At 43.6% G+C, this 137,031-nt stretch overlaps 1 protein-coding gene across 6 annotated transcripts; it reads left to right on the top strand.

Moving 5' to 3' along the window:
- Positions 1–29,305: 29,305 nt before the first annotated feature.
- col11a1a (collagen, type XI, alpha 1a) lies at positions 29,306–125,345 on the top strand. 6 transcript variants are annotated; one of them, XM_052483359.1, is made up of 65 exons: positions 29,307–29,708; positions 36,983–37,147; positions 38,812–39,025; positions 44,052–44,214; positions 56,525–56,650; positions 58,830–58,940; positions 59,742–59,852; positions 63,062–63,355; positions 64,785–64,838; positions 65,052–65,093; positions 65,406–65,468; positions 68,006–68,080; positions 68,344–68,427; positions 69,108–69,164; positions 70,112–70,165; positions 70,709–70,762; positions 71,176–71,229; positions 71,392–71,445; positions 73,034–73,087; positions 73,188–73,232; positions 73,906–73,959; positions 74,075–74,119; positions 75,002–75,055; positions 88,248–88,292; positions 88,646–88,699; positions 89,947–89,991; positions 90,189–90,242; positions 90,346–90,390; positions 92,143–92,196; positions 92,321–92,428; positions 92,631–92,684; positions 94,075–94,128; positions 94,482–94,526; positions 94,729–94,782; positions 95,141–95,185; positions 95,807–95,860; positions 96,607–96,660; positions 99,337–99,390; positions 99,632–99,739; positions 101,108–101,197; positions 102,513–102,566; positions 104,760–104,975; positions 105,918–106,025; positions 106,213–106,320; positions 108,908–108,961; positions 109,077–109,130; positions 109,274–109,327; positions 110,024–110,077; positions 111,405–111,512; positions 111,726–111,779; positions 111,886–111,939; positions 113,127–113,180; positions 116,700–116,753; positions 117,734–117,841; positions 118,306–118,359; positions 118,539–118,592; positions 119,390–119,497; positions 120,394–120,447; positions 120,572–120,607; positions 120,725–120,778; positions 120,941–121,187; positions 122,281–122,393; positions 122,978–123,046; positions 123,581–123,814; positions 124,025–125,345. In XM_052483359.1, the coding sequence occupies exons 1-65, from the start codon at positions 29,594–29,596 to the stop codon at positions 124,169–124,171; spliced, it is 5,463 nt and encodes a 1,820-aa protein (XP_052339319.1). In that variant the 5' UTR covers positions 29,307–29,593; the 3' UTR covers positions 124,172–125,345. The 6 variants fall into 6 exon arrangements, with proteins under 6 accessions (XP_052339322.1, XP_052339324.1, XP_052339319.1 ...); XM_052483362.1 differs by lacking the exons at positions 59,742–59,852; positions 63,062–63,355 and adding an exon at positions 59,283–59,474 and having other exon boundaries at positions 29,306–29,708; XM_052483360.1 differs by lacking the exon at positions 58,830–58,940.
- Positions 125,346–137,031: the final 11,686 nt, after the last annotated feature.

The following is a 137,031-nucleotide window of genomic DNA, read 5'->3' as shown; positions in this document are numbered from 1 at the left end:
GAACTGTTTTCGCCACATACCTGATAGCTAATATAGGTTTTCTTGCAGCCAGGAGCGCATGCGAACCACTTCCGCCCAAAATGATCGATGATTGGATGTTTACATATTTGACCGCCTACCAAGCGTTCAAAGTCTGTTGGTTAAGCAGGATGTCCATCGCTAGGATTATTTACTTGAGTGTATCGCTTTCCTTTCACCAGTAGAGGTCAACATTATCAATAAAATAGTCAGGTCCCTAAAGTTGATGAACTATGAGAAAATAGAGGTTTTAGTTTGAAACCCATTGCACAAAGCACATCACAGTATTGTAGGTATACTCACCGTTTTATTTGTCTTTGATTGTCTAGAGATACTACTAAGAAGACACAGACAACTGAAAGTAAATGTTATTACTTAGCTGGTCTGGGTAATGAGGAACAACAACCCCTGAAACTATTGTAGACAAGACAATGAATCCAGTATTAATATATATTTCCTCAACTACCCCAGTTGTCCTAAGTACCACAGTGTATTGTCCGCAGTGGCTCTCTCTCTCAGGGGCCTGTATAGTTGGCATTTGGCCAAGCAAAATTGTCAACTTCTGTCACTCATTCATTCCAGGCCAAACTAGTTTCCTGTGTCACACTTCATCTTTCATAGAGGCAAGCTTCTAGAGACAGTTTTGAAAATGCATCTCAAATAGTTGGTTACTATCTGGGATGTTATAATGTATTATAATGTAATCTGAAATATGACGAAAAATAACATAATCACAGAAGTTCCTTACTGTCACATACTCATATCTCATTGCAAAGTAGGGCATATAAATCTACAGTTACACAACCCACTGACCAGTTAGTGACCAGTCCCACCAGAGGACATTAATCCAAGATCTCCTCTATGTTCTCAAGTCTCAAGAAGCTTCCAAATTCCTGTGCAAATGAAGCCTTTATTTGAGGACAACACGGGGCATTCCTCTAGGGGGGAAACAATGCCCCCTTTCACCCTGGCTCCCTCTGAAATTTCACAGGTGAGGGGAGGAACGGTATACTTTTTTCCCATCCCAGGACTACGCACTCAGCCCAAGCCCCTGGTAGAGGTTGGGTGGAATTTTATGGGAGAGGGAGATAGAGAAGGAGACATAGATAGAGAGTGAGGGAGAGGAGATAGCATGACCAAGAGATAAAGCCCTTGAATTGAATTGAATTGAGAGAGAGACATTCTCACAGTGACCATCAAGGATTTATTTGTAAAATATATTTTACAGTGATTTGAGCAATATCACTTTACAGTAGAAAATTAAAATGCATTTTGTCTCAAATCATACATGAAACTGACAGATGGATAGCCCTGAGATTTGTGATTTGTGTTCGGTGCAGTGTAAATGTACAGTTGAAGTTGGAAGTTTACATACCCTTAGGTTGGAGTCGTTAAACATGGTTTTTCAACCACTCCACAAATTTCTTGTTAATAAACAAACTATAGTTTTGGCAAGTCGGTTAGGAAATCTACTTTGTGCATGACAGAAATAATTGTTCCAACAATTGTTTACAGACAATTCACTCTATCACAATTCCAGTGGGTCAGAAGTTTACATACTCAAAGTTGACTGTGCCTTTAAACAGCTTGGAAAATTCCAGAAAATTATGTCATGGCTTTAGAAGCTTCTGGTGGGCTATTTGACATAATGTGAGTCAATTGGAGGTGTACCTGTGAATGTATTTCAAGGCCTACCTTCAAACTCAGTGCCTCTTTGCTTATGGGAAAATCAAAAGAAATCAGCCAAGCCCTCAGAAAATAAATTGTAGACTTCCACAAGTCTGGTTCATCATTGGGAGCAATTTCCAAATGCCTGAAGGTACCACGTTCATCTGTACAAACAATAGTACACAAGTATAAACACCGTGGGACCACGCAGCTGTCATACCGCTCAGGAAGGAGACACATTCTGTCTCCTAGAGATGAAAGTACTTTGGTGCAAAAAGTGCAAATCAATCCCAAAACAACAGCAAAGGATCTTGTGAAGATGCTGGAGGAAACAGGTACAAAAGTATCTATATCCACAGTAAAACGAGCCCTATATCGACATAACCTGAAGGGCTGCTCCAAAACCACCATTGAAAAAGCCAGAATACAGCTTGCATTGGGACAAAGATCGTACTTTTTGGAGAAATGTCCTCTGGTCTGATGAAACAAAAATAGAACATTTTGGCCATAATGACCATGATTATGCTTGGAGGAAAAAGGAGGAGGCTTGCAAGCCGAAGAACACCATCTACAACCGTGAAGCACGAGGGTGGCAGCATCATGTTGTGGGGGTGCTTTGCTGCAGGAGGGACTCATGCTCTTCACAAAATAGATGGCATCATGAGGTAGGAAAACTATGTGGATATTTTGAAGCAACATCTCAATATATTAGTTTGGTTGCAAATGGGTCTTCCAAATGGACAATGACCCCAAGCATACTCCCAAAGTTGTGGCAAAATGGCTTAACGGCAAGAAAGTCAAGGTATGGTAGTGGTCATCACAAAGCCGTAACCTCAATCCCATAGAAAATTTGTGCGCTGAACTGAAAAAGCGTGTGCGAGCAAGGAGGCCTACAAACCTGTCTCGGTTACACCAGCTCTGTCAGGAGGAATGGGCCAAAATTCACCCAATTTATTGTGGGAAGCATGTAGAAGGCTACCCGAAATGTTTGACCCAAGTTAAACAATTTAAAGGCAATTCTACCAAATACTAATTGAGTGTATGTAAACTTCTGACCTACTAGTAATGTGAAGAAAGAAATAAAAGCTGAAATAAATCATTCCCTCTTCTATTATTCTGACATTTCACATTCTTGAAATAAAGTGGTGATCCTAACTGACCTAAGACTACGTAATAAAGTCATAAACATCTATTGGAGTGTGTGGGACAAGAGACTGGGAATCAGCGTACCAGCCAGGATGCAGTTAATGTGTATGTCTGAATCCACACAACGTTTAAGGAGCACATTCCACATGCAGTAATATATAGGACAGCTCTAAACCAAGACTCCTGTTTCTGGTTGAAGGAAAACCTCAAATCCCAAAACATTCAACGTCTTCGAACATGACTGCTGGTCATGATATACAATACATGTTTTAAAAGCCATCAAGGCTTCAGCTCTGCGTCCTTAGACTTGAACCCGATGATTGGAGATATATGTACACGGAAATACATGTCCACCTGCAAATAGTATATTGCATCATTATTTCAGAAAATGTCACACTGTTTCTTCTTTGAGGGGTGAACTGTAGTCGCCCACTTTTAAGTTTTAGAGCTATGTGGAGCAGATGTTTCAGATCTGACATCTCTCAGTCACTTTCTTAACAGTGGGTGGGAACTTCAGCTGAGATCCACAAGCCTGCTGGTTGCAGATCTGTTTGTGCTGTAATACTCACACAGTGACCTTAGGAGTTGGTAAGACAGCTCAAACTGATCTGGGACCAGCAGGTTAGAAGTCCTCTGAGAAGGTTCCTGATTCAAGTTTCAAGTTTTATTGGCATGTGTATAAGTACACTGAAATGCTTTTCTTGCAAGCTCCTTCTCAAGAATGCTGTAATCAGTATCATTAGTAAAAAATATTATACTGTAAAATAAAGTAAAGTAGAACAAAAACACACAAGAAAGTATGTAAGCTAGTTCCAGGATCAGTGCCAGTACCATATTTACAATGTGCAGGGATACTGGAGTGGTACACTCTTAGAAAGGGTTCTCCTATGGGGAGAGACGAAGAACACTTTATGGTTTTAGATAGAACATTTTCTAAGATGGCACCTTTACTGTAGTAGGAGTGGATACAGTATGTATAGGTGTAGGGTGACTAGGCATCGGGAGATATGATAAACAGAGTAGCAGCAGCGTATATTATGATTATGCCTGAGTGTGTGTGCGTGTGTGGAGAGTCAGTATGAATGTGTGTGCTTGTTATGTTTGTGTGAGCAAATTAAGAGTGTGTGTGTAGAGTATAAGGGTCAATGCATATAGTCCATGTAGCCATTTTGTTAGCTATTTAGTAGTCTTACGGCTTGGCAATAGAAGCTGTTCAGGAGCATGTTGGTATCAGACTTGACACTCCGGTACCGCTTGCCTTTCGGAAACAGAGAGGACAGTCTACGGTTTGGGTGGTTGAAGTCTTTTCTGAGCCTTCCATTCACACCGCCTGTTATAGAGGTCCTGGATGGCAGGGAGCTCGGCCCCAGTGATATACTGGGCTGAACGCACCACCCTAAGTAGTGCCATGCCAGATCACTGACCGCCCTGTAGGCTCATCCTCACCGGTGATCAGGCCTACCACCGCCATGTCGTCAGGAAACTTGATGATGGTGTTGGAGTCGTGCGTGGCCACGCAGTCGTGGGTGAACAGGTAGTACAAGAGGGGACTAAACGCACACCCCTGTGGGGCCCCTGCGTTGAGAGTCAGCGTGGGGGAAGTAATGTTGCCCACCCTCACCACCTGGGGAGTCAGGAAGTTCAATATCCAGTTGCAGAGAGAGAGAGAGATATTAAAATAGGTTCCATATTCCAAAGGTTGAAGGTTCCATATTTCTGAGCTTGGCCTGGGTCGTACTGTTTGTTCAAGCTCCCTGAGTGCTCCTTCAGCAGGTCGTTGGTGCAGCAACCTCAGCCCAGACCCAAACAGTAAACCAGGTCATCCCCAGCCTCAGAGTGAGGTCTTTCATTATGGGAGAACTGGATCTAGGTAGGGGAGAGAGTACCCTCAGGTAAGTAGGGGCCAGACAGTGTGTTTATAATGGCCTTTATGGAAACTGAAGTTTCTATCCATGATACATTGTCCTTTCATTAGCCTGGACAGGAAGTGGCGAACTGGGAGTGCAGTTTCCATGGTGTTCACAGGGTGGGTTTGTATTTGTGTTGTTTTAACACGATAAGACCTTTATGCATGAAATTAGTCATTTTTTAGGTAATTTAAGATTTAAAGATTTTTTTTCATCTTATCCTGCTGGTCAAAAGTGCACTCTATATGAAATAGGTTTCTGACAAGATGCAGCCTGTCCACACACAATGAAGGTATTTGTAGGATCACAACCAATATTTAATAATGACATACTATTACATGGGTTGCTTGTTATTAAATGGGGTAAAACAGGGCCATATCTGTGTTTTCACACATTTAGTTCATCTCAGAGAGCATAATGAGAAGCATGTCCAGAGGATATGAACTCTCCTGCTCCAATGGTTTTCCACGGTAATGTGCCATGCAGATGTGCTTCACTTCTTTTGATGGAAAAAAAAATCTACGCCAGGCAGGACTCTTTTAAAAGGGTTTCTTTTTTTCATCCCTTCTTTGCTCTCTTCAATCTGCTTTCAACAACAGAACTGAACCGGGAAAGGTGGCCTACACTGCTTCGACCAGGAAGAGGATTATGACATTTTGTACTGAGGCCAACAGTCATATACAAATTGATAGTGTCCCGGTATTTATTTCATCTTCATTTATTTGAATGAGATTTTGGTTTCTGTGCTGGAATCTCTGTTTTCCTGATTTCATGTCTCTTAGCCTGGCTACACACACTAACTACACTGGAAGCCAGTATAGATGACTGACTGCAGACAGACAAAGTCCAGTCCTAGATGTTATCCATGTTAGGCCCATATCCTCCTTGTGTTTCAAGGGGCCTTAGTGATAATCAATGATGAAGGAACTAAATCTTGTGTTATTCCGGAATATTCTCCCTTTGGAGCATGGCCGGCCCTAGACTTTTTGGGGCCCTGACCATAATTTTGGGACGCAGAGAAAATATTGCAATTTCAAAGCAAATTTGCTGCAATTCTACACAATTTACGATGACTTATGCCATGTTTGTATACACTACATGACCTAAAGTATGTAGACACCTGCTCGTCGAACATCTCATTCCAAAATCATGGGCAGTAATATGGAGTCCACTCTTCTGGGAAGGCTTTCCACTAGATATTTGAACATTGCTTCCATTCAGCCACAAGAGCATTGGTGAGGTCGGAACTGATGTTGGGCGTTTAGGCACAAAGTTGGCATTCCAATTTATCCCAAAGGTGTTTGATGCGGTTGAGGTCAGGGCTCTGAGCAGGCCAGTCAAGATCTTCCACACCAATCTCAACAAACCATTTCTGTATGGACCTCGCTTTGTACACAATGCAATTTGTCATGTTGAAACAGGAAAGGTCCTTCCCCAAACTGTTGCCATAAAGTTGGAAGCACAGAATCGTATAGAATGTCATTGTATGCTTTAGCATAAACATTTTTCTTCACTGGAACTAAGGAGCCGAGCCCAAACCATGAAAAACAGCCCCAGACCATTAATCGTTCTTCACTAAATTTTACAGTTGGCACTCTGGATTCGGGCAGGTAGCGTTCTGCTGGCATTCGCCAAACCCAGATTTGTCCGTTGGACGGCCAGATGGTGAAGCGTGATTCATCAGTTCAGAAAACGGATTTCCACTGCTCCAGAGTCCCAGTGGCGGTGAGCTTTACACCACTCCAGCCGACGCTTAGCATTACGAATGGTGATTTTTGTTTTGTGTGCGACTGCTCGGCCATGGAAACCCATTTCATGAAACTCCAGATGAACAGTTATTGTGCTGATGTTGCTTCCAGAGGCAGATTGGAACTCAGTAGTGAATGTTACAACCGAGGACAGAGAATTTTTGCGCGCTACGCGCTTCAGAGATCGGCTGTCCCATTCTGTGAGCTTGTGTGGCCTACCACTTTGCAGCTGAGCCGTTGTTGCTCCTAGACTTTTACACTTCACAATAACAGCACAGTTGACTGGGGCAGCTCTAGCAGGGCAGAAAGTAGACAAACTGACTTGTTGGAAAGGTGGCATCCTATGACGGTGCCATGTTAAAAGTCACTGAGTTCTTCAGTAAGCCCATTCTACTGCCAATGTGTGTCTATGGAGATTGCATGGCAGTGTGCTCGAGTGTATACACCTGTCAGCAACAGGTGTGGCTGAAATTGCCGAATCCACTAATTTGAAGGGGTGTCAACATACATTTGTATATATAGCGTATCTGAGTAAGAGTCACTAACAAAATCAATGGAGGCCCCCTGGGGATCAGGGCCCCTGGGCACAAGTTTAGATAGCTGGCACCTTGGTTATTCTACTATTCTAACTCTCAACAGTAAGTTTAGACCCCAACTGAGTTCCTAAAATCTCAGACTGAGTTCCTTTTATTTGGTCACTAAGCGACCCTGTGGGTGAGGTATAAAGTAGTGCCCACCAGGTGTCATTCCTGGTGACATTCTACATGGCCATGGTATTGACAAGGAAGGATAGGAAGAAAAATATATATATTTGTTAGGAATGGCCAAAATTCACTCCCTAATGTTTTGAGTTAACATGTTAATACATAAATGGGTAGTTAGATCCAATTATGTCATCCAAGAACAGAAACAAATCTAAGCTAATTTCGGACCACACCCTCTTGATAGTAAAACTCTATATGAGGCCCCCAATAGTACGGACTAAATACGTCACAACATTGTGAGATGACAAGCGTAGGCCTTCGTGCCAGACATTGACATTTTCAGACACTGCCTCCCAATATGTCTCACAATAGCAACATAGACATAGTTTAAAGGGTCTAACATTGCTAATCTAACTAGGTCTAACTTAGCTACCTCAACAACAAACAAGAAAACAAACATTTATAATTATGATCATTTGTATCCAGCAGCCTACCACCAGAAGAATACCATCCTGCATCCCACTGCTGGCTCGCTTCTGACGCTAAACAGGGTTGGTTCTGTTTGGTCCCTGGATGGGAGAACAGATGTTGCTGGAAGTGGTGTTGCAGAGACAGTAGGAGGCGCTCTTTCCTCTGGTCTAAAAAATAATAAAATTGAATGTCCCAAGGCAGTGATTTAGGACATTATCCTGTGTAGGGTGCTGTCTTTTGGATGGGATGTTAAACGAGTGTTCTGACTCTCTGTGGTCACCAAAGGTCCCATGGCACTTGGCGTAAGTTTAGGGAAAGGGGGATACTTTGTCAGTTATTCAACTGAAATCTATCTTCTGCATTTAACCCAAACCCTCTGAATCAGAGAGGTGTGGGGTGCTGTCATAATTGACATCAATGTCTTCGGTGCCTGGGGAACAGGGCTGTTAACCCTGGTGCCCTGACTAAATTCCCAATCTTGCCCTCATACCATCATGGCGACCTAATCATCGTTTCCAATTGTCTCATTCATTGCCTCTCCCCTGTAACTATTCCCCAGGTGGTTGCTGTAAATGAGAATGTGTTCTCATTCAACTTACCTGGTTAACAAAAAAAGGATCCTTTCTATTGCCAATTTTTCTCAGTGAATCTCAGTTGAAAGGTAGCCTAAACACTCATCGGCCAAGTCTGGCCTTTAAGGTTTATCTTATCAGGCATATACGGTACATTATGTCGTTTTTTTGTTTGAGTGTGTGCATAGAGAAAGGCAGCCTTCTTGGCATGGTGGGGGTAAGGTTGGGACATGGTATAGAGCCTCTCCACGGACCTCTATTTTGAGGTGCATTTTCGGCCCTCAAATGGAATCAGTATTTTCTCTTACAACAAGGACCCAGTCATGAAGGCTGCTCCTGACACGGGCTACAATGGACTCTCTGTGCTGCTCACCTAGAGTCTCCATCTGCCACATAGGCATGAACGATAATGAGTGACATTTACTCAGAGGTTGCTGTAATGCACTGTAAAACACTATTCTTTAGCACAGGTGAACCCCCTAAGAAAGGGGATCTAGCCCTCTCCAAATGCGACACGATAAGCAAACTGCTGTAGTTGTATCATGATGCTAGTCTACCTGTGATTTGGTTGTTATATGATACAGGGTTTTTCCCAAGAAAAGTGGCCATCGTTGTTAAGCGTCATTGAGATTGTACTTGGGAAAGCCCTGAATTGTATGTCTAGGAGCCAATTGCCAGAACAGGATTTTCATGTATAGTAGCCTATATGCCTAATGTATAGCAAGAATCTTCCAAGGTACTTTTTTACATTATTTTTTTACATTATTTGGAGAAGTTGTTTTCAGTATCAGCGAAGAAGATGAAGATGAAGAAGAAGAGAACCCATCTCCAGCAGCGTACTGAGCGCAGAGGAGAACGGCAGCAGTCTCAGTGGGCTTGTTGAACTAATCTGCTCAGGCCATTTAGTCTCTCCCCTTGAGGAAGAAGAGCATTAACACTGTTCTTTCTTCCTGCATGCTGCTCTGCTATGGGATTATGCCACCCAACCCTATTTTACCAAGAGGATCAATTCACTCCATCCTTCATACTGGCAAGTGTGTCTTCTATCCAAACACCTGAAACAGAAATAAACAGTGAAAGGACTGCTGCTAGTCAATTGTTTTATTTGACATGCAGTGTTACTGAGGTGAGTGGAATAGTGGTGAGAGTGGCTGTCCTGGCTGAGTCATACCAAAGTCTGTAGAAATGGGACCCGATGGGTCTCTAAGGAGCTAGATTGGAGGTAAAGCGCTATGATCGACTAGCGTCCTGTCCAGGTGGTGTACTTCAAGCAGCCTCATGTTACAGTAGATAGACTCCTATTAGCCTTTCTGGTTGGCACAAGCTAAGGCTCTTGCGAGGCTACTGACTTACATACCTGGTACCTAAGCTTCAAAGGAGGGTGTTTTTGGCCTTGAGCTGCTAAATCTTACCTCATAGTGCATTGTCAAATTGAGTGATGTAGCCTATACACCTCTCTCTCTCTCTCTCTCTCTCTCTCTCTCTCTCTCTCTCTCTCTCTCTCTCTCTCTCTCTCTCTCTCTCTCTCTCTCTTTCAGCATGTCAAGGCAATGGCTAGGCGCAGTTCAGACACAAACCAACATGCCCAAGTTGTCTTAGTTGAGTAAAATCTGAGTTTTACTCACATTGTGAGTGAAACGAATCAAAGTATTGATGGTGTCTGGTAAACACGGAAAATGTGGAGAATAGGAGTAGCTTAAATATGAACAGTGTCACTGGGAGATTGTTTAAATCCTTGTTTGGAATGCCTGTAAGAAAGACACAGCTCTTTAACAGCAGTAATAGGGAGGTACTCTCTCTGTGCAGCATAATCACATCGTTGCCCTCCAAACTCTCCCAAAATTAAACCAGATCTCACACGTTGATAGCCAAGTGCAATCATGGTTTTCAGAAATCACAATCTTGTCTATACATGGTCACTGTAATTGCATAGTCACCAGGATTGTTTTAATGATTGTGCATAGTCACCAGGAGTCACCAGGATTGTTTTAATGATTGTGCATAGTCACCAGGAGTCACCAGGATTGTTTTAATGATTATGCATAGTCACCAGGAGTCACCAGGATTGTTTTAATGATTGTGCATAGTCACCAGGAGTCACCAGGATTGTTTTAATGATTGTGCATAGTCACCAGGAGTCACCAGGATTGTTTTAATGATTGTGCATAGTCACCAGGAGTCACCAGGATTGTTTTAATGATTGTGCATAGTCACCAGGAGTCACCAGGATTGTTTTAATGATTATGCATAGTCACCAGGAGTCACCAGGATTGTTTTAATGATTGTGCATAGTCACCAGGAGTCACCAGGATTGTTTTAATGATTGTGCATAGTCACCAGGAGTCACCAGGATTGTTCTTTCACTCTTAAGGGGGTTGTTAGAACTACCTCTATGCTGCAGGGACTACATTATTTCAACCAGCGTAGTGTTATCATGGTGCTGCAGCATCTCTGTTGGTGTGCAGCTGTCTCTAGGGCCTTTGACCTCTCAGCCTGTAGGTGAAACATGTTGGGGTCAAGGATCAAGGCTTCCACTTCATGTTGGTTGGTTCACTACCTCCAGCGTCGGACTGCTGCCTGTCTCCGGATTGCCCAGACCTGCTCTGCCATGTCTGGGCTGTGTCATCCCAGCAATACCCCCCTCGTTGCCTCCAGCACCAGCGCCAGGGCTCACTTCCACCTTCCACCACAAGCCCCGTGTTGTGATTGAGTGTGCTGCCAAAAAGCAAATGGACAGAAAAATTATTATTTACAAAAAAAGAGACCTTCACTTCTGCAGGTGTATGGTTAGATAAGACACACGTTTCAGCTTGCCCTGCGTGTTCTTTCCTCTTAACTTCCAGGTGACTATTTGCCCCTAGTCTTCCCTGTTTTTAATCGCCATCAAATTCTACCTCCCGCTGCAGTGAACAATTGTCATTACAATCTCAGCGTGAGATTTAAAAAGTGTTAGAATACCCCGCAGGAATGAGGTTTATTGTGTCATCATTACCCAACATGTCTTTAAATGTAACACAGTATGCTGTATACAATGAAGTGTATGACAGTGTATCACCTGCCTTCCATGTGGAGCCACAAGCCTGCCAGTCAGATAATGGCTGGTTGCACTCTGAGGCACCCTCATATTACCTCTAGATCTGTAATCAACAATTAGTGGCAAAGATAAACTTTTGATCAGAACCGAGTTTTAATAAAGAAAGAGAAGTAGGTGCATGTTGATTCCGCTTTTTTCCCCCTCCAACTGTTTTCTGCCTGAGGCGGATCCAAAAACATTGGTGCTCATTTTGATAACCTGTAGATACAGTCAATCAATCGGTCAATTGTTATTTCATTATTTTTTTACCTCAACAGTTGTCATAACGTGCTTTACATTAACCTGGCTTAGACCGCAAACAGCAAGCAGGAGCACAGTGTCTCTCTGAAACGTATTCAACTGTCTGCGTAATTATAGTACTTCCGTACATGTTTCTCTCAATTCCCTTCAGTATATCCCTCCTAAAAATGAAGCTCCTGTTGGCTCTGACTGACTGACTCTTGTACAGTGAAGGGAGATTAAAAATATGTGACCGATCGTTATTTTAAAGTTCAGGCTTCTTGTTCTGCTGTTACCCCAAGAAAGACAAGCTTATGCTGAAAGAGAACACATGAAGGTTCCAATACAGTAACGACGTAATACTCTGTTCATTTGTATTTTTTATTTTATCTATACTGATTGCTGTAACAGAGAATAGTCAATAAGGAAAGTAACTATTTGGTCAAGATGGATCAGTCATCCCATACCTCACCTCCTCGCTCCAGGAAAGAGAAACTGTGATGTCATCTGTTTTCAGCCCTGTATCAGGAGAAGAGTGGAATTGTAGGGTACTCTACTCTCAAAGTTCATGAAATATGTGAGCGTCAAGCCTCTGCATGTCCAACTCCTGTCCACATTAGATATCATTTACAAAGAGGACCAGCTTCAAACTGTCAAATACAGTGTCTGGAAGTTAACTTTTCACCCAAGATGATGGCAATATTTATTTTGACAGTACAGAGAAATATGTTTCTCCACTTCTAACCAATCCTATTAAAACAAAACAGGTCTGTTTTTGGGACATGATGTGGCCTATAGGTAATAGATGTCAGAAAAGGCCTGTCACGATACTTAAATATTCCAGAATATGTTCTAGATAAGCATGGTTATGGGAAGTTGTGTAAAGCTGGGAACTGATGTAAAGAGTCATTTAGTGAGTTGAATGGTCTGCTTATGTAGAGTCCTTTTTTTACTGATACCATCTCATGGTATGGTGTTGCATTTAGTATGCTTACATGACGTTGCAGGGTTTTGGTTGTTTCAACACCAGATATTTTTCTCTTTTTGAACTTGTTGAGTTCCCTGCCGAGCGAGCGTCTGTAAATGTTAGCAGATTGACGGCAGAGCTGACTAGACAAGGTTTACCATAGAGATCTAATATATCTGCTCAGAAAAGGAGGGGTGAAAATGGAATCCAATGAGGGTCCAGTCTGTGTATAATCTAATGGGAAAGGGTAGAGAGGGGTTACATTAACATTTCATTTTAAGAAAACAGTCCATGTCACCCAACACAACCCAGGAGTCATAAGCCTTGACCCCTGCCAAGTGTTGGAGGAGACCCCTGTTGTGGTCCAGATGTATGGTTCCAGGGCCTAGCATTTTGTGGACCTGCTGCGTCTCTCAGGAGGCCCGTATTCTACCTATCAACAGTAAATTGAGACCCCATGGTGTATGAATTGATACACAAAACAACTGCAAATTCAAACTTTACATTTTTCAATTGAAATTATTATAAAAAAATATATTGCATCCAATAGAATGTTATATATATGGGGGATACAACCATACCAGCTTTGCAGATTTTTCTGCAAAGAGACAGAATCATTCAATCATTTGTTTTGGTACTGGTTCAGAAATGGCTGAGGAATTGCAACATTTACCTGGAATTAAATCTGCAAATAGCACAGCTGGGTGATCTGAAAAGTCATAGTCAATTGATCAATATTATATAATAATACTCTTAGCAAAAATGTTCATCTTTAATTTACAATATGTTGAAACAATCTGGTCAACCGTAAGTGCTGTTATTGTAAAGTGGAAACATCTAGGAGCAACAACGGTTCAGCTGTAAAGTGGTAGGCCACACAAGCTCACAGAATGTGCTGAAGTGCATAGTGTGTCAAAATCATCTGTCCTCGGTTGCAACACTCACTACCGAGTTCCAAACTGCCTCTGGAAGCAATGTCAGAACAAGAACTGTTCGTCGGGAGCTTCATGAAATGGGTTTCCATGGCCGAGCAGCCACATACAAGCCTAAGATCACCATGTGCAATACCAAGAGTCAGGTGGAGTGGTGTGAAGCTCACCGCCATTGGACTCAGGAACAATTGAAATGCGCTCTCTGAAGTGATGAATCACACTTCACCATCTGGCAGTCTGATGGACGAATCTGGGTTTGGCGGATGCCAGGAGAACGTTACCTGCCCCAATGCATAGTACCAACTGTAAAGTTTGGTGGACGAGGAATAAAGGTCTGAGGCTGTTTTTCATGGTTCGGGCTCAGCCCCTTAGTTCCGGTGAAGGGAAATCTTCAGCATACAATGACATGCCTGACGATCCTGTGCTTCCAAATATGTAGCAACAGTTTGGGGAAGGCCCTTTCCTGTTTCAGCATGGCAATGCCCCTATGCACCATACAGAAATGGTTTGTCGAGATCGGTGTGGAAGAACTTTACTGGCCTACACAGAGCCCTGACCTCAATCCCATCGCGCACCTTTGGGATGAATTGGAATGCCGACTGTGAGCCAGGCCTAATCGCCCAACATCAGTGCCCTTCCTCACTAATGCTCTTGTGGCTGAATGGAAGTCCCCGCAGCAATGTTCCAACATCTAGTGGAAAACCTTCCCAGAAGAGTGGAGGATGATGTAGCAGCAAAGGGGGACCAACTCCAAATGAATGCCCATGATTTTGGAATGAGATGTTTGATGAGCAGGTTTCCACATTCTTTTGGTCATGTACTGTATATAGATAGATATGTGTTATTTGGTCGGGGACCCCCTAGAGGCCTAGGGCCCTATGTCGTTATGACTGTGGCCGGCTCTGTATGGTTCCGTGGTTCCATATGATCCCCACATATCTCTGGGAGGGGCCCAGTATTAGACAGAGATAATTGGTACTTGAGAAAGGGCAGCATGGCTTTAACCAGTGGATTGGGCGAGGTGGAAAAAATAAACATCAAAAGCGTCTGCAAGCGAGAAGACAGGACAGAGAGTATTGCAGCCAAAGCAGGATTACCAGTACTTTAGCTGAAATAGAAATGTGTGTGGAAGCATATACATTATGGTTTCTCTGAAGAAATGAGAGCGCTTACTTGCTAAAGGGGGTTTGGACAGGGCTGAAAGCAATGGGTGTTCCCATGTGCACTTAAAAGAAACAACACTAAAATACTAGCGATACAGAGGTGACCAAAAAACAATTACATCATTCTCTGTGTGTAAATTCCTTCCCAATCAAGTGATTCCTCGTTTGAAATGTCATTAAAATTAATGGGATCTTGTGGTCTACCACAAACAAGACATATGACTAAGTCTACCCTTACATATTTCAAAAGTGTGAAAAAGGGGAGAAGGGGCACCTCCCAGCCCCCAGGATGTGTTTTAATTTACAAAGGGGTTTGGTACGCTAGCTAGCTGCAAGAAGGGAAGGCCGACCTAAGCTGGGGGGAATGTCAGCATTCCTATTCATAGTTGTTTAATCCCCACTCTAGGAGAATAACCAAGAGAGAAGAACCAAGAGCTAGGTCCAGTGCAGTGATACTGTTGAGACAACCAATTCATGAATCTAAATCATCCAGATCATCCTCTTTTGTAGGCCCGCAGATCATACAGTAGTTATAGGGTTGTCAAAGTCATTTCTATAAGGGAATCAGCTTTTGTCAAATTAATGTCAAAAACTGATTTTTTTTGTTGTTGTTGCATTTTCGTTAACCCTAACCTTAACCTAATTATCATAATCTGCTACTTTAATTATCCTAACCTGCTTTGTAAGTTCTCCTAACCTGCTACAAAAAGTAAAATCGGACTCAAGCTTTATCCCATCTAGTCAAAACCGGTTGTCGGGGGAGCCCCTGAACAAACACGCATAAAAAAAAATTCCAGTGTGCATACCTCTCACTCACACCCTATCATTTTGATTCAATGTCTTAACAGACACCCCTTACAGTGTCCATAAACCCAGCTTTATAGACTGACATCCATATAAAACATCAAATCAAATAGTATTGGTCGCAAACACATTTTTAGCAGATGTTTAGCAGATAGAATATTTAATATATCAGAAGAATACGTGGGGTAGAATAGTATATGTACAGCAATAGTTGAATAGGATGGCCTTGACTAGAATACAGTATATAAATATGAAGTGGGTAAAACAGTATGTAAACATTATTAATGTGACCGGTGTTCCATGACTACATAGATAGGGCAGCACCCTCTACAGTGTATGGTAGAGTAAGTGGGTGGTAGCCGGCTAGTGACAGTGAATTAAGTTCAGGGCACAGTACTGGGTGGAGTCTGGCCTAGTGGTAACTATTTAACAGTTTGATGGCCTTGAGATAGAAGATGTCTCTCGGTCCCAGCTTTGATGCACCTGTACTGACCTCGTCATTGATGATCTTCTTGGCCTTCCTGTGACACCGAGTGCTGTAGATGTCTTGGAGGGCAGGCAGTGTGCCCCAGGTGATACGTTGGACAGAACGCACCACCCTATGGAGAGCCCTGCAGACTTTGCAGTTGCTGTACCAGGTGGTGATACAGCCCAACAGGATGCTCCCAATGGTCCATCTGTAAAAGTTTGTGAGGGTCTTATTTCTTCAGCCTCCTAAAGGTTGAAGAGGTAATGTTGTGCCTTCTTCCCCACACTGTCTGTGTGGTTGGACCATTTAAGATTGTCAGTGCCACTGCGGACCGACCCTGCTGCTGGTATTCTAGTGCAGTTCCATAGACATGCAGCACTGCGTGCTGGTACAGGATGTACAGGAGGGGTTCATTAGGAGGAGAGAGGTATGAAAGAAGCCTCTGTTGGTAGAGGAGAGGGCCGGGGTGGGAGAGGAGAGGAAGAACGATGGGGTGGGAGAGGGTTGGGGTGGGAGAGGTGTGGGAGAAGAAGAATGATGAGAGGGACAGTAAGAGGAGAGGCACAGTAAGAGGAGAGGGAGGGAAATGAAGAACAATGGGATAGGAGAGGGACAGGGAGGGAGAGGAAGAACAATGGGGTAGGAGAGGGACAGGGAGGGAGAGGAGAAACAATGGGGTAGGAGAGGGAGAGGGAGGGAGAGGAGAAACAATGGGGTAGGAGAGGGACAGGGTGGGAGAGGAAGAACAATGGGGTAGGAGAAGGACAGGGAGGGAGAGGAGAAACAATGGGGTAGGAGAGGGACAGGGAGGGAGAGGAGGAACAATGGGGTAGGAGAGGGACAGGGAGGGAGAGGAGGAACAATGGGGTAGGAGAGGGACAGTGAGGGAGAGGAGGAACAATGGGGTAGGAGAGGGACAGGGAGAGGTTGAACCTGGAACGCCTGGAATATTTTGATAAGGACAGGGCCTAAATAAGTGGTCTGCTGCCAGTGAGAAATGTCCATCTCTTCCCTGGTAACTGTAAAAAATGAAGTGCTTTCAACGTTGTTGAAAAGATTAGTTACCCCGCTAAAAGAAGTTTAGTTGTTTGACTTGTGTGTTTTCAAGCAAAAGACTGCAACTGTTAATCTATGAAATCTTCACCATTATTGGTTGTGTAATGTCTGGCCCGTCATCCACAGAACACATTCATTAGAACGTGCTGTATGCATGCGTGAGGTTGAACCATCCAGGACCTTTATATCAGGTGCTGTTAGAGGAAGGCCCAGAAAATTGCCAAAGACTTCAGCATTCCAAGCAGTGGAATGTTCTCTGGCAAGCGGTACCGAAGCATCGGGTCTCGGACCAACAGGCTCCAAGACAGCTTCTATCCCCGACCCATAAGACTGATGAATAGTTCATCAAATTTCTACCCGGACTATATACACTGACTATTTGCACACTCACAGGACTCTACCCACACACTCACACACACTTACACTGACACACACACACACACACACACACACACACACACACACACACACACACACACACACACACACACACACACACACACACACACACACACACACATTATGCACACACACAGACACGTGTACTGACGTCACACACACACACACACACACACACACACACACACACACACACACACACACACACACACACACACACACACACACACACACACACACACACACACACACACACACACACACACACACACACATTATGCACACACAGACACGTGTACTGACGTCACACACACACACACACACACACACACACACACACACACACACACACACACACACACACACACACACACACACACACACACACACACACACACACACACACACACACACACACACACACTCTTACACACATGTACACATACACTCATCTTATACACTGCTGCTACTATCTTATTATATCTATCCTGATGTCTAGTCACTCTACTCTAACCCTGCACATTGATATTGTACTGGTACTCCCTATATATAGCTTCATTCTTATTTTGACTCTGTATTGTTGGGAAATAGCTTGTAAGTAAGCATTTCACTGTATGATCTACTGGACCTGTTGTATTCGGAGTATTTGACAAATATTGAATTTGATTTGGTATACTTATTTCCAATACTTCAGAAAGAGTTTATTGAGAGTCTCTCCATAAATGATGTCTGTCTCTACAAATATCATCTAAATTATAGGTGAAATAGATCTTGTTCTGTTTATTTTGGTGTTTCTTTAAGTTACTCGTAAAAAGCTGTGTGTTTCTGGTAAGACATAAATATAGAAGCACAAGCGTTGTCCAGATGGGAATACAATGGGTGGTCCACGTCTGTTTACTGAGGAAGTGATTCAAATAAACAGTGAGAGACAAGCAGACTTCAGCCGACTCTCATCAGCTGGGATGTGTAAAACGGTACATTAGGTTTTGTTTTAAAGGGTTTGTTCACCTCTCCTTCTAAGTGCTTAATGTTTCAACCATTACACATTCATCACAAGCCAAGGGGATAGAAAAAAAGTCAAGTCAAAATAAACAAACAAAAGTATGTTTGAATGACACTGAGGGGCAACACTGTTTACGTCCGTATGCACGCATTCAAACGCACACACTTGCACACACACCAATGCACACACACATACACACATGTAAATAGTGCCACACATGCAGTCAAACATATCCAGTTGGCCTTGCTGTTTAGAGTTTTGTTGTCTGTTGTTTTTGATTTGTTATTTTCTGTTTTATTTCATTTTTCTCATCAGAGGGTCTCAGATGGTTGAGGGGCAGCTCTCGGGGAACTGTGGGGGGGATCCTGGATGGTTGGCGGCCTGGCGGTTGGGAGCTTGGGGCGTGGCCGATAGGTCACTGGTTCGGGTCCCCGTTTTCACTTGGTGGGAGATCTGTCGACATGCCCTTGGACGGGGCGCTTGACCCTGGTTGCCTCTGTGGGTCGCTCTGGATGGGAGCCTGCTAGATGACTGCAGGTAGATTGTATGTTTTAATACTCAATAATAATACAAATTTAAAAAGTGATTCTGTAAAACAATATGAAATAATACAGTGTGTGTGTGTGTGTGTGTGTGTGTGTGTGTGTGTGTGTGTGTGTGTGTGTGTGTGTGTGTGTGTGTGTGTGTGTGTGTGTGTGTGTGTGTGTGTGTGTGTGTGTGTGCGTGCGAGCGTGTGTGTGTGTGCGAGTGTGTGTGCGAGTGTGTGCGTGCGTGCTTCTATGGTAACTTAGGCTAGCTATAACCTTCCTCAATAAAAAGCTCAATCGCTTGAGTTGTCAATACATAAAAGTGCTGATTCACCAGCGACTGCCCATTGCAGTTCCAATCATTTGTAGATCTTCCCATTACTGTTCCATTTCCACTGCAGGGTGATACCAATGGGTCTTTTGAAGTAAGACCACACCCATGCTGTGGTTGCTTGGCATACCTTCCAGTGACAGTATCATATATCAACTACTATGGGGTCTTGACAGATGGAGCCTTCACTGCTCTGTCAGCTAGTTTGGGAGTGTATTAGTTCCACCTACCCCACCCCTCCAATGCCCACCCTCTACCCAGACCAGACCAGACCACCCACCTGCAACTCACAGTGGGTCATCTATCCAGCCACCCTCCCGGGGTGCTCCCTGTTTTCCACACCGTCAACCCCTGTGGTCAGTAGTAGCCCATCTGGGATCATTTTGCAGTGACCTCTGTTTGCCCAACGACCAACTCACCCCTTTTTGGCTCCCTGGTGGTCTCATGAGCTCTATGACGACAACTGGGCCAGGTTGAGTTGAGGAGATTATGGCAACCAACCTCAGTCCAGCCACGTATACACACACACACACACACACACACACACACACACACACACACACACACACACACACACACACACACACACACACACACACACACACACACACACACACACACACACACACACACACACACACACACACACACACACACACACACACACACACACACACACACACACACACACACACACACACACACACACACAACTTCTGTGCTGCTGACAAACAACCTTAACCATGGAAACTCAGGGCTGTATTTAGTAATGCAGTATATATGTAGCTGTATGGCTTCTTCATCTGGTTTTAGTAGGTAGGGACCAGCCTGCATACCAAATCTCCTGCAAACCCCAGCTTCACTTTTTTTCTTGTTGGTTATTGCAGTTCCGCCCTAACCGGGTGGTGCGACCTGACAGCTCTACCTCAAGCTCCACTTCTATTGGCTCAGGGCTAATGAAACCTTTAGGTTTTAGAGTGTTTTAACTGTTTCGTGGTGTGAGGGAAATTGGTGAGGCAGTATGGTTATCACCCACCCTCCACAGTAATAGTTCTGATTGACTGTTTAAACACCCATTGACTCTACATGAACCCTTCTCGTCGTTATCTGACCATATCATTTACTTTGAGAACTGGGATTCCCCCTGCTTGGCCATTTGATGTTTATGAGGACTTGAAATTGGGCACCCCCCTTCTCTTTACAAGGCAGAGGCCAGCTAAGCCTGGAACCAAAGAGCGTCATTTTAAGACCAAGGTGAAACAGCCAGAGGAATCCCCTTTTTCTCCAAGATGGACTGGCTCATCAAATATGCCTTATAACTGGAAGAAAAAGTCAACTGAATATGAGATTCACCCCAACTTCACATATTGTTACGAAACTGACATTATTCCCTCAGAATGCACGTCATATCACCTTTGAATTCAAATATATACATCACTTTTATACAGGACTGTCACAGACAGAGCCAGTAGTATTTCAGAAGCCAGAGTCTCTCATTGTAGATCCTATAAAGCCCAGGATGGTATTTGTGTCTAGTGTGGCCATCCCATCCCATCGCAGTAGATGCCCCCGGCATTGATGTGCTCAGACAGAATGACATTCCTGTCTAAGGCATTGCGGCATGGGCTGCATGTCTGACACTAGATGCTCTTCCCAGTTTCAAACATCTGCTCCCCTCCCCTCTCTCCTCACACACAGACCCTGTCTTCATCCATTTTCCATATTTAGTGCACCAGAGGCTTCTGGTTAACAGTAGTGGACTATATAATGAATAGAGTGTGAGTTGGGACACAGTCTCTGGCTTCCATACGAGTCTGCTTCAGATTAGAACACACATGCTGAACAGCACAGTGGGCGCTCATCTTTGAAGTAGAGAGGTTGACATTGTGGAAGTGCTGTATCTAGCTACAGTACTGTTTTACGATCAAGATGACTTTCTTATTATATTTATTATATATTCTATAAAGGGAGAGAGCCCACAAGTGTTCAGGAATGATGAAAGAGTTTGAACCACATTGTTATTTAGGCTACCAATTAGTACCCAATTCCTAAAATAACAATTAAGGGTGGAGCTCAATCAATGATCAACGATAAAAGGATTGAAAAGAAAAATCATCTTAAAGGAAATATGAACTTTGGTCAGCCAAAACCCAAGACCGATGTGGTCGTGTCAAGCTTTCTTTCTCTCAGCTCCTAGTGTCTCTAATCCATGTCTTGATGTTGACTAACAGGAATTCAGTTTAGAGGGCCTGTATTGGCAAGACAATAAAACCAATGTGGCTGGAAGGCTATTTACATGAAACACCAGTTGTATGCATCCATCTCTCTGTTTTCCCAGTTCAAAATATTATACAGACGTGTGTCATAATTGTGTGTATTTACTTATATAAAGTTAGCAGCACTCCCTTCTCTGACTCACATTTTAGACAATTGCATGTTATATGCCTATATGTGCAGTCTCAAAATGGATGTAGGCTTTAACCAAATGCTCAGTCTGGTGTTTAGCATGGTAGACCACAATGAAACTACAAGGTACTGTAGTCAGTGGCAGATTAAACTCAGTGACATCGATGGAGGCATTTCACCTTGTAGAAATCTCCTGAAGAGTCGTAGAACACTTCTGAAACCTGCCGTTGAGAATATTAACACTGCTGTTTTCTTTTTAGTGAAATATAGATATTAAAACATATGTTTCAGCAGTGAATAAATATGAAGGAAAATACAAGTAACAGACAGACAGACAGTGTAGCTGAAGTTGAACTGAATTCCCCTCCCTGTATTCAGGCCACTGTGTGTCTGTTAGAGAAAGAGCCCTTTATGCTCCTTGGAGCCTCAGCCCAGCCGTGTGTGTTTAAACACTGACGGACAGTGGCGGGTGGCTAGCTTGAGTGTGCCTGTGAAAAGCGCTTCTCTTACGATACCACACCAGGTCAAACATACACACGTTGAATAAAAAGAGCCATTCTCGGCTTAATGAGCTTTTTTAACGGATACTGTGCAACCAACCAACCTCGTCTCCAACTGGCAGAATTCACCATCAAACTATGTACTCTTCAAAAGGCTAGGTAGATACTAGTGTTATGGCCGCTGTTCGCTAATTTGTTGCCAGGAAATGTTTGGAACATGGTGCCACAGTTGAAGTCAATTATCTTTCAATTCAGAAAGTAAACTGAAATTCTCATTCCAATTCTCCTCACTGCCAATTGGTGCTGTTGTCATTAGTCCTAGTAGGGTCCGTTTTAAGCAGTGACAGTGACTCTGCTCGTCCAGGTTATAAAAAACACAAGTTTTGACTCTGAGTTCAAAGGTGAAAGTGTCAACAGCCCTAAAATATTGCCATCCTCCCTACTATAAGGGGGAATATATTTGAACTCCTTTGTTTGCTCTCCCTGGTGATATTCATATCTAAAGGAGCATTTATTTGAGTCAAAGTTACATTCTATTTAGGTAAATAATTCTAGGGTTTGTATTCTTTGTAGGTGATTTGTAATTCACTTTCAGCATTGGGTAGGTTACTTTCTAAATGTAATCTGCTACAGTTACTAGTTACCTGTCCAAAATTGTAATCAGTAACGTAATTTAAGGATTATCCAAACTCAGTAAAGTAATCTGATTAGTTTCAGTTACTTTTTGATTTATTTCCCTTTAAGAGGCATTAGAAGAAGACAAAAATGATCCATCAAACACATTTGGTGTGTCAGCATTGAGGTCTCTAAAGTGTGGTTAGAATGCTCAGATGGAACAAACTGATTACAATATTTTTGTAATCATATTACATGTCATTTATACAGTCACTTGCGGTGTAACAGGAAACATAAAGCATGTTCGGATCCACGATATTATGTTTATAAAGTTCTGCAGTGAAAGTCTCTTTATTTAAAGTGTGACCGTTATTATTATTATTTTTATATATATGTGCAGGAACATGTGTGTATATTAATAATACTTCAGAGTAAGGAGACAAAGTTAAATATTTGCCTAAGGGCGTCGGTATACTCTATTTGTTTAAAGACGGGGATGAAGACCTGAGTAACCATATATCTTCTTGAAAATGTTCCAATGTCTACATTTTGAACATCATTTCGACTGAAACACTTCAAAACGTACCAGGTGGATCCTAAAATGATGCTTTTTTCTCTGCTGATTTTCACAGACAAACAGAGAGAGAGAGACACAGACATACAGAGAGAGAGAGAGAGAGACACACAGACAGAGAGAGAGAGAGAGAGAGACACAGACAGACAGAAAGAGAAAGACACACAGACAGACGGAGAGAGAGAGACACACACAGACAGACAGACAGACAGACAGACAGACAGACAGACAGACAGACAGACAGACAGACAGACAGACAGACAGACAGACAGACAGACAGACTTGGCAGGATTCTTATGTATCGTTTCTGTATACTAATTTTAGCATAATTATACTGTAGTTGTGTCATAAATTGGCAGGCAGTTTGCATGCTAAATCACGTGGCAGACATTATAAACCTGAATTACGTTTTTGTAGTATTGTTTTTATATACAGAGGACACAACTTTTTTTTGAAGTAGCGGTGCTTAAGATCTTACTGTGTGCATGTAAATACAACCAACTCAAAATAAGACAGTACCAAAATACAGCCACCATCAAAACTTCAGATTACAGGGATCATATAAAATCTATGCAGGGTTGGGGAGTAACCGATGACATGTAAGGTCTTACAAAAACGGTAACTGTGATCCGTTACACGCAAAAATACTGTAATCCAATTAGATACTTTTGAAAAACTAGTTGATTACTTCAAGGATTACTTTTAAATTCAGAAAGCATGTTTGCGAAAAAAAATCTTTGACACTTCTGTTTTCAATGACATTCAAATCAGCAATGAAAAAAGTTTAAATTCTTCCTCCTGAGCGTGTCTGACCATAAATCAGAGACCACTATGATGACACACCAAATATGTTTGATGGATCGAGGGAAAAGAGCCGAACTACAGTCCAAGCTATGTACTCCACTGGTGCAACTGCCGTCGGCATCAAAAGATTATTCAAATTGAATAAACGCTTGGCGGTAAGAATGACAGCACTGGTGTACTCTTATTATTGACATATACATAGCGTATTGATGTGAATCACACTGCTGCTCTCTCATTTAGTTATTTGCGCCTTACGGTTTGCGGTTGTTGTGGATGGCTGTTCACAAATCTAAATGTTTATTTGAACTCAATAATGGTTGAATTCAAGAAGTTTAAGATGCCTATCAATTATTGTTTTTGAAACCAGAGGACAGCCAGTGGTAATCCAAAAGTTACGTTACTGATTACAATTGTGGACAGGTAACTAGTAACTGTAACAGATTACATTTAGAAAGTACCCAACCAAGGATCTGTGTTTATTTTAATGTGAAATACTGTATACTAATATAATAAAAAGCTGTGTGTCCTATAACCTTGTAATAACATCTTGCAAGGTACCAACAACCCCACTAAATGATACAATGTAAACCATTACTATACATACAGGAATTACATACTACCATAGAGACAATCACATTAATAGCCTTTTATTCTATGGTATGTTACCTGGTCTAGAGGTCCATAGAGAGATAGACAGGCCCACTACCACATGTTTGGTGTGACAGGGGCAGGAGGTCCCATAGTCGAAACACTTGAGTAAAAAAAAAAACAGGGAATCTGTTTAAATCCAAAACTCACATTCCTGTGGAAAAGCTGCTTTGTTTTCTGTGTCATTCATAATATTCAGCCATAAATAGACCATATGTGACCAACTAGGTCATGAACACCAAGTCAAATGTATTTGCTTTGTTGATAATCTCCAGTCCAACTGGACTTTAAAAAAATGTGCCATTCACATCCAACATTGTGAATACCCAAATCGTAACCCAATTTCACAACCTTATACCCAATGTATCAGGTTATTTTCCATATTTTTGTAGATGGTTTGTAGATGTTCAATAACATTTCAACTAACTATCCACTAGCCCTAGACTTAACCCTTTCCCTAACCCTTATTCTAAACCTAACCATAACCTTAGCAAGCAGTTGCTTATCAACAGATATTTTATTGATAGTATGACCATCTACACGGGATTATCCAGATAAAGTGTGACTCCATTATTTCCCTTGTTTTATCTTTAAGAAGGAAACAAGCAAGACAGTGCCACATGTGTCTAATATTGATATATGGAAGAGTTGGTTATTCTATAAGTGTCACGGTCGTCATAAAGAGGAGACCAAGGCGCAGCGTGGTAAGCAAACATAACTCTTTAATAAAGAGAGAACACTGAACAGAACTAAATTAAACGAACCGTGAAGTAATATGGCTAGTGCAGAACAGGCAACTAAACATAGAATAACAACCCACCAACTATCCAAGGAATATGGCTACCTAAATATGGTCCCCAATCAGAGACAACGATAAACAGCTTCCTCTGATTGAGAACCAATCTTGGTAACCATAAACATAAAAACACATAGACTAGGCAAACCCTATAAACATACAAAACCCTCTAGACAATGCAAAAACCACCCTTGTCACACCCCGACCTAACCAAATAAAAAAGAAAACACAGATAACTAAGGTCAGGGCGTGACAGTACCACCCGTCGCCGGAGTTTCCGGACTGTGGCCCTTCGCCGGATGTTCCGGACTGTGGCCCGTCGCCGGAGGTTCCGGTCTGTGTGCTGTCGCCGGACGCTCTGAACTGGGTACTGTCGCCAGACGCTCTGGACTGGGTACTGTTGCCAGACAATCCTGACTTGGTACTGTCGCCGGACGCTCTGGACTGGGTACTGTCGCCAGACGCTCTGGACTGGGTACTGTTGCCAGACAATCTGGACTTGGTACTGTCGCTGGACGCTCTGGACTGGGTACTGTTACCAGACAATCTGGACTTGGTACTGTCGCCGGACGCTCTGAACTGGGTACTGTCGCCAGACACTCTGGACTGGGTACCGTTGCCAGACAATCTGGACTTGGTACTGTCGCCGGACGCTCTGGACTGGGTACTGTCGCCGGACGCTCTAGACTGCCGACACTGGTGGTACCGGGCTGGTGACACACACCTCAGGGCGAGTGCGGGGAGGAGGAACAGGACGTACTGTGGAGGCGCACTGGATGTCTGGAGTGTAGAGCTGACACAACCCGTCCTGGCTGGATGTTTATTTTCGCCCTGCAAATGCAGAGCACTGGCACAGGACACACTAGGCTGTGCAGACTCACCAGAGACACAGTACGCATAGCCGGCGCAGGATTTCCTGGTCCAAGGAGGTATACTGGAGACCAGGAACGCTGAGCCGGCACCCTCCTTCCTGGCTGGATGCCCATTCTAGTACGGCCAATGCGAGGAGCTGGAATAGAGTGCACCGGGCTAGAATAGCGCACTGGAGACACTGTGCGCTCTACCACATAACACGGTGTTTGACCAGTTACACGCTCCCCACAGTAAGCAGGAGTAGGCTCAGGTCTCCAACCTGACTCATGCAATCTCCTTGTGTGCACCCCAAAAAAACATTATTGGGGCTGCCTCTCGGGCTTCCGTGCTAGCCGTGTACTTTCTTATTGTCGCTGTTCCTCTTCCTCCGGTATTTCTCCTCGTAGTATCGCTGTTCCGCTTTCGCTGCCTCCTTAGGACGACGAATACTCCCCTGGCTGTGTCCAGGGTCCTGCTCCATCTAATATCTCCTCCCAGGTCCATTTCCCCATTAAGCGCTGTTCCTCCTTTTCACGCTGCCTGGTCCTTGTTTGGTCGACATAACGATAAGACCAAGGCGCAGCGTGAATAGATTCTTCTTTTATTTAACGAAGAACACTTAAACAAACTAACAAAAACAAACGTGCCGCTATAAACAACTAGTGCTGACATGCAACTACACATTGACATTAACCCACAAAACCAAAATGGAAAATGGCAACCAAAATAGGATCCCCAATCAGAGACACCGATAAACAGCTGCCTCTGATTGGGAACCAATTCAGGCCACCATAGACCTACATTTACCTAGACAAACCAAAACCCCATAGATATACAAAAAAGGCTAGACAAGACAAAACCACACATACCACCCTCGTCACACCCTGACCTAACCAAAATAATAAAGAAAACAAAGATCAGGGCGTGACAATAAGCCAATGGTAAAATGGTTGATAGCCTTGCATTATTCAATACACCAAACAATCACTTGCATGAATCCTCCAACTGTGCTACCCAGTTCCATGCTATTGGCTTCATCCAATAATGGCCCCCTATTCCCTACATAGACGCCCATTGGGCTCTGGGCAAAAGTAGTCCACTAAATAGGGAATAGGGGGCCATTTGGGATGCATACATTGTCTCAGGCCTGTGGTCTCTGAACCGTGGAGAAGCATGATGTTCTGGGCAGCTCTCCCTGTACTGGCTGGACACCAATCCATCACAAGACCATTACCCAGATCTGTGTCTGTCTGTCTGTGAAGAGGCCTGACAGTCCATCTGATACTACTTGGCTAGGATATTGGCTAGTCTCAGGATCAACCCAAAGACTATGTGTCTATGTTCTAATGGCACTGTATTCCTTACGGCCCCTGGTAGAAAATAGTGCACTATACAGGGGATATGGTGCCATTTAGGATGCAGCTGTGTATCTCAGGATAGACAACACAAGCATGTTGACAGATGTGATCTGGTCTGGGTCCTTGTCTTACTGTTTTGAGGCCAGCCAAGAGACAGAGCATTGTAGTGGGTATACACACACCCTGCTTCCGACTGGCCAGACTTGTTAGTAGGCACCTGTCCATGATAGAGTGTGCCTGGTTGCATCAGATCGTATGGAGTCAATGGAGAATAGACAATATTGACCAGACAAGACCTAAAAAGTAGCATTCTGTCAGAGGACGTTTCCCTTGCTCATCCTGAGACTGTGGCTATGCATTTGGGAGGAGTGGGGCTGGAGGTAGGAGGTAGAGGCATATGGAGTTGGGCTGGAGTGAGGCTGGGGGTATAAGTTGGGCTGGAGTGAGGCCGGGGGTATGGGGTATAAGTTGGGCTGGAGTGAGGCTGGGGGTAGGGGATATGTAACCTGCCTGTGCCCTTCCTGTGAGGTCATGTGAGCAGCTGGCCAACTGGATCAGGTGAAAGGTCTCAGTGGGGGGTGTCAGGTGAGAAGCAACACTATCTGACAGCTCTCTGTCTCTCTCTTTCTCCCTCTCTGTCTCTCTCTCTCTCTCTCTCTCTCTCTCTCTCTCTCTCTCTCTCTCTCTCTCTCTCTCTCTCTCTCTCTGTCTCTTTCTTTCATTCACTCGCTCTCTCTCTTTCTATCTCTCACTCACTAGCCCCCCTCTCTGTCTCTCTCCCTCTCTCTCTCCCTTGCTCTCTCGATGTCTCTGTCTCTCTCTTTCTACCTCTCCCTCAGTCAGCTATAATTGACCAGCCCAGTAGGATTTCTGGAACTCTCCTGAAAAGAGAAAAGTCTGATATTTCTGGAGAATATGATTCAGTCTGTCAAGGTTTTACATGGAGAACAAGAGTGAAAATGAATCAATGATATGCATTGCTCATGCATGATGTGATGCATAAATCCACAGAAAATATGTAATAATATAATAAAGTGAGGTGGCAACCAGTGGGTTGCTTGTATCAAATCCTGTGGCAGCCCCCCACACCTCTCCAAAAAAATGGTATATGTAAGTGTATATACATGTGTCTTTCTGAGGGGTTGGGTTAATAAAGTGATCTCAATCTTAAAATATGACTTTGTTTGCTCTAATAAACTAATATTGTCTCCTATGTGAACACAACCAACACTAACGGCAGCAGGTGACCAGAGTAGAACAATATTCTATGTGGGACAGGGCAGACAGTCCACAAGACACTGTCCAACACTGAGAATTGCTCACATGCCTAATTCTCTCTCACCCCAATGGCATTCCGTTAATTCCCGGGACATTTCCCGAAAGTCGAAGCCGTTTTTTTTTATCTTACTATTTATTTAAAAAAAATATATATACGTGGACGAGCGCTCAGGGAAGAATTCACATCAGCTTTGCAAAACTGATGGGTGGATCCCAATGAGAATTTCTAGCCCCGTGATTTGCTAATCGGGGGCTTTTCCCCTTGTCATTTCGCTGTAACCGTGGGTTTGGTTTGTGGTGCTTGCCCAGCCCTCCTGTCGGTGTGGCTCCTAGGGTATCGAGTGCTCTCTGGGAGTTTTGATTAAAGCCCAAATACCTTCAGTCAGAAGGCTGGGCACTGGAAAAGAAGACCGTACAGGGGCCTGGAGTGGCTGAGAGAAGAGGCTAAACACTTACTTATGGCTGTTTAGTGTAATTATCCATCACATTTGGGATTGTGGAAGGGAAGTAATTTAAAATCAGTTGAAGTCGCCCAAGTTTTGTTCACTTTTGTGGGCGCCGACCATGGAGATGCAAAGGTGGTCCACAAGGTGGAAAACGAAAAGGTGGATTATGGATTCCACTGTAACCGCATTCATCACTTTAACCCTGGTTCTGCAGGCTACACATGTCAGAGCAGGTAAGAATACTTTTAGGATCCAAAAAAGTGCGTGTAAAAGTACTGGAGAGTAAGGACTGTCATTCAACCGCGGCAGAAAACGTGGGTTTGGTCAGAAAACATGATGGAGAGATCAGGGAAAACAAAAGGGTCGGGTTTTGGCAACTGTATTTTCAATGAGCAACGCAACTAGATGTGAGAAGAAAGGTAGGAAAGAGATTGACCCTATATGATTCAGTCAAACGATCTGTGGATGTATAGCTACCAATTAACTCAAGGCAAGTTACAATTGAACCAAAGTGCCCCTCCTCACAAAGTAAAGCGAATCACATATTTTATCGAACATTTAAGTTCAAAGATATTGACCCAAATATACGTTGCATACTATTGACATTGGTTCCAAATAGATGTAGTTATCACTATGTCAAGTGTTTCAAAGGGTTATGACGATGTTTGTTATTTTACATTAATTTATATGCATTGCAGCTAATATACCCTCTACCTGTTTTTCCACGACAGTTTTATGCATGATTAAATAGCTTTTATATCCACCTTAAAGTTGAAACAATTATCACATATCGCACAATTATTATGCGCAATGTTTAATTGGTGCACATGCTTTTCTTTTCGGGTACTTCGCTTAGTTTCGTTGCGAATGAACCGTTAAATCATTTGTCTAGCACCCCATTTAGAGACAGCTTTAGAGATTTATGCTGAAAAAAAACCTCGTTAGAATTAGTGGTCCGTTAGGTGTGTGTGGAATTCCGCACGGCTTGAGATTGCAGCCTCACAGTTTGTTAAATAATTATGCAGCCAGAGGAGAGGTGTCTGTCAATTTGATTCATGGCTCCGGGGAACGGGAAATTTCAAGACCTAAATCCGGGGTAGGCTATCCGAATCTCTCTAAAGCACCCGGTATCATTTAATATAGTCCTTAATATAGTCCTTAATATAGTCCTTAGTTAGTTATTAATTAATTAGTTATTGTCAATGGTCATATTACTGTTTTATAATACATTAAAACAGTAATGGTCCATTTAGATCCGTTATACAGCGCACATTATAGCCTAGGTATTGAATTCTATTTCATCTGGGCCCAGTTTTTCAATAATTATCTATGTGGATTTCGCCTATCATATAGGATTAAATGCATAGAAAGAATGAATAGAATGGATGAGTCATTTACTTGAATGGGGACCCCCATTCTATTCATTATATTTCTATGCATTTAATCCTACCTGATTACAAATCCAGATTCGTAACTTTTGAAAAACTGGGCCCTGATTTCCATACATTTTACCAGACGCTCTTCCACTTACAGGAGCAATTAGGGTTAAGTGCCTTACTCAAGAGCACATCAACAGATTTTTCACCTAGTAGGCTTGGGGATTCAAACCATCAATCTTTTGGTTACTGGCCCAACCGCTACTCTACCTGCCTCTCTTGTCCCCCTGTAGCCTAGACAATGCATCTATTTCTGAAAGTGTGGTCATTGCAAGCTGGAATCCATTTTTAACAATGAAATGATATTGAATATTGGCATGGATTGATCAGTGACATTGGGGAGTTGTGCAGTGTGGCAGACCCTTGAGACTCATCCACTGGGGAAGGGTGTGTCATGGCTACATTTTCATTAGTAATAAGGAGATTGTTCATTATTTAACTAGACTTTATTTATTCGCATTTTTACCTGGCACTGCAAATTTACTGGCATTATTTCGGGTCATGGTGTATGGTGGCCCAGGAGCGGACTGGCCAACTGGTATTTCAAATACCAGATGGGCTGGTCCATTTGTAGCCCAGTGGGCCGGCCTGTCTAACTTCAGATTTTTGCGCAGAATTATCATTATCTGGCTAATAATGGGAGCCTCGAGGAAAAAAATGGGCTGTTGTGTTAGAAATGCCTGAGCCGATTTTTGGTCCCAGTCTGCCCCTGTGCTGTCCGTGCCCGTGGACTTTCTGATAGATTCAGAGTGGTCAAGCAGCACATCACTGACTTGCCAAAAGGAGGACCCTTTCTCCACACTGCCCTAGTCCGCACTGAAGACCAGCGAGAGACTGGAGGGGCTTGTGCAACTTCGTGGCCAACATTTCCCCCTGAATTTTGCACTTGCATGTTTGGTTTGGGGAGACAAGGCCGTGTTGTCTAACCTCGGAGCGGTGCGCACTCCCTCCATGGTGGGAATGTTTCCAGTCTAAGTGCTGTGCAGTTATTTGATGATGGTTCTCGTTGCACTTCCCTATTATTTTAGAGGCTTCAAAGGGCCGGCCAATAGTATAGAGGCCAGCAGCATACAGTCCAGTCTTACTCCCATAGTGGGGGGGTGAGTGAGTCACTGACTCTAGGTCTTCAACATCATAGACCTCTTTATAATTAAACTACTTCTCTAGGATACATGCATCTTTCTTTTACTTAGGCTACACACTTTATTATAGCGTTATGCTATTGTAGATATTTCATCAAGAGGGATTCATCAGACTGACTCTAAACCGTTGATGACATTGGTCTTTTTCATTCTTATGGCTCTTCTTACTTGCATTCTGATGATTGTACTTCTGGGAACAGTCAATGTATTATATTTGTTCATGTATATGCGTCGCCCCCATTCAGTCTTTCAATATTTGCTAATGGCCGTCCAGAGCAGAACAAGGCCTTCATAGAACTCGTCATGGTTGAAACCCATATAAGTCGCTATTTACTATTCACTTCCATCAATTTTTCTGTCCTATAGCCTACTGTATATACAGTATGTGTTTTATGTCTTTGTGAGTTTCTCTGCTGGTGTTTATGGAGCATTAGGCTGTTTCTGAAGGGTGCCTTCTCTGAGCTAGCAGTGTACAGACACGTTTTCACAGCCCCTGGGGCATGGGCTCCTCTCTGGTGCATTCCTGCAGACAAACAGAACCCTCAAAACCCACTCTACTCTACTCTACCCTGATCTCTGCCCTCAGAAACACATCTCTCTTTCAATTCAATTCAATTCAAAAGGCTTTATTCTCTCTCTCTCTCTCTCTCTCTCTCTCTCTCTCTCAAGGGTAAGGAAACATGGACAATCAGGTCTAAAGTGAAGGGGACTTTTGTTCTATTTGTTGTAGGTAGTTTCAAGCCGACTGTCTCATCCATGAGTAGTTTGATTTACATTGGCCTGTTGGGGATATTGATGGGGATTATTTATGTCGTTCATCATGATCACTCCCCCTTTACCTCATGATGGTGATTTTGATTTTACATGATTACATGTTGTTTGGACTGTATAAGCCATGCCTTGTAATTAGGCAATATATTTAGACTTTTGGGGGTAATTTTGAAGTAGAAGTCCGCAAGGTGATATTCAGCTTTGATATTTATGCAGTGGAATTAAAAGAGTTAAAGAGAGCAGAACAAACACACACTTTGAAACATGGATCGTTTTCAGTGAATTTTCCTTGATATGACACACCAGCATAAAGCAGTGTTGTTTGAGCCTGGAGCATGGAAGTCCAATAGGGGAGAGAGTAGGGGTAGAGTGAGAGAGGAGAGGGAGAGAGGAGAGGGAGAGCGAGAGAGTAGGGGTAGAGTGAGAGAGGGAGAGCGAGAGAGGAGAGGGAGAGAGTAGGGGTAGAGTGAGAGAGGGAGAGGGAGAGTGAGAGAGGAGAGGGAGAGCGAGAAAGTAGGGGTAGAGGGAGAGAGGGAGAGCGAGAGAGGAGAGGGAGAGCGAGAGAGTAGGGGTAGAGGGAGAGATATTCTGTCTGAATACATTATTTGAGTCTCAGGGAGCAGCAGGTGAAAAGGTATTCTCTTTTTACCAGCCAATTTCACCTCCCAAAAACAACAAAGTCTGGAACATAATATATCCTTCTTACATGCTCCTCATATCTGACTGATGATCTGGCATGTTTTGTGATGAGAAAAGACCCGAAGAGCACATTTTTTGGCCTCTGTTCCCAGAACTATGTTTTAGTCTTTGTAGAACTGCCAGAAACACACTGTTGTCTTGTCTATACATCTGCATGAATATCCATGTGATAACTTGACAAGTGAGGTAACATAAAAACCAGCAACCCATGTATATTTTATGCTAATGTTGCCTAGCTCTTCTTCCCCCCCAACCTCATCAATTAGCACACCGTAGGTCTCACAGGAGGTTGGTGGCACCTTAATTGGGGAGGACGGGTCGTGGTAATGGCTGGAGCGGAATAGGTGCAGTAGTATCAAATACATTCCATTCCATTTGCTCCGTTCCAGACATTATTATGGGCTGTCCTCTCCTCAGCAGCCTCCACTGGTAGATCTTTTTGAACAGCCAATAACTGAGCAACAGTGGAGGCCCCTGTATGTGGATACTATGAGTTGGCCCTTTTCCCCTTCGGATTATGTAGGGCCCCTTTCCTTCCCGTGCCACCTAGGGATTTGGACTGGGAGATATGTGTCCTTATTTGCACAGCGGCCATGAGCAAACTCACACCAGCACATCAGATGGGTGGTTTTAGAGACTTCACAGACTCATTTGGTGTTTTAATGGATTCGGGTGTATTGACGTTTTTTTGGCACCTGGGTGAGGGGGTCGCCCACTGGCCAAATTACCACCCATCTGGAATATATGAGGCCTTGAGACAGTTAGAGCTGACTGAGAGAGAGAGAGAGAGGTGCTCTTTTGGAATAAAACTCACTCACAAAGAGCTCTTCAGTTCAGTTAGAAAAGCCTTGTAGCTTCCTGGGTACCTTTCACAGTATACAAAATGACCACGTGGTCTTGGAGATGATATCCCTATCACCTTCTCTCTCAGAATAACATTATATTCTTCTGAGATTCTTTTCAACTTCGTTTATAGTTTTTTGTTCCATTTTGAGTCCATTTTGAGTAGCTAAGTTTTTCTCTGTCTTTCCCCCTGGGTGAGTGATTCATTCAGTCATATATAGGGGCTATAGCCTTGGTGTGATGGAGGGGGAGTCGGGGTATGGTTGGTTCAATGGGCAGGCAGACTGGTCAACACAAAGAAGGTTTCCTTTGGGACACAGAATAATAGATGTGACAGACCTTTGCTTTTGAGAGATTTAAGGGGGTCATGAGTGTGTTCTCAGCCTGGGGAATGTGCTGCTGGTGTATATGTGTGTGTGTGTGTGTGTGTGTGTGTGTGTGTGTGTGTGTGTGTGTGTGTGTGTGTGTGTGTGTGTGTGTGTGTGTGTGTGTGTGTGTGTGTGTGTGTGTGTGTGTGTGTGTGTGTGTGTGTGTGTGTGTGTGTGTGTGTGTGTGTGTGGTACTCTGCCTCTGCAGACTCTCTCAGACATCGTTTATTTTTCTTGTCTTTTTCAACCCAGGCCTCAAAGCATAGATGAAGGAGAGTGGTTGCTGTTTAATTTAATGCTAGACTTTTTGGAGAAGTCGTTTTTTGGTGATGTATAAAAATAGCTTTTTCCTGAGTCTATTCTGAGACACATGTTTTAATCACGGTAGCTATCTGTCCTATATGAGACAAGAGACCCAGATAGGAACCTCCTATGGGTGGGTGCACTAATCATTTAGCATGGGAATGGGAAAGATACAGGTATGACCTATGGCAGCTTCTCCCTGACACCTGTCAGTCATTCATTAAGCACTGACACTCTCACACCCCGACTAAAAACAAACGAATTAGATTGTCACTAATGGTGATGTTGATGACCCAATGAGATAAATGCAGAAACAACATCTCATGCTGTGAAATATATAACACGATAACAGTCATAGTGAATATATTAAAGCAGGTCATATGCGTTTAGTTTGAGGTGGGAAACCAACACATTGTGGACTTAGTTAGAACAGCTAGTTTTGGCTCAGTACTTACGTATGTATATACTGTATGTACTGTATATATCATCTAGTTAGTACTGAAGACATCCTTTTATGCAATGGAACTTGCTTCATGTTGAAACAGGGACAGGATTCTCCATATGCTCCATTGAGCAGTATGAAGCATGTCATTATAGTTTGCTTGTCCCTTGTGGACCTGGAATGTCTGCCTGCGTGTGTCCAGAGGAAAATGTACATTTTTATAAGATCTCCTTGCATAAAGTAGCTAAAGAAACGTATGAATGATCTGATTGGCGCGTGCCAAAGCAAACAGTGGTTTTAGTCCAGCCACAGAAGGCCTAGCTGATGCCTTTAGACAGCAAGGGCTGGTTCTGAACCGTGTAAAAACAGATGAAGGTTCAAGCCCCTTAACAATCCGGTAGTGTATTGCCTGTGTAATGTGTATATTATTCTATAGCACAGTCTGAAACAAGTCTCAGTTTCAATTCCTCACTCATGATTTTGAGTCTAGGCAGATTTTTTTGTTCTCTCTTAGCAGTCTACTGTTTTCTATGCTATACCAACACTCAATGATGAACTCTTGGGAGTAACGCGCTACCTCCCAGTCTCCCAGCCCTATCACGGAGCTGATGTTAACACTGAGAAGGTGTTTTGATAAACAGTATGATCACCACCCCAGCTTTCCCATGGGTCTGTCTCACTGGGGTGTCGGATCAAACACAGGTTCCTTTATGTAAAGAGCATCAGATTGGAGGGTATGGGAAACCCAGAGTGCAGGCTCTGACTGTGACCCTTATCAAAGTATACCTACATCCACAACGTTGTGTTACAAGCTTGGCCGGCCGTGGGAGCATTGTTTATTATGCTGCGAGTGGTCATTCTGCTTTGGGATGGAGATACTTCCTGTCACATGGTCCCGTACAGTGTTAGCTGGGCATGCAGATCACACAGATGTGTCACAATGGGCTCCTGTTTTTGGGGGGGGGGTAACCCGTGTGTAGCCCACTGGACACACACTGGTTGAATCAACGTTTTTTTCCCACATAATGTCAACAAAATTACGCTGAACCAACGTGGACTAAATGTTGAATTGACATCTGTGCCCAGTGAGTGATTTCTTCTATGGTTTATGCTGCATCTGGCATATTGTCCAGTGCTTCTGTCTATGTTCAATTATCTGATTTATTTCCTCATTAGTTTATAACCAGAAATGGATATTCAGTAGATAGATATGGTGTCTTAATTAAAGAGCGAGCTATTCTGTAGCACTTTATTTGATGAGTCACCTTACACATGGTTTGTTAGATTGAAATGTGCTTTCTATTGAAGGCTATAAGACCAGGTTCATGAATGAAACAGTAGTTTGGCATGACGTGACACATGCATTTTATGTAAGTGCAATAGATTATGGTTGCTTGACATTCCTACTGTTGAAACGGAGTGCTGTGCCATCTAGATTCACCTGCCCTCTGAAGTTCTTCTCAGATTATATACCATGTTGCATCTGCTCTCTCTTTCCAACAGCTGAACCGGTGGACGTGCTAAAAGTATTAGATTTTCACAATTCCCCCGAAGGAGTTCGGAAAACATCAGGATTTTGCACAAACCGAAGAGCGTCTAAGCCGGACACAGCCTACAGAGTTGGAAAACTGGCCCAAATCAGTGCTCCCACCAAGCAGTTATTCCCAGGTAAGACGAACCCGTTCCTTCTATCCCCCCTGTCTCTCTCTGTCCTGCCCCACATCCTGGCTGTGCCGAGCGGAGGGAGTGGTGTTTAAATGTGTCTTTTGTTGGTCCTGCCAAGGCTTTTGACAGGGGATGCCATCCCTGATCTGATTATATGACAGTGCTGTATTTCTCCCCCAGAGTGTTTGTAATACACCAACCCCAGAGGGAGAGAGAGAGAGAGAATCTGGCTGAGAGAACTAGCTCGGCTAACTACAGCACAATGCACGTTCTTTTGCGGTCTGAGGCACAGTAGAGTTGGTGTACTGTACTTTGCCTGCTTCTGTTTGGTTAATAAGATTTAGAGACCATTGATCACATTTCTGTGGCTCGACAGGGCTGGAGTGAACCGTTTCAACAGTTGTGACTCATGTAAAGTTGCACGCATTAAGTCAGGTAGTGAAGCTCCTACAAACAGATCAGCAAAAACATACACCACTGAATGGATTAACATGACAAGGGAAGACACATGTCAAGCTTTCAGTCGTGCCTATAGGACAGGGTCGTACGGAATGAAGAATATGGACTCAATGGAAGACGTGTAAAAAGTGATCAACTATTATTATGAGTCTTGATTATACTCCAGAGGTTTTTCAGCTGTTTTATGAGAGACAGTAAGATGCTTTTTTTTTTACACATCTATGACTCATTCATAGATCTGTTGAGTTGAAGTAACTTTATGTCCTCTTAAAGTTTTGTAGGATATTGTAATGACGTTTTTTTTTCCACTTTGGGAAAACTTATGAAATCGCTAATGGATAATTTTTGTCTAATAAACTACGAAAAAAGTGTCAATAAATCTATTCTAATGTGCAGGCATTGGTTGCCTTCCAATTTGGCTCTTCCGAAAGGAAAATGTTACTCTAAAGACCTGGGATTTTTCATATTCATTATCATTGTCCTCCGAAACTTATAGAATTGTGCACAAGCCTGGAAATGTACATGAGTAAAGTAGTAGATAATTAGCTCATGTCTATTTGGATGCTTGAGGTATTGTAAACCTGGGATAGTCATATTAGAACAAATGAGACCTTACACTAAACAACATAAAAGCAATGTGTATTTATAAGAAACGGTATGCATTTATGTGAGAATGTAAAGGGTAACTGAATCCAAAAGTCCTCACCTCTGATTTCCTTTTTGTCTCAATCAATAAAGATCTTACGACTGAGTCAGTCACATAGTGTGTTCCTGTGTATTTATAGCCTGATCTAACCTGCGTTCTGTCCATTGTGTAGGGGGTGTGTTCCTGTGTATTTATAGCCTGATCTATCCTGCGTTCTGTCCATTGTGTAGAGGGTGTGTTCCTGTGTATTTATAGCCTGATCTAACCTGCGTTCTGTCCATTGTGTAGGGGGTGTGTTCCTGTGTATTTATAGCCTGATCTAACCTGCGTTCTGTCCATTGTGTAGGGGGTGTGTTCCTGTGTATTTATAGCCTGATCTAACCTGCGTTCTGTCCATTGTGAAGGGGTGTGTTCCTGTGTATTTATAGCCTGATCTAACCTGCGTTCTGTAGGGGGTGTGTTCCTGTGTATTTATAGCCTGATCTAACCTGCGTTCTGTCCATTGTGTAGGGGGTGTGTTCCTGTATCTCTGTATTTCTAACCCAGCCTGTGTGTTCTTTAGGGGGTGTGTTCCCTGAAGACTTCTCCATCCTGACCACCCTCAGGCCCAAGGCCGGCATCCAGTCCTTCCTGCTGTCTGTTTACAGTGAGCAGGGCGTGCAGCAGCTGGGGGTGGAGGTGGGACGCTCACCTGTCTTCCTGTATGAGGACCAGAGTGGCAAGCCCGCCCCTGAGGACTACCCCCTGTTCCGCTCTCTCAACCTGGCCGACGGAAAGTAAGTAAAGCCTGATCTACCACTACTGCTGCTGGTTTGTCTCACAGAGACCAGGGAGAGGGAGGTAGGGGAGGGGAGGGGTGGTAGGGAGGAAGAGAGATCATCGCTGCTCACAGAGACTAGAGGGAAGGGATGAAAACAGAGCTTAGTTAAGATGGTGCATGTCTCTCCACTCTGACTCTGTCCATACTCAAACCTGGTGCATGTCTCTCCACTCTGACTCTGTCCATACTCAAACCTGGTGCAAGTCTCTCCACTCTGACTCTGTCCATACTCAAACCTGGTGCAAGTCTCTCCACTCTGACTCTGTCCATACTCAAACCTGGTGCAAGTCTCTCCACTCTGACTCTGTCCATACTCAAACCTGGTGCATGTCTCTCCACTCTGACTCTGTCCATACTCAAACCTGGTGCAAGTCTCTCCACTCTGACTCTGTCCATACTCAAACCTGGTGCATGCTCAGAGTGCATTGGCAATCTTTTTGGTGTATGTGATTTGTCTTACTAGTCATCATTGGTTCTATGTTAACACTGCAAGACAAAATATTGTGGTCTTTGAATGCCTTTCAGTCATGCTCAACTTGACGTGGCTGGTACTGCTGGGATGTTTGTTAGGGGGCGTGTAATATATAAAGCCAAGGTACAGCCACGGCCTGTATGGTACTCCTAATCATACTTACTTGCTGCCATGTCCTCTGTATTCACTAAGAAGCAGAAAACTTCTTCACCTCATCTCACCACAGGTACCCATCACAGGATTAGGTCTGAAATGGTCTGTCCCAGGGGTTAGGGTTAGATCCTGGGCTGCAGCACGGGGGATATGAAGGGTTAGGGGAGTCCTGGGTAGTAACAGAAGTACAAGGGGATACAAGGGTCAGAGACAGTGGATTAGTTGGGCGCGGAAGTGACTACCATGGGAACTCTGACCACAGCCATGAGAGGAAAATGGAGGAGAGGTTGGAGGAGGGATGTTATCCTTACATTATTAACCTCCTGGATTACCTCATCCAATCAGATTCCGTGCAGAGAGTCTCTTAGTTTCCGTCAGTGGATGCCTGATTATCCGCTCGGGGTTTGGAAATCCCGGAATTCTCCCTGAGAGCTGTAGCTTAGTGTACATGAGCCGGTGGCGAAACACGGGAGAACAAACAAACAGAGGAGACGCTGAGAAAACGCTCTGTTTTTTTATCTTAACAAATAGTTGTATTATGTCTCTCTGTGTTGTTTTCCTAAGCAGCCAAATGTTTTTTTTTTTTTTTTACAGAGTAGTTTGTTTTCCTGGGCTTGAAAGAAGCCGTAACCCGGTCAGTGGACATTTGTGGTCTAGATAGATATTAGAATGGGATCTTCCGCTTAAAGTGTAATGTCATGTTTAGATACATCAAAGGTCCTTAGTTTCATGTGAGAACATCTTTTTTTGTTGTTAGATTTTTGTAAAATGTTATGTCTAACACCACAGAGTAAGACTAGAGACCATGCTGCCATTCTACCACCACAGAGTAAGAGTAGAGACCATGCTGCCATTCTAACACCACAGAGTAAGAGTAGAGACCATGCTGCCATTCTAACACTACAGAATAAGAGTAGAGACCATGCTGCCATTCTAACACCACTGAGTAAGAGTAGAGACCATGCTGCCATTCTAACACCACAGAGTAAGAGTAGAGACCATGCTGCCATTCTATCAGAACAGAGTTAGAGTAGAGACCATGCTGCCATTCTAACAGAACAGAGTAAGAGTAGAGACTATGCTGCCATTCTAACCCCACAGAATAAGAGTAGAGACCATGCTGCCATTCTAACACCACAGAGTAAGAGTAGAGACCATGTTGCCATTCTACCAGAACAGAGTAAGAGTAGAGACCATGCTGCCATTCTATCAGAACAGAGTAAGAGTAGAGACCATCCTGCCATTCTAACACCACAGAGTAAGAGTAGAGACCATGCTGCCATTCTAACAGAACAGAGTAAGAGTAGAGACTATGCTGCCATTCTAACCCCACAGAATAAGAGTAGAGACCATGCTGCCATTCTAACAGAACAGAGTAAGAGTAGAGACCATGCTGCCATTCTATCAGAACAGAGTAAGAGTAGAGACCATGCTGCCATTCTAACAGAACAGAGTAAAAGTAGAGACCATGCTGCCATTCTATCAGAACAGAGTAAGAGTAGAGACCATGCTGCCATTCTATCAGAACAGAGTAAGAGTAGAGACCATGCTGCCATTCTATCAGAACAGAGTAAAAGTAGAGACCATGCTGCCATTCTAACAGAACAGAGTAAAAGTAGAGACCATGCTGCCATTCTATCAGAACAGAGTAAGAGTAGAGACCATGCTGCCATTCTAACACCACAGAGTAAGAGTAGAGACCATGCTGCCATTCTAACACCACAGAGTAAGAGTAGAGACCATGCTGCCATTCTAACAGAACAGTGTAACCCCCATTTTGTGGCAGTTCTGCGGGTTGAAGAGCAATGGACTCTGTGCAGGATCTTAGCACTTAAGGACTTGGATGAAGTCCAACACAAGGCCTTTTCCAAATCACTGACTAGGCTGTAACTACTGCTACCTATCTACCCGGCCAGCCCCCTTCAGTTAATGCATTGTTATAGACATATACTGTAAACGTGTACTTAAACAGTGGCAAAATGATAGTATTGCTGTAGTGTCATTCAAAGGAAAGACATTCAAACATTTCCAAGGTATCAGCTGAAGCAACCGTCAGATAAGAAAGTGGATTTCCTTTATAATTGTTGCCAAAATCAAACAAGTACATAATGGCTGATTAACTAAGTGCTTGGGTTGCTATCATAATGAGAGGTATACAGTAAAAGAGTTGTCATCCAAGGGCAGACATATTGATCAGTATTGCTGACTGACTGGGTCTTGGAGCGCCTTGCCTTGGCTTTTGGTCAGTGGGATCTGATCAGTTCCGGCCCTCCTCCTCATCTCCTCCTCCTCCTGCTATCTCCTCCTCTTCCTCATCCTCTTCCTCCTTCAGACAATGTTTTGACTGTGCACCTTCTGCTCCCTCTTGCTCTTTCCTGACACACACTTTCCACAATGTTCAGCACGTCTGTCATGTTGAGTAACCCAGAAGGAGGATTAAGTTTGGAGTTTAATGAGTATAATCCCGTGTTAAACAGGGCCAGAGTGTGGGGGCAAAAATGTGCTCCGCTGCCTGGCCTGGCTGCATGGCCTGGCTGCATGGCCCTCCTGCATGGCCTGGCTGCATGGCCCTCCTGCATGGCCTGGCTGCATGGCCCTCCTTCATGGCCTGGTTTCATGGCCTGGCTGCATGGCCCTCCTGCATGGCCTGGCTGCATGGCCTGGCTGCATGGCCTGGCTGCATGGCCTGGCTGCATGGCCTGGCTGCCTGGCCTGGCTGCATGGCCTGGCTTCATGGCCTGGCTGCATGGCCCTCCTGCATGGCCTGGCTGCATGGCCTGGCTGCATGGCCTGGCTGCATGGCCTGGCTGCATGGCCTGGCTGCCTGGCCTGGCTGCATGGCCTGGCTGCATGGCCTGGCTGCATGGCCTGGCTTCATGGCCTGGCTTCATGGCCTGGCTGCATGGCCTGGCTGCATGGCCTGGCTTCATGGCCTGGCTTCATGGCCTGGCTTCATGGCCTGGCTGCATGGCCTGGCTGCATGGCCTGGCTGCATGGCCTGGCTGCATGGCCTGGCTTCATGGCCTGGCTTCATGGCCTGGCTGCATGGCCCTGCTGCATGGCCTGGCTTCATGGCCTGGCTTCATGGCCTGGCTGCATGGCCTGGCTTCATGGCCTGGCTGCATGGCCTGGCTGCATGGCCTGGCTGCATGGCCTGGCTTCATGGCCTGGCTGCATGGCCTGGCTTCATGGCCTGGCTGCATGGCCTGGCTGCATGGCCTGGCTTCATGGCCTGGCTTCATGGCCTGGCTGCATGGCCTGGCTTGCATGGCCTGGCTGCCTGGCCTGGCTGCATGGCCTGGCTGCCTGGCCTGGCTGCATGGCCTGGGCTGCCTGGCCTGGCTGCATGGCCTGGCTGCCTGGCCTGGCTGCCTGGCCTGGCTGCATGGCCTGGCTGCATGGCCTGGCTGCATGGCCTGGCTGCATGGCCTGGCTGCCTGGCCTGGCTGCATGGCCTGGCTGCATGGCCTGGGCTGCCTGGCCTGGCTGCATGGCCTGGCTGCATGGCCTGGCTGCCTGGCCTGGCTGCATGGCCTGGCTGCATGGCCTGGCTGCATGGCCCTGCTGCATGGCCTGGCTGCATGGCCTGGCTGCATGGCCTGGCTGCATGGCCTGGCTGCATGGCCTGGCTGCATGGCCTGGCTGCATGGCCTGGCTGCATGGCCTCCTGCATGGCCTGGCTGCATGGCCTGGCTGCCTGGCCTGGCTGCATGGCCTGGCTGCATGGCCTGGCTGCATGGCCTGGCTGCCTGGCCCTGCTGCATGGCCTGGCTTCATGGCCTGGCTGCATGGCCTGGCTGCATGGCCTGGCTGCATGGCCTGGCTGCATGGCCCTCCTGCATGGCCTGGCTGCATGGCCTGGCTTCATGGCCTGGCTGCATGGCCTGGTTGCCTGGCCTGGGCTGCCTGGCCTGGCTGCATGGCCTGGCTGCATGGCCTGGCTGCATGGCCTGGCTGCATGGCCTGGCTGCATGGCCTGAGCTGGAATGTAATAGCCCAAGTGCTGCCGGTGGCAAACTGTCCTGAAGGGGGCTTTGGGAGGTGTTGGGCTTACGCGTGACCATCCCAGTTAACCCTTTGTATGTCTCTCAAATGGCACCCTTTTCCCTATATAGTGCACTACTTTAGACTATGGAACCTGGTAAATAGTAGTCCACTACAACATATAGGAATAGGGTTCCATTTGAGACACAAGCAATGGTCTGTCTGTTTGTGGAGGTTTTTGTTAGCCTGGCTAAACGCTACAAACAACTCCACTGTTTGACTTGGTGAGCTCAACGTTCAGGGTAGGTTTTTGCAGAGGTCTAATCTGAACATCTCTCACCACATATCTTGTTTCTGTTGTTCCCTCTAACAGGTGGCATCGTGTGGCCATCAGTGTGGAGAAGAAGACGGTCACCATCATCGTGGATTGTAAACAGAAGATCACCAAACCCCTCCTCAGGAGTGACCGTGCCTCTATTAACACCAACGGGATCACTGTGTTCGGAACCAGGATCCTTGACGAGGAAGTCTTTCAGGTAAACACATGCTGTTGGATAAGCCTGTACTGTACATTCTGATTGGTTGGTGTAACATGGGCCGTATTCATTACTGCACACCGTAGCATGCCACAACAAAATGTTTTGCAACAAAAAATGTGAGTTTCTTATTAGACAAGTTCAGGTAGTCCCTCCCCATTCCAATCTGCTTTCTTCAATTTGATTTCTTGTGAATACGACCATGCGGATGTATGTTACAGTGTACACTGGGCCATGATATATTTGAGAGAGATCCAACTGTCTTTGTCCTTATTGACCCAAGCTTTGGAGACAAACAGAATCATTGGTGTCCATGTATCATATAATCAGTTCATTGTTGTTGATATTTCATCACATTGCAAAATCAGAGAGGAAGATACTCCGCCTGTGTGTGTCTTGATTACTCTTTGAAAGGGTCTTGAAGGAGAGACCAGCATGCAGGAGGCTGCGTGATATACATTCATTAATTGCACCAAGGGTGTTCATGTTTTACCTTAAAAGAAAAAAGCATGCATTGACAGTTGAAGTTCTTTTAAACGATGCGGTGTCTTCAAAATCCAACCAACGTAACAAATGACTAATGTTTGTCGCCCGTTGATTTGGAATGCAAGAAACATTTCAAACATCATGTTTGATTGTACAGTACATCAAACAACGACAACCATTAACAGATGCTTTAATCTAAAACGATTGACAGTACAAAACGTGTCCATGATCAAACACGGTTGTTTCTTTATGACTTTGGAGGAACGGCGTCTGTACAGACGGCATTGTGCTAATCAGCCACAGCTTTCCTCTGTTATGTGTAGCGAGCTCTCCGCTCTTGCTGCTCTGCTGTGTGAGAAAAGGAGCGTGGAGTGCTCGCCTCCTTGACCATGTGTGTGTGTGCCCCAAATAGCACCCTATTCCCTATGTAGTGCACTACTTTTCACCTGGGCCCTGGTCAAAAGAAGTGCACAATATAGGGAATAGGGTGCCATTTTGGTACACAATGTATTGTTACTCTCCTTTGATGTAACCTGGAGGAACCTGGAGGAATGTGGTGGTAATTAGACCAGTCTGCTCAATGTCTGTCTGCCTTATGTGGGTTCAGGAATACTGTACATTCAACACTGTTAGACACCTTACAAAGGACCAAGCCAGATAGTTCTACTAGCAGAAGGAGACATTGGATGTCATTTAGCTTCATGATGATCATAACACAAAGGCCAGTTCCAGATGAACAGCGGTCTGTCTATGGCTTCAGTCATTAGACATACAACTAAATATACGAAAGTACACCCCTTCAAATTAGTGGATTTGTCTACTTCAGCCAGACCCGTTGCTGACAGGTGTATAAAATCGAGTACACAGCCATGCAATGAACATTGGCAGTAGACTGGACTTACTGAAGAGCTCAGTTACTTTCAACATGGCACCATCATAGGATGCCACCTTTCCAACAAGTCAGTTTGTCATATTTCTGCTCTGTTAGAGCTGCAGCGTAAAAAATAGTCTGTCCTTGGTTGCCACACTCACTACAGAGTTACAAACTGCCTCTGAAATCAACTTCAGTACAAGAACTGTTCGTCGGGAGCTTCACACAATGGGATTCCATGGCCGAGGAGCCGCACACAAGCCTAAGATCACAGTGCGCAGTGCGAAGCGTTGGCTGGAGTGATGTAAAGCTCGCCACCTCTGGAGCAGTGGAAACACATTCTCTCGAGTGATGAATCACGCTTCACCATTTGGCATTCTGACTGATGAATCTGGGTTTGGTGGAAGCCAGGAGAACGCTACCTGCACCAATGCATCGTGCCAACTGTAAAGTTTGGTGGAGGAGGAATAATGGTCTGGGGCTGTTTTCATGGTTTGGGCTAGGCCCCTTAGTTCCAGTAAAGGGAAATCTTAATGCTACAGTATATAATGACATTCTAGACGATTCTGTAGTTACAACTTTGTGGCAAAAGTTTGGGGAAGGCCGTTTCCTGTTCCAGTATGACAATGTCCTTGTGCACAAAGCAAGGTCCATACAGAAATGATTTGTAAATATTGGTGTGGAAGAACTTGACTGACCTGCACAGAGTCCTGACCTCAGCTCTATCGAACACCTTTGGGATGAATTGGAACGCCGACTGCAAGCCAGACCTAATCTCCCAACATCAGTGGCCGACCTCACCAATGCTCTTGTGGCTGAATGGAAGCAAGTCCCCGCAGCAATGTTCCAACATCTAGTGGAAAGCCTACCCAGAAGAGTGGAGGCTGTTATAGCATCAAAGGGGGAAACAACTCCAGATTAATACCCTTGATTTTGGAATGAGATGTTCGACGAGCAGGTGTCCACATACTTTTGGTCATGTAGTGTAAGTAGCCTCGTATTAAACCTCTGGTAGGCTACTAGGCTACATTCTCATCTACATTGAAGCGTCTCCTATAGTGTGCAATTAAAGATCTAACCCTAACCCTACTGTTTGACAGAGTGCAACTTCAGGGGTGATGGGTTCACTGAACACACAACACTGGACTGTAGGAATGTTTGGTTGTCTACTGCAGGTGCTTTTCATTTGGAGGGAACTTCAAATGGGCGCTGAAGCTGTGAGGGAAATGTTGTTGCTTAGTAAAGCGTAGTAAAGTGTTTTTGGTGGTTAAAAGAGGAGTGTTTCATGTTTTAGTTTGTTGTTTTTTTTGGCTAGAAAAGAGAAACCTGAGCACTATGTTGAGTTTACGTAACTTTATGTTTCCTGAAAGAACTTCAATTGTGGAAGTTTTAGCGGTATGGCACGACATTGACTCACGCTAGTTAAGGTGATTATCGTTAGAATGTTTTAGTGTTTCTCTGACTTCATCACGTCTCCCTTTAGTGATGTGTGTGTTATCTCTGTCCGGGTCCCTGCAGTTCAGGCAGAGGTGGACGGTATTGGATCAGAGTGAGTTAGGATGTAAATAATGTCTGACAATGGGCTGATTGTCACGTGAGATAAATTGAAACACATGGTGTCTGTGTAGGGGGTAAAGGTCACCCCTGTGGTGTGAATGCAGAGGACAGGGCTGTGTTTGCCTGTGAGAGAGTGTGTTTGTTTATGGGGGGCTGGGTGGTTGGGGATTGACTCCTCATCATTCTCTGGCCCTGCCTAACCCTGGTTGTGGGCTGATCGACTCTGCTGCTGGCTCTAACCATAACCCTAATAACCCTGGCCGTTGGCTGATCGACTCTGCTGCTGGCTCTAACCATAACCCTAATAACCCTGGCCGTTGGCTGATCGACTCTGCTGCTGGCTCTAACCATAACCCTAGTAACCCTGGTTGTGGGCTGATCGACTCTGCTGCTGGCTCTAACCATAACCCTAATAACCCTGGCCGTTGGCTGATCAACTCTACTGCTGGCTCTAACCATAACCCTAATAACCCTAATAACCCTGGCTGTGGGCTGATCGACTCTGCTGCTGGCTCTAACCATAACCCTAATAACCCTGGCCGTTGGCTGATCGACTCTGCTGCTGGCTCTAACCATAACCCTAATAACCCTGGTTGTGGGCTGATCGACTCTGCTGCTGGCTCTAACCATAACCCTAATAACCCTGGCCGTTGGCTGATCGACTCTGCTGCTGGCTCTAACCATAACCCTAATAACCCTGGTTGTGGGCTGATCGACTCTGCTGCTGGCTCTAACCATAACCCTAATAACCCTGGCTGTGGGCTGATCGACTCTACTGCTGGCTCTAACCATAACCCTAATAACCCTAATAACCCTGGCCGTTGGCTGATCGACTCTGCTGCTGGCTCTAACCCTAACCTAACCCTGACTGAGGGCTGACTGCTGCTGGCTCTAACCCTAACTCTGACTGTGGGCTGACTGCTGCTGGCTCTAACCCTAACCCTGACTGAGGGCTGACTGCTGCTGCCTCTAACCCTAACTCTGACTGTGGGCTGAATGCTGCTGGCTCTAACCTAACCCTGACTGTGGGCTGACTGCTGCTGGCTCTAACCCTAACTCTGACTGTGGGCTGACTGCTGCTGGCTCTAACCCTAACCCTGACTGTGGGCTGACTGCTGCTGGCTCTAACCCTAACCCTGACTGAGGGCTGACTGCTGCTGGCTCTAACCCTAACTCTGACTGTGGGCTGACTGCTGCTGGCTCTAACCTAACCCTGAAGGTGGGCTGACTGCTGCTGCCTCTAACCCTAACCCTGACTGTGGGCTGACTGCTGCTGGCTCTAACCTAACCCTGACTGTGGGCTGACTGCTGCTGCCTCTAACCTAACCCTGACTGTGGGCTGACTGCTACTGGCTCTAACCCTAACCCTGACTGTGGGCTGACTGCTGCTGCCTCTAACCTAACCCTGACTGTGGGCTGACTGCTGCTGGCTCTAACCCTAACCCTGACTGTGGGCTGACTGCTGCTGGCTCTAACCTAACCCTGACTGTGGGCTGACTGCTGCTGCCTCTAACCTAACCCTGACTGTGGGCTGACTGCTGCTGGTTCTAACCCTAACCCTGACTGTGGGCTGACTGCTGCTGGCTCTAACCCTAACCCTGACTGTGGGCTGACTGCTGCTGCCTCTAACCCTAACCCTGACTGTGGGCTGACTGCTGCTGGCTCTAACCTAACCCTGACTGTGGGCTGACTGCTGCTGCCTCTAACCTAACCCTGACTGTGGGCTGACTGCTGCTGGCTCTAACCCTAACCCTGACTGTGGGCTGACTGCTGTTGCCTCTAACCTAACCCTGACTGTGGGCTGACTGCTGCTGGTTCTAACCCTAACCCTGACTGTGGGCTGACTGCTGCTGGCTCTAACCCTAACCTAACCCTGACTGTGGGCTGACTCGGCTGCTGCTACTGGCTCTTGAAAGCCATTTCACATAGTGCCGTGTCATCACCCCGGTGATTTGGTGTGTGGTGCGGTGTGGAGGGAGCCTCAGTGGTCACGTTGTTGCATTGTGTGTTGAAATGTGGCTTGCTGTGTGATTATCGGAGTGTCGCCTTGTATATGAACTGTTTTAGGGTGCTGATATTAACTTTGATGGAGTAATAGCAAAGTGTGGTCATAGCACATTTGCTGTTCATTTTACATGTGGTGTGAGTGTATCCTAGTTGCATTGCAGTTCACACTAAACTATTCCATTTGTTTCATGTTTTCAATAGACCATAACTACAGTATCAGCTTGAAATATTTCATTCAGCCCAACATGAACAGCATTGAAAGTCCCTCTGCCTTTATTTTCCCTGTCAGTTTCGATGAGATGTATTAGCTGGCCCAGAAGCTGGCAGCTGTATGAAATATAGTGGTTCCGATGAGAAGTTGCCCAGTGGAATGGCTCGGGATGAGACCCATAAGACCAAGGTAACAGAGTCTGGAACAGAACTTCTATCTGTTGTCTATGCGTAGTAATCACCTAGCTTCACAGTGTTGTATTCTGGGATATGTGCAGAGGAAATACCGGAGTATTCTGTGTGTGGAAGGAGGGAGAAAACTAAGAAACCAAAAGCTAAAGTCATAATATTTTAAACCGGACCATTTATAACCTATTATGCAAATGACACATTAAATGCACACACGTCGTTATGTCCCTAGCTCATACTTTGAACTTAGAATGTTCCTTGTAAATCGGCTTAACTCTACAATATGCTGCTGTTAGCCTATGATACCTGCTTCACGGCGTCTGAAGGGTTCAGTTAGCCATACAGGACTGAGTGGATGAATGAGAGCCTTTCATTGCCCCTTCAGACCTTCCTCACCCCCTGTTCCCTTCTTCCCCACCTCCTCCCCTCCTTCCCTCCTTCCCTCCTTCTCCGGCCCCCTTACTGAGCCACCGCCATGAGACCGTCTATTCATCCCGGGCTGACATTACCCGTCAGCGGCACAGACTCTAGCCCTGTATACCCCCCACCCCTCCCCTCCTCCTCATCCCCCCCCTCCCCTCTCTCCTGTATCCTCTGTTCCTGACAGTCCAAAATTCCTCCCCGCTTAATGTGTCCCTGTAGGACGGTATGAAGGTGGCCCACTGACTGTTCTGTCCGCTGGTTGTTACTTTTCCGGGACTGTGAGAGAAACGTGCAGGTTGTAAGGGATGGGGAGGTTACGTGAGTTCACTGACAAGATTAGATGAAGGGGGCGAGGGTCTGAAAAAACGAAGTTTGGACGTGTTTCTGAGGTAAAGTCACGTCGAGGTTAAGTGCTGTTGAAGTGAATTAGCTAACTGTCTGTTCGCTTCTCTGTCTTCACTTACACCTCACAAAATAAACCTCTCTCTCCTTTCCTTGTATCTCTAACAAGAGCTGTTTTTGATATCTGCCTTTATCTTCTGCTTCTGTTGACCTTATATAGCAATCTGCAACTGTTAGATCGATTCCTTTAAATAATTGGATAGTTTAATCAAACGTTTCCGGTGTGCCCCCCCCCCCGTCTCTGGTCCGTTAAGAGGATGTGTTTGGTGGGATTGTGTGGGTGGGTGTGTAGTGGTTAACTGGGTCGGGTGTGTGTTTTGTTGCCCAGGGCAAGGGTACATCAAAGGTCACATGACAACTCCTTTTGTTTTGATCTGGGCAGTGTTGCTGCTCCCATCTTGCTTCACTCTGTAATTAAACATGTACACTATGCAAATATAGTGTGTGAGAGAGAGAGAACGAGAGAGAGAGATTGAACGAGACAGAGTGAGAGAGAGACAGACAGACAGAGAGACAGTGTGAGACAGGGAGATAGTGACAGAGACAGAGAGAAAGAGAGAGAGAGAGAGAGAGAGAGAGAGAGAGAGAGAGAGAGAGAGAGAGAGAGAGAGAGAGAGAGAGAGAGGATTTGTGTTTTTAACAACAATGGCATAGAGCTAAACACTTAGTAACCAGGGAGCCTTACTTATCATATGTCATGTTGGCTTTTAACTTCCAGAACCCAACAGGCAATGAAATGTTATCCACTATTACTCTTACTGTTTGAAACATGATTGGTTTCAGACTGGATGTTAGACATTCTTTACTATCGACACGCCCTTAGACTCAGTGATATTATGGTGGGTGTCTTTAGCGTAATGCCCTGCTTTTACCTTTGACCTCTTGACACATGATGTATTTATATCTTATGGTTCCCTGCGGTCACGACGAGGTCAAGTTGTAACTTGGATGGCTGTCTCTATTTAAGAATGGTGAACCACGTCATTGGTTTAGGGAAGCAGGTTCTTTAGACTAAGACAACGTGAGACACCGTAGGTCTGGTTGTCATTCATAAATTCACGGTAGTTTTCAGTGTCTCGTTTATGTACGCTTCTTTGCTGTCTCTTTAGCATCTTAATCTCTGCCCTTGAAAAAGATCTCTCTCTCTTTCAGTTCAATTCAATTCGAAGAGCTTTATTCTCTCTCTCTCTCTCTCTCTCTCTCTCTCTCTCTCTCTCTCTCTCTCTCTCTCTCTCTCTCTCTCTCTCTCTCTCTCTCTCACTCACTCACTCACTCACTCACTCACTCACTCACTCACTCACTCACTCACTCACTCACTCACTCACTCACTCACTCACTCACTCACTCACTCACTCACTCACTCACTCACTCACTCACTCACTCACTCACTCACTCACTCCCCCCCTCTCCCCCTTCTCTCTATATATATACATGTATATATTTCAACTCCCACTCTGTCCCTTAATCCCTTAACCTCTTATTAATTCTTCCCTTGTTCACGTTACGAACACTTGTCTTTGTCTCATTGTCTAAAAATGATAAATGTTTCTTACCCACTTTCCAAACATATATAATTTGTAGACTTTAATTACTTCAATTGTATTATGACAGTGCCAAATACAACAAAGTTGAATTCATGTCCCTGCAAGTTCTCTGATCTCTTGTACTGTACCTGTGAGAAACAGAAGTCATACAGTCCTTTCTTGATCCCGTGTCTCTGGCCCAGTCTGGGCCTTGGCTGTCTCCGTCTCTGCTCCTGTGTCTGTCTGTCCCCAGTCTGGTCCAGGACTTGGTGTCTCAGTGTCTCTGGTCCATGTTTGTGTACAGACGACCATTTCTCAGGCATATCCTAATGAAAGCTGACTATAGGCAGGGTTCAGCCACACTCTTTTCGTGTGTGGGTGACAAAGGAGGTAATGCATGTCAATTTAACTCAGACCACAGCTTGATCTCAGCTTGGTCTCTCCTGTGTTCTCCTTACCCCTCCACCCCTCCACCCCTTCACACCTCCACCTCTCCCTCACCCCTTCACCTATCCACCCCTCCCTCACCCCTGCACCCCTTCACCTATCCACCCCTTCCTCCCTCACCACTCCACCCCTCCCTCACCCCTTCACCTATCCACCCCTCCCTCATCCCTGCACCTATCCACCCCTCCCTCATCCCTGCACCCCTTCACCTATCCACCCCTTCCTCCCTCACCACTCCACCCCTCCCTCACCCCTTCACCTATCCACCCCTCCCTCACCCCTGCACCCCTTCACCTATCCACCCCTTCCTCCCTCACCACTCCACCCCTCCCTCACCCCTTCACCTATCCACCCCTCCCTCATCCCTGCACCTATCCACCCCTCCCTCATCCCTGCACCCCTTCACCTATCCACCCCTTCCTCCCTCACCACTCCACCCCTCCCTCACCCCTTCACCTATCCACCCCTCCCTCATCCCTGCACCCCTTCACCTATCCACCCCTTCCTCTCTCACCACTCCACCCCTCCCTCACCCCTTCACCTATCCACCCCTCCCTCATCCCTCCACCCCTCCCTCACCCCTCCACCCCTTCACATATCCACCCCTCCCTCATCCCTCCACCCCTCCCTCACCCCTCCACCCCTTCACCTATCCACCCCTCCCTCACCACTCCACCCCTTCCTCACCCCTTCACCTATCCAACCCTCACTCACCTATCCACCCCTCCCTCGTCCCTCCATCCCACCACCCCTCCACCCCTTCACCTATCCACCCCTCCCTCATCCCTCCACCCCTCCCTCACCCCTTCACCTATCCACCCCTCCCTGATCCCTCCACCCCTCCCTCATCCCTCCACCCCTCCCTCACCCCTCCACCCCTTCACCTATACACCCCTCCCTCCCTCATCTCTCCATCCCCCCACTCCTCCTTCAGTCCTCCAGACTCCTTGGCACAAGGATTGTGTGAAATAGGTGGCCTGTGATCACAGGTGATCAACTTAAACGTGGCTTATAAAAATATATGCGTTTGGCTCTGGCATGGTATTTTCATTGGTTTAGGCAGTAGGTGCTTTGGAGATATATGGTCCATTAGGTGGTCTGTTTTGGTTTTGATTTACAGTATGTACGGGCCAGAGAAAGGGATTTTGATTAAATTCCAACCTGGTCTACAGTGAGATTTTTTAAAAATGTGCTGTAGTGTGGAACTGCAGTTGTACAATGAGCTGTTGATGGATTGTACCCTGGGATTGTCACAGAGAGAGAGAGAGAGAGAGAGAGAGAGAGAGAGAGAGAGAGAGAGAGAGAGAGATGGGGGACAGAGAGAGAGATAGAGAGAGAGAGATAGAGGTGGAGGGGGGAGACAGAGAGAGAGTGGGGGGAGAGAGAGAGAGAGAGGGGGAGACATAGAGAGAGATAGAGGGGGAGGGGGAGACAGAGAGAGATAGAGAGAGATATTGTGGGAGACAGAGAGAGAAAGATATAGAGAGATAGAGGGGGAGAGAGAGAGAGAGAGAGACAGAGAGAGAGAGAGAGAGAGAGAGAGAGAGAGAGAGAGAGAGAGAGAGAGAGAGAGAGAGAGAGAGAGAGAGAGAGAGAGAGAGAGAGAGAGAGAGAGAGAGAGAGAGAGAGAGAGAGAGAGAGAGAGAGAGAGATAAAGAAAGAAAGATATATAGAGATAGAGGGGGAGAGAGAGAGAGAGAGAGAGAGAGAGAGAGAGAGAGAGAGAGAGATAAAGAAAGAAAGATATATAGAGATAGAGGGGGAGACACAGAGGGAGAGATGGCATATTGATATTTATACAATACCTGTCATGGATTCAGAAATCTGTTTTGTTAACATGGTTGACACGCATGCACGCATACCCGCATGCGCGCCCACATAAACACACACACACACACACACACTTTCTATACACAGTCCACAGTCCACTTAGCTTTCGACAAGTTATAGCCTGCTGCCTTCCCCTTCTGTCTCTCTGCCAAACCTCTGCGGCTATTCCATGTATAGTGTGTGGCAGAAACCCTGTCTGACATGCACGTAACAGGATCAGTCAGCTTCTTTTCCTCTAGGCACAGTACTCGTCTGCCAGGCATGAGAGTTTATACTCCTGCAAGTTCCCTTCCAGCTGTCCCTCAAAGGTGTGAATAAGTGCAGGAAAGTTTGTTAGCAATTATCGATTGAGAAGAATTCAGATGATGCAGCCAAGATGTACTGCAGCCAAGATGCAAACTAGAGTGAGACATGATCTGTATGTGCTTTGGCTGTATCGGCCCTGTTGGAGATCAGTGATACAGCATAGATGTACCGTAGATCTACTGGAACAGATACAAGGTAGAGAATTCTGGAATAAATCAAATCTAGCAATAGTTCTGGAATGAATAGAACCTAGAGACAGTTCTGGAACTAATAGATCCTAAAGACAGTTCAGGAACAAATAGATCCTGGAGACAGTTCTGGAACGAATAGATCCTATTCGTGCTTCTACACTGCTGTTTGGGGTTTTAGACTGGGTTTCTCTACAGCACTTTGAGATATCAGCTTTGAGAAATCAGCTGACGTAAGAATGGCTATATAAAAACATTTGATTTGATTTGAATAGATCCTAGAGACAGTTCTGGAATGAATAGAACCCAGAGACAGTTCTAGAATGAATAGATCCTAGAGACAGTTCTGGAATGAATAGAACCTAGAGACAGTTCTAGAATGAATAGAACCTAGAAACAGTTCTGGAATGATGTCAGTCATTGTGGCAGCCAGAAAACATGCTAGTGATTTGAGTGAACTCGCCAACCATGGAGGCTTTTCAGTATTTTTTATCACTCTGTGCAGTGTGATGATTCTATGCTATTATGCTTTCTATTCTTACAGCCTCCATTATTCTGTTTAAGATGCGTGTGTTTTCACCACCTAGACATCCTCCCAACATTCTCAGCCTTCCCTGAGGACATTTCGAGGGATGACGGGTTCTGTTACAACCACACAGGCTGCATGCATCCCAAATGGCACCCTATTCCCTATTGAGTGCACTACTTTTGATCAGGGCCCTGTACTATAAAAGGAATAGAGTGCCATTTGAGACGCTACTGTGCTGTGACTCTCCCAAGGTGTAACGTGCAGCAACCACTCTGGTTATACTTGTGGCCTTGTGGCTATAGTTATGGCTATAGTTAACTCTCCAGCCTGGGCTTGTGGTATGGGGGTGAAAACTACCTGGTTTAGATCCTACAGAGATGAGGCTACCAGGTTGGGCCATGAACATTTAGCCCTGGCCCCTGGCCGTTGGCACTGGTGTAGTTTAAAAGGTTCATCTGGTTTCACTCACGTTGAGTACCCTCAAGTACCCAGGGGTATACTACCCCCTCTAACCCACCCACCTCAACCCTTATTAGCTCTACCAATAAACGTTGGATTGGTGTTGAGCAGCAGATTCATGAGCTCTGCAATGCTCTTTGTTCTTTTTTCCCTGTCACAACAGCACAGTGCCTCTCTGCTGACATTTTGTTTATCACAGTCTGACACAAGATTGTAAATACTGCACTTCCATCCGTGGCTTTCTGTCTGTTGTCTGTCTGTTGTCTGTCTTTGCACCATCTTCACACCTTTGCTCTTCCCGCTGCTCAGACAGCACACATGGATTCCAGGTGTTTCGTCCTTTTCTCTTCCTGATGGTACATGTTTGTTTGATTTCCCTGCCTGGCTGGGTAGACCCCGGTGGTAAGAATAATAATTGACTTACCCAGCCAGTGTCTAAACTCGATTTCCTGTGCCCTGTGGATGAGTGTCTTGTGGTATGTGTCAAGCTGTTTAACCAGTTGGCTAGAATCACATTCCATTTCCCTTACTACCCCTTTGCAAGCCTGAGAACTTTGAGACTGCACTGCCACAGACGATAGGGGGGTGATGGGATGAAATGTTATCTGACGTTATGGTTATGACGTTCTGTGTCTGTCCTCTGTACTTCCTGCCATGACCTTGTTTTATCTGATGTGAACGTGGGTTTTTCCCCAACAGTACAGGGATCAATATTCATCAAATCAATGACTAAAGATAGACATGTTTTTGATTGTTATTCTGGTACATACTATACAATACTGTGTTTGTCTGCTCTGCTAACTCTCACCGACTGGAAGGGTTAGAGGTAAACAGGATTTTCCCACACCTCATCCTTCTTCATTTCCTCGTTGTCTTTCTGCAGGGTGACATCCAGCAGCTGCTGATTGTGGCCGATCCTAAAGCAGCTTATGACTACTGTGAACACTACAGCCCCGACTGTGAAACTCCCCACGGGCACTCCCTGCAGGCCCAGCAGCCCGAGGACGAGGTCAGTATGCTGAGGGCCACAGGATGGGATGGGGCACTATGGGGGTCCCAGTTTCAGGTCCCCAGTGTGAAAGAGTGCACCTGGACCCATTCTGGCACTGCCAGCTCTTGAGGTCCTTCTGGGACCCTATGCAGCAAATCATAGATCCTAGATCCTAGACACACAGGACATACAAAGACTCACTAGTCCGTCTTAGAGCATCATTAGATGTGTCAATGAATTGCCGTATTTCTATAGTATTTACTTCCTTTACCTTTAACGTCAATAGAGGAAGGAGCGAGGGGATTGAAGTCTCCTCCAGCCATGAGGGTCTTATCTCAGTACAACACCTAACGATCTTTTCAGAACACTCTCGAGGTACTTGCTCTTGAATTTCCTTACAGGTATTTTTTCTTTGAATTGTACCACAGTGGAAATGATTTAAATGCGACAATGTCTGTGTCCACTTTGGCGAGGAGAGTTCTATGGCTCGTTCGTCTAATGCGTTTCACAGATCCACCGTAGCACCAGAGCCAAACCGCAGGGACAGAACACAGAACACAGCCATCCACGTGCCTTAACACTGTCCTGTAAAGCGATACATGACATCTGTGTTATCCACAGATAAATACATGAGTCATTAATACACCTATTAAAAACACTTAGAAACCCACAGTAGAACAATAGGGGAGACCACAGGAGAGGGAGGGATACCTCTCTAACAGTCTGCTGACAGTACATATTAATGACCCCCCCAGTCTCCTTGAGGGTCCAGTATTTACTCAGAGTGCCTTGCTCTTTGTGTCTTATCTGAGCGGTGCCAGGATGTAAATCTGCCGACTCGCCTGGACGGGATTCTCCATGTGGCCTCTCTCTCTCTCTCTCTCTTTCTCTGTCTCCCCCCCTCTCTCTCTTTCTTTGTCACCCCCCTTCTCTCTCTCTCTGCCCCCCCCTCTCTCTGTCTCTCTCTCTATTTTCTCTCTCTTCTATGAGCCCATGGAAGACATCTCATCAGTCCCATTGTCAGCTATGCAGCTGGATGGGGACTAACCCTGATTCATCTGTGAAGGATGCAATTATTTTAACCCCATGTCAAACAGTCAAGTTAAACCTCTGACTGTTTGATATACAATGTTATCAAAATAATGAGTTTCATCAGATAATGTAAAATGTAATGTATATTCAGTACACAATTTACTCCAAATGTATATGTCAGTATACGTAGCTCGTCATTAATTACGCACTTGAACATGTTCAGTCTTCCCACCTATAACTACCAGGATGAGGAGAGAGTTTTACTGCCTCTGTTCATTTAATAAATCCCTTCTCCACTTTCCACTTCCTCTGAGTCATATGATAGTGTTTTATTATGTTCACTGGGGATGCTGTTAACGAGAGCATGCCAGACACACGTGCAGCTCCTCATTGTAACCACATATAACGACAGAGAAAGAAAAGGAAATCAGAACTATCAGGAAGTTACACGTTCAGTAAATCCCACTCTTTAATCTACTTTGCTTCAGATGTAGGTGCTATAGGATGGAATTGAAACTGCTGCTATGACGGCAAAGCTCCATTAACCAAGCCCTGCCATATTACATGCAGCTGGTGTTGTTCTCATGGCTTTCCCTGATGTACACCTCCGCTTTTTAATAGCTTTTGCACACCCCACCTGTTTATACATCTGTAGCTCTCACGTGGTTTCCATCATGTGCTGTTCTTAGTGGTTATTTCCATGTTTGGAGCATTAGCCATCCTTTTAAAGATCAATGGCCAACTGATGCTTAACCCTAACCTCGCCGTGCAGATTTATTGTTTAAGAGCTAGCTATCGCTCCTAAATTATATTACTATAATAGCAAAGTATTGTCTCATGCTGTGCAGCTACACATCAGCTTTGTAAACAAGCGTTAGCCATGGATTTTCATTGGCAGAAAAGCTACACAGGATATCGTTGGAGACAATATTTTGATGACTTACAATATGCCACGCTAATTATTACATTTGTACAATATTATTCATATTTTTTTTATGAATAATGCAATCTAATGAATGTAACTTGTGACAGTTTTAATTCATAATATGTCCACGACGGACATGTTATATGTATATCATATTTTTTCGGACAAAAAGGAGTTCTCTGTTATGCTAATGCTAATGCTAACATGCTAATCCTAACATCTCTCCCTCTCCCCCTTCAGTACACTACTGCTGATGACTTAGATTACACTCAGTTCTATGATTACTCTGAAGTAGAAGGAGAGACAGAGAATGTTCCAACAGACGAGTATGAGGCGGGTAGTGACCCTCAGGTAAATGAAATACTGAAAAGACAGAAAAATAAATGTATTTGTCCTGTGGTGTCTTAATGTCAGTTATTGTGCCCTCCCTCCCTTTCCGAACTCTCTGGTTGACTGTTCTAATGTATGCCTTGATGTGTCAATCAAACTTGTATTCATAGCTCCAAGACCCGCCCTCTGCTCTCACACGGCGAATGCCAGCTTTGAATGTTTGTCTTATGTTCAGTTTGTAGCTCAGGTTGAAAACATATCCCACGATTTCTGGTGTCGTTGTTTATTTTCAACCCCAACTCTTCAACTTCTCAATGTTGTTATGTGTTGTCTTGTTCTTCTATCACCACAACCTTCTTCCAGAGAAAGAAACGTAGTGTCTACATGCAAAAGAAGAGGACCCGAAAGTCCCTTAAGTCTAAGCCCCTAAAGTTCCAGGCCTCTAAAAAATCTGCAGCTAAAAAGTTAGCGGTCGCTAAGAAGAAGAGACAGATGAATGGCTATCATGGCTACCAAGCTACCGCGCCGGAACTACACCGATACAGAGTATTAGGGGTAACAGTACCAGTGAAGAAACATCAGATCACATCCAGATCTTTCCTCTGACGTTTTCTGGGGAAAATCTGTGATGCTCGACTGAAAGCTATACCTAACCCCCCCCCCCCTCCTACACTGCCTCTCTAGACCCAGCAGAGTTGTAGCCAGCTGGAAAGGCCCAAGCGAATAACACCTTGTGTTGTGCTCGTTCTGTTTTAACCCGCTTCTATGTTCTTCTTCTTCTTCTTCTTCTTTCCTTTCCTTTTCGATGTGACACAACTTCAGCTAAACAATGTAGACGGAGAATACACTGAGTATACTGACAGTGAGCTTGACTACGGAACTGTAGAGGGTACTCAAACTCAGTCTCCCATTGCCACCAGTGGACCAAACGAGGTAACTTTTTACATTTCATATTTAGTTTTTTATTTACTTATTACTATAAGAAAGAAAGAGCAGTTTTTGGGGAGTAAAAGAAACCAGGAAGACGTATTACCAAAGGAAGTATCTGGTATGAAATGACAAAGACAAAACAATTCAAATGTAATTGTTCTGTTTTGAACATTGTGTTTTTTTGTCGGATAGATGATATTATTAAACATTAGAACGCTACAACAATATGTCATTCATGGCTTTATTTAATCCACTTAGTACTATCCACTGACCTGTAAGTATGTTTTGCATCCTATAATGTAGCCTCAGTGGATTGCCATGTAAATCATGTGTAGCTTTCTGTTGTTTAATTCAATTCTGGCTAAGGCTGCAGTTTCATGCGTATCTAATATGTATGTATGTATGTATGTATGTATGTATGTATGTATGTATGTATGTATGTATGTATGTATGTATGTATGTATGTATGTATGTATGTATGTATGTATGTATGTATGTATGTATGTATGTATGTATGTATGTATGTGCATTACACTTCATCAACAGTCATCTTACAGGATACTGATTAATTGCTGGATAATTTTTGTACATTGAAATAATAATCGGTTATCTGCCTCCCTCAGTATAGATTGATCTATTAGACGGTAATAGTATTATAATGGTATTATAATGGTATTCCAAATACAGTATTTTGGCCATTTATATTATTCTGGTATAGTCACACTGCCAGTTATATGACAAGCAATAAGAACTATTTGTGAAATTAACTGGGTCACAGCTGAAAGGAGAAATAAGATAGGAATATATTTCATGATCGTTTTTGATTAGAAGAAAATAAATGTTTTCTTTAGTCTGTGTGGCTCTAAGACTTTGCTAGAGGCCTTTTGTGAAATAGAATCCCCCCAGGGTGTAAGTGAAGCAATATGTTGTCAGTTTAGAGGCCCAACAAAGGGATTCTCCATATACACTGCAGCACAGTCTGCGTTCAGAGGCATCACAAACCAAAATAATCTTAAATCCAATCGTCAAAGTCACATTTGGTGTTTACTTCATGGACAAAATGTACCTTTTACTTTTAGGAGTGGTGTACTTTTCTGTATGAGATTGATGGTACAGTAGGTAGGTGAAAGAGAACCAAGCCCCTCCTTCTAGCCATCAAGTTTCTGCTGAGTTAAACATGGGGTTTGTGTTCTGTCTCCAGTGAGATATGGGTGTCACAGCAATCACCTCTGTTCAGCCGTAGATGGCCAGCCTGCTGCGCAGCTCTTGATGAATAGTTCTCCCAATCGCACCAATAGAACTATGATCAACCAAGCAGAGGAATCTTCACAGCCGATTATGACACTTGTTGCACTGTGTTACAGCAGTAGCAATATGTTCCACATGGATGTGATTTCACTGAGTTATCTTGCCCTTGATTGCATATCATTTAAATTGACCATAGGGTAAAATGGAGTAAGCTGGGCCCACTGGATCACCTTTCCCCCCGTTCTCCCCTACATGCCAAAATCTGGTTCTCCCTAACTAAATTTAGTCTGATATTATCAGCTCAGATACCTGTGTCATGACATCCATTTAGTTGGCTTCCTTAGTGAAATCCACAACGATCACTCGTTATGACAGTGCTGTTGAGTGGTTGTTGAGCTTTGCCAAATGCAGAGTATGTCATAAATAATACAGTCACATGATAAACATCATCTAGTAAATGTAATATCAAATCCCTGGTACACTTATGTACTCTGCATTGAACATCAAATCCCTGGTACACTTATGTTCTCTGCATTGAACATCAAATCCCTGGTACACTTATGTTCTCTGCATTGAACATCAAATCCCTGGTAGACTTATGTACTCTGCATTGAACATCAAATCCCTGGTACACTTATGTTCTCTGCATTGCCCATCAAATCCCTGGTACACTTATGTTCTCTGCATTGAACATCAAATCCCTGGTAGACTTATGTTCTCTGCATTGAACATCAAATCCCTGGTGAACATCAAAGACTTATGTTCTCTGCATTGAACATCAAATCCCTGGTACACTTATGTACTCTGCATTGAACATCAAATCCCTGGTACACTTATGTTCTCTGCATTGAACATCAAATCCCTGGTACACTTATGTTCTCTGCATTGAACATCAAATCCCTGGTACACTTATGTTCTCTGCATTGAACATCAAATCCCTGGTAGACTTATGTTCTCTGCATTGAACATCAAATCCCTGGTAGACTTATGTTCTCTGCATTGAACATCAAATCCCTGGTAGACTTATGTTCTCTGCATTGACCATCAAATTCCTGGTACACTTATGTACTCCGCATTGCCCATCAAATCCCTGGTACACATATGTACTCTGCATTTTTGCACATTGCTATATTGTAGATTGACCATTTATGAAATATGCTTGTAGTGTCATTTCAGATTTACTGAATCTATTTCAGTCTTTTTTCACCACTGTACATATGCTGATGGTATGTATTATGTTTGTGCAAAAAAGACTGAAATAACCTAAAGGCTGAAATAACCTAAAGACTGAAATAACCTAAAGACTGAAATAACCTAAAGGCTGAAATAACCTAAAGACTGAAATAACCTAAAGACTGAAATAACCTAAAGACTGAAATAACCTAAAGACTGAAAGAACCTAAAGGCTGAAATAACCTAAAGACTGAAAGAACCTAAAGTCTGTCTTAGACCTGACTGATTGATGTAAATTCGATCATCTAAATTGATAATGCTTTTTTTTAAAGTCATGAAGGTAACACTTTATTTGTCCCTTCTTGTTTTAGGCCTGAAGTCAATACTGGACGATGATAATATCTGTTACACGTACAGTGCATTAACATTACGGAGTAACAGACACCAGTTTGTTTCACTGTGAGAGACTAGTCCTCAACGTAATTACTTGCAGAGTAACCGTATATGGCTAGACAATAATTGCACACTATCATAAAGTTAAATCAATATGTCACCAACAAAACATCTACATTTCCGCAAGGGTTAATGGGACTTAAATAAGGTGTTACCACATTACCATAGCCTTCTCCATGGATCACCCTGCTCGTTTCATTTTGACCTGCTAATGCTTTACATAGACAGTAGTCTCCTCTACCTACCTATGACTGCTTGACTAACAACCCTGTTCCCTCCGTTGCTCACCCCTCCACCTCCCTCATCCCCTCAACGCTCCGCTGCTTGGGTAACATAAGGCTGTCGAGGAGGAGATTGTTGCTGGTGACTATGTTGTCACTGGAGCCACCCCACTGAGTCAGGAGCCCACCGGTGCCCCCGAGGCTGGCCTGGACAGTGTGGACCCCGGAGTGGACGAGTATGACTTTAAGGAGTATGACCTAGGGGGCGTGTTGGACAATAAGCAGTATGAGTATGGGGTGTATGATGAGTATGGAAATGTGGCCGCTGAGCTACCCAACCACATGGATACTGTTGAAGAAGAGGTGGGGCTGGGGGTCCCCGCGGAAACGGAGGAATTCACCCAGACTGCAGTAAGTATGGCACCCCTCGCCCCCCGACTGAGGGGTGTGTGCATGAACCAGGGGTGCGCGCCGTGGGGTCCCAACCCGGCCCACGGGCTGTGGTTATGGAAATCACAACTCTCTCCCTTCAGAAGCATTGTGGCTCTAGTTTGTCTTGGCATGGGGAGTTTGTCTGTCATTGTCATGCTGTTTGTGTGTGTGGAGGCTGTGTTAGCTTGAATCATACACCTCACCTTCCTTCCCAGTCTGTGAATGCGTTTGTTTGCCTGCGCTGTCCCACTGTCTGGATGGGCTAGACATTTTAGGGGTTGGTCCGATAGGGAGAAGGAAAGTGCATGACACTTTTAGGTAGCAGCTTGCCTTCGACTTAACTTCAACACAGCCTAGGTCTGAGGGAACGGCAATTACCCCCTACCACGGAGCCAACTGTATGTCTTTACACACACACACACACACACACACACACACACACACACACACACACACACACACACACACACACACACACACACACACACACACACACACACACACACACACACACACACACACACACACACACACACACACACACACACACACTGACATAACCTCTTCTACCCACTCTCAGCCCACACACACCCTGCTTAGACCCTGCCGAGTTCACCAACTAAACAGACACCAAGTACAGAAACGGGCTTCTTACTGAGCAGTATGTGTGACTCGCTCAGTGGAGAACACAAAATTGTAGAATCCACCGCCCAAACTACCTACCACAGAAGTAAATAACCATAAGACAGTGAATTCTACCACTTCCTCTCCACATTTCCATTTTGAGTTGGATGTCTGCTTTAATGTCTTCGAGACAGGAAGTCATAGAGCCCATGGCTGTTAGTGTCTGAGACCGTCAGGCCGAAGCTCTCATGGCAGGAGACTTCTACTCAGTATACTTGCCTTGTCACTCATGTTATATTTTAAAACCAAGTCATTGGTGTTGATTCCCTGTATGTTTCATCCAGTCATCCTAACACACGGTCCCATGTGATCCATATGAATGCAATGACACTGCTTTCCATTTCACGCATGTTGATCCATCCTCCTTCATTGAGACTAACATGTTCTACCTGCTTCTGTCTTTCTCTCTCTCTGCTCTTCATTCCTTCATTACTGTAGTTGTTGACTAGCTCATCACACATCACTCTATTCAATCTGGTGTGTCCATATAAGAATATGATACTGGATTGACACGATTGTTACACTTTTGTCCTTAGCATTATACTCTAGTAACAAATATCATATTCCTATACGGCGCACGTCGATAAGATCATGTTCTCTGCTCGTGGAATTGCCTCTTTCATTCTTCTCACCCCATCATTCCGCCCATCCCCGCTTGTCATTGATCCAGTGACTGTAGCTCCATATGAAGAAGCTCATACAGGTGTCCTCCCTATCTTCACAGGTGGCTGGTGGTGGGGAGAAAGGAGAGAAGGGCGAACCCGCTGTGATCGAACCTGTAAGACCCTAAACAGGGAGGGAATACGTGTACCCAAACAAATTGTGTCATACAGGAAGTTGAAATAACTGTTTGGTTATTAATGAATGTGCTCCTCCATGCTGTGTAGTGCTGTGTAGTGCTGTGTAAGTGCTGTGGTAATTGCTGCCCCATGTTTGTGTTTCTCCTTGCTGTCCCGTTTATTCATTCATGTTGTCTGTCCATCCCTTTTAGGGCATGCTGATTGAAGGACCTCCTGGACCTGCAGGCCCAGCTGTGAGTAACACATATCTATTCATCCTAAGGCTATGGGAACGTCCATAATGACCCCCTGTTCCCTTTATAGTGTACTACTTTTGACCAGGGCCATAGGGCTCTGGTTTAATGTAGTGAACTATGGTGTCATTTAGGATGTCAAAAGAATGGGACAGATCTTTACTCAAACCTCAATGAAAATGTTCTATTAAGTAGCATACTGTACATGATTTGTGAGTCATCCTCAATGTATAGGGATCTATCTCAATTCAGAATTCGGGCTTATGTAACAACATTGCCGTGCCTTGTTTTGACTGGGTTGTGTTTCTGTAGGGTCTACCAGGCCCCTCAGGTCTGCATGGACCCCCTGGTGTTGCTGGAGATCCTGGTGACAGGGTGAGTCTCTGTTCCTGTATACTCCTCGTTCTATCTTAATCTCTCTCTCTCTCTCTCTCTCTCTCTCTCTCTCTCTCTCTCTCTCTCTCTCTCTCTCTCTCTCTCTCTCTCTCTCTCTCTCTCTCTCTCTCTCTCTCTCTCTATCTATCTCAGACTCTCTGGCTCTCTATTTCTTTCTTTCTATCCCTCCCTCTCTGTCGCTCTCTTTTTAATTCTCACTCTCGCGCTCTCTCTCTGTGTAAGCATGTGTGAATGTGTGTGTTTATGCTACCTCTGGGAGAAAGAAAGTGCAGAGGGAGAGATGGAGAGGAAGAAAGATGGAGGAGTGAAGTGGGGAATTCCCATGTCAGGTCTGTCGTCAACTGTGTTGCTTCCTGGGGCTCAGTCAGGAAGCAACACAGTAGTTTTACAAGGGAGGTTTGTTTTCCTTGTCTTGTCATGGTCAATCTGTGTGGTCCCGTCACATAGGACGGTCTCTATCTGAGGGCAGTTTAAGTCATCTAGTGGTTGTAGTTTTTATGTTTGACAATGACTACAAACGGTCTACAGTGAAATTACTGTAGAATATATACACACATTAACAGAGACTGAAGAGACAGTTGTAAAACATTAAATTAGAGAGAGGGAGAGAGAGGGAGAGAGAGCGGGGGATGAATGGCAAGGGAGAAGAGGGAAGGCATGTGCAGCTGGATGGAGAACTAGGGAGACAGAGAGATGAAAGGATGACTGTAGGGTGGAGAGGAGGGGAAACCCACAGATGGTTAAAGTCTTGTTTTCATTAGCTCCAACAGTACAGCTGATTCCATGTATAAAGTCATCATATTGTGTTTTCAGGGCCTGTATAAATTATCTCAGAGTAGGATTGCTGATCTAGAATCAGCTTTGCCTTTTAGATCCTAATGAATATGATTACATGGACAAGTGGGACCTGGTCATAGATCAGCACGTAATCAGCATGAAGCTGTGGCAGAATACTTAGAAATGGCTTCCTTTCTTAACACACCACAGACTGACGGTTAAGGCACTTGGTTAAGGTCACAAAACTTTGATTTCCTCAATTCCTACAGAACCAGATGATTTGGAATAGTAAGATATAGTTACGTGCTCAGACCAGATATTAGTGAACATTGTAATCGACCGTGGAACAGTGTAATACATGTGCTGTAACTCACTAGGTGGCAGTATGTCAGTTTGCTCTATGAATGGAAGAATGAACGAATGAACAAATTCATGAATTAGAGAATTAGAGAATATATTTCAGTAATTATAAAATATGTTTCAATAGAATTATTTGTGTTTCATTTAATATTATTGAATATATTATACTAATACTATTAGTACTGGCAATAGTATAAAATTAACATAAAATCATTAACATTTGTTGTTCTGTTTTTCTTGGAATGGCTACAATCGATCACACACACACACACACACACACACACACACACACACACACACACACACACACACACACACACACACACACACACACACACACACACACACACACACACACACACACACACACACACACACACACACACACACACACACACACACACACACACACAGCCAGGCATGCAAGTGGCTATTGGTTTTGGAGAGAGGACAGAGCCATGGCTCACAGAGAGGCCAGGTTATTCTGGTTGTGTGAGGAGGAAGTGGAGAGGCATGCTAATGATGCCAACCGTCTCTGGGCAAACACACCTCTGCCATTTACTGTGTGTGTTTGTGTTGGCCTATCCCTATGTGTGTGTATAGTTATATTAACAGCTCAACATGATCATTTCATATTGATGCGTACTCATTTAGCCTAATAATCACAATTCCTGAACCAAAGAGGATTCGTATTCAGATGATGTTCTTCTCTGCCCCTGAGCAGGGCGTAATACCATACACCTCTAACCAACCTCCCTATAACACCTCACATAACTAGACTCACACACTTGCCATGTGTACCATAAATTAGTACTTCTTTGTCCAGCTGCAAATGTCCTTCCACCCAACTCTGACACCACTCTGTGGTCAGTGTAAGTGAAGGAAATTGGTCAGGCCGAAAGGACAGGATAATCACCTGGGCTGCTGTAGAGTCCTCTGCTCTGATACTTTACTCAAGTACATATGGTAAAGTAGTTATTACAGTACATTCCTAGATATTCCAGCTGAGTACAGTCACTTCCAGCCACCTGGTAGTGAGGCTATTCTCCTCTCCTCTCCTTATCTTGCTGTTGTTGTAATGATGGATGGATGAGATGTTCTTATTTTCCCTTTGAGTGGTGAACATAGGGTGTATGTTTCTCTGCCCCTCCCTCCCTCCCTCCCTCCCTCCCTCCCTCCCTCCCTCCCTCCCTCCCTCCCTCCCTCCCTCCCTCCCCCTCCCTCCCTCCCTCCCTCCCTCCCTCCCTCCCTCCCTCCCTCCCTCCCTCCTTCCCTCCCTCCCTCCCTCTCTCTCTGGGCATGTTCTAGCATGGCATCTTTCCATCCTGATGGTTGTTCATTCAGATTTATCACCTCCTCTCTGTGACTCCTTTTCCAAGGGTCCCGCAGGGCGGGCTGGTCTGGCAGGAGCCGACGGTTTACCAGGTCCTCCTGGTACCATGCTGATGCTGCCAGTAAGTACCAGACCTGACATACAATTCAACAAACACTCATATCTACCAGTATTTAAATGTATTGGCAACTGTAAAGCACTTTACGACAACTGCTGATGGAAAAAGGTCAAAAATAAATGAATTGTTCGATTGTCTTGCTTGATCATGATCCATATGTTGTCTTTCTTGGTCCATATCCTTGATTGATATTTAGATGTTCGTTGTTCACACGCAGCACGATTGTGATTTGTCTTTTGTAAGGCCTGTGTTTCTCTGTGTGACAGTTCCGTTTTGGAGGGGACGGAGAGAAGGGACCCGTGGTGTCTGCTCAGGAGGCCCAAGCCCAGGCCATCCTCTCCCAGGCTAGAGTGAGTACACCAGGGCCGTAATTGGCCAAAGAGGGCCGAATGCCATGGCTGCAGCAGGCCGAAGGGGGCCAAAGCAGGTCAAACAGTACACCAGGGCTGAAGTGGGCCAAAGGAGGCCAAGCGGCTCCAGTGTAGCCTTTGAGGGGGTAAAACTGGCCCAGCTATCTCTCTTGAAATGAAAACATTTTTTTATTAAAAAGAGAACCTCATTGGCATTTCAGCTATCTTGCTCGTTATAAGTGTGGGTCTTCTCACAGTTGTGGTTCATGGTAAGGGGGGAGTGGAGTGGTGGGGTGCCCTGAGAGAGGTGCTGAGCAGGCTACAGGCAGGACCACAGCCTGTTTGGACAGATGCAGGAGGCATTTAAAAATACTACAGGAGTTCATGACCCACGGGTGGATCATCCCAACAGACCAACAGGTGACTGAGGAAAGAGAGAGAGAGAAGGAAAGGATTGGGTCTTGTACAAGTGTAGGCCATTGCGTCATCATGTTTCACTTACGGTAAACCCATGACACCACAGAGGAAGAGCAGCAGTGGGCTATAAGAGAGTGTTTGAGTTAGAATGTTAGGATGTCTGTGGGGCGCTGTGGCATATGTAGGGTGTCTCGTTCTGACTGGTGATTTGTCATCCCTTCCCTTCTCCACCCCCCTCCACCCTCCCGCCATCTACCCCACAGCTCGCCATGAGAGGTCCCTCAGGTCCAATGGGTCTCACAGGAAGATCCGGTCCAGTGGTAATTTTCAGTTCTTCCACCCGTCATAACACACACAGCCAAAGACGTCCCTCTTGCTAAGTCTTTCCACCTCATGTAAGGAATGGTGACCACAGGTCATCGACTGCCCTGTCAGAAACCTACAAAGTATTATTTCAAAATTCACCGCTATTTTCATCCTTCCTATGAGCTATTAACCAGCTATATAGGTCCCTAGAGATGAAACATGAACCAGATTAGAGGGTTGAAGCTTCTTTTTATAATTCTAGTGCATTTCCCTTTGTGTTCATTTGATAGGTCTACCTTAGGTTTTCCCCTTTAAAACCACAAAGTTCATGATAGTTCTTAAAACTTGGCTGTAATTATTAAATCACTAGTTTGGAATGTTTCAGTCGTGAAGACTGGTAAGGTGCTTCAAAAGTTCTACCTAGCCTTGCAATAGAACCCCACCATTTTAGACTTAAGTATATGCCCCAAAAATACTCAATTCAGTTCTAGAGCCCCAAAAGGAAATTCACACATATATATATATATATAAAATTTTTTGTGGGGGGGGGGTCATATGCATTCATCTCTGTTGAATAATACATGTTTGGTGCTGACTAGATAGCTGACACATAGAGATGTTCAAGATGAAACCTGATTAAAGATACTCACACATTTAGTCATCCTATCTAAATTCTTTTAAAAACAGATGAAGATGAAGAGTTATTACTTTCCCTGGAATATAATTATATACAATGGTTTTGTAACATTGTTTTGATAAACTTTTCATTTTTTCTTCAATACATGTCAATGAATCTGTTCAAACAACACAAGAGGCATCAACTAACAGCTAAATGTCGCCATCTGCTGTTTCCTTGTGTGAAACACATACTCACCTTTCTGGCTGTGTGGAGTTATGATCAAGCCATAAGACTGACTTAAGGTTTGTGTCCATGTTTCTCACTGGTCCATCTCTATCTCAGGGTGTTCCTGGTTCTGCTGGACTTAAAGGTGATAGTGGAGATCCTGGTCCTCAGGTGAGAGGTTAAACATATACCTGTAGACTACCCATACCTCACTACAGTTACCCATACCTCACTACAGTTACCCATACCTCACTACAGTTACCCATACCTCACTACAGTTACCCATACCTCACCACAGTTACCAATACCTCACTACAGTTACCCATACCTCACTACAGTTACCCACACCTCACTACAGTTACCCATACCTCACTACAGTTACCCATACCTCACTACAGTTACCCATACCTCACCACAGTTACCCATACCTCACTACAGTTACCTATACCTCACTACAGTTACCAGTACCTCACTACAGTTACCCACACCTCACTACAGTTACCCATACCTCACTACAGTTACCTATACCTCACTACAGTTACCTATACCTCACTACAATTACCCATACCTCACTACAGTTACCATTACCTCACTACAATTACCAGTACCTCACTACCGTTACCAGTACCTCACTACAGTTACCAATACCTCACTACAGTTACCAGTACCTCACTACATTTACCAATACCTCACTACATCACTTGTTATTCACAGGGCCCCAGGGGAGTCCAAGGATCTGCAGGACAAATAGGCAAATCTGGCAAGAGGGTAAGTGAACTGAGTGACCCTCATCTAGCGCTTGTGTGTGTGTGTGTGTGTGTGTGTGTGTGTGTGTGTGTGTGTGTGTGTGTGTGTGTGTGTGTGTGTGTGTGTGTGTGTGTGTGTGTGTGTGTGTGTGTGTGTGTGTGTGTGTGTGTGTGTGTGTGTGTGTGTGTGCGTGTGTGTGTGTGTGTGTGTGTGTGTGTGTGTGTGACGTGTGAGATCTGAGAGGTTTATCCTAATGAATCAAAAATGTCTGATGTCTGATATGTGCTAAAATCCAGTTAAAATGACCAAAAAAGACAACCTGGCAGTGGACACATAATTGTCTGTCGCTGTATTTCCAGGTAGATGTCATGGCCTGATTGGTCTTGATGCTACCATGTTCAGCCTATCTCTTTCTCTCTCCCTCTCTCTTGTAGGGTCGTGGCGGAGCCGATGGGGCCCGAGGAATGCCTGGAGAGTCAGGCTCTAAGGTACACAAGGACCTCTGTCTACTAGTCACTTTTCACTAGTCACTTGTCTCTGTCAAGTGTGACTGCTCTGTTTTGATCACAATACTGTGTTGTAAACCTATGCAGGATTATGTCTGTGTCGTCTTGGGACTCGGTGGTCATTGTCACATTGTTTCTCCACAGGGTGACAGAGGCTTTGATGGCCTTCCCGGTCTGCCTGGTGAGAAGGGACACAGGGTGAGTATAGTAACGTCACCACAAAGTCACAAGCTCCTGCATGTTCACCTCTTCCTTAATGGGAATACAGATGCAGGATATTGATTTGATCACTCCACTCTGGTACAGGACAACTAAAACTGTGTTTGAGGTTTAAAAAGGCTTTTGAAGTTTGACATTGTCCGAAAAAATGTATCACCCCCTACAAAAATGTCCATGAATTATAATCCACATAACAACGAAAATGTCTTTTTGCTGCAGGATTATTTTCCTGCTGTAGCAACCTGGCTTTAAATGAAGATCCTACATCTGTACCTTAGGCAGTTGAGAGCCTGCACACTATCTCAGGGAAATGACCCATGAAGCAGACATCAAATGATCAGGATCTCCCTATTCTCTCCCTCAACAAAACATGACTTTCAGTACCTATACTGGTTCACTTCGATTGAGGGTCTGATTTGAAGTCACCTTCGCTCTTCAACCCGTCCACCCGCTTGAACAAATAGTGAAAGAGAGAGAATGTGGGTCGTGGTATGGCCAACGACACAGTATGTTCCAAAAACATGGGTCTTTTACGTCTAGTATTATCACTCATTCCAGAGGATCTGAGGTAAATTACAGTGAGATTTAGTACAGCAGGTGATCAAGGGGATACATACTGGTTGACTATCATTGAACAATAGACTAGTGTTGGTCTGAGAAACAAATGGCCTTGGACGTTTATAGGCTTATGGGTAAAAACACTGTTGCCCTATTTGATAAAACCAAATTGGCTTAAAACAAAATGCCAACGCTATTAGACTCTGAACAGGGGATTTTGGAAATACCAGGGGTTTTTGGAAGTTATAAAACGTCTTTGACATTTTTGGCGACGTCAGCTTGTGGGTGTTACTACTGAATAATCTGTATTGAGTTTTTGTGTGTGCGATATTGTACAATCAGCTAAATCCTTCATTCAGGAAATGAAATGCTGAATGATGTATATTTATTGTATTATTGTAGAGCTAATCTGACTGGCTTTGAAGTGGTGATTTAAAAATCACTAAATAAAGTTAGCATTATTTAGACTTAGAGTCGGACCAATAGCTTGGACACATTGATCCTCTTATATCGATCTCTTCCATAGAGTTACTCACCAGACACATAGCCAGGCAGCATGTTGAAGATCTCGGTCATGCTACAATGATACACGTGCATATACAGAACTCCCAGTGCCAGTCCTGTTCTGTACTGTCTGCTTGAAGGGCACTTAGAAGAGGCAAGCCACACAAGTCCCCCACCAGGCTAAATAGGAGCTTGGGCTGCAGAGAGGTAGAGAAACAGAGAGAAGGGACAGAGACAATGACAGATATTAGGAGGCCTCAGATATTTCCAGCCTGGGCGTGCGGTTCCTAATCCTGGCCTGGGTAACATCAAGGTAACAACAAAGTCAGTCAGCCAGTCAGCCAGCCAGCCAGCCAGCACAGCCAGCCAGTCTGAAGTAAATAAGAGGTTGTGAGCGGCTTCAAGTCTACAGCTGGCCTGGCCCAATCCTCTTTTATAATAATAATAGCACACATCTCTCTCTCTCTCTCTTTTCTCCCCCTCTATACCCCCCTCTCTCCCATAGGGGGAGACAGGACCACTAGGACCACCTGGAGCCCCTGGAGAAGATGGACAGAGAGTGAGTATCCTCTCCCCCTTCATCATCCTCCCACTCCTCTTCTTCATTTACATCCCTCCGTCCTTACTATGTAAACTAACTGTTTTTCCTCTCTGTGCAGGGCGAGGATGGAGAGATCGGGCCAAGGGGATTGGCTGGAGAGAGTGTAAGAAAGCGTCCACTGAATTGCTATTAGGTTTGATAAATAGGACCCTACAGTGTAACAACGGTATTGGAGTAAAACAAGTATTCAACCACCCTGTTATGACCTACTATCTCCTCTGGTTGACAGCTCGACTACTTCTGTAGCAGTTATTTCATGTATGAATCATATTAGTCCGTTAGGGTGCAGGCATTTGTTCCACAGATGACTTAAACATTGTTTTCTGTGACCCAGAGACAGTAGAGAAAGCGAGACATCCCACCCCCCCATTTTATTTTAGGGGGGGGGGCTCTGGTCTACTTATTGGGTGCCCCAGACTGAGACGTCTCAAACGCAAATGTTATCTGGTCTAGGCGGGGTGGAACTAGTGAGGCTAGTGGAGAAGGGACAATAGGTAGACCATAGGCAGCGGTTCTCTATCTCACTGGAGCATTCCAGATACAGTATCATGAAGGAACTGTGAGCTCACGAGGGAAAGCAGACTCAGGTGAAAGAGGGAATGCCCCCAGACAGGAACATTGAATATTTTTTACAAGGGTAAATGGCTTGAGTGAACTATTTTCATTTATTCACCATCTTTGTGTGATCCTGAAACTCTCTCTCTCTCTCTCTCTCTCTCTCTCTCTCTCTCTCTCTCTCTCTCTCTCTGTCTCTCTCTGTCTCTCTCTGTCTCTAGGGTCCTAGAGGTCTGCTTGGGCCCCGCGGTCCACCCGGTCCCACTGGACAGCCTGTAAGTAGTACTTAACACATACTTTCCTATGACAGAGGTGTCACTGTGGTACCTCCTATATATCACAACACTGAATAAGAAGTTCATCCTCATCTGAATGTTTGTGTTCCCACAGGGTGTAGCTGGAGTGGACGGGCCACACGGTCCCAAAGGAAACATGGTATGAACACTCATAACGTTATCTCACACAGATGCTAAACTAAAACACCCACTCTGATGGAACCAGAAGTGGTTTATATAGTGTTTGTATAAGCCTGACCAATACGTTATTTGTCACCAGAGAGGAGTGTAGTCTACTACAGTGTGTCAGTGTTTAAGATAGGTTGTTTGGGCTAGGTTCTAATGCTATTTTAACCTTCCAAATGACTGCCCGCTGGGGCCTCTCCCTGAGGCACATCAGAGTAGGGTGATATTGCCCCTAAGCACTGATCTAGGTCAGTTTTGCAAGCTAACTTTCTAATGGCTAATGCTAGGATTTGGGAAAGGTACTTCAGCAACAGCAATCCTACAGTTCAGAGGAGCAACCGACTGCACGTTAGTTGTTTGTATGGTCCAGAAATATCAGTTTCTTCAGTGTATACAACAGTTCAACTATGTCTCTAGTATTTAAACCAGATGCACTTTGTGGCTTCGGCTGATGTAAACCGGGCTTTATAAATCAATTTGATTTGATTGATTGATTTTTCTTCGGTCCCAAACGTATTGAGAGTAGACCCTCAAATATCTCCTCAAACGTCTCCATCTTCTTCGTAAAATATACAAATATACTTCAAATCAAATAGTTTTTTGTCACACGCACCGAATACAACAGGTGGAGACCTTAAGTGTTAAATAAAAAATGTAGAAGCAAGAAATAAAAATAAAAGTAACAAATAATTTAAAAGCAGCAGTAAAATAACAGTATATGGCGAGGCCATATACAGGGTGTACAGATATAGAGTGTGCGTGGGCACCGGTGACTTCACATAAGGACTGCTGTGCCCTGCTCTGCTCTTAGCTCATTGTCATGTTAGATTGATCGTATCTGTCTGTCTTTGTTTAGGGACCTCAAGGAGAGCCAGGACCTCCGGGTCAGCAGGGGATCCCAGGGACACAAGTGAGTATCCCAGATATTACAGACATTACAGACATTACAGACATGATAATATCCCAGACATTACAGACATTACAGACATTACAGACATTATAATATCCAAGACATTACAGACATTATAATATCCCAGACATTACAGACATTACAGACATTATAATATCACAGACATTACAGACATTATAATATCCCAGACATTACAGACATTACAGACATGATAACATCACAGACATTACAGACATGATAATATCCCAGACATTACAGACATGATAAAATCCCAGACATTACAGACATGAAAGACATGATAGTATCCCAGACATTAAAGACATTACAGACATGATAATATCCCAGACATTACAGACATTATAATATCCCAGACATTACAGACATTACAGACATTATAATATCCCAGACATTACAGACATTATAATATCACAGACATTACAGACATTACAGACATTATAATATCACAGACATTACAGACATTATAATATCCCAGACATTACAGACATTACAGACATGATAACATCACAGACATTACAGACATGATAATATCCCAGACATTACAGACATGATAAAATCCCAGACATTACAGACATGAAAGACATGATAGTATCCCAGACATTAAAGACATTACAGACATGATAATATCCCAGACATTACAGACATGATAGTATCCCAGACATTAAAGACATGATAATATCCCAGACATTACAGACATTACAGACATGATAATATCCCAGACATTACAGACATTACAGACATGATAGTATCCCAGACATTACAGACATTATAGTATCCCAGACATTACAGACATTACAGACATTATAATATCACAGACATTAAAGACATGATAATATCCCAGACATTACAGACATGATAGTATCCCAGACATTAAAGACATGATAGTATCCCAGACATTACAGACATTACAGACATGATAGTATCCCAGACATTAAAGACATGATAGTATCCCAGACATTACAGACATTACAGACATGATAGCATCCCAGACATTAAAGACATGATACTATCCCAGACATTACAGACATGATAGTATCCCAGACATTAAAGACATGATAGTATCCCAGACATTACAGACATTACAGACATGATACTATCCCAGACATTACAGACATGATAGTATCCCAGACATTAAAGACATGATAGTATCCCAGACATTACAGACATTACAGACATGATAATATCCCAGACATTACAGACATTACAGACGTGATAGTATCTCAGACATTAAAGACATGATAATATCCCAGACATTACAGACATGATAATATCCCAGACATTACAGACATTACAGACATGATAGTATCCCAGACATTAAAGACATGATAACATCACAGACATTACAGACATGATAGTATCCCAGACATTACAGACATGATAATATCCCAGAAATGACAGACATGACAGACATGATAATATCCCAGACATTACAGACATGATAATATCCCAGACATTACAGACATGATAACATCACAGACATTACAGACATGATAATATCCCAGACATTACAGACATGATAAAATCCCAGACATTACAGACATCACAGACATGATAATATCCCAGAAATGACAGACATGACAGACATGATAATATCCCAGACATTACAGACATGATAATATCCCAGACATTACAGACATGATAACATCACAGACATTACAGACATGATAGTATCCCAGACATTAAAGACATGATAGTATCCCAGACATTACAGACATTACAGACATGATAATATCCCAGAAATGACAGACATGACAGACATGATAATATCCCAGACATTACAGACATGATAATATCCCAGACATTACAGACATGATAATATCCCAGACATTACAGACATGATAACATCACAGACATTACAGACATGATAGTATCCCAGACATTAAAGACATGATAGTATCCCAGACATTACAGACATTACAGACATGATAATATCCCAGAAATGACAGACATGACAGACATGATAATATCCCAGACATTACAGACATGATAACATCACAGACATTACAGACATGATAGTATCCCAGACATTAAAGACATGATAGTATCCCAGACATTACAGACATTACAGACATGATAGTATCCCAGACATTAAAGACATGTTAGTATCACAGCTATTACAGACATTACAGACATGATAGTATCCCAGACATTACAGACATGATAATATCCCAGAAATTACAGACATTACAGACATGATAGTATCCCAGACATTACAGACATGATAGTATCCCAGACATTACAGACATTACAGACATGATAGTATCCCAGATATTACAGATATTACAGACATGATAGTATCCCAGACATTACAGACATGATAGTATCCCAGACATTACAGACATGATAATATCCCAGACATTACAGACATTACAGACATGATAGTATCCCAGACATTACAGACATGATAATATCCCAGATATTACAGACATTACAGACATGATAGTATCCCAGACATTACAGACATGATAATATCCCAGACATTACAGACATTACAGACATGATAGTATCCCAGATATTACAGCTATTACAGACATGATAGTATCCCAGACATTACAGACATTACAGACATGATAATATCCCAGACATTACAGACATTACAGACATGATAGTATCCCAGACATTACAGACATTACAGACATGATAATATCCCAGACCTTACAGACATTACAGACATGATAGTATCCCAGACATTACAGACATGATAATATCCCAGACATTACAGACATTACAGACATGATAGTATCCCAGATATTACAGACATTACAGACACTACAGACATGATAATATCCCAGATATTACAGACATTACAGACATGATAGTATCCCAGACATTACAGACATGATAGTATCCCAGATATTACAGACATTACAGACACTACAGACATGATAATATCCCAGATATTACAGACATTACAGACATGATAGTATCCCAGAAATTACAGACATGATAGTATCCCAGATATTACAGACATTACAGACATGATAGTATCCCAGATATTACAGACATTACAGACACTACAGACATGATAATATCTCAGATATTACAGACATTACAGACATGATAGTATCCCAGACATTACAGACATGATAGTATCCCAGACATTACAGACATTACAGACATGATAGTATCCCAGACATTACAGACATGATAGTATCCCAGACATTACAGACATGATAATATCCCAGACATTACAGACATTACAGACATGATAGTATCCCAGACATTACAGACATGATAGTATCCCAGACATTACAGACATGATAATATCCCAGATATTACAGACATTACAGACATGATAGTATCCCAGCCATTACAGACATGATAGTATCCCAGATATTACAGACATTACAGACACTACAGACATGATAATATCCCTGATATTACAGACATTACAGACATGATAGTATCCCAGAAATTACAGACATGATTATATCCCAGAAATTACAGACATTACAGACATGATAGTATCCCAGAAATTACAATCATGATAGTATCCCAGACATTACAGACATGATAGTATCCCAGACATTACAGACATTACAGACATGATAGTATACCAGACATTACAGACATCACAGACATGATAGTATCCCAGACATTAAAGACATTACAGACATGATAGTATCCCAGACATTACAGACATGATAGTATCCCATATATTACAGACATTACAGACACTACAGACATGATAATATCCCAGATATTACAGACATTACATACATGATAGTATCCCAGATATTACAGACATTACAGACACTACAGACACAATACTATCCCATATATTACAGACATTACAGACATGATCGTATCCCAGACATTACAGACATTACAGACATGATAGTATTCCGGACATTACAGACATGATAGTATCCCAGATATTACAGACATTACAGACACTACAGACATGATAATATCCCAGATATTACAGACATTACAGACATGATAGTATCCCAGACATTACAGACATTACAGACATGATAGTATCCTAGGCATTACAGACATGATAGTATCCCAGATATTACAGACATTACAGACACTACAGAAATGATAATATCCCAGATTCTACAGACATTACAGACATGATAGTATCTCAGAAATGACAGACATTACAGACATTACAGACATGTTAGTATCACAGCTATTACAGACATTACAGACATGATAGTATCCCAGATATTACAGACATGATAGTATCCCAGATATTACAGACATTACAGACATGACAGTATCTCAGATATTACAGACATTACAGACATGTTAGTATCCCAGCTATTACAGACATTACAGACATGATAGTATCCCAGATATTACAGGCATGATAGTATCCCAGACATTACAGACATGATTATATCCCAGACATTACAGACATGATAGTATCCCAGACATGACAGACATTACAGACATGATTATATCCCAGACATTACAGACATGATAATATCCCAGACATGACAGACATTACAGACATGATAGTATACCAGACATTACAGACATTACAGACATGATAGTATCCCAGATATTACAGACATTACAGATGTGATAGTATCCCAGACATTACAGACATGATAGTATCCCAGATATTACAGACATGATAGTATCCCAGACATTACAGACATGATAGTATCCCAGATATTACAGACATTACAGATGTGATAGTATCCCAGATATTACAGACATTACAGATGTGATAGTATCCCAGACATTACAGACATGATAGTATCCCAGATATTACAGACATTACAGATGTGATAGTATCCCAGATATTACAGACATTACAGATGTGATAGTATCCCAGATATTACAGACATTAAAGACATGATAATATCCCAGACATTACAGACATGATAGTATCCCAGACATTACAGACATGATAGTATCCCAGATATTACAGACATTACAGATGTGATAGTATCCCAGATATTACAGACATTACAGATGTGATAGTATCCCAGATATTACAGACATTACAGATGTGATAGTATCCCAGATATTACAGACATTAAATACATGATAGTATCCCAGACATTACAGACATGATAGTATCCCAGATATTACAGACATTAAAGACATGATAGTATCCCAGACATTACAGACATGATAGTATCCCAAATATTACAGACATTAAAGACATGATAGTATCCCAGACATTACAGACATGATAGTATCCCAGATATTACAGACATTAAAGACATGATAGTATCCCAGACATTACAGACATGATAGTATCCCAGATATTACAGACATTAAAGACATGATAGTATCCCAGATATTACAGACATTACAGATGTGATAGTATCCCAGATATTACAGACATTAAAGACATGATAGTATCCCAGACATTACAGACATGATAGTATCCCAGACATTAAAGACATGATAGTATCCCAGATATTACAGACATTACAGATGTGATAGTATCCCAGATATTACAGACATTACAGATGTGATAGTTTCCCAGATATTACAGACATTACAGATGTGATAGTATCCCAGATATTACAGACATTAAAGACATGATAGTATCCCAGACATTACAGACATGATAGTATCCCAGACATTACAGACATGATAGTATCCCAGACATTACAGACATGATAGCATCCCAGATATTACAGACATGATAGTATCCCAGACATTACATACATGATAGTATCCCAGATATTACAGACATGATAGCATCCCAGATATTACAGACATGATAGTATCCCAGACATTACAGACATGATAGTATCCCAGATATTACAGACATGATAGCATCCCAGATATTACAGACATGATAATATCCCAGACATTACAGACATGATAGTATCCCAGACATTACAGACATGATAGTATCCCAGACATTACAGACATGATAGTATCCCAGACATTACAGACATGATAGCATCCCAGATATTACAGACATGATAGTATCCCAGACATTACAGACATGATAGTATCCCAGATATTACAGACATGATAGCATCCCAGATATTACAGACATGATAGTATCCCAGATATTACAGACATGATAGTATCCCAGATATTACAGACATGATAGTATCCCAGATATTACAGACATGATAGCATCCCAAATATTACAGACATGATAATATCCCAGATATTACAGACATGATAGTATCCCAGATATTACAGACATGATAGCATCCCAGATATTACAGACATGATAGTATCCCAGACATTACAGACATGATAGCATCCCAGACATTACAGACACGATAGTATCCCAGACATTACAGACATGATAGTATCCCAGACATTACAGACATGATAGTATCCCAGATATTACAGACATTACAGATGTGATAGTATCCCAGATATTACAGACATTACAGATGTGATAGTATCCCAGATATTACAGACATTAAAGACATGATAATATCCCAGACATTACAGACATGATAGTATCCCAGACATTACAGACATGATAGTATCCCAGATATTACAGACATGATAGTATCCCAGACATTACAGACATGATAGTATCCCAGACATTACAGACATGATAGTATCCCAGATATTACAGATATTACAGATGTGATAGTATCCCAGATATTACAGACATTACAGATGTGATAGTATCCCAGATATTACAGACATTACAGACATGATAGTATCCCAGACATTACAGACATGATAGTATCCCAGACATTACAGACATGATAGTATCCCAGATATTACAGACATTACAGATGTGATAGTATCCCAGATATTACAGACATTACAGATGTGATAGTATCCCAGATATTACAGACATTAAAGACATGATAATATCCCAGACATTACAGACATGATAGTATCCCAGACATTACAGACATGATAGTATCCCAGACATTACAGACATGATATTATCCCAGATATTACAGACATTACAGACGTGATAGTATCCCAGACATGACAGACGTGATAGTATCCCAGACATTACAGACATGATAGTATCCCAGACATGACAGACATTACAGACATGATAATATCCCAGAAATTACAGACATGATAGTATCCCAGACATTACAGACATGATTATATCCCAGACATTACAGACATGATAGTATCCCAGACATGACAGACATTACAGACATGATTATATCCCAGACATTACAGACATGATAATATCCCAGACATGACATTACAGACATGATAGTATACCAGACATTACAGACATTACAGACATGATAGTATCCCAGATATTACAGACATTACAGATGTGATAGTATCCCAGACATTACAGACATGATAGTATCCCAGATATTACAGACATGATAGTATCCCAGACATTACAGACATGATAGTATCCCAGATATTACAGACATTACAGATGTGATAGTATCCCAGATATTACAGACATTACAGATGTGATAGTATCCCAGACATTACAGACATGATAGTATCCCAGATATTACAGACATTACAGATGTGATAGTATCCCAGATATTACAGACATTACAGATGTGATAGTATCCCAGATATTACAGACATTAAAGACATGATAATATCCCAGACATTACAGACATGATAGTATCCCAGACATTACAGACATGATAGTATCCCAGATATTACAGACATTACAGATGTGATAGTATCCCAGATATTACAGACATTACAGATGTGATAGTATCCCAGATATTACAGACATTACAGATGTGATAGTATCCCAGATATTACAGACATTAAATACATGATAGTATCCCAGACATTACAGACATGATAGTATCCCAGATATTACAGACATTAAAGACATGATAGTATCCCAGACATTACAGACATGATAGTATCCCAAATATTACAGACATTAAAGACATGATAGTATCCCAGACATTACAGACATGATAGTATCCCAGATATTACAGACATTAAAGACATGATAGTATCCCAGACATTACAGACATGATAGTATCCCAGATATTACAGACATTAAAGACATGATAGTATCCCAGATATTACAGACATTACAGATGTGATAGTATCCCAGATATTACAGACATTAAAGACATGATAGTATCCCAGACATTACAGACATGATAGTATCCCAGACATTAAAGACATGATAGTATCCCAGATATTACAGACATTACAGATGTGATAGTATCCCAGATATTACAGACATTACAGATGTGATAGTTTCCCAGATATTACAGACATTACAGATGTGATAGTATCCCAGATATTACAGACATTAAAGACATGATAGTATCCCAGACATTACAGACATGATAGTATCCCAGACATTACAGACATGATAGTATCCCAGACATTACAGACATGATAGCATCCCAGATATTACAGACATGATAGTATCCCAGACATTACATACATGATAGTATCCCAGATATTACAGACATGATAGCATCCCAGATATTACAGACATGATAGTATCCCAGACATTACAGACATGATAGTATCCCAGATATTACAGACATGATAGCATCCCAGATATTACAGACATGATAATATCCCAGACATTACAGACATGATAGTATCCCAGACATTACAGACATGATAGTATCCCAGACATTACAGACATGATAGTATCCCAGACATTACAGACATGATAGCATCCCAGATATTACAGACATGATAGTATCCCAGACATTACAGACATGATAGTATCCCAGATATTACAGACATGATAGCATCCCAGATATTACAGACATGATAGTATCCCAGATATTACAGACATGATAGTATCCCAGATATTACAGACATGATAGTATCCCAGATATTACAGACATGATAGCATCCCAAATATTACAGACATGATAATATCCCAGATATTACAGACATGATAGTATCCCAGATATTACAGACATGATAGCATCCCAGATATTACAGACATGATAGTATCCCAGACATTACAGACATGATAGCATCCCAGACATTACAGACACGATAGTATCCCAGACATTACAGACATGATAGTATCCCAGACATTACAGACATGATAGTATCCCAGATATTACAGACATTACAGATGTGATAGTATCCCAGATATTACAGACATTACAGATGTGATAGTATCCCAGATATTACAGACATTAAAGACATGATAATATCCCAGACATTACAGACATGATAGTATCCCAGACATTACAGACATGATAGTATCCCAGATATTACAGACATGATAGTATCCCAGACATTACAGACATGATAGTATCCCAGACATTACAGACATGATAGTATCCCAGATATTACAGATATTACAGATGTGATAGTATCCCAGATATTACAGACATTACAGATGTGATAGTATCCAGATATTACAGACATTAAAGACATGATAATATCCCAGACATTACAGACATGATAGTATCCCAGACATTACAGACATGATAGTATCCCAGATATTACAGACATTACAGATGTGATAGTATCCCAGATATTACAGACATTACAGATGTGATAGTATCCCAGATATTACAGACATTAAAGACATGATAATAAGACATTACAGACATGATAGTATCCCAGACATTACAGACATGATAGTATCCCAGACATTACAGACATGATATTATCCCAGATATTACAGACATTACAGACGTGATAGTATCCCAGACATGACAGACGTGATAGTATCCCAGACATTACAGACATGATAGTATCCCAGACATTACAGACATGATAGTATCCCAGACATGACAGACATTACAGACATGATAATATCCCAGAAATTACAGACATGATAGTATAGACATTACAGACACTACAGACTTGATAATATCCCAGACATTACAGACATGATAGTATCCCAGACATTACAGACATGATAGCATCCCAGATATTACAGACATGATAGTAAGACATTACAGACATGATAGTATCCCAGATATTACAGACATGATAGCATCCCAGATATTACAGACATGATAGTATCCCAGATATTACAGACATGATAGTATCCCAGATATTACAGACATGATAGCATCCCAAATATTACAGACATGATAATATCCCAGATATTACAGACATGATAGTATCCCAGATATTACAGACATGATAGCATCCCAGATATTACAGACATGATAGTATCCCAGACATTACAGACATGATAGCATCCCAGACATTACAGACACGATAGTATCCCAGACATTACAGACATGATAGTATCCCAGACATTACAGACATGATAGTATCCCAGATATTACAGACATTACAGATGTGATAGTATCCCAGATATTACAGACATTACAGATGTGATAGTATCCCAGATATTACAGACATTAAAGACATGATAATATCCCAGACATTACAGACATGATAGTATCCCAGACATTACAGACATGATAGTATCCCAGATATTACAGACATGATAGTATCCCAGACATTACAGACATGATAGTATCCCAGACATTACAGACATGATAGTATCCCAGATATTACAGATATTACAGATGTGATAGTATCCCAGATATTACAGACATTACAGATGTGATAGTATCCCAGATATTACAGACATTAAAGACATGATAATATCCCAGACATTACAGACATGATAGTATCCCAGACATTACAGACATGATAGTATCCCAGACATTACAGACATTACAGATGTGATAGTATCCCAGATATTACAGACATTACAGATGTGATAGTATCCCAGATATTACAGACATTAAAGACATGATAATATCCCAGACATTACAGACATGATAGTATCCCAGACATTACAGACATGATAGTATCCCAGATATTACAGACATGATAGTATCCCAGATATTACAGACATGATAGTATCCCAGATATTACAGACATGATAGTATCCCAGATATTACAGACATGATAGTATCCCAGATATTACAGACATGATAGTATCCCAGACATTACAGACATGATAGTATCCCAGACATTACAGACATGATAGTATCCCAGATATTACAGACATGATAGTATCCCAGACATTACAGACATGATAGTATCCCAGACATTACAGACATGATAGTATCCCAGACATTACAGACATGATATTATCCCAGATATTACAGACATTACAGACGTGATAGTATCCCAGACATGACAGACGTGATAGTATCCCAGACATTACAGACATGATAGTATCCCAGACATGACAGACATTACAGACATGATAATATCCCAGAAATTACAGACATGATAGTATCCCAGACATTACAGACACTACAGACTTGATAATATCCCAGACATGACAGACATTACAGACATGATAGTATCCCAGATATTACAGACATTACAGATGTGATAGTATCCCAGACATTACAGACATGATAGTATCCCAGATAGTACAGATATAATAATATCCCAGATATTACAGACATTACAGACATGATAGTATCCCAGACATTACAGACATGATAATATCCCAGACATTACAGACATGATAGTATCCCAGATATTACAGACATGATAATATCCCAGACATTACAGACATGATAGTATCCCAGACATTACAGACATGATAGTATCCCAGACATGACAGACATTACAGACATGATTATATCCCAGACATTACAGACATGATAATATCCCAGACATTACAGACATGATTAAATCCCAGACATGACAGACATGATAGTATCCCAGACATTACAGACATGATAATATCCCAGACATTACAGACATGATTAAATCCCAGACATGACAGACATGATTATATCCCAGACATTACAGACATGATAATATCCCAGACATTACAGACATGATAATATCACAGACATTACAGATATAATAATATCCCAGACATGACAGACATTACAGACATGATAGTATCCCAGACATGACAGACATTACAGACATGATAGTATCCCAGACATTACAGACATTACAGACATGATAATATCCCAGACATGACAGACATTACAGACATGATAGTATCCCAGACATGACAGACATTACAGACATGATAGTATCCCAGACATTACAGACATTACAGACATGATAATATCCCAGACATTACAGACATGATAGTATCCCAGACATGACAGACATTACAGACATGATTATATCTCAGACATTACAGACATGATAGTATCCCAGACATTACAGATATAATAATATCCCAGACAATACAGACATTACAGACATGATAGTATCCCAGACATGACAGACATTACAGACATGATAGTATCCCAGACATTACAGACATTACAGACATGATAGTATCTCAGACATGACAGACAGTACAGACATGATAGTATCCCAGACATGACAGACATCCTAGACAGTAACACAGACATTGTCACATTCAATATCACAGACAACACAGACCATACATACAATAGTGTCACAGACATTACAGACAATAGTGTCACAGACATTAAAAGACAATATCACGGTCTTCACAGACCAAATATATGCATCTAAACGTACAAATGTAAAAAATAAAAAATGATGTTGCTATTGACTCTCAGTACCCACATTAATCATTCGTTTTTATATGTGTGTGTAATGTCTAAAAAATGGTTGGATTTTTTTGTTAGATAATATTCTGACTGTAATGGGGTATTATATCAGGAGCTTACGGAAATATACTGCTCTCTGATGATTATTTACATCACATTTTGGGATTAGTTGAATTCTGCCTCTATCCTCTTCTGCTTCCCCCCTCCCCTCCTCCCTTCCTCTACCCATCCCCACTTCCTCTCCCCCTCTCTCTCCCTGGAGGTAAAGAGAGCACACACAGAGAGATTTTCTTGGAATATTTTCCTGGGTTTTCTGGGGGGTTGAGGGAAGCTGTGAAAGCATCTCATTCATGTCTGTGGAATGCCTGCAGAGAGAGACACACCTGTAGGAGCAAGCTCCCCGAGCTGCAGCACAGCCTCAGATTACTCTCTCTGCCACACACAAACACACACACACACACACACATTCACACTCGCGTGGGCACAAATACACACACACACGTGCACGCACACGCTCAAGAATGAATACAGTCTCACCATTCTTGCCCTTGCATGTCCATTAGCACCTTCTGCTGAGTCCCCAATCCCCCTCCATGACCCCAGCTAGCCTGTGTGTGTGTGTGTGTGTGTGTGTGTGTGTGTGTGTGTGTGTGTGTGTGTGTGTGTGTGTGTGTGTGTGTGTGTGTGTGTGTGTGTGTGTGTGTGTGTGTGTGTGTGTGTGTGTGTGTGTGTGTGTGTGTGTGTGTGAGTGTCGCTGCTATGGCAACAAATTCTGAAACTGTCGGTCTGCATCTGTCCTGCAGGGTCTTCCTGGTCCTCAAGGTCCCATCGGACCGCCTGGTGAAAAAGTAAGTTGAAGCGCTGCTCTTCACTCCTCTGTCAACAGAATTGACCTGAAAGGGCCGTGGGTCATACAGGGTCACACAAAGTCTAAAAGTGTGTGATCTGTTGGATGTAAACGTTGTGTGCCTATTTACCATAGTCCTGCACTGAAGGGTTTTCAATGCACTGAATGTAAGCCCCCCCCCACACAAAACGTCAAAGATTGCACCTAGTAGCTGATCTGTCACAGATCCAAATTATTTTCAGATGCGTGTTGTGTTTCTCAGAGGTGAACTGACTATGTCCCGGAGGTCGTTAAAGTGTTGTTTTGATCTTTGACCCATGCTGTGTTTTTCTCTCCTTCTGTCTCTGTTTACAGGGACCTCAGGGCAGGTCGGGGTTGGCTGGTTTGCCCGGGTCAGATGGACCTCCTGTACGTGCTATTCTGTCATTCTGTTTACACCTCTCGCTGAGTCTCACACTCCTTCCCTCCTGTCAGACTATTCGCTCATCCATTGCCCTCAGACAAGCCACAAGTACCTGTGACAGGCAACACACCGTTGAGAAGCAGTATAACACGTCGAGATTTATATTGTGATGGTGGAATAAAATGTTGACTGCCATCGTTTGCTTTAACATAGCAGCCCACAAGTACCACTACATATCCGTATACAGTAGAGGAAGACATACATACCACACACTGTAGTATATACAGTAGGATTAGCTTGCCCCAGGGACTTTGTACATTTACATTGACATTTGAGTTATTCGGCAGATGCTCTTATCCAGAGCGACTTACACTTAGTCATTAAAGGGAGATTTATGATGACCGCGATAATTCGTTTTCTAGCAAACTAGATTGGTTGAACGATCTCATGTGCTGTCACACAAAATGAGGAAGTGAAGCAAAATGTAGCGTGCCCCAAACATCTCTCCCTTCCACGACAACTACCATCCGTTAAGCCACAACACTGACCAATTATCCTGTCTGTTGCTCTCTCCCAACTTCATGTGATATATTATATTCTATTGACTTGAACATTAGAGAGGGCTGCAGCTTCCACATAAATACATAAAAACATGGAATAAATGGAGAATAACACCAGGTTATACACCGGGCTCGCCCCTCACACACAAAAAAAGTCCCTGAGTTAATATAAGGCAAGTCAGAATGCATTTTGTTTTACGGCCTGTACTAGTATCTCCCTCTCCCTCAGTGGTCTGTAAGCCTGGCTCTATCTGCTGCAGTGTGTATCAGGGAGAGGCTGGGAAGCTGAGAGGGAGGCAGCCTGAAGCCGACCGATTTATAGCCTCCTGGACTCCGACGTTTTTAATTAGTGCCAGGTGTGCAAGTAAAAAGGTCTGACTGGTGTAAAGTAAGCAGTCAGTCAGTCAGACAGTAAGACTGAGCCTAGACCTAATTTCTGTTAAAGCTTCCGTCACTCATCAGTTTCCACAACCGCCACGACCAGACACACTGCTGCTGTCGTACACTAACACTGAGGCCTTCTAGAACTTTCTGATGCACCGAGCTATTCCATAGATTCAAACTATAACTTTTTGTTGATGTGTGTGTTGCATAAAATCAAACTCTGGTGTTCATTGCTTGAATGAGAGCTACCAACTTAGAGGGCGCATAGTACTGTATCTAAGTCATTTGTGTTCGTTCTTCTCTTACAGGGTCATCCTGGTAAAGAGGGCCCACCTGGTGAGAAGGGAGCTTTAGTAAGTACAATTAACATTGACATTTTAGTAGCATATGGTTGATTGACTGATTGATCGGTCGTTCGGTTAGCTGATTGATTGATATGTTCTTTTTTGAATATGAAACAAAAAGAAGAGTCGTTGAAATAGTTTATGCCATGTCTCGGTGTTGAGAGACTAATGGATAAATTGTTCTCTCTGTCTTTGTCCTCCTCCAGGGCCAGTCAGGTCCCCAGGGTCCTATTGGTTATCCTGGTCCTCGTGGTGTCAAGGTACGGTGGTGGAGCTCACCAAGGTGACGTTCAGAAACTTCCTCATGGTGGTACAGTTTGTGTTGGGTTGATAACTGTGGTCTGTTTCCTGTCTGTCTACTAGGGTGCCGATGGTGTTCGTGGACTGAAGGGTGGAAAGGGAGAGAAGGTAAAGCTTCTCCTAATCATTATTTGATGCTTCATATCGTGCTGCCATTGTGTGTAATTGTTTTTTTTAACCTTTATTTAACTAGGCAAGTACAAATTCATATTTTCGATGACAGCATAGGAACAGTGGGTTAACTGCCTTGTTCAGGGGCAGAACAACAGATTTTTACCTTGTCAGCTCAGGGATTCGATCTTGCCCCTTTGCTGATACTAGTCCAATGCTCTAACCACTAGGCTACCTGCCGCCCCAAAGAAGTCCATGTTGTGATAACTAGGACTTTCCATCCGTCCAATGAGTTAAACTCAACGTTCTGTCACAATGTTCAGACACAAAGTCCTTATGCGGTCCAAAATATCCACACTACCCCAACCTATATTATACTAATTCAAGACCAAGAGCATGACACAGATCTAATATTAATGTTGTTTTTACATCAGTAACACCATGGATGTTATTACTGAATCATTTATGTTTAAGTTTTATGTTAATTTATGTTAAAGTTAGGGTTTAATGTAATCCCAAAACCTTGAGGAAGGAAGGTATTGTTTGTTCTGAATAGAAAATGAATGCCCCCCCATCCAAGAGGTGAGGGATTGTCGCGAAACGTGCATGGTTTCACAGCTCTGGGTGCAGGGTAGACACACACACACACACACACACACACACACACACACACACACACACACACACACACACACACACACACACACACACACACACACACACACACACACACACACACACACACACACACACACACACACACACACACACTGCATTATGTATTAGGATGAGAAAAGACACCGACAAGTGACAGACTGCACACAGGGTCTCAGGGAGCTACAGAGAAAAATAGACAGTGAGAGACAAAGAACACAGAGTGAAAGATGAGAGAGACGGAGAAAGCTTTTCTTATTCTCTTGTTAACTATTTCATGGCTGCCATGAATTGATACAATAAGAATTTGATCCAGGGCGAAACTTTTACAGCGTGTGCAGGGAGTTAACAAGTGTACATTGTACAGCAGCCAGACATTGCCTGAAGTAGCCTACACTATACTTCAACAACACGTATTTTGCAGCATCATATATTCGCCACTTACATATGTGAGTGATAGATATTTCTACTGTGTGTTTGCTCGTCCACAATGTTTTTGTAATGCATTAGCTCCCTATAGGACCATTATAATAAAAGAGAAGTGTTCCTTGCGCTCCAAAAACCCTGACCCTGTAGTATGCCTACTTACTTGATTGTGTTCTTCGTATTTCTTATTTTTGTCTTTGTTCCACCTTGTTATTCTTTTGTATTACATTGTTATTGATGACTACATTGTTGGGGTTAGAGCTATGCTTGTGCATTTGACATTAAAACCTGAATCTGAAACTTGAAACAATGCACATGCAGTAAGATTCTCCTCTTTGGCCACCAGATGGCAGTAGTCTGCTCTGCATACAGAGAGGCTGCACATGTGAAGCAGATGAGGTTCTCTATTGTATAGCCTATGGAAAGATACAGGCCGTATCCATTTAGATCGGCTATTTTCAATTAAAACAACAAGTATTTAAAAATAAATATGTGTCCACAGATAGTCTACCATTGAAATAATTTGAATTGAATAATGCAGGTACAAGCTCAAGGCATACTGAATCCCACTGATCTCTTACACACGGTGAAAAACAACAGCAACATTCAGTTTCCTACAAATCAACTTAGCCCAAGTAACCCTGTTCATATTTGTCTCTCTTATTTTAGGGTGAGGACGGTTTCCCTGGGTTCAAGGGAGACATGGGTCTGAAAGGAGACAGGGTGAGTTGACGACTCATGTGCGTAGATACTGATTCACCCATAATTGTATGTGTGTGGTACACTATACACCATAGACCACAGTGATGGTACAATACCTTACCTGGTGTCTGTTGGGTTTGTTCAGGGTGAGCTCGGTGTGCTTGGGCCCCGCGGGGAGGACGGACCTGAGGGCCCCAAGGGTCGAGCAGGGCCCAACGGAGAGTCTGGCCCCATGGGTGCTGCTGGAGAGAAGGTAACATCTTCATTCACACCTTCTCTTTGTCTTGTAAGGTCAAGCTGTTGTTAACAGCATATCCCTCTTTAGACTGTAAGGTGAATCTGTTGTTAGTAGCATATCCCTGAAGCCTGTGGAAATACTTGAATTCATTTTGAGCTAGTACAACTGTGTACCAATACATTGTGCTCATTCAGCGAGACTTTTCTGTTGTCTTCAGGGAAAACTGGGTGTTCCAGGATTACCCGGCTACCCAGGAAGACAAGGTCCAAAGGTACGTAAACAATCACCACGGTGATGCCTGTGAGGACTTCTCTGTGTGGGGACAACTTAAATGAACAACATCCACCCGTATCCGGCACATGACCCACCACACGGTTAGGAAGGAGTAACCTGATGTTAAGCAGACATGGCTGTTTACTAAACAACATCCAGGGACATTTTTACCAGAGTTGGCTCATTGACAGATCTGTCTTTCAATAGGTAGTGATGATCCAAGATGGAGGTACTGTAGATACTGCTTTCACACAGGATTCATATTAGAAACAGACACTAAGAAGCCATGTTGTGTCCTCAGAGACCTAGAAGATGGGCAATGTCCCTCTTGTAACCCTGAGTCTTCCAGTTATGTACAATAGGGAATTACATGTCCTTCTTCTAATTCCTTACCCATCACATCCAGCAATCTGCTGTTCAGTAATCCACCGTAATATGGATTAAAAGATTACTAACATTATGCTGGAAGATTATGTGGCTTTCTGTGAGATGGTATCTAATAGACTGTAGGGCTAATTTATGCCTGAGAGCTGCCAAAAGTAGTATTTTTATAAAGTGAACTGTTGAAGCGATGCCATGGGCGTCTGAAAGCACGGCCACTGAGTTTAGAGATCTGGCAGTTATATGGTGAGAGGTTGGTAGTCCGTCAAACTCTGAACGTTTGGCCCCTTTCTATTTCCATTGCATTATGTTGAGCTTCAGATCGCATCACGACTCTGTGAAACGGGGCCTAGAAAACAGTGTAGCGGCAGCTTTGAAATGGGAGAGTAAGCCATTGTGTTGACGTCATGTTTGAATACTTTTACGAATACCAGGACTGAAGTACAAGGGTAAGATGATGTGGAATCCCACATACACAACAAATGCCATGATTAGAAACCAGACTGTCTTCACGTTAAGTGATTGTCTGGTTTTTTAACTTGTTGCCTACCCAAGTCATTGGTTTTCTTTTGTTATTGTTTGGTGTCTGTTCCATGTTCCCCCTCATCTGATCTGTTAAATTACATGTTTTCTCAAAGGATCTTTACAAAGCCATCATGATTTTTGAAGTCTTCGCAGACAAAGGAAGTGTGTGTGTGTGTGTGTGTGTCTTGTCACAGTGTCGTATAATATTTCCCGTTCTCCATATGCGGCGTGTTTTTAGTGTATAATTCTGAGAGTGATGAGCTTGTGATTGTTGAGCTGAGGAGTAGTCTCTCCTCTGTGTCGTCTGTTTCCCCAAGGCACGGTGCTGGGTACAGAGTCAGTGTCTGATGCAGCTCTCTGTCTCTCACAACATAATAGAGGTTGACAGTCAACAACAACAAGCGAAAGCAAAACCTTCTCAAACCATTACTTATTAACATGGATATCCTGATTCCTCTCCTTCCTGCCTTGTTGATCCGCAGGGTTCCAGCGGCTTCCCGGGCTTCCCAGGGGCCAACGGAGAGAAAGGAGCCAGGGTAAGATAAATAGTCCCGTCCCTGTTTCTGTATGGAACGCACACACACTGCATCATAACACAACACAAAGGACATTGATTCCCATTACAAAAGCATTTGTGTGATGAGTTTGCATGAAATACAACCCCCAAGAATCAATGTGGAAGAGAACAAAAAGATGCTGAAACTGTTGTTTGTTCTCAGTGATTCCCATTCCCTTCGCAGCCTTGAATAGAACGTTATGTTCACCTAGAGTTTTTTTTACACAGACCTGGAGAGTAACTTTGAAAACAACTTACTGAGGAAGTTTAGGAAGGATTGACCTTGAGTTGGTTTCTGTTGAAATAAATGTCTTCTTCTCTGTTCTTCAAAAGGGCGTGGCGGGCAAACCCGGTCCAAGGGGGCAAAGAGGTCCAACGGTATGTTCTCCTCCATTTTACCACGATAAGAACGAATCAATGATTGATTTAGTTCATGAATGAATACATTTGTATTTGTGTGTCTTAATTGTTGCCACACGTATGAGACTGCGGTACTGGACTGGACTGGACTGTGTAGTCTTACCTGATCTTGGATCAGTCTGTGTTCTGAGCTGTGTGTCTGTCATCTCCGGTCTCCTAGGGTCCACGAGGGGGTCGGGGTGCTAGAGGTCCTACAGGCAAGCCAGGCCCTAAGGTAACTACCCTCTCCATATTTTCTTATTTCACCTTTTATTTCACCTTAGCAGGGAGTCCCATTGAGACCAATATCCCTTTCCCAGCAAATACACACATTACAAATACCACATAATGTAAATACGTAAGATTACAAAACAACACACCCAAGAAAAACAATCACATTCCTCAGCAGAGGTCTCAAAGACATGTCCCACATGACAACTCATAGAAAGACCTTACACCATAGGGGTAATGACATTGGTCATCCACGTGTAGCTGTGTAACTGCTAATACCTCTATGCATGATGTGTGATCACTGTGTTGTCTTGTAGCAGTAGAACATCGGATGCTGATTTTCTGTCTGTTGTGTTTTTCAGGGCACGGCAGGCAATGATGGTCCACCTGGCCCGCCTGGCGAAAGAGTAAGTCCCATCAGCCACTGCTTCCGAGGGGGAGGGTTATGAGGCTGACCCATGGATAATGAAATGGGAAATGGCTTGGAGTAAGAAGCAGTTAACAACGACTGCCTGTCTGACATAGTGGTGGGGTTGGAGTAAAGAGTGGGAGCCCTGACCTGGACTGGTGGTGATTACCACAGGAGGAAAGGAAGCATTTATTGATTAATGATCGCTAGGTGGTCACTGTTGGAGGCAAGGGCCAATCTGGGTACCCTCTTTTTCGTGGTTTTGCTATAGTTGTTCCATATCTATATCCCTCTCTCTCTATTTATCTACATATCTGTCCCTCTCTCGCCACTCATGGCCAGCCACACAGCCACACCCAACCAGCCACACCCAACCACACCAAGACATGCCCAGCCACTCCCGACCACACCAAACCACACCAAGCCATGCCCAGCCACTCCCGACCACACCAAACCACACCAAGCCATGCCCACTCAGCCACATCAGGCAGCGTGTATCGTCTCTGAGGCTAACAGAACTTATGGTTGTCTGCCCCACTACAATGGGAGTGTCTCATTTCAGAGACTCAAAGACTGTCTTCACTCTTCCATTGTCTGATTACCGCTCTGTTTATTCCAGGGACCTCAAGGACCCCAGGGCCCCGTCGGGTTCTCAGGACCAAAGGGCCCCCCTGTAAGTATCCTCTCACCAGTACCATAGTCATATTTCTGAGGTAACCCTCTCCTGCAGTCAAGCTGCCTCATACGTGGAATGTTTTTTCGATTTTTAAAACTAATTACATAATTAATAAACATTTAAAAAAATTAAAGGTAGAAAGTCCAGTGTTTGTACAGTATGCCAAACAGGTTTGTTATATTTCAGTCTTCTGTGATGTATGTAAAGTGTAATATTGGGATGCACACTCAACATTTAATATATTTCAACTCTGACATGGTACATGTGTCTTGTTTTTTTTAAGCACATAACCATGTGTGTGAGGTGTATACTTTAGCTTCAAAGTAGATTTGTTTAAGACTACCAAGAATCACTCTGTATGACTCTGATTTAGCCCACTGCAGTAATTAAAGGAAAGCAATTTGGAATGCAATAGTGTGTGCTATGTATTTGGCTGTATCACTGATTGGGTGTAGTAATCATTACTGTTATTGAAGCAGAACCCTGTTTTTCAACATCCTATTGCCAGAAGACAAGTGTTCATTTCCTCCTATTGATTAGACTTTGATTTAATCTTTGCCGATAGTTCTGTTTCTTCTTTGAAGGCCATTACTTTGTAGAACGGCTAATGTTTTATTATAGTTTAAAAAGACTTCCACTCTGATATATTCCCATGTATTTGTCATTGAATAATAAAACAGGTTACTTTTGGTCATTAATGTAGTTGTCATTGATAGAGTCCACGTTCTTTGTGTCATTTCTAGGGACCACCTGGAAAGGATGGGCTGCCCGGCCACCCTGGTCAGCGAGGAGAGACGGTGAGTGTTCCTGACCACGCCCCTCGTTAGAGCTGTCACACACCTGGGCACACCGGGCCAGTCGCCTTGGACAGACAATTCCTGCCAGGTGTGGAAACATAGGACTGCCCCTGCTCTCTCGGGGTGGGAAACACTCCGACTAGTCTAATTTTTCACACCTGGACGGCTTTGTCTCCTCAAGTCTGCATGCTTTTATAGCACCAAGAAGCCCGGGTGTTGGACAGCTCACTCTTGTCTTAGACACACAGACAGGCCTTCTTCTCTGGTTTACCTGATATATATAGTGAGAGAGAGATTGAGAGAGTCTCTCTGTCTCTCTGTGTCTCTGCCTGTCTCTCTCTCCCCCTCTCTCTCTGTCTCTCTGTCTCTCTGTCTCTCTGCCTGTCTCTCTGTCTGTTTCTCTCTCTCTCTCTCTCTCTCTCTCTCTCTCTCTCTCTCTCTCTCTCTCTCTCTCTCTCTCTCTCTCTCCTCTCTCTTTCTCTCTCTCTGTCTCTGTCTCTGTCTCTCTCTTTCTCTCTGTACCTCTCCCTGACTCTCTCTGGGCCAGCGCCTTCAGTAGGATGTCTTTATGTAATGTTGAAGAGAGAGACAGACATATTGTATCTGATGGAGCGAAACACATCCTGAGCTCAGAGACTAGACTACCCCTGAGTCCCTGCCACACACTCAGACACAAGGCTGTCTAAATGCAGCCAGAGGGTCTAGTCTGTCTATCTTCCTAGGTCGTTGGGGGGAAATGGTAAATACCGCCAGACAGCCAGTCTATCTGATCACTCATCTGTGTTCCAGGCCTTAAATGGACTAAGTTACAGTTGAATAGACTGAATCTGTATTTTAACAAACATTAGATAATATCAGCATGGAACACAGGAAGGAATTACCCTAACATGATAAACCCAGCAGGAATAATGCATTAAGCCTCATCTCTCTACATATCCCACCATTTTTAGTGAGGTTATTCAGCAAGCTTTGCATTCATCCCCCCTCAATCCGATTATCCTCACAGGGCACTAAAAAATGCTAAAAGCTCCACGGAGCAGGGAGCATCCCCGATCGTTCAAGTTTTCTTCTCCATTTGTTCCCCCCCTAAGTGACACATCAGCTGGGGACTGCCCCCCTTCTGGCTCCTCTTGAAATGACATCGATAAGCATCTTCATTAAGATGTTTACACCACAGGCTGGGGGAGCGGCCAATAGCAGAATTGATCATAGTAATAAAATGTTCTAGGCCCTGGGCAGTGGGCACGGATCCATCCACACAGCATAGCAGAGTCTGACGAAGCGTTTATTGCATATAAAGATCTGTTATTCAGGCCAGGTTGTAAAAAAGCTGTCTGAATCTTTTTCAAACAGTACCCAATCATGAATCACTGTGCCACAAGATAATGAGTCCATGAGAAGTCATCAAACATTTGACTTTTGAATGAGCTACAAGCTAAAAGGTTTGGCACAAAAAAAGTATCCTAACAATAGCATACCACTGGCTAGACTACAGCACGTTTCCATTCCCACAACAAGTGTAGCTACTCCAATATACATTAAAAGTGACATGACTGGCTTCAGATATCTGTGATTCTTTGTTTGCATTTTTGTGTGGCGTAATCAATGTATCTCCCTTGAGTCCCTTCCTCCCTTTTATGTTTGATGTCTGTATGTTGTTTCATGTAGCTCTATGGTCATTGCATCTGCTTTTACAGTGTCCACTCAGTCAGTCTGTGATGTCTGGAGTTGGCATCACAGGCATGAATGCAACAACAGATGCATTCATGTAGAACTTGCTTCATTCGAGGGAAATCAATGAAGTTTTTCGCACCGTCTACCATCTGATCGGAATGAAAAAGACAGCTGATGGATTTCACACCTGACTCCATTACTGTGCTTGATGTCTGACCAATTAGCATCAAGTCCACTTCAGTTATTGAGATCATAGTTTAAGATCTATCTCCTTTTTGGAGACTCGGATGAAATCCTTACTGTGACAGGGAGTTGGTGATCTCATTGGTATTGTCCTGTATCTTGAGAATAATACTATCTTAGCCGGTTTCCTAGACACAGATTTAGCCTAGTTCTGGACTAATAAACATGCTCGATGGAGAATCTCTATTGAAATAGCTTTTTAGTCCAGGATTAGGTTTATTATGTGTCGCTGCTTCCTGGTGTCTGTGCTTTTCTTCTCTTCTGCCACCTAACCTTGTTATTGCAGCAATGATCCCTGGGTGAAAGGTCATCATCTTTGACCTTTGACCTTGTGGTCATGTGATACTTTATCTTGCCACTTGGTGGTGAGGTGGTAAGTAAGTGGAATACATCTCTATGATAAATATCTACTACTTCATGTAGCATTTATTTACATGGCCATCTAAAGTTATATCCTAAACATGAGAACATGGAAATAAACAAATGGAGCACAACATAAACTATATCATTGTATATTTCCATAATCCATGTGTTCTCATGTACCATGCACACAGTAATGAACCAGTCGAATGCAACCATAGAGTGCCTCTGTCGATTGGGATACTGACAACACTGACTCCACTATGTCCATCGACTCAAATCATGATTTGTGGAAGGATGACATCAATAGCAAGATTGGAGGACGTGATTACATTGATTGAGATCCAGTTGGTTTGGAAGACTTTTCAATGTGATTTACATGTTGTTTCGTGTCCACAGGGATTCCAAGGAAAGACAGGTCCACCCGGCCCAGGGGGTGTCGTTGGTCCTCAGGTAAGGAACTATCATGGAACTAAATGTACGAAGAACATTAGGAGATTCTATGGTTCAAACATCCTTAGACATTAAACATCTCATCTCATCCACTCCCAAATGTGATACAGTATCTTAGTAGTCTGTGACATAATTTAATTATCCAAGGATCTGTTATGGTTGAGTTTGTCTCTTGCAGAGTTTGCCTCATGCCTCTACCCATAAGCCCACAACATGTTTTTTTTCCTTCAATTCCTAAAAGGGTCCCACAGGAGAGACCGGTCCCATCGGTGAGAGAGGCCACCCTGGACCCCCGGGTCCACCCGGAGAGCAAGGTCTTCCCGGCTCTGCTGGCAAAGAGGGAGCCAAGGTAAGCGACCCTAAAGACCCACCTCACTGGAGTAAACTCATAACTCCACAGCCCAACAGTTGTTAACTCTAGTGCTCTGACCAGCACATATTTAACATGTTTTCCTGGACCCAGATTATGCCTAGCCCTGGACTAAAACATGCTCAATTAAGAATCTCCACTGAACACATTTTTTTGGTCCAGGATGTATATAGGAAAGTACTGTTTTATCAAGCACCTGGCGAAGTCAGCAGAGGGTTGTGGAGGGGTTGAATTCCCATGCATCCCAATGTGTCCACTAAGGATCTAAACAGGAGTCATATTGGGGGAGGGATGGGCTTATTCAAAAGAGAGTCTTAACTCCCAGGGTACATCCCAAATGGCACACTATTTTCCCTATGTACTGTGAACTACTTTTGATCAGGGCTTCAGAAAAGAGTAGTGCACTAGAAAGGGAATAGGAATGTACCCCAAGACAGTCAAAAGGCCACCCAGCCAGCCCCTCTGTCTCCTTCTTTCATTTAACCTCCTCCCCCGAAGGAGACAGTTTAATCAACTCCATCGGCTAACTCCAACCCTCCTGCCACTCAGACTCTATAGCTTCCCAGCACCACCAAGTCCGACGCATCAGTAATACTGCTGGCACACTCCAGAGGGAGGGAGGGCTTGGGAGGCAGAGGGCTTGGCAGAGGGGGTCAAATCCTCTTAAACCTTAGCGAGCCACCTCTCTCTCTCTCTCTCTCTCTCCTCTCTCTCTCTCTACCCCAGCTAGCAGATAAACCAACTTCAGCCCAACAATACAAAAACAGTCAAAAAACGAGACCACTGCCCATCACGCTACTACCCATTTATGGTCTGTCATGGGGATAGCAGAGGGGACTTATAATTGTAACCCGTGGACACAGCCCAGCAGCCTGATACGACTGCTGCTGCTGTTGGATGCGTTTGTTTTTGTTTATGTTTACTGTCCCTCAGCTTGTTGTCCTCTAGGGCTGCGTTATTATAGCTCTCGGCTGATTGTTTTGAATCAGTTGTGCATTTGAAGGGATGCAGAATGGGGCGACCATTATTCAGGAGACCTGAGCTTGTTGATGTGCATAGCGTAGTTCATTATCAGAACAAAAGGAAGGTGCTGTGCTAACTAATGCATCAGCTCAAAATACAGACTTAAAACAGTGTTTGAAGTACGGTAATGACGGCCATCCAGGGAAACTTCAGAATACAATGTTGAGTTTGAGCCTGACTCTTCTTTCGGCGGATAACATTAGCTATAGCATGGGAGTGAAATGAACAGGGTAGAAATGAGATGACAAAGAGGGAAGTTGAGGGTAGCCTATAACATGGTGTAGCTGGATACTTCTCACTCTGTCCTCTGCTGTGTGTCTGTAGGGAGACCCCGGTCCCCAAGGAGCCTCAGGTAAAGACGGTCCCGCTGGTCTACGAGGATTCCCAGGAGAGAGAGGTCTTCCCGGCGCGTCGGTGAGAAACACATCAGCTGCAACACGCCTCTATCCGTTACAGGTTCCCTCTGTATTCACTGACAGAGAATGACGGACCACGCCCCTCTCCGCCCACCACCCCTGACAAATGAACCAGCGCCTATACACTACAGGCGGACGTCACCCGGCCACCACTGCAGGGAAACTCAAAGAGACGTGTTGCAAATGAACAGATCCACATCCCCCTGAATAGGCCTCACACCAACCGAGCACTCAGTTTTAACCTCTGCTAAAGTAGCAGAGGAGAGATGAAGTTTACTTGAGCTCTGGGTCACTTTACAAAACCCCTGATTCAACCCAAAGGCGCCGATGCACCCAGCTACTGGGAGCGTTTTCTTCCGCAACCACATTTGGTGGGAGAGTTATTTGTTTTGTTGTATACATTATTTACTAAATGAATTACTAAAGCGGGAGCGTCAGCGATTAGGCTGAGGGAATGAAAGGCGGCATAGGGCCATTGTTCCAGGCTAAGTCAAGGTCAGTCTCAGCAGGCAAGCAGCTACCCCTGATTGTTTTCCAGTGGTGTAATTTACTCTCTCACAGCAACACCCCAAGACTCATTACTAATACCACCATGTGTGCTGCAGGGCTGTTAGGGAGCCAGTCACACACACACACACACACACACACACACACACACACACACACACACACACACACACACACACACACACACACACACACACACACACACACACACACACACACACACACACACACACACACACACACACACACACACACACACAGATACACACACACACACACACACACTGGAGTGTACACACACACACACACACACACACACACACACACACACACACACACACACACACACACACACACACACACACACACACACACACACACACACACACACACACACACAGACACTGGAGTGTACACACACATACACACACACACACTGGAGTGTACACACACATACACGCACACACAGATGTTTATTTCAGCAGTTATGTTTCACTGCGCTTTTGATGGGAAAGTGCCTGAGGGGGAAATATGGCTTAATAAATACCCACCTTTTCTCCCATTCAGATCAATGGTGACTGACTCAATGGTGACTGACTCCCCAAGGTGTCACTTCACAGTATCCCTCCAATCTCTGTCTGGGACAGGAGTAATACCATTCAATACTGACAGACTGACAGACTGACTGACTGGCAGACTGACAGACTGACGGACTTATGGGGACCTCAAACACTATCTTTCAGGCTGTGTGTTTCTTTTGACACATCTCTCTAACCATCCATCTCTCTTCTTCACCTTCCTTCCAGGGTCCAGCTGGTTTGAAGGGAGGAGAAGGACCTCAGGGTCCCTCTGGCCCCGTGGTAAGTATCTCCCTGTCACCTACCATCACCTACCTGCCTGTCTGTTGTTATTGTGAAGGGGATGTTGTTAAAATTTCCCCCTACCGCGTCAATGATAGAACTGCAACACAGTGCGTTAGCTTAGCTGTTCTTATCACTCTTATATCGGAGGTAGAGATCAGTCTAGGATCAATATTCAGCTTGTCGCACAACAGGATGCATTGCAGATCCTTGATCCTATCTAGGCTTTTCTATAATGCAGCGTTCTATATGATCCTGCAATAATGACTCCCAACACTAGATGGCAGTTTGATTCCTTTGAAGAACAGACGACAGGATCCCACACATTTCCAATGATAACTTTGAGATTCTGGTTTTGTAATTGCTTTCTCTTGACATCTTGACATAGGTGCTTGGTTGGCTTAAGGTGACAGGCTCAAAGTTGGAGTGTCTTCAAAACTTTTTAGGACTAAAATGTCAATATTCAGATTTCTCCCTCTGGAGCACGAGATGAGTATTGTCCAAGTGTAATTGCTATTTAAATGGCTTGACAAAGGGCTGAAGGTTTAGACAGGACATGTGAGGTGTCTGAATTTGGCATTGTGAGAAAAATGTGATTTGCATACCAACATGAACTTAATTCAATATAACATATAACATATTGCGATGATTCCATTGCGTAGCTGTCTTCTGGAAGGAAGTGTTTGTGTGACTTTGCAATCTCTTAGCGCCACACACCAGCTAGAAATTCATCATGTGAGTGGTCATGCGGGAAGTAGAATTGAGATTGTGGTGGTTTGCTGCCAGCCCGTCTGCAATCCAATCCAATCCGCTCGACTCGGCTCCCGGCCTGTGAGGTGAATGGGAGCGCGTTGCGGGTAGCCTACCGTGTCCATTCCATACTGACTCATCACGTTGTCTGACCGCACAGACATTCCCACCGCATGCCATGTGTCACGATTCAGAGGAGACCTCACAACCTGCCACTGCCAGACACACATGGGGTGTGTCCTAACACTCTACAACATCTCCCGGCCTGCCATAGACTGCCACTGCTGAGCTAGACAGCCAGTCAGATAGGATGTGTCCCAATTATCTGAAATACCTTCACCTCCGTGCCAACCTGCCACTGCCGTCACTGAGCTACACACAGCCAATCAGACAGGATGTGTCTCAACACTCTACAACACATCCCTCACCTTCCCAACCTGCCACTGCCGCCACTGAGCTACACACAGCCAGTCGGACAGTCAGACAGGATGTGTCCCAACACATCCCTCACCTTCCCAATCTGCCACCGTAGTGCCACCGCTGAGCTACACAGGATGTGTCCCAACTCTCTACAGCAGTCTACAACTCTCTCCTTGTTTCCTTCTCTTCATAACCTGATTTGAGAGGACATTGAAGGTATCAACACTCTAATAGATGCACAGGCTATCCATACTTCTGCCCTTTTAATTATAAACTAAGGAATGGAGACAAGAAATACAAGGCATTTAAGGGTATAGGGTCACACCCCAAGTCATTAGTGTTGTTGGGACACAACCCTATCCATTAACACTAGCTGAGCTCCAGACGACACCAACAGCCAACCTCCCTGTAGAAACATTAGGTTTCTATGTGCCAGGCAGAGGCAGCATGTGAAGAGAAGAGCCCTGAAGACCTCTGGAGTCAGTCCCGCACTCAGTAGTCAGATCACTCCTCTGGGCTAGATTAAGACTGCCTGCAAGCCGGCCCACTTCCTCCCTCCCTCCCTTCCTTTCTCATCTCTGATAATGTCTCCTGTCTGAGCCCTGCTGCTCTGTTCTGCTCCGAGAGGAGAGGCTGGCAAATGGTAATGGTTCCAAAACAAGAAGAGCAATGGCTGTAAGTGGCTAATAGCGAACCCCCCTCCTGAAATAACCTGGGTTATGTTGTTGTTTTTGCTTTCGAGGAGTATCTCTTGTATTTTATACTGAATGGATAATAGAGTACTTGTGAGAAAAAACATTATATTTTCCAAGTAGAACCCATTAACGGTGGACCACAGTATAGTTCTTAGACACATATTCCTAATGGAGAATCCTGTGATTCATTATTGCTTTGTAATGTAGATGGAATGATTTAATTCATCATATGATGTATGATTTCACCCCCACATGAACTCTGAACTCTGAATGAGCTTCTTCCCTCGATCTCTCTCTTTAAAGTGTGTTCAACCCCTTTCTCTCGCAGGGCTCCCCTGGTGAGAGAGGTGCTGCTGGACCTGCCGGCCCTATCGGTTTATCTGGTAGAACTGGCCCTCAGGGGCCCCCAGGACCTGCTGGAGAGAAGGGAGGGCCTGGTGAGAAAGGTCCCCAAGGACCAGCTGGTCGGGACGGAGTCCAAGGTCCAGTGGGTCTGCCTGGTCCCGCCGGACCTCAGGGTCCACCCGGAGAGGACGGTGATAAGGTTAGTACCCTACCCTCCCCATCTGGTTTGGCCCAGTCCAGACCAGACCAGACCCAGGACCTCTCCAAGGACCGCTGTCTCTCTCTCTACTTTTTCTATCAACTCTCTCTCTCTCTCTCTCTCTCTCTCTCTCTCTCTCTCTCTCTCTCTCTCTCTCTACTTTTTCTATCGACTCTCTCTCTCTCTCTCGCCCTCCCTCCCAAATCTGGGCCAAATGTTTTGAGTGAAACAGATCGCTTATCAATCTTCATCAGCGGTTTCACATGAATCATGCACGGGCCATCTGCACTGTAAATACATCTCTACTCTCACTGTCTTTTTCTCTCTCTCTCTGTACTCTTTCTCTCTCTCTCTCTCTCTCTCTCTCTCTCTCTCTCTCTCTCTCTCTCTCTCTCTCTCTCTCTCTCTCTCTCTCTCTCTCTCTCTCTCTCTCTCTCTCCCTCTCTCTCTCTGTCTCTCTGTCTCTGGCTGCATATCCATCATCATAACCAATCATCAAACTAAATGTAATTAGAAGAGATATAAAAGGGAAAAACTGTCTCTGTTTTATCTGCAGCTATAATTTCTTCCCAGAAGGTTACGATCCAGCCCATCTATTGAGCTGCCAAACATATGTCACAGTAGAGCTTTAAATGGACTTGTCCACTAATCTCCAACACCATCTATCACTTGTATTTAAAATCGCATGTATTCTTCCCACACACAAATTGAATCCAAATTTCGACTGATTTCTGCATCTTTGCTCTAGTGATTTTGACTGTAGGTAATTAACTCATTTGCCAATTCTCTGACAGTTTGTTTGTAAGTGTTTAGATTTTCTGTACAAGGTTGGCATTTTAAAGTAGATGTTATTGTAGAAATGTCAGATACAAGTGAAGTGTGTCCTCCTGTGTGATACGTGTGTCCTATGTGTGTGTATCCTGTGTGTCCTGTGTGTCCCAGGGAGAGGTTGGAGAGCCCGGTCAGAAGGGAAGCAAAGCAGACAAGGGTGAACAGGGTCCTCCTGGCCCAGCTGGTCTCCAGGGTCCCATCGGTAACCCAGGACCTGCAGTGAGTATCTCTGCCCCTGTCCAGCCTTGGACCCACCTTAGCCCCCATTGGGGAGACACTCAGCTACAGTAGACATGCTATCTTCATTCAAATGTCTTTGCAGTCCGTTTTGCTGTGCTGTTAGCTACATACATCCAGTGTATTGCTTTGCTCCGTCTGTGTGTTAACATGGTTACTGTGCCCTCAGGGAGGTGATGGAGAGCCCGGTCCCAGGGGTCAGCAGGGGATGTTCGGACAGAAGGGAGACGAAGGATCCAGAGGTTTCCCCGGGCCCCCTGGTCCCATTGGTCTGCAGGTGGGTGGGGAACCCCAAACACACCCAGAAACACTAGCATCACCTGTACTCCAGGGACAAACATTCACACACAAACACATGTAGTATAGGCTTTGCACAAAGTAACTCCCCTGAAACACACATACCCTCAACCCCCCCCCCACACACACACACAAACATACTTAACCATGGATCCCACTGGTATTGATGCAAACTATTTGATGCATCCATTCTCTCTCTGAGTCTTAGGGTGCGTTCGTAAATTCAGTCTGGAGTGTCAGAGTGCACTCTGGGTCCTTCGTAAATTCAAAGCGTTTTGCTTTCAGAGCATTCAGAGTGCACAATGGACACTCTGGCTAATGAGTAGGGTTGATCCGAGTGCTCTGACCTCACAAAGCATTTCAATACAAAAGGATTTCTATGTGGTCTTGAATGGTGGTATTTTAAAATAGGTGGATTAAAGGGCCATTTGCCAACAAATGGGACTCTGGGTCAGCACAGATGTCAGAAGACAATGCACTGTCTTCTGACCGACAGTCCGTTTGTAATGAAATGCCAGAGGTAAATTATCCGTTTTGTATAGTTTGGTTTAGTTTCCCCACACTAGATGTTTCAGTAACTAAAGAGCATAGAGGTGATTCCTATTTTTTTATATTATGTAAAATGTGAAAAATATATACTAAGTTAGTTTGTGTTAAATATAAAGGTAATGTGGTTGGTGTGTATAGTAAAGCGGTGGTCAGGTGTTTCTATCTACCTCATCAATGTAAGGGAATCATCAACGTAAGGGAATCATCAACATAAGGGAATCATCAACGTAAGGGAATCATCGACGTAAGGGGATCATCAACGTAAGGGAATCATCAACATAAGGGAATCATCAACGTAAGGGAATCATCGACGTAAGGGAATCATCGACGTAAGGAAATCATCAACGTAAGGGAATCATCAACATAAGGGAATCATCAACGTAAGGGAATCATCAACATAAGGGAATCATCAACGTAAGGGAATCATCGACGTAAGGGAATCATCAACATAAGGGAATCATCGACGTAAGGGAATCATCAACATAAGGGAATCATCAATGTAAGGAAATCATCAACGTAAGGGAATCATCAACATAAGGGAATCATCAACATAAGGGAGTCCGTGGTACAGTACAGTGACTGTCTTTATGAGCAAAATGAATTAGCTGTTCATTAAACCCAGGTCATTGTCTTGATGGAATTATACAGACTATACCAGCTAGTCTCAAGTTTCAATCTTCCTGGCTATTCAATTCAATTAACTTTTAATTGAGCGTAATTCACTTCCATGGCTATTTCATTAATTGTGTGGACTGACCTCTTCCAATAGGCAGTAGGCCATTGAACACACTCTCCTCTTTCCACTCTGTGGTGCATAATCAGTGTTCCTGTTAACGATCTCTGACTCAGGAGACCACCATTCTGATGAGATTTCCACTCCAGGGGGACAAATCAGCATGCAGAAACACACACACAATCACGGACTTGCACATGCACGGACACACACACACGGACACGCGCATGGACACATTTACACACACACACACACACACACACACACACACACACACACACACACACACACACACACACACACACACACACACACACACACACACACACACACACACACACACACACACACACACACACACACACACACACACACACACACACACACACACACACACACACACACACACACACAGTCTGTCTCAGCCTCAGCTTCCTCCCATAGGGCGTAGGTATTTGAGGAAGATAGGTTGTTGTAACGGAGAGTAAATAGCAGATAAAATGAGATCTTTGTCTTCGCTCCTCATGGTGACGACAGAGACACACTGCCTTTGAATAGTGGAGGAGACTGAATCGGGAATGACCAAAGCAATTAAAGTTGAAATGTCAGGGATCAAACGTACATATGACGCCTCAACCACATAGTCCACTTAACATGCAAGGAAATGAACGATGGGGTCCATGTCGGGGTTTTTGGTTAGGAACAAATTACCTCCATTTTGACATAGAGAAATACTTGACATTCAGTCTTGTTTAATCTTGTCGCCTTATTTTGTTTCCCATAAACTCACTATTGGTCACATTGTCACACAGTGTGAAAAGAGTCATTTCTCCATGATGGCAGTTTGTGTCTGTCATCATGGACAAATGTCTCCCTGGTGTCTCTTTGTGTCAGAGAGAGGGGCACAACTTTATCTGTAGAATTAGAGAACTGAGTGATTGGACATAATGTTTAATTGGTGATTAATTCATTAAGACACTGAATGGAGTCTGGTTTCTATCACTCCCTTGCTGTGGAAACTGACTGGCTCTGCTAACTCTTTGCTCATAGTATACCGTTTACCTCAGTGGTCAACTAAATGCTACAATACAGCCATCACCAATTCATTTCTGTCCAGTTAATCATCATAACCCAAATTAAAGACATCTGGTACAATTTATAAAGTGCATCAATTGATAAAACTGTTCTTGAAGGTTTTGCTTAGTTTTTCAATTACATCTGCATGTTTCCTCAAGCTAAACCAGAATAATGAAAAGTTTGCTTGTTTATTTCTGTCTGCCCTCAGGGTCTTCCTGGACCTCCAGGAGAGAAGGGTGAGAATGGCGATGTCGGTCCGATGGTGAGCAGATAATCATCATTAAAACAATTTGAATCACTATCGAAATGAGAAATACGTTTCACCCTAGAACTCACTTCCTGTTTTGACCCTATCACTTCCTGTTGTCTCTTTACAGGGTCCCCCCGGTCCACCTGGTCCCAGAGGTCCTCAGGGTCCTAGTGGAGCTGATGTACGTACCACACATCAATCTTTTATCTCCAATAACTCATCGTCACATTACCAAATGTCACCCAAACAGATATAACAGAGAAAATCTGTCTCTCCTGTGGTAATGAATGCTGACTCCTCTCTCCTCTTTTCTGTTCCTGTCAGGGTGCACAAGGTCCTCCTGGTGGTGTGGGTGCCATGGGAGGCGTGGGTGAGAAGGTGAGGTCGTGTGCCCATTACAAGACAGTCCGGAGTGTGTGTCTGGGGTGGAAATCCTGCCAACGTCCCTCCACCTACCCCTTCCCTCCCCTCTCCCCAGTCCACTGATGTTATCTCCAGGACTCCATTAATTGCCTATGGCAGCCTGTGTCTGAGTTAGCGCTCTGACACTATTAATGCCTATTTTACAACAGTTCCAACACCACTCCTCCATTTTAGTGCCATCTGGCAGCCGGCCCCCACCATCAATACTTAATGCAACGGAATGATGACTCCAGAATATGAAAGCTATCCATGGAAGGTTATCATCACTTTGAGAGAGCACAACGACTAGCCTTAAGGCTATCACACCTATGTTAAATTTCAACAGGATGACACTCAGCATCAACCCCTACAAAGTATATTGTTATGCACAGTGTTTGAGAGCCCTGTGTTTTGACACCCACTGTATTTTGAGAACATGATAATGTAATCATTAATGTCTATTAATGTATATCACGGGAGAGATTCTAAAACCTAATGACACTCAGCACCCACTCTGACACGTATTGTTAGCCCACTCATAGGGTTTTAGAGCCTATTTTGACAACAGTATAATGTCATCTAGATACAAGTGGATAATGTCATCTAGTAGATCATGCATCCATAAGGGTGTCTATCTTGGCAGAGATTCTAAAATGGTGTTTTCATTTACAGGGTGAAAACGGTGAAGCTGGCAACCCAGGAACCCCTGGAGAGCCCGGAACTGGAGTAAGTCTCTGTCTCAGTGTGTCTGTGTGTCTGCGTCTACATTCACATAATTATCTATCATCCAAGGCATCGTGTGTTTTGTGTATTTCCCTATTACCAGGACAATGATTATGATTATGCATTAGTTCATAACACCCCGCGTAAACACACGGCGTACTGTCCAACAACACGTAGACATGCAAAGTCCTTTTAGTGATGTGAGTGGTAGTAATTGCTGGTCCTGTGTTGCTGCTGATGGGCCAGCGTCACAGCGTCGTTCTCAGTGTGTTTCTGGCCAACGCTCTATGGTAACACAGCCCTGCCAAGCTGAATCACTTCCCAGACTCTAAACAGATGATTACTGCAGCCATATGAACACATCAGTCTCAGCTCTGGAACAATGGCTACTAGAACTTAACACCAGGACTTCGCCGAGCTACTAAACAGTGAAATATCGCCAAAATAGAGTACACAACGTCTACCTTTCAAGATCGCTGTTTCCCTGAGGTAGTTTAGTTCCAATGGAATCCTCTGTACATTCCAGAACCATGACCAAAATCATTCCGGAATGTTATCATAAAGGTGTTTTGGTTGACACCTACCTAACCCTGTGAGGTAGTTCTAAAGATTTGATTGGTAATTGCTCCTTAGTTAGTCCATCATAGCGTATTGATGGGTCGTCATCTCCATTCATCATTTGCATGATGTGAGCACAACAACAGGTCGAAAAGATGACTAGTCTGAAATAGCAGGGGAGAGGGGAACTCTAAGTAGCATGGATAATGACCTTGCTTAATAATCCAACTCAATATATCTCAAGAGTTCCCAGAACTAATGCAGAAAATGGCCCTCGATATAGGTTTTGCTGTAGAGCTTTTGAAATGTTTTCATGAAAAGAACATGTCATGCTTAAATAGTTCAGATGTCAGGAAGCATCACCTTGAGCATTTTATTTAACTAGGCAAGTCAGTTAAGAACAAATTCTTATTTACAATGACGGCCTAGCGGGGAACAATGGGTTAGCTGCCTTGTTCAAGGGCAGAACAACAGATTTCTGGGATTCAAACCAGCAACCTTTTGGTTACTGGCCCAACGCTCTAACCACTGCCGCACTGCCCACTGCCGCATCAAGAGAGACCGTACACAGTACATATAAACAACTACCACCTCTGCTCCACAAAGGGACCGCAATAAGTGAAATATAATGCCTAACTGTAGAGTAACCACTTACCTACCTCAATTCCTAACAATACACACTACTGCTGCTCATTATCCAAGCTTCAGCAGGGACCCTTACTGCTCCAGCTCGGTCCTCCTGTGTGTTGATGGTATCTGTTGTTCTCTACAGGGGCCTAAAGGCGAGAGAGGAGACAAGGGAGAGGCAGGACCACCCGGAGCTGCCGGACCCGCTGGCGCCAAAGGACCCCCTGGAGATGATGGACCCAAAGGCAACCCTGTAAGCTTCAGTCTCTACCCCAACCTGTGCAGGGATAGAACCACAGACGTTTGTGAATGAAAAGAAATGTCCTTGATTGCTTCTGGGCGGTTTATTTAATTTTAAGCCAAGTTTTAAGAGCTAAAAAGCCTTTTTATTATTAGTATTTTGTATATTATTGATCATATTATACTGGTGTTTTATTTGTTCTCCTGCCTTTCCTTCACCTTCCAGGGGCCGGTTGGTTTCCCTGGAGACCCTGGTCCACCCGGTGAGGCCGGTGTTGCTGTACGTATTACATCATTATATAGCTAATTCAACTGTAAAGATCCCACTATTACCATTACCTAGATCATGGTGATCCATCTCACATGTTCATATCTCTTCTCCCTAGGGAACGGATGGCTCTGCGGGAGAGAAAGGAGAGGATGGTGAATCTGGTCAGCCTGTAAGTCCATATGTCATAAATATCATTAACACAACAATAAGGGGACTGAAAAATCTGCTTGATTATATAACTCTGGTTTTACAGTTGGCAGCACGATAGCGGGCGACTGTACGAGCGCATTACCATCACCATTAACTATTAGTCTGTCATAATGGTCTATACAAATAGCCTATCCCATTTAGCATAACCGCTAAAGCCCCTTGTGTGCTTGGCCTGTAGTAAATTCCCATAAGCTTTTATTTATGAATAAGTACCTGCAATAGAGAACATTGAATCATATAATTTACTTCTTTAAGGTCTAGTACAGTATATGAGTCTGTTTATTCATTTTATAGATTTTAATTTGAAATATGAACAACAAATCAGATGATTTAAGCCTTTGTGAGGGTGTGAATTATGATACTTATTAACATTGATGGATGTAAATGAGATTAGCAAGGGTTGGGAAAATAAAATGAAACGTTAAATGCAATAGGAATGAGGTCACGATTGTGTGTGTGTGTGTGTGTGTGTGTGTGTGTGTGTGTGTGTGTGTGTGTGTGTGTGTGTGTGTGTGTGTGTGTGTGTGTGTGTGTGTGTGTGTGTGTGTGTGTGTGTGTGTGTGTGTGTGTGTGTGTGTGTGTGTGTGTGTTGGTCCAGAGTAAGGTGTTGTGTAAAGTGAAGTTAAAGTATCATAAAGTTTTGTCATGGCTCAGTGAAGTTTAACTTTGAAAGGGAGAACATGTTTTTCCCATTCTCTGATTAACAGTGTTTCAATATAAACCACATCACACAGTTGAATAATTCTGTAAATTCCTATCCACTCTGAGTTGTATTCTCCACTTTCTAATTTTGTGTACGTCAAATATTTGGTTATGCTAACCTAAATGTGCTATGATTGCTTCCAATTAAATGAGATAATTGGGTGAAGCAGGCTCTGAAAACAGACGTGATATTTAAGACTACAGTGTGTGACTTCAAAAATAGATATCAGTTTGTCTAATGTCAATATGCAGTCACACATTTCTCTGTTTGTAAGGATAATGGTGGTTTTGTACTATCTATTTCAAAGAATATGACTATATACTGTATCATGTTAATATACCTTTATACACAGCACACTGTTAATGTGCATGAAGACCCCTAACTCTCTTACCTTCTCTATTCTATTCTTCTTATTCGTCTACTACTTCTTCTGTCCATCCCAGGGTCCTCCTGGTCCATCTGGTGAATCTGGTCCACCTGGTCCTCCCGGCAAGAGAGTAAGTCTCAACATCCTCATCATCATAGTCATCATCCCCACCAACACACCACAGACGTCAGCATCACTGTTTGTTATATGAAATGGCATCATACTGCAGCTTTGACCCCGATCAGATAAAAGATTGAACAACGTCGTACGTTTATATTGTGCGTTTAATCGTAACTCTCTGATCAAGCTCCGTTTGGCCTACATTTGATTGTGTGACTGAACCCAACTGTCCACTATTCAACACCTATTGAGATAGCTCGATGAAATATATACGTCTGATTATAAAACCAGACAATGGAATGCTCTCAGTCATAGTTGATTAAACCTCAGGTGAGAATTCTTTACTCTGAACAATAACTCCAAACTCTACAACTCAATTTCCCCCCAGAGAACCTGCATGATTCATTCTCATCAAAAAGTGGGAGAGAAAAACAATGTGTGATATTTGCAGGGTCAGGGCCACTGAGCCGTCTGTACATGGAAATGAACGATATCTCAAAGCCCACTGAGCCGTCTGTACATGGAAATGAAAGATATCTCAAAGCCCATAGAGAAATGAAGGGCTTGATGTCTGGAATAGTTTTTTTTTTTTCTCAGTGAGAAATTGAAAATAGGTTTTAGAAAGAAAAAAAAAAGAGAGAGTAAAAAAAGCGTCAAGGCCCAAAACTAATTTACCTGTGTCTAGCTGAGGGAAGAGAGATATCTCCCCTGACACACTATTGATCTAGGCTAGTTTGACTGACAGCCACGGCCAAACAAAGGCATGACGCTAGTAACATTAGATTGAATGGCTGTAGTGTAGTGAGATGTCATTACACAGACAGGTTAGCCGTCGCTGACTCAGTTCACCCAGTAAAAATGGACGTTTTGGACATTTTGGTGGTCTCCAAGGCAAAGATAACGTTTTAGATTGAATTTGAAATGCTTTTTATGATCATGATGACCGAGGGCAATCATATCTGATGTTTATTGTATAAAGCTACTGCCATATAAATTCCCTCTCGACGTTCCCTGGAAGTAAGCAAGTGAAACATCATTTGTGGTAGGCTAATGTTAGTTCAAGGGATCCGCCATTAGTGAATCCCAAATAATGCATTCTTTCTGTCGGGTGTAAAATTATTTCTTTAAATGAAAATTCGCAATTATTGTCCCACATTTCTCAAATTTGCAATCTCAAGCTATCTTCTGCAACAACGTTATAGCACAGGCCAATAAGCATAAAATATGTGCATTTTACAAATAACGGCAATTGCTTTTGCAATGTGCTTGATGGAATTCACATTCAGAGTATTTAACATCATATCAGCATATGCAGCTGATGGCCAAGGGATTATGTTAGGAAAACGACTATTTCATCATCATAGGTATTTCATCGCCTTCCTCCAAAAATTGTAACCTAGAACGACTTCTGCAACTCCCAGGCATTCTGCTCCTCTGAATCAGTCACTTGGGGCTAGAGTTGTTTTGCATTTAACTTTGCAGGGTGTTTTTGCTTTCTCTGCAGTTTGTCCATAGCAATTTAAAATGAAGCTGAAATCTCTCTCCAGCTCCTACAGGCCCTGTCCGAAGCCATTTAGCAGCAGAGCAGTTCTTTATTTATTTGTTTCTTAATTATTTTTTTTATCTTAAAGTGCAACTGAAGGCCATAAACGATTTATCTGATAGAAAATGGACTATTAGTCAGAAACAGTTATTGTATTGTCAAAATGGACTACAAAGTGGAAATAGAATAATTCTCATTAATAAAGTCGGTCTCGTCCAAAACAGAGTTTTGTAGGTGAGTTAGTCATGACTTACTTGAGGGTGGGGTTTTGACTTCGACATCCACACTTGACAACTAAAACAGGACACACAGCTGCGGTGATTGCTCTCTATCCAATCTTACAGCAAAACGTAGACAGTGAGACAGATCTTGCAATCAGAGCAGCGGATCTGACTTTGTTTACATAAAACGACACGTCACACATCACAGTCAAAGACGTCAAAATGAATAACAGTTTTTAACAAAAGTTATCTTAGATTTATTCGGACTATTTTGAGGAAGTGATACTGGCTTTGTTCCTACGGTGTCTCATGGGGGACAAGCATCAGTACCTGCCATATCGAAACACACCTCCAAGACTAAAATCAAATGTTTCTTTAATGAACAACACAGAAACACATACGGAATCAGTGACTTCAGTCGCTCTAATGCTATGGTTTTCTCTCTGTAGATATTCATGGTGAATACTCTATAAACAGTGACATCTCATTTACAGTTTAGAGTACTTAATTCGTTCCTAGACTGCTGCTGTATTTATACTTCCCCTGGACAAGACAACATGCACATCAGCTACAGTAGGCATTTAGACGTTTGGCAGCAGCATCCTATTCACAAACAGAAATAAACAGACCATTTTTTAACCATTGCTCACAACACATCTAGCGAGGATGAAGAGAGCGAAACAAAGCAGATGCTGCCCTGTTTGACCACATCTCTACATGGGCAATCAGTCAAAACACAAAACCCTGCTGCCATCTCCTGCCTTCTCATACTGTCTGATCAGAGAAGAATGGGCCTCTCTGTGGACTGCATGTGGTTTTGATGTGAGGACCTCTTGTGTAGTTGAAAGAGACAGCTTTCGGCCTTGGAGAGATGGCCAGAGAGAGAGATGAACTGGAAAACCTTGAAGTGATTGGAGACTATTGAGAGAGAGGTGTGCGTGTCTGTGTGTGTGTGTGTGTGTGTGTGTGTGTGTGTGTGTGTGTGTGTGTGTGTGTGTGTGTGTGTGTGTGTGTGTGTGTGTGTGTGTGTGTGTGTGTGTGTGTGTGTGTGTGTGTGTGTGTGTGTGTGTGTGTGTGTGTGTGTGTGTGTGTGTGTGTGTATAAGGTCGTTCAGTAAGTAGTTCATTTCACAAAGCATGTCCAGTCCCGTTCAGTCAAACAGATCTTTATAAACTTGCTGGGAAATTGAGGTAGACTTTTCAAGGACATTTGATCACTAATACAGTTTCCATCAGTGTTGGATTGAATGATAATATTCTTGGGGGGAGAAACTGGAATTACTACTGGCTGATGGATTTCTTCATGTGATTCTCAACCCCACATTCAGGATTGACTTGTTTTAGAGTTGATACTATGGCTAGTTCAAATATTCAACCTTAATCGCATTATTTGCAGTGTTTGATTTCACTTTGTCTTTGGTTTATTATTTATTAGTACAGCCCTGTAGCCAATAGTTTGTTCAAGCAGCTTCTCCTTTCCTCATGACTCAGTTGAAGCCATTGAAATATTGCACTGCAAACACAACACTGGGTTTTTACTGGTGTGTTTGTGATTGATGTCAAATTGATGCATGTCACAGTAACAAATTGTTACAATTCAACTGAAATACTGACCTCACAATGTTGTTGTTGACTCATGTTGTTGCACATGCACAAACACATACTCTGACTAATAGACATGCACACACACACACACACATATGTGCACACACACACAACAACACTCTGCTGTGGGATGCTAAAGCATGTCTTCTTGTCCTCCCCAGGGCCCCCCAGGAACTGCCGGTGCAGAGGGTAGACAAGGAGAGAAGGGCGCCAAGGTAACCTAGAAAATCAATTCAGCCTTTGCCCAGAGAGCAGTCTCAGCAACTCCAGGCTCCAGCTAGCCCCCAATGCTTCACCCCTCATCCCCCTCCCCACATCCTCCTCCCCTCATCTCCCTCCCCTCTCCTCTCATCTCCCTGCTCTCTCCCCTCATCTCCCTGCTCTCTCCCATCATCTCCCTCCCCTCTTCTCCATCCCCTCATCTCTCTCCCCTCATCTTCCTGCTCTCTCCCCTCATCTCCCTGCTCCCTCCTCTCATCCCATCCCCTCATCTCCCTCCCCTCATCTCCATCCCCTCATCTCCCTCCCCTCTCCCCTCATCTCCATCCCCTCATCTCCCTCCCCTCTCCCCTCATCTCCATCCCCTCATCTCCCTCCCCTCTCCCCTCATCTCCATCCCCTTATCTCCCTCCCCTCTCCCCTCATCTCCCTGCTCTCTCCCCTCCCCTCTCCCCTCATCTCACTGCTCTCTCCTCTCATCTCAAGGCTCTCTCCCTTCATCTCCCTCCCCTAATTTCCCTTCTCTCTCCCCTCTCCCCCTCCCCTCTCCCCTCATCCCATCTCCCTCCCCTCAACCCCCATCTACCTCCCCTTATGTCCACCCCTCACCCCCGTTGTTATCTAACCCTTCAGATGTTAGCCATGCCACTTTGTGAGCAGGGGAATGCATCAACATAACAGTCAGCTATACTAGCATAGAATACATTCATCTGAAGCTCAAAACAGCAGAAGCTATGGCTCTTTGACAGTACACACAGCAAGGATGTCAGGTTGACAAGCAGCCTGTTATTTTACCATCTGTTGTTAGGGTTTTTAAATGAACAGTAGATCAGAAATATGAACACAAAGAGATCATGTTAACACGGTATTGCTAGTGTTTCTTTTTATATTATTTTGATCAACCAAACCAGATGGAAAGGACTTGTGGACGTCATGTAGAGTTATGTCATTGTGACAATCTTGTCCCTTCCTACAGGGTGAGTCTGGAGCCGAGGGACCCCCAGGTAAAACTGGCCCAGTCGGCCCACAGGGGCCCTCTGGAAAGCCCGGTCCAGAAGGTCTGCGTGGAATCCCTGGCCCTGTTGTAAGTCCAAGATCCAATGTTCCATCATATTTCCCTATATTCACCAATGTTTACACATGCGCACACACACACACGCACACACAAACGCGCACGCACACACACACACACACACACACACACACACACACACACACACACACACACACACACACACACACACACACACACACACACACACACACACACACACACACACACACACACACACACACACACACACACACACACACACAGAGAGAGAGAGACCAAACAGCCCGTAAGCAGTATGACAACAGTGCTCATGGAATAATCGATAGTCCCATTTGGCTTGTACTTTATACATTTCTGTTGTTTATTCGAACACACTTTTTTGTGGTATTCCTACAATTAATCATAGAGCCGGGCACATGAAATCAATATGAGGCCATAAGAGCTACAGCAGGCTGTAATGATGGGCTATAATTGGATGGCTTTTCTCTTCTCAGGGTGAACAAGGACTTCCTGGTTCCTCTGGACAAGACGGCCCACCTGGACCTATGGTGAGCAGAGATAATGTGGCCTCTCTCTCTCTCTCTCTCTCTCTCTCTCTCTCTCTCTCTCTCTCTCTCTCTCTCTCTGTAGCTCTTTATTTCTATTATTACCTCTCTCCTCTTTCTTTCTCTCTCTACTGTGGTGTTGTAATTGATTTCTAACCCCCTTGTCTCTCTGTGATTATTAGGGACCCCCTGGTCTCCCAGGTCTGAAGGGTGACCCCGGGACCAAGGGTGAAAAGGTGAGCTCGCCTCAATTTCCCATCCCAAAGAGCTTGATGATTTGATTTCTCTGATCCCAGAAGGGGTTGGGAGTTCAACCTGTAGTGGGATGGGACCATGACTATGAGCATGGCTGGGATGGGACCTAGAGTTCCCCTCACCTGAACTTTATAACCGGCTCTTCTAGAAAGATCAAACACTCCATTTATTTCGGTACAGCAATACATTTGTAACAGGCTTTATCACTATGCAAATACAATTGTTTTTGTTTTATGTTACTCAGTAAATTAAAGTGAAATTTGGAGAAAGCTGGTAGCCATTTTGAATTGAATAAGATCATACTTCTTAGCCTTCTCTATTTGACACACAGCATCAGCTCTGCCAGTGGACTAAGGGTTTGATAGTCAGTAATGCAGCACAAAGCATTGCAGTAATGCCCCAAAAAATGAAAGCAGGATTGACAGGGATTGGTTTAAAAGGACACCATGGGTAGCTTTTCATGTGGCTATTTGTCATGCTTTCAAATCAATGGGACTGGTTAAGGATCAAATCTTTTCCAGCCATCGTTATTGTGAATATTGTCCTCAGTTGCACACACAGAGAAATTCAGAGAAATTGTTTTGTAAGTCTCTCAACATTTTTTAGGTTAAAATGCTTTCAGATTTGTTCAATAATGTTCATTATTTGCAGCTGATTTGTATTTCACTTGATTGAATGGTGACGTTTATAGCAGGGTTGTGGTGATGCATCGTCTTAAAATGTTTTGACTCAATTTTTCCAGTCCTCATGACTCTTGTTTTGTGTGTGTGTCCTCCAGGGTCATTCAGGTCTGATTGGTCTGATTGGACCCCCTGGCGAGCAGGGAGAGAAGGGAGACCGAGGCTTGCCCGGACCCCAGGGTTCTCCTGGAGGCAAGGGCGACGGTGTAAGTGATTAATGACCTCATCTGTTTGCCATTCGTGAACCTATTTGCCCTCCACCAGGAAGTACAATGCTATTGGTCTGATTGCAGCCACCTACAGTTCACTGAGAAAGTTGTTTATAATGACACATTACCTGCTTTATATTGTGCAGCAAGCACTCCAATGGACCATATATACTTATGCATCGAGTGTATGCTCTTCTGAAATGAATACTGACTTGACTTGACCATTACTCATATACAGTACTGTAGAAATGTACACGCTTTTCCTTCTTGTGGCAGGATTAGTCTTTCAAGGTGAATTATATGTGTTAAAAATGAATGTAACGCCCATTACATGGATTCTAATGCTCTGCTTTCTATGGCATTCTGTTAATATCCTATTTCTCTCTCAGCCTCATTGGATATCAATTTTCCTATATACCAAAGCATCTTTTTTTCCTGGAAGTTAGAAATGTCATGCGGTACTTGAACAGGGTCAGTCCTCTAGTCTGATGAAGCTCCACATTAAGGCGCTCATCCATTTTTAAATAAACATTGCAGATTGAGTGAATATGCAATTTGAGACCCGCCGCGGCCTTTCAGCAGCCTTGCTCCGTGATTTAAAGAGATGGAATGGATTAAACATCTTCACGTTGAGCCTAATGAAATTGTAATGTTCCCTTTCTCTGTCTTAGAAGAATGGTGGGCGGGAAAAAAACGTGTCTCCTTCTATCGGTCTCTATTTTAGGCTTGAGGAACAGGCGTCGCCGTTTGAGCTATATTTGTCACAATGAAATAGGAAAATAAACACTTTAGGACTCGTTAACACGCTGCTAGAGGTTTTTAATGTTTACCCTTGTATTCTACCCTGCTTTATCCCACTGTCATCTCACTGATGTCTGGTCTCTTCTTCACAGGGTATTAGTGGCTCTTCAGGTCCTCTCGGTCCTCCTGGTCCTCCAGGCCTGCCTGTAAGACAGTCCCCTGCTTTCTCTGTTTTCTTAATAGTATACCTTCACAGTTCAAATATCACAATAATGTTTAAACACATTCCTCTGCTATTTATTCACTGTGCGTCTTGGCTGTCTCTTCCAGGGTCCTGGAGGTCCTAAGGGATCTAAGGGTTCATCGGTAAGATCTGTTCAACCACTCTTTGTTTCAACTGGTGAAAGTTGGTGACAGTCGTTTAAAGGAGTGTTTGTTAGATCCAAAGTTAACATCATGCTTATATCTCCATGTTCTTTCCAGGGTCCTGCTGGTCAGAAGGGAGACACCGGTACGATCGGTCCACCTGGTCCTCCTGTGAGTATTAACCTTCGGCGTCCAGTATAAAACCGAAAACAGGGCATTTACGTTATTAGGTGAAATTCAAAAAGGGTTATTTCTAGAAAACGATCTGAAGCACACGCTGTCACACTATGGGATTCCGTACCAATATTTTCCTTCTTCCTTTCTGCTCTACAGGGTCCCCCTGGCGAGGTGATCCAGCCACTGCCCATCCAGTCTCCCAAGAAGAACCGCAGACATGCAGACATGCAGGCGGACGCGGCGGGCACCATGATGGACTACGGAGACGGCATGGAGGACATCTTTGGTTCGCTCAACAACCTCAAACAGGACATTGAGAGGATGAAGTACCCAATGGGCACACAGAACAACCCAGCCAGGACCTGCAAAGACCTGCAGCTCGCGCACCCAGAGTTCTCTGATGGTGAGTCACAGAGAGGGGGATCATGGGTAATATGCTAATGGCTTGGCTGTGATTGGCGGCCATTTTGTTGAGCTAGATTAGGACATCTTTCGTATTTGGTATTTTATTAGGATCCCATTTCGATGTTGCCAAGGCAGCAGCTAATCTTCCTGAGGTCCAAACAGGGATAAAACATTACATCAAAGAAAACATTGTGCATTATACAAATGTACTACAGTACTACAATACTACCGTCTTTGACTGTGTTTGCTTATTTCATAGCAGTGATATTGGGGGTGTAGATTATATATTTGCAGGTGGAGTGTGTTGCTGTGGGGAATAGCACTGAATACAAGGCCTCCTTGGGGTTATACTTAACATTCAACAGACTGTCCATAATTGATACAAGAGAAATGTCAGGTCCTTCTTTGACGTTTTTAAAGTTATTTCTAACTTTTTCTCTCCTTAAGATGATAATAAAATAGTGTAGTGGCTGCATAACATGTCTCTCATGAAATCTCTCATGATTTAAACACATGGATGTCATAGCGCAGTTTAACCCGATCCGTACCGAGACCCTAGCAAAAATCGGCTTTTCATTTGTCTGACTTTCAACTACCTGAATGTCCTGCCCTTGTAAGTAAGTATTTGACCCTTTTATTTTCAGGACAACCATGGCTACAAGTAGTCCACAACGCTATTTGACGTAAACATGAGTTTTACTGACAAATGTCAATAAAAAAAATAGCTCAAACCATTCAGACTCTACAGACGATTTTGTAATAAAGACCTGGCCCTGGGACCCTTCAGGATCCGCCCTTGTCTCACAAACACAGGTCTAGCTCAGCCCCCGTGAATCACACAGACGAATGATTGGTACCAACGGATGCAGAAGTTATAGACAAATCCAATGACACAACCCAGTCTGTAGCGCAAACACACCATGTTTAAAAAGGGGTTAGAAATCACGCCGGCATCGTGGTGGGACGTGTTGGGTCTCAAGTTAAACGTGTTTGGCTTTGAAATGTTTCATTTTGAGTTCTTGGTGAAGTCGTGGGAACTAGAGAGAACTAAAGATTCACGTATTTAATTGATTCATTGGCTTTTTCCACAGGCGAGTACTGGATAGATCCTAACCAGGGATGTTCAGGGGACTCCTTATCTGTCTACTGTAACTTCACGGCTGGAGGAGAGACCTGCATCTACCCAGACAGGAAGTCCAGCGGAGTGAGTGACATTTTTATTTCCCCCAAGAGGCCTGCACATACTGTACTGTCAAGTAAAGCATGGAGTCAAGCCATAGTCTTGTTCAATTGTAGATACTGTTCTGTTCTGTTCATATGCCAGTCAGGGCTGTGAGACTGGGAGATGGAAGCTTGGTGATGTTTCCTGGGTTCACTGCTTGGCCATTGACTTCTAGCTGTCAAAAATACCCATTTGATCTTGTTTTGTGATGATCTTGTTAATTTGTCGTTTACATTCATACTGTATTCTCTGTGAATTGTACAAATGTAGAGACATTAAGAAAATAGATGCATTAAATTCAAAGGTTGGAATTGACATAATTGTCCATACATACAGTATAGACATAAACTGTATACAAACAGAAACAAACTGATATACACATACTTAGGAATCAAATAATGACTATACTGTAGTGATTCTCCTGCACATTAAGATCTGAGGGATGGGGTATCTAACTGCATATTGTACTTAACATTTGATGCATCACAACAAAACGGAATTCCAGGAACCAGTTGTATTCCGTGATCTTGTCAAGACCTATGTGCTCCATTTGTTTGGCTCCACAGGTCAGAATATCTTCATGGCCCAAAGAAATACCAGGGTCGTGGTTCAGTGAATTTAAGCGGGGTAAACTAGTAAGTGCACCCTCGATTCCACGCTACCATCCTGCGCCACTCTCCTCACAAAATAATTGTCTCCTCCTCCACAATACTAAACTAAGAGGATTTTCTCAGGCTCCCACTCTGCAATGTCCCTGTCTTCTGTCCCTCAGTACAGAGGCACTTCAGAAGTTGCCGTTAGGCCACAAATAGACAAGATGACAAGAGCGTCTCTGGAAGTGACCCCACGTTGCTAGCCACAAAGGGATCGAGACCTCTCATATAAGAACTCTCATCAGCCCCTTCAGACCCATCACAGTCACATTTCATACACTTTGGGAATGATGATGGATGCTTAAGGATGAGGAGGAAAGCGCTCTATCACTTTAAGACTCAATTTGGCCGTGGTCTGAGAGAGAGAGATTGTATAACTGATGCTGACAAGATGTTTGATAAGAACTCTTGGGATGGAACACTTCTAATCAGTACATTGTATCCAATCCCATGCTTCAATTTCTGACCTCTAAATCTATTTTCTGTTTTCTCCCACACCCTTCCTCCAATAAACAGTTGTCATACGTTGACGCAGCCGGCAACACAATAAACGAGGTTCAGATGACCTTCCTGAAACTACTGACTGCCTCTGCCAGGCAGAACTTCACCTATAACTGCCACCAGTCTGTGGTGTGGCACGACGAGACCACCGACAGCTATGACAAGGCGCTGCGATTCCTAGGATCCAACGACGAGGAGATATCCTATGACAACAACCCCTACATCAGGGCCCTCGCAGACGGATGCGCGGTAAGGGCTGCCTCTCAATACTTCCTGTCTCTAATGGTGATAGTTCAAGCACTTTAGCGAAAGTCTCTGGAATTTTGCAACCCTAGAGTTGGCGCTTATGTAAATGCCCCATTGATTGTTTTGTTGGACTTGTTTACTAGCTCCAACGGGGTTGTAATTGACTGAAAGCACACTGTCTAATGTTTTTTCCCCCCCATTGTCTCTTTACAGACGAGGAAGGGCTACGGAAAGACTGTGATAGAGATTAATACTCCCAAAATCGACCAGGTTCCCATCATAGATGTCATGTTGTATGACTTTGGAGATGCCAGCCAGAAGTTTGGATTTGAAGTGGGTCCAGTCTGCTTCCTTGGCTAACTAAAAAACAAAAAAACTTGGTGGGGTCAGAAAGAAAGTCAAGACATTTTGGATACCACCCAGCCCCCCACACCCTTTTCCATGCCACATGCAAGTTTTGAATTTAAAAAAAAAATGGTGTAGCGAACATGTCTTGCCATGTATGTATGTATTACCTAGAAAAATACTTGTTGCCCTTGTAGGGCTAGAATCACATGACTTAAAACTGTTATGGAGCAAAGGTGAAGGACATTTGAAGGCGTGGCAGGGTAAGGGTGAACAGGAGAAGAACGAGGGAGGTCGAAAGGAGAGAGACACCTCTTTTCTGGTTTCTCCAGGTGCTGTACAAAAGAAATGACTACAATGGTGCTTGTTCAAACAACAAAATAAAGAGGTGCTAAGAAAGAAGGTGCATTTTGATGATAAAAAAAACTGTAATTATTATTTTGTACAATCTGTTTTTTCTGAATCCACTTTCAAAACTTGCATGTGTATCAGAATCGCATCTGGCTCTTAATTTCAATGTTCGTAAACAAAATATATATATAAGTTAAAGAAATGAATAAAAACAGACAGAGAGAAAGAAATAATTATGATATTTTGTTGATGAATAAATACTGTGTACCTGTTATGAAGCAAATAAAATTAGTATTCAAACGATTCCCCATTTCTAATGATAATGTATCCCTTTTGTATATATTGACCATCCAAAGCTCTAGGTTATTTGCAGTTTTGCCCTTCAAGACCATAGGTAAAACAACTGGAAACATCTCACCAGCACACATACAGCAACATATCCCACTAATGTTGTGATCCTGTGCTTGTATTAAGCAATCATGGAATTCATTCTTCTTTTTATTTAAGTAAATTTGTTGTTTTGATTTGTTTAAAAAAAAAAATCTGTCCCTTTTTCTTTTTGGTCGTATACCTCAAACTTTCTTGATAACCATAAGATCCATGGATGTTATGCCCTGTATATATCTTGGTTAAACAATTAAGTTTATATATTTTGGGTGGGGAATTTTTTAAAAGAAAGAAATACTTATCGGTTAGACATCTTCTGTTCAGATCCTTCTGTGAATACAATGATAAGTCCTTTAGGTGACCCATTTTTGTAACTAAAATGAGAAAATGTTTTAATGTGCTTTTAATGGTTCATTTAAAATATTAAAACTGGATTCTAAACAACAGTGAATGGAATGTCTGCATTGTTTGTTTTTACGTTTTATTTTGTAAAAGAGAGAGGACTTTGGATGTGACATTAATGTATCATCAATTGTATTGTTGTAAAAAGCACATCACGGTATTACAGTACATGCAGAAAGTATTCAGACCACTTCACTTCTTCCACATTTTGTTACGTTACAGCCTTATTCTAAAATGGATTCAATTGTTTTCTTCCCTCACCAATCTACACACAATATCCCATAATGACAAAGTAAAAACAGGTTTTTAGACAGTTTTGCAAATGTATTACAAAAATAATTGAAATATCACATTTACATAAGTATTCAGACCCTTCACTCAGTACTTTGCTGAAGCACCTTTGGCAGCGATTACAGCGTTGAGTCTTCTTGGGTATGACGCTACAAGCTTGGCACACCTGTATTTGGGGAGTTTCTCCCATTCTTCTCTGCAGGTCCTCTCAAGCTCAGTCGGGTTGGATGGGGAGCGTCGCTGTAAAGTTATTTTCAGGTCGCTCCAGAGATGTTTGATCGGTTTCAAATCCGGGGTCTGGCTGGGCCACTCAAGGACATTCAGAGACTTGTCCCGAAGCCACTCCTGTGTTGTCTTGGCTGTGTGCTTAGGGTTGTTATCCTGTCGGAAGGTTCACCTTCGCCCCAGTCTGAGGTCCTGAGCGCTCTGGAGCAGGTTTTCATCAATGATGTACTTTGCTCATTCATCTGTCCCTCGATCCTGATTAGTCTCCCAGTCCCAGTTGCTGAAAACAATTCCCCACAGCGTGATGCTGCCACCACCATGCTTCACTGTAGCGATGGTGCCAGGTTCCTCCAGACGTGATGCTTGGCATTCAGGCCAAAGAGTTGAATCTTGTTTTCATCAGACCAGAGAATCTTGGTCTGAGTCCTTTAGGTCCCTTTTGGCAAACTCCAAGCGGGCTGTCATATGCCATTTACTGAGGAGTGGCTTCCCTCTGGCCACTCTACCATAAAGGCCTGATTGGTGGAGTGCTGCAGAGATGTTTGTCCTCCTGGCGGGTTTTCCCATCTCCACAGAGGAACCCTTCTCCCCCGATTGCTCAGTTTGGCTGGACGGCCACCTCTAGGAAGAATATTTGTGGTTCCAAATGTCTTCCATTTAGGAATGATGGATGCCACTGTGTTCTTGGTGACCTTCAATGCTGCAGACATTTGTTGGTACCCTTCCCCAGATCTGTACCTCAGAGGTCTATGGACAATTTATTTGACCTCGTGGATTGGTTTTTGCTCTGACATGCACTGTCAACTATGGGAACTTTTATAGACTTGTGTGTGCCTTTCCAAATCATGTCCAATCAATTGAATTTACCTCAGGTGGACTCCAATCAAGTTGTAGAAACATCTGAAGGATGGTCAATGGCAACAGGATGCACCTGAGCTCAGTTTCGAGTCTCATAGCAAAGGGTCTGAATAATTTTGTAAATAAGGTAGTTCAGTTGTCAAACATTGTCATTATGGTATATCAGATTGATGAGGATCTTTTTTTATTTAATCAATTTTAGAACAAGGCTGTGACATGACAAAATGTGGAGAAAGTCAACTGGCCTGAATACTTTCCGAATGCACCGTATACAGTATGGAGGTTATGTGAATCTTCAAAGTCAATTGCCAACAGAAAGTTATTTCTATCCTTTGTCTCTCTTTGAGCAACACTGACAATACTTGTCAAGGCTATAGTCTTCCAGACTATAAAAAACATTGCAAAAGGAAATAAACGTTTGAGAACATCTACATGATGAGTTCAATAAGATGTTATAAGATTACCACCACAAGACGCGATCAAGACCTATGGGGCGGACACCTTTATTGAAAAAACAAGAAACAAACATTTGAATGCTATTGATTTCACAGTGAGATTAAGGAAGTCATTACGACTTTGCATGTTGATTTAAATTGTTGTTGTAAATCCAGGATCCCATTAGCATGTTAATTAAGACTTTCCAAATCTTATTTGATTATCTAAGGAAACCGACGCGCGCAAGGATTTGAATCAACTTTAATAGACATCAATGTCTATGCCTGACTTTTTGTTTACTTTCTGAGGGTGTTTGTATGAGTTCAACAGAAATCGTACGTCACGCTGTTGCTTGGCTATGGATTTGGATGCCATTCAAAGAACAGATCACGTTGAAATAGTTTTGGACCCCCCCAATAAATGATATTGATTATATGATGAATCGAGACATTTTATAACTGTCGTAAAAATAAATGGGAAAAAGGCTTCTTCTAAATGGTTGATTTTCCCTGAGGAATTCCAAGTAGACGATATACTCTATTAGACTACATGCAATCAGTCTCTTCAGATAACAAGTTTAGTTTCAGCGCAACACAGTTGGTACTCCACTGTGTTTTCATAGCTAGTGGAGTCTGTGTTTTTATTTCTATCCAGATGACATTGTATCTTTCTGTAGTGATTTTTACACGCTTCTAATGCACCCTCCTCTGTATGAGTTCTATTATCGAATGTAGCAGTGAGTTGTTCAGAAACCAACTTCATTGCGAAAAGGATATTGGGCAATTATACCAGGGGTGTTTTGTATCATCCCTGCTTGTAAACATAAATGTAAATTTAATTTAAAAAACGGATCTGATTTGAAAACCAATGAAAACGTTCTCTTAGACTGGTCTTCTTCCTTCAACAGTGGGGTTAGGAGATCAAACCACCGTGTGCCAATCGATGGGGGAAAAAACTCGGTAGTTTAGATTTGACTCGACAGGCTGGCATCTCAAAAACAAGAAAATACTCAATTAATCAAACAACTAATTCATCGTCATGATATCTGTCACCACTTGAGACCCCCCAAAAAATTCAATTTCACATGAAACGAGAAATATACACTTTTTTTCTACCACAAAGAAAGCAGAAAGAAACACATTAATTGACAAGTCCGTCCAAAAGTAACAAAGAATTTCTTCCTTCTCTTCTTCTTGGAGCTGGGTCTTTGTAGAGAGAACCAAAGGGAATATCCACTGGAGGGGGGGATACTAAAAACCAGGACACGCTCTCTCTCTCTCCGCAGCGTTCTGAAGAGAGAAACTCTGTTCCATACCACTTCTTTTATGAAAGATTGTGTTTGTCAGAAACACATGTGGTGTGCCAAGCACGCAAAGCCCTGTTCTGAACAACAGACAGTGAAACAGAAGCAATATATCTTTTTTTTTCAGAGATAAAACTGAGTCAGTTCTGGACAGACAAGAACTAAGAGACAGACAGCTAGTTGTGAAGCTTTGAAAACCATAATATTAGGCTACCTCTTTTCTTTCTTCTCAGTGCTGACATAATATTTTTTTTACAGTACAATCTTTTGGCTAATAGATTAGTGGTTTTCCAATTCCTTCATTCCTTCTTTACTTCTTTCTAATCTTCTTTCCTCTATCCTGTCTGTTCGGTCTTCTAGTGATGAGTGACCTCTGATCTGACAAGACAAGATGGACGAGAGCAAAATGGTGCAAATTCCAGTGAAAGATCTTCACCATGGTACTTTCACACACCAAGTCCATCCCTGTTAACCTTGGAGAGGGGAAACAATGGCGCATTTTAACAGGGTGCAGACATGACTTAGGTCTAAATGAGTTCCAGAACATAAAGTATAACTACAGAGTCATTGTGGTGTTTTCGCAGAGCCTATGTATGTAATTACCTAGACTGCCCAGCGATACACATGAACAGTTTCTCCTACAGTAATACACCCAGTTGCCCTGAGATCGAAAAGAAGCCATAAAAAAGCCCGTTTTGTGTACTTGCCAGGCAGTATTTCACTTCACCTCCTGAGGGAGAATGGGAAAACATCAGGAGGCATATCAGGGATCACACTATCATCACAGTCACAGTGGGCCTGGTGTCTGACAAAGGTGCTCAGCAGGGAGAGACTAAATGGGGACTCAAGACCCAGACATTTAGACTTATAATATTCTCATCCCCCTAGGCAGATACACCCCTGCTATGAATCACGTCTCCCCCCTGTAACCCCCCTGTCCATTTTTGACAAGAAGGGCATAAGAGACACCAGAAACGTTCAGATTTTCTTTTGGAAAACTTGACAAATTGACACATTTTGACAAACTGACAAATTGCTCATCATGTCGGTGGAATCACAAGCTTCCTGCCTCTCCACTAGTGCCTCAGATAAGCCTTGTTCTACAGGTGCCACGGTAATGTCCGTTGAAACCAGCATCTATCCTAGCACCCATCTTCCATTAATCTCTATGACTTTGGGAGACAAAGATTGAAACCATCTGTTCTATTTGGGGCAGAATGTAGAGGGAACAGATCCAAATAGCAGATGACTAACTTAAATCATGTACACTTGATATTTACCTCTCTGGCCCATCTCCCTCCCTCCAGCCCAAAACACTGTGTTACCCATGTAGAAAAGTAGCTTGGTCTGTACAAATATTGCTACAGGAGAAATTACTTCAGGTTTGATTATGGCTCTCAATCCTACCTCTGGGAAACTGAGAGAGGGAATCTCTGTCAGGTTCGATACAAAGACAAATTATTATTTTCCATAAGTCTATTTTGACTGTTTTTGACTGAAAATACTGCTTGCTAGTTGTGTTTTTGAAGTGAAGTAAGCATTGGAGGCTCCTCAGATGAGGAAGGGGCGGACCATCCTCCTCAGTGAATTTCATAAAAATAAAAATGGTAAAACATTTAAAAAGTTATCATTTTTAGATAAATCTATACTAAATATAATCATGTCACCAAATAATTGATTAAAACACATTATTTTGAATAGAAGCTCTACAGTAGCCTCAACAGCATTCTGTAGGGTAGCACTATGGTGTAGCAGGAGGACAGCTAGCTTATGTCCTCCTCTGTGTACATTGACTTAAATACAAAACCTCGGAGGCTCATGGTTCTTACACAGTAATTATGACAACTTCTAGAGGATGTCTTCCAACCGATCAGAGCTCTTGCAGTATGAACTGATATGTTATCCACCCAATTAAAGGTTCAGATAATGAATCTAGTACTGACAGCATGAACTACAGTTAGCTAGCGCTGTTAGCTAGCGCTGCAGTGCATAAAAGAGAGAAAGACAATAGTTGAACAGTATTGAACAAATACATTTCTTCCAAAATGAAGGAGAAACAAGAGAGAAATATATATAAAGATTGTCTTTTTTTAAACTCTCAGTTTCACTTAGCTAGCAAATGGAGCTGGATAGTTTAGCCTACTGAAACACACTGCTCTCAAACAGAGGGATGCTATGTTAGCTAGCTGGGTATGACTATCCAACAGAACACTGGAACTCTTCCAAGTCAAGGTAAGCTTCTGGTTTTACACATGTATTGGCACCAGGGTCCGCCAGTGTATATGCTTACTGACTGTACACTGAATGATTGTTGAGGGTTTACTAACGCGTTAGTTCTGGTAGTTATGCTGACTATGAAGTTAAGCTATGGTGACAACGATGTAGGTTGTCTGTACAGGTTTGGCTTGGAAAGTTTTTTTTTTGCCTGGTCACATACAACTGATGTGTTGTGCATTGACGTCCACAAGCAAAGAGAAGAGGTGAGAGGAGGAGAGCCCATGGATGCGAGAAGGAATACAACTTGGCTGTGTGTTTACACTTGATCAGGGGTGTATTCCTTCTGCCCATTCTATTCAAAAATGTTTCTTCAGCGGAAGCAAACAGAACAAAACGGGGATAAACATATTTGATTTGGTCCAATAGAAACTCTTGTTTGCAACTGTTGGACAGCTAGATATATCAGCTAGAATAATGCAGGCGAGAGTGTGCAAGGCGGTATTGAATGTCACTGTCTGTCCACATTTGTCTCTCGACCTGTGTTCACCTACAGTATGTTGTAAACTTTCATTCATAGGCTAGGTTGTAGCAACCTCATGATGGGCCCAACCCTATTGCTGTTACATTGAACTGGGTGAACGGAATATGAATGACAGTCATCCAATATGTTGTAATAGAAATAAGGCCATGCTCATGAAAAAAATCATCCTCCGGCACTGACCACAACTGGAAGTAAGGTTGATGTTAGCTATCATACTAACCTTGCAGCATATGTTGAAGTTTGATATTCCAGAAGGGTTCATATTGATCATTGTCTTTTTCTGTTCCTCTGAAGTGTCACTGTACTTTACCTCAGTGGTAAGACAGGTGGACATGTCCTGGTCGATGTTTCTAATTACCTGTGTGTGTGTGTGTGTGTGTGTGTGTGTGTGTGTGTGTGTGTGTGTGTGTGTGTGTGTGTGTGTGTGTGTGTGTGTGTGTGTGTGTGTGTGTGTGTGTGTGTGTGTGTGTGTGTGTGTGTGTGTGTGTGTGTGTGTGTGTGTGTGTGTGTGTGTGTGTGTGTGTGTAAGGGGGATAGATGGTGAAATATGGTCACATTTCCACAGATCAGGGCATTCTTTTATCAACTATTTACACTTTTTATCCTCAAAAGTTGCTAGATTGTCTTCTTTTATGCTTCCTCTCTAAACTATATCCTCTCTTCAGTTAAACTTTGAGGACGTTCTTTCTCTCACAGCAGGTTAGCTAAGGGAAAACACGTGGAGCTACTGAAGGGAAGGACTTCAGGAATCAAAGCTCAGTCAAGTTGTCAAGGTCTCAGAGAGAGTAAAGTCCCTGTGATGAATTCAACTAAACATTCATGCCGGCTGATCAGAAGCATCACCCACCTTCAGCATGGTCGTGGCAGCACGATCAAACAGCAACACTAACAATATGCTACCCTGCTGTTTGTGAGTGCGGGTGTAACGTAGCTAGATGATCATCAGGGATGTGCCGTTTCACTTATGGTGACATTTTAAAGCTGATTAACATACTTCCACTATTTTCTCCATGTACAGTTGTTCACTACTCTTAGGAGACATGTAACTATGGCCTTTATAAATTATTCGATGAAGGTATTGACATTCTTCTCATTGGCATCCTCCTCCACATGAAGTACATAAGGTCCCATTCCATCCCAGTCTGTGGTTGTTTTCCTGACTCCTCGGGTTGGACTTCAAGGGTGACTTTCAACAAGACGGGAGAGTTGATCAGAGAGGCAGACGAAGCGATGCTGAACAAGCCCCGAGGCACACGCCAAGGTTTCCCACTTTTCCTGTCAGAAACATGAGAGACTGTCAACACGGCCGCTCCACCGGGACCGCTAACAAAGGTCCTGACGCAGTCGCTTCAAAGACACACTCTCATTTAAATACGGTCAATCGGCCCTGTTGCTTCACCAACCCAGCCCCCACTCCCTCCACCAGCACCTCAGTCGTTATGTGAGGTAAAGTGTGTATCCTGCACCGTATCTGAGCTGTATCTCGATGAATCACACTCAGAACAACAGGCTCCCTGACCTCCCTACTAATGACTCCAGAGAAAGTGAAAGAGAACAAGGGAGAGAGAACGAATGGGGAAGCCAGTGTGTTCTTTAAAACTGCAGGTGAAGGAAAAGTGTGGTAATTGTGTTTACAGGCCAAGGACAGAGCTATTGCTGGGATGTCGTGAGCAGGAAAGAGGACAACAGAACAAATAGATAGTGTACCACACTACATGGAACCAATAACATGAAGATAAATAAAGAGGAGCATTCTGGAACCAAAACGGTATTCTGAAAAATGTGGAGAGACCTTCGAATCAAAGGACAAGAGAGGACTGAGTAATTAGTTTGAACTGGTTTTTAACTGAAGACATAATTAGATAAAGTGATATTTAATTACAACTAGTCCTCAAACTAAAAACCCAGAATCTAAGTGTCTTTTTTCACATTTATTTTCCTCGTTACATTATTCCAAGGCTTTTTGAAGGCTTGAAAGCCCGGACAACAAAACAATCTGCCCAGAAAAATTGCAACTGTAATGATATCATATTTTCAATATACTGCTCTTTCTCAAAATAAGCATGCCTTTTAATACAAGGTAAAACAGAGAGAAGTTTGTGATAATGGATTGTACTATTTCCATGGAGCCAAACCTACGACGCCCACTACTGTGTGTATGTATGAGAAGTGCAGAGTGGTTTTACAAGGGTCCCCTGTTGCAAACCCTGGCTGTCTCAGAACGGCTTGTAATTGATTCTATCAATTATTAATTCCATGGAAATCGTGTGTTTAGATGGGTGGGCAATTACCTGCTTTTGTGTGTGTGTGTGTGTGTGTGTGTGTGTGTGTGTGTGTGTGTGTGTGTGTGTGTGTGTGTGTGTGTGTGTGTGTGTGTGTGTGTGTGTGTGTGTGTGTGTGTGTGTGTGTGTGAGAGAGAGCTAGAGACAAAAAATAGAGTTTACAGAAATTAGCATACCCAGTATTTTGAAGTTATCATAGTCCATAGCTCAGAAAATATAAAGTTGTCCTTACTTGAAAATACCATCATATATGACAGCCAGGACAGGTGTTAAAATGTCTGGTACCATCCACGAGGGGTATAGTACAGTAAAGCACAGTTATATTACAGCACTCACTCCTGCATTCATTGGAGTGTCTCCTGCTTAGCACATGATTGAGTCATACAGGATCTTGGAATCCCCAGGACACACATTAAAGGTGCATGTAGTAATATTGGCATCACCTTCCTTCTTTACTTCTATCTTCTCTTCCTCACCTCAGCGCGGTGCAGGGTAATACGATTAGTTTGTGATGGGCCCATATATCCTAGACGTAGTTATGTCAGAGCAGGCGAATAGGAGGAGTGAAAAATCAATTCTGTGTTTAGTAGACGCGATGTGACTGGAATGCAGCAGTGTTTTTATGTATATGACGTGATTGCAGACTCTGAATCTATCTCTCCCATTCACGTGTGCAGTGTGCAGTGACAGCTACAGTGCTTTCAGAAAGTATTCACACCCCTTGACTTTTTCCACATTTTGTTGTGCTACAAGGTGGGGTGAAAATTGATTGCATTGTCATTTTTTTGTCAATGATTTACACAAAATACTCTGTATTGTCAAATTGGAACAGAAATTCTAACATTTATTTGAAAATTATGGAAAAATAAAACTTGATTAGATAAGTAATCAACCACCTATTTCACTGATTCCAGCTGTGAATATTTATGGCTAGAGCTTTGCACACCTGGATTGCCCAATATTCTTTTAAAAAATCTTCAATCTCTGTCAAGTTGGTTGTTGATCATTGACAACCATTTTCAAGTCTTGCCCTAGATTTTCAAGCCGATTTCAGTCAAAACTGTAACTAGACCACTCAGGGAACATTCAATGTCACCTTGGTAAGCAACTCCAGTGTATATTTGACCTTGTGTTTTAGGTTATTGTACTGCTGAATGGTGAATTTGTCTCCCAGTGTCTGTTGGAAAGCAGACTGAACAAAGATTTCCTCTAGCAGTTTGCCTGTGCTTAGCTCTATTCGGTTTCTTTTTACCCTAAAATAAAACTCCCTAGTCCTTGCCGATGACAAGCATACCCATAACACGATGCTGCCACCACCTTACTTGAAATGATGAAGAGTGGTACTCAACGATGTGTTGTGTTGGATTTGCCCCAAACATAACGTTTTGTATTCAGTAGAAAAGTTCATTTCTTTGACACAGTTTTTGCGGTATTACTTTAGTGCCTCTTATGAGGAGTAGTAGAAAGGATCGTAGGACCAATGCACAGTGTGGTAAGTGTCCATATAGTTTAATAAGAATAATGAACACTGAACAAAACAATAAACGACAACATGAAATAACAAAACCGAAACAGTTCCGTGTGGAACAAACACTGACATGGAAAATAATCACCCACCACTCAAAAGTGAAACCAGGCTACCTAAGTATGGTTCTCAATCAGGGACAACGATTGACAGCTGCCTCTGATTGAGAACTATACCAGGCCAAACACAGAAATCTCAAAACATAGAAAATGAAACATAGACAACCCACCCAACTCATGCCCTGACTATACTAAAACAAAGACATAACAAAAGAACTAACGTCAGAACGTGACAGTACTCCCCCCCAAAGGTGCGGACCCCGGCCGCAAAACCTGAACCTATAGGGGAGCGTCTGGGTGGGTGTCTGTCCGTGGTGGCGGCTCTGGCGCGGGACGTGGACTCCACTCCACCATAGTCTTTCTCCGCCTCTTTAACCGCCTCCGTGGCCTCTTTAGAGCGGCAACCCTCGCCGCCAACCTCGGACTGGGGACTCAAGCCATGGGTCCCGAATGGACGGGAGATTCTGGCAGCACCGGACGGACAGGAGATTCCGGCAGCACCGGACAGGCGGGAGACTCCAGCAGCTCCGGAGTGACGGGCGATTCCGGCAGCTCCTGGCTGACAGATGGCTCTGGCAGCTCCTGGCTGACGGGCGGCTCTGGCAGCTCCTGGCTGACGGGCGGCTCTGGCAGCTCAGGACAGACGGGCGGCTCTGGCAGCTCAGGACAGACGGGCGGCTCTGGCAGCTCAGGACAGACGGGAGACTCTGGCAGCTCCGGAGTGAAGGGCGATTCCGGCAGCGCCGGCGTGACGGGCGATTCCGGCAGCTCCTGGCTGACGGATGGCTCTGGCAGCTCCTGGCTGACGGGCGGCTCTGGCAGCTCCTGGCTGACGGGCGGCTCTGGCAGCTCAGGACAGACGGGCGGCTCTGGCAGCTCAGGACAGACGGGCGGCTCTGGCAGCTCAGGACAGATGGGAGACTCTGGCAGCTCAGGACAGACGGGAGACTCTGGCAGCTCAGGACAGATGGGAGACTCTGGCAGAGCTGGGCAGGAGGAAGACTCTGGCAGCGCTGGGCAGGAGGAAGACTCTGGCAGCGCTGGACAGGCGGGAGCACCTGTAGGGAGGAGACGGAGAAACATCCTGGTGCGAGGGGCTGCCACCGGAGGGCTGGTTGCGTGGAGGTGGCACCGGATAGACCAGACTGTGAGGGCGCATTGGAGCTCTCGAGCACCGAGCCTGACCAATCCTACCTGGCTGAATGCTCCCCGTAGCCAGGCCAGTGCGGTGAGGTGGAATAGCCCGCACTGGGCTGCGCTGGCGACCCGGGGACACCATGCGTAGGGCTGGTGCCATGTACGCCGGCCCGAGGAGACGCACTGGAGACCAGATGTGCTGAGCCGGCTTCATGGCACCTGGCTTGATGCCCACTCTAGCCCGGCCGATACGAGGCGCTGCTATGTACCGCACCGGGCTATGCCTGCACACCGGGGACACCGTGCGCCTCATGGCATATTATGGTGCCTGCCCGGTCCCCCTCTCTCCACATTAAGCATGGGGAGTTGGCTCAGGTCTCCTACCTGACTTAGCCACACTCCCTGTGTGCCACCCTCCCAATACATTTTTGGAGCTGCCTCTCGGGCTTCCAACCACTCTGCCTTGCTGCCTCCTCATATCGCCGCCTCTCCGCTTTCGCTGCCTCCAGCTCTGCCTTGGGGCGGCGATATTCCCCAGCCTGTGCCCAGGGTCCTTTGCCGTCCAAAATCTCCTCCCATGTCCAGGAGTCTGGAGATCGCTGCTGCTGCCTGTTAACACGCTGCTTGGTCCGGTTGTGGTGGGTGATTCTGTAACGAAGGATCGGAGGACCAATGCACAGTGTGGTAAGTGTCCATATTGTTTAATAAGAATAATCAACACTTAACAAAACAATAAACGACAACGTGAAATAACAAAACCGAAACATTTCTGTGTGGAACAAACACTGACATGGAAACCACTCAAAAGTGAAACCAGGCTACCTAAGTATGGTTCTCAATCAGGGACAATGATTGACAGCTG

This window comes from Oncorhynchus keta, chromosome 28 (assembly GCF_023373465.1).
Source record: "Oncorhynchus keta strain PuntledgeMale-10-30-2019 chromosome 28, Oket_V2, whole genome shotgun sequence".
Taxonomy (NCBI): Eukaryota; Metazoa; Chordata; class Actinopteri; order Salmoniformes; family Salmonidae; genus Oncorhynchus; species Oncorhynchus keta.
This window is presented reverse-complemented; position numbering and strand designations above follow the sequence as displayed.

What these genes read in the sequence shown, in the direction of transcription:
- col11a1a (XM_052483359.1), top strand. Translation starts at nt 29,594, where the DNA reads ATGGAGATGCAAAGGTGGTCCACAAGGTGGAAAACGAAAAGGTGGATT. An exon ending in CCGGTCCCACTGGACAGCCT is followed by an intron (nt 73,960 to 74,074) that starts GTAAGTAGTACT and finishes GTGTTCCCACAG; the next exon opens with GGTGTAGCTGGAGTGGACGG. An exon ending in CAGGAAGACAAGGTCCAAAG is followed by an intron (nt 92,685 to 94,074) that starts GTACGTAAACAA and finishes GTTGATCCGCAG; the next exon opens with GGTTCCAGCGGCTTCCCGGG.